The sequence below is a fragment of the Trichomycterus rosablanca genome, chromosome 16 (assembly GCF_030014385.1).
Source record: "Trichomycterus rosablanca isolate fTriRos1 chromosome 16, fTriRos1.hap1, whole genome shotgun sequence".
Taxonomy (NCBI): domain Eukaryota; kingdom Metazoa; phylum Chordata; class Actinopteri; order Siluriformes; family Trichomycteridae; genus Trichomycterus; species Trichomycterus rosablanca.
Window position 1 is genome coordinate 1,222,502 of NC_086003.1, and position 144,179 is coordinate 1,366,680.

The 144,179-nt window shown below is 45.4% G+C and overlaps 5 protein-coding genes across 9 annotated transcripts in view; 4 read left to right on the forward strand and 1 right to left on the reverse strand.

Moving 5' to 3' along the window:
- Positions 1-287: 287 nt before the first annotated feature.
- ptpn13 (protein tyrosine phosphatase non-receptor type 13) lies at positions 288-58,851 on the forward strand. Its single transcript, XM_063011991.1, has 49 exons — positions 288-419; positions 9,994-10,113; positions 13,931-14,097; positions 15,548-15,613; positions 16,912-17,097; positions 18,776-18,869; positions 21,998-22,498; positions 27,060-27,152; positions 27,665-27,743; positions 30,312-30,483; positions 30,683-30,757; positions 31,429-31,603; positions 32,996-33,146; positions 33,674-33,812; positions 33,990-34,142; positions 34,903-35,085; positions 35,604-35,766; positions 36,333-36,687; positions 36,807-36,913; positions 37,192-37,251; positions 37,385-37,474; positions 38,114-38,221; positions 38,307-38,438; positions 39,911-40,152; positions 41,134-41,262; positions 43,456-43,549; positions 44,286-44,371; positions 44,483-44,624; positions 45,120-45,340; positions 46,059-46,157; positions 46,262-46,593; positions 47,553-47,664; positions 48,326-48,481; positions 49,218-49,389; positions 50,067-50,277; positions 51,486-51,577; positions 51,668-51,696; positions 51,803-51,958; positions 52,336-52,501; positions 53,281-53,370; positions 53,671-53,771; positions 54,043-54,098; positions 54,188-54,285; positions 55,020-55,168; positions 55,721-55,811; positions 56,606-56,943; positions 57,043-57,258; positions 57,690-57,752; positions 58,333-58,851. The coding sequence occupies exons 2-49, from the start codon at positions 9,999-10,001 to the stop codon at positions 58,408-58,410; spliced, it is 7,083 nt and encodes a 2,360-aa protein (XP_062868061.1). The 5' UTR covers positions 288-419; positions 9,994-9,998; the 3' UTR covers positions 58,411-58,851.
- Positions 58,852-60,424: 1,573 nt separating this feature from the next.
- sdad1 (SDA1 domain containing 1) lies at positions 60,425-71,026 on the forward strand. Its single transcript, XM_063011990.1, has 22 exons — positions 60,425-60,622; positions 61,353-61,457; positions 61,540-61,638; positions 61,896-62,006; positions 62,081-62,152; positions 62,597-62,697; positions 63,470-63,527; positions 63,614-63,688; positions 63,830-63,931; positions 64,067-64,136; positions 64,230-64,333; positions 64,880-64,937; positions 65,568-65,626; positions 65,841-65,917; positions 66,548-66,645; positions 66,955-67,031; positions 67,702-67,828; positions 68,086-68,180; positions 68,569-68,756; positions 69,553-69,637; positions 70,068-70,229; positions 70,820-71,026. Exons 1-22 carry the CDS (start codon positions 60,533-60,535, stop codon positions 70,862-70,864), a joined length of 2,058 nt encoding a protein of 685 aa, XP_062868060.1. The 5' UTR covers positions 60,425-60,532; the 3' UTR covers positions 70,865-71,026.
- Positions 71,027-72,780: 1,754 nt separating this feature from the next.
- On the forward strand, positions 72,781-85,398 carry klhl8 (kelch-like family member 8). Of its 3 annotated transcripts, XM_063011595.1 has the most exons (11): positions 72,781-72,840; positions 74,681-74,811; positions 75,037-75,331; positions 75,832-76,380; positions 78,169-78,355; positions 78,452-78,595; positions 78,687-78,798; positions 80,592-80,760; positions 80,996-81,155; positions 83,913-84,114; positions 85,261-85,398. In XM_063011595.1, exons 2-11 carry the CDS (start codon positions 74,801-74,803, stop codon positions 85,382-85,384), a joined length of 1,953 nt encoding a protein of 650 aa, XP_062867665.1. In that variant the 5' UTR covers positions 72,781-72,840; positions 74,681-74,800; the 3' UTR covers positions 85,385-85,398. The 3 variants fall into 3 exon arrangements, with proteins under 3 accessions (XP_062867665.1, XP_062867664.1, XP_062867666.1); XM_063011594.1 differs by having other exon boundaries at positions 78,169-78,595; XM_063011596.1 differs by having other exon boundaries at positions 75,113-75,331; positions 78,169-78,595.
- An 8,798-nt stretch (positions 85,399-94,196) lies between these two features.
- On the forward strand, positions 94,197-118,617 carry LOC134330815 (macrophage mannose receptor 1). The gene is made up of 49 exons (XM_063012080.1): positions 94,197-94,391; positions 94,523-94,635; positions 95,150-95,277; positions 95,460-95,680; positions 96,641-96,750; positions 97,294-97,409; positions 97,510-97,645; positions 97,731-97,813; positions 98,605-98,724; positions 98,813-98,914; positions 99,530-99,688; positions 100,212-100,294; positions 100,998-101,139; positions 101,568-101,612; positions 102,623-102,790; positions 103,139-103,258; positions 103,354-103,464; positions 103,875-103,907; positions 104,009-104,136; positions 104,259-104,430; positions 104,546-104,680; positions 105,746-105,900; positions 106,021-106,162; positions 106,496-106,550; positions 106,654-106,720; positions 107,514-107,647; positions 108,299-108,342; positions 108,450-108,623; positions 108,713-108,867; positions 109,375-109,488; positions 109,584-109,699; positions 109,792-109,943; positions 110,547-110,752; positions 110,876-111,050; positions 111,193-111,414; positions 111,537-111,706; positions 111,969-112,039; positions 112,131-112,231; positions 112,334-112,453; positions 112,548-112,691; positions 113,142-113,296; positions 113,791-113,890; positions 113,971-114,206; positions 115,407-115,596; positions 115,689-115,940; positions 116,043-116,222; positions 117,092-117,145; positions 117,643-117,791; positions 118,263-118,617. Exons 1-49 carry the CDS (start codon positions 94,197-94,199, stop codon positions 118,305-118,307), a joined length of 6,498 nt encoding a protein of 2,165 aa, XP_062868150.1. The 3' UTR covers positions 118,308-118,617.
- Positions 118,618-119,211: 594 nt separating this feature from the next.
- aff1 (AF4/FMR2 family, member 1) overlaps positions 119,212-144,179 on the reverse strand; it is a 37,381-nt gene continuing 12,413 nt past the window's right edge. Inside the window, exons 3-19 of one of the 3 annotated variants that reach the window (XM_063012214.1) lie at positions 143,422-144,174; positions 133,060-133,101; positions 132,117-132,203; positions 130,895-130,934; positions 129,811-129,865; positions 129,461-129,626; positions 127,469-128,323; positions 126,966-127,075; positions 125,734-125,959; positions 125,267-125,358; positions 124,637-124,700; positions 124,297-124,433; positions 123,340-123,411; positions 122,823-122,916; positions 122,682-122,722; positions 122,234-122,424; positions 119,212-121,727 (exon numbers count right to left, since the gene is read on the reverse strand). In XM_063012214.1, the coding sequence (XP_062868284.1) occupies positions 121,591-121,727; positions 122,234-122,424; positions 122,682-122,722; positions 122,823-122,916; positions 123,340-123,411; positions 124,297-124,433; positions 124,637-124,700; positions 125,267-125,358; positions 125,734-125,959; positions 126,966-127,075; positions 127,469-128,323; positions 129,461-129,626; positions 129,811-129,865; positions 130,895-130,934; positions 132,117-132,203; positions 133,060-133,101; positions 143,422-144,174 (3,162 nt within the window). In that variant the 3' untranslated portion in view covers positions 119,212-121,590. Of the gene's footprint in view, positions 121,728-122,233; positions 122,428-122,681; positions 122,723-122,822; positions 122,917-123,339; positions 123,412-124,296; positions 124,434-124,636; positions 124,701-125,266; positions 125,359-125,733; positions 125,960-126,965; positions 127,076-127,468; positions 128,324-129,460; positions 129,627-129,810; positions 129,866-130,894; positions 130,935-132,116; positions 132,204-133,059; positions 133,102-143,421; positions 144,175-144,179 lie in introns of all 3 variants that reach the window. The other 2 variants (XM_063012213.1, XM_063012215.1) reach the window with 2 other exon arrangements.

Sequence of the window (144,179 nt, forward strand, 5' to 3'; positions counted from 1 at the left end):
TCAAGTTCATTTTCTATTGGTATTTAAAATCTGGCAACCCGAAACAGAAACGTGTGAAAACACCGAGTCTGGCAACCTAAAGGTAGACGGGAGTGGACCTGGCAACCCTCGGAAGCCAAACCCTCTAAGCTGAAATGGCTTTCTAGATTCATCAAGAAGTTGAAACGCTTTTCTGCTTCTTCTGGATCTAAAAAGACACATTTGAAAACTCCCGAGAGGTTTAAAAAACACCAGCGAGGATTAAAAGCCCCAGAGGAAGAAGCAGGACCTGGATTTTGGACCAGTATTGTGGGATTTCGGTTCGGATGTGCGCTCGGAACAACCTGTTGGATTTAAGCAGGAGAAGCGGTCGGTGGTTCTGGGTTCGGATGTGATGCTGTAAACACCGGAACCTCGTACAGTTCCTTCATCACACACAGGTCAGTCCTGGTTCTCTAATCTTCAGCTTCTTCATGCTGGGTTCTAACCTTCTAAACCAGTTCGTAATTCAGTAGCACACCAGAATTGAACTGGTCTTATTCTCCAAACAAGCAAAGTCAGATCAGCCTGGTTCCACCAAAGGGTTCCACCAAAGGGTTCCACCAAAGGGTTCCACTAAAGGGTTCCACTAAAGGGTTCCACTTTCTGCTACTTTTTATGTTCTTTAACACCACAAACTTCACCTGTAAACCTTCGTTTTTTAAATATAAAGACATTTATAAAAAATATGTTCCATTAATGCATCTTAAAGAGGTTCCTCGGTTTGTCCAGAGGAACCATGAAAGGTTCCAAGAACCTAGAACTTTGATGGCTCATTTATTAACAGGCAACTCAACAAATAACTCCCAAATGCATGCTCCATCTACCATAAGGAACTGTAAGGTTCTTCAGGTTCTCTCTGGAGGAACCTTTAGTTCCTACGTATGATCGAATCCCTCAAATGTCAAAGTGGAACCAACTTAAAAGTCATCAGAAGCGCAGAGAACGTTTCACCTAGTTAGACTTCACTGTTGGAACGTTTTAAAAACAGAAATGGTTCCATCTAGAACGTTTAATATTATAAAGAACTCTTTAGTACCTTTTAGAGAAAAGAAAGTTCCAGCAGTCCCTCCAGCATCATGTTCTTTGGCTTGTTTATAAATGGAAACTGCTGATAACACAGTTTTTTTGCCATTTCGCCCTTTTCTTCCAATTTAGTCATTTCCATTTCCCTATTCCAACTCTTCCTACGCTGGCCGAGGAGGGGCCCACAGATCCGAACCCTGTACGGAGAGTCACGCTGTGCCTGATATGAATCCTTCACCACTCATGCCAGCACCTCCACCAGACGCCTGGTCAGGTCGATAGCACTGCTGAGATTTAAAAACCAGAGCAGGACGCTCAAGGCTAATTTATATTCGTTATTATCAGTCAGACTAATTTATTCTCCTCCAGGTCAGGGGGTTTAATTTTGGGGTGTGGCCACCTGTTAGTGGGGCGCGGGAGGTGAGGATTAGAAAGTCAGAACACATGCACACACACAAGAATATACACACACACAAGAATACATACACATACACACAGGTCAACACAAAACACACACAAATATACACAAGAACACATGCACACACACACAAGAATACATTCACATACACACAGGTCAACACAAAACATACACAAGAACACATGCACACACACACAAGAATACATTCACATACACACAGGTCAACACAAAACACACACAAATATACACAAGAACACATGCACACACACACAAGAATACATTCACATACACACAGGTCAACACAAAACATACACAAGAACACATGCACACACACACAAGAATACATTCACATACACACAGGTCAACACAAAACATACACAAGAACACATGCACACACACAAGAATATACACACACACACACAAGAATACATACACATACACACAGGTCAACACAAAACACACACAAATATACACAAGAACACATGCACACACACAAGGATATACACATGTCAACACAATCAAATAACTGCACAAACACACACACATCAACACGAAACACACACAAAATATACAGAAGTACACACAAGAACACATACACACAAGAATATACACACAGACACATAAGAACACATGCACACACACACACAAACACAAGGATATACACACACACAAGAACACATGCACACACACACACAAACACAAGGATATACACACAAGAACACATGCACACACACACACAAACACAAGGATATACACACATACACACAAGAACACATGCACACACACACACAAACACAAGGATATACACGCACATAAGAACACATGCACACACACACACACAAACACAAGGATATACACACACATAAGAACACATGCACACACACACACAAACACAAGGATATACACACACACAAGAATACATACACATACACACAGGTCAACACAAAACGCACACAAATATACACAAGAACACATGCACACATTCAGGCACATGTCAACACAATCAAATAACTGCACAAACACGCACACATCACACAAGAACACACACACACACAAACAAGAGTATACACACATACACATGCACACGAACACATACACACACACAAACACAAGCAAATACCTGCACAATGACACACACACAAGAACACACACACACACACACAAGGATATACACACAAGAACACATGCACACACACACACACACACACAAGGATATACACACAAGAACACATGCACACACACACACACACACACACACACACAAGGATATACACACAAAAACACATGCAAACACACACACAAACACAAGCAAAACACAAGCAAATACCTGCACAACAACACACACAAGAACACACACACACACACACACGACACACACACAAGAACACATGCACACACACACACACACACACACAAGTATATACACACAAGAACACATGCACACACACACACACACACAAGTATATACACACAAGAACACATGCACACACACACACACACACACACACACACACACACACACACACAAGCAACACGCAAGCGAATACCTACACAAAGAAACACACACACACACACACACACACACACACACACGTTCAGAATACTGACAGCACGTCACACTTTACGGTCAGACGTCAGGTCACGAGTGCCACACTTGTGTGAGTTTGTGCTTTAATCCTCGAGCAGTGGATCCAGCAGATCACAGATCCAACAGATTTAACAGATCCTAGATCCAGCAGTGGCTCCCTCACAGATTCTAAATCTTATAATGCAGAGATCTTGAGAGGAACCGAACCCAGCAGGGATCTTCATCCTCCCTGGGTGGCCTGCAGGATGTTTGGATGAACTGATGGAAGCAGAAGAGCTCCTGTGTAATATTTAGGAAGTCGTGCTTGTTCGCTAGTTTCTTATTGTCTAGGTGACTCTGAGACGAAGCTCCTACCATTTTCGGGGCCTCGTTGCTCAGGTCTGTGGTTTCTCCCGCTCAGTCTTGGCGTGACGTTTACCTACAGACGCCCACCCAACCAAATCACTCCCAGTAAAGGACCAGGAGTCTACAATCCACACCTCTCTTTTGGGAAAGGGGGGTTAGATGTTTATTTGTCTGAATTGATGGTTCTTCATGCCAGGCTGTTTGTGTTTGTGGTGCCCACCGCTTCAGTCCTGGCATCAGAAACACAAACAGTCTGTGAGAGCGTGAGACGTTACGGAGGCTCTTCGTCTTCCTCCCGTCCTTGTCAGACGGGACGTTGAGCTTTGTTTTGGTCTCTGAAGCTCTGGGGCGTTCAAGGCCGTGCCGAGGGACGCCTGTGAGGGACGCCTGTGAGGGACGCCTGAGGGACGCGCGTGCACTATATAGCCGAAAGTATGTGGACGCCCAGCGTTCCGTTCTGTTTAATATCATTGCATTGCACCGCTCGTCTGTTTGGTTCCAGTTCACGTGCAGCTACATCCGACCGTGAGCAAAAGCACAGACGTTAATATGGCTCTCCACATGGTTTCGGAGTGTGTCTGTTGGAACTTGTGCTCGTTCTATCTCACGATTTTACATTGCATTTACATTTTCAGCATTTATCACACGCTTGTATCCAAAGCGACTTACAGTGCTGTGACTATATTATATAAGCAATTGAGGGTCAAGGGCCAAACGGTGGCAGCCTGACAGAGATGGGCCTTGAACCAGCGACCCTTCGATTACCAGTCCAGTACCTTAACCGCTAGGCTACAACGATTTCATTCCAAAGGTGCTGGAAGCGAACGTTATAAGCGCATCGTTTGATTCCGTGCACCTCGTGCCAGCGAGCGCGTCTGAAGGAGGAGCGCCGACTAGCCGAGACGCTCGGCGTTTGCTGTACGGATGACTAGCGCGGCTAACCACATGGTTTACGCATCGTGCTGATCTGCAGTAAAGAGAGGAATTTACAGGTCAGAGGTCAGCGAGCTTTTTTATCGCCGTTTATACGCCAAGAGGTTCAGGAAACAGAAACTGGTTAGGTAGTGCCACTCTGGCGCGCTCCTCCCGGTGGTGTAGGTGCCAGCGTCTAAAAAAAGTATGAAGGCTTTTCACAACGTTTGGAAGTGTGTGTGTTGGAATTTGTGCCCACTCAGTGACCAGGCTGTTTGGACCGATCACGTCCATGCAGAAGCCCGACCGGTCGATAGTACGGATGTAACGATTCACCACAATACAGTTAATAACCGATTCAAAAGTTGACATGTAAAATGAATCTATATTCACTTTAAACAGCAGAGGGCGCCGGCGCTATACACCTCGCCTGGTTGACGTCACTGGTGCTATACGCCTGGTTGCCAAATTCGGAGTTTTTCAGCCAAATTGGGCTTAATTTAAAATTGTTTTGCATAGTTTGTACCTACTTCAGATCTAAAAGGAAACTTTGTCATAATTTGTTTTCAATTTCATTTTTAAAAAATCGTATCGAGAATCGCATCGTGGGTCGAGTGTATCGTCACATCCCTAGTCGACAGCACCAGAGTGAAACAGATTCCGCTCCACACGCTCGTGTACATGTTTCCCCACACCGCTTTACATTCAAGTTTCTTCGATTTTCCGCCGTTCTGTCGCGTTCTTCCGTGTGTGAAGCGCTCCGGCGTCTGATCCGTATTCGTGCATCCGTAATAGCGTCACTGAGCAAACAAACACCACATTAAAAGACCCCCCCCCGAGATCCTCCTGAAGATGCTAATGATCGTCCCGGCGAGACACGTCCAGCCGAATTTCCCCCGTGGTAGAACTTTCCAGCAACGGAGAGCCAGGGCGTGTTTTCGAGCTCCATCAGCGGTGCACACACAGAGGAACCGGCTATGTTTAAGAGGGGTTTGGTGGATTTAGCAACAAAACAGGTGATCAAAGGGTGAAACTAACCAATCAAATCAGACCTGCAGTGTTTGGATTATTGAGAACTCAGCAACTGTCCAGAATTAATTAATTAATCAATTAATAAATGATTTAATTAATTAATGATTTGTAAATGATGTAATGATTTAATTAATTAGGGCAGTGATAGCTCAGTGGTTAAGGTACTGGACTAGTAAACAGAAGGTTGCCGGTTCAAGCCCCACCACCACCAAGTTGCCCCTGTTGGGTCCCTGAGCAAGGCCCTTAACCCTCAATTGCTCATCGTGTTCCGCTCATTGTGTAAGTCGCTTTGGATAAAAGCGTCTGCTAAATGCTGAAAATGTAAATGTCATTGTATTTAAATTGGCCTGGATGTGCCGCTCATGGTCCAGAAGTATTCGGACGCCTGACCACGAGCTTGTCGGACGTCCTGTTTCGAAAACACAGTGCTGTGTGATCTGAGAAGCTTCTCACAAGACTTTAAAGTATGTCTGTGTATGGGAATTTGTGCCTGTTCGGTGCAAACTGATGTTGATGTTCCGGTTCAGGATGTTTGCTTTGTGCACAGGAGAGGAAAGGGGCCTTCCCTAGACTGTTTCCTTTATATGGTTGATTTATTACACCTGTTAGCGACACCTGTTATTCTATAATTAGAAGGGGCGTCCTTAAACTTTTGCTCGTATCGCCCGTTCTTTGTTTCGGTTGTGCATCGCTGCTTTGTGTTACTAATTCCCATAATCCTTTTTGTCGCCTCCTCCCGCATGCGTACCTGCTGACATCACTGATATGCAGGTCGGTGGTGCGAAGGCCCTCGAGCGTAGGCGTGTGGTTTGGGACGCTGCCCAATTTACAACCGCGGTTGATTAATGCTGCGGGTTCGAAAGGTCATTTGTGTAGTGCTGATTCGTAACTCGCCCTCACCCACCAGCACCCACCAGCACCCACCCTTAGTGTGCATGTGCCAGTTCACTGACTGGATCACGACCCCGCAAACCCCGTCCACACACTCGCCTCATCACCAGGATTTCTCTTGGACCTTCCTGTCCCCAAGATCCCCCCCCCCCCTCCCTCATTTCCCCCAATTTCGGCCCTTATGGGCGTGTGGGTGGTGCGCGACTGATAACGCTTCCGTTCCACAAAACCTCAAGATTGGAACTTGTGGTTTGCTGGATTTTTCTCCATTTATCTCCCAGTTTTGTCATTTCCACTTCCCAGCTGTGAATCCACTGCTGCTTGGATGCCCCCTGATCTGATCAAGGAGGGTTGGGTCACCACCCGCCTCCTACGAGACGTGTCCAATCAGCGGATGCTTTGGACCGGCAGACCAGTCCCGAGTGCGCTTGTGTGGACATTCGAGTGCCTGCATTGCTTTATATATTATTTATTTATTTATTTTACTTTATTTATTTATTTATTTATTCATTCATTCATTCATTTATTATTTATTTATTTATTTTACTTTATTTATTTTACTTTATTTATTAATTTTTTTATTCATTTATTTATTTTATTTATTTATTTATTTATTTATTTATTTATTTATTCATTTTTATTTATTTATTTTATTTATTTATTTATTTGTTTATTTATTTATTTATTATTTATTTGTTTATTATTTATTTATTTATTTATTTTACTTTATTGTTATAATTTGTAGTTTTGAACGTAATAAAAACGTGTATATTTGACATATTAAAGGAAAAGCTGTGGATACTGAACACGTAAGCGCCGGATTGCTGCACGTTCCCGTGTTCCTGTGTAGTTCCCGTGTTCCCGTGTAGTTCCTGTGTAGTTCCCGTGTTCCTGTGTAGTTCCCATGTTCCCGTGTAGTTCCCGTGTTCCTGTGTAGTTCCCGTGTTCCTGTGTAGTTCCCGTGTAGTTCCCGTGTTCCCGTGTTCCCGTGTAGTTCCCGTGTTCCTGTGTAGTTCCCATGTTCCCGTGTAGTTCCCGTGTTCCCGTGTAGTTCCCGTGTTCCCGTGTAGTTCCCGTGTTCCTGTGTAGTTCCCGTGTTCCTGTGTAGTTCCTGTGTTCCTGTGTAGTTCCCGTGTTCCTGTGTTCCCGTGTAGTTCCCGAGTAGTTCCCGTGTTCCTGTGTAGTTCCCATGTTCCCGTGTAGTTCCCGTGTTCCCGTGTAGTTCCCATGTTCCCGTGTAGTTCCCGTGTTCCCGTGTAGTTCCCGTGTTCCCGTGTAGTTCCCGTGTTCCTGTGTAGTTCCCGTGTTCCTGTGTTCCCGTGTAGTTCCCGTGTAGTTCCCGTGTTCCTGTGTAGTTCCAGTGTTCCCGTGTAGTTCCCGTGTTCCTGTGTAGTTCCCGTGTTCCTGTGTTCCCGTGTAGTTCCCGTGTAGTTCCCGTGTTCCTGTGTAGTTCCAGTGTTCCCGTGTAGTTCCCGTGTTCCTGTGTAGTTCCCGTGTTCCTGTGTTCCCGTGTAGTTCCCGTGTTCCTGTGTAGTTCCCGTGTTCCTGTGTAGTTCCCGTGTCTCGGCTGCGTGATTCCGACTCCGTTCTCACGCCGTCCTGAATAATCTGAGTTTTGTTTCGGACGTGTACAGGCACCGTCTCTATCCTCTTTATCTTCTGGGATCTCTCAGTGCGCTCTCCCACGCGCTCTCTCGCCCCCGCTGCTCTCTGACCTGAAAGCGGGCGGCGGTCGTGTTTGGACAGATGTGGATGGGCTGCGAGTCTCATACAGAATGTTACACGAGTGCAAGGAATTGTGGGTGGGTTCCCAGAGAGTCACGCTACGCTCTGTGTGTTCCTCCGGCGTTCCTCTCTGTGTGCTGGGGTCTGGACCGGCCAGTAGGTGTCGCTGTTCAGCCTCAACGGGGTTCATTACAGTTCTGGGTGCCCTGTCTGGAGTGGGTTCCTGCTTCGCCCCAAATGTTTCTGGGTGGTGCCCATTAGTGATGGCTGGATTTGATGCTCTGTCTCTTCTGAAAGTACTCCGACCTTCAGACTGCTGACCCTTTAACAGAAGGTCAGAGGTCATTTAGGGATCCTTTTCCTATTGTTAATCGGCACATCGCCTTTTGTGCGAATTTTTCAAATTTGTAAATTAATAACAGCCGCAGACCTTAAAAAAACATGGTAGGGGAAGATTAGTGGTCCATTTTTTTTTTCTTTTTTTGCTCTGGCTGCATCTTTCCCAGAGGGTCACGCTGTGTTCCTCTACTATTATTTTCCCTTACGTGTGGCCACATGGGCGTGTCTGTTGAGTACCCGACCAGGCCTGTAGCACAGTAGCGTTTGGGAACATGGGGTCAGAGCTCAGGGTCTTAAGAAGCTATCGGCCGGCCGGACGCCTGCACAGACAGATTGGCGGGTCCGCAGGAGGGGGGTTGAGGGACTCTTTATAACTGCTGCGGTTACGACCTCTGCTGGCTGAACGATGGTGCTGCACAAAGACGGGGGATAACGGAGATCAATGCGTGACTCTCCGTGCGCGATACGGATCTCCGTATGAACCCGCCTGGGGCAGGTGAAAAGAAGCGGTGCTGCTGCACACGTGTTAGTCGGACACTAGTAGACACTAGTTTATTCCTCACACACACACACACACACTCTTTCGGACCCTGAACCGTCCACGTTTGGTTTACGTTCCTGTAGTGAATCTGTGGGGATTATCGTCCGTGATCATGGACGTGCTAAACGAAGGTAATTGTCCCGGCTGTGTTTTGGTAAATGGAGGCGCGCGGAGGGACAAAACGTGGGTATTAACATTCCGCCGCGGAGCTCTGCTAAAATAACAATCGGCTCCGGCTCTGGAGTGCTGAGCTAACCAGGTTTCACTGGTGTGGACTTAAAGTATGGGGACGCCCCTTCTGATCACATGCTTCAAACATTGCAGCGACAGTTTAGGGAAGGTCCTTTCTTGTTCCGACATGAGCGAGCTCCACCGCGAGATCTATAAAGACATGAAGAGAAGCTCCAGTGTCCTGCACAGAGCTTTGACCTCTGAACTCAACAGCTCTGGGAGGAACCGGAACACCGACTGACACTGAACGGGCACAAATTCCCACAACCACTACTGTAGCTCCCACTACAGCTACTCGAGATATCCTGGCGAGGACGGCACAAGTGGGACAGATGGCAAAGTAAACAGCTCGGTTGAAAAACCACACACATGGCAACCCTTGAATAATAGATTTGTATTCATTAACAGGCACAGATTCCCACAGACATACTCCCAACTCTTGTGAGAAGCCTTGTCTAAATAGATCACACAGAGGGTCACTCTATTTTAATACCCCGATAAGCTCATGGTCAGGCGTCCAAATACTTTTGGCCATACAATCCACCTATTGGTATGCCACTGCTGGATAGTTCAGTCTATACTGCATATGAAAACTATATAAGATAAGATAAGTGTTATCCTATCTTATCTTATCTTATATAGTTTACATATGCAGTGTAGACTGAACTATCCAGCAGTGGCATACCAGTAGGTGGATTGTACATTGTACAGGTGCAGTCAGTAATTTATCATGCTGTTTCACCCTAAGCCCTCTATTACAAGCCTGCTCAGGTGTCCAACAGCCCAGTGCTTTAGTCCAGTGCTTTAGTCCAGTGCTAAATGTATAGAGTTGTAGAATCACTGTGTCACTGTGCTGTACTGATTGTGTGTGTGTGTGTGTGTGTGTGTGTGTGTGTGTGTGTGTGTGTGTGTGTGTATTTTGGACAGGCGCCATGCACGTCTCCCTGGCCGAGGCTCTGCAGGTGAGAGGGGGCCCCCTGCAGGAGGAGGAGGTCTGGGCCGTTTTGAACCAGAGCGCCGAAAGCCTGCATGAACTCATGCGCAGAGGTAAAGCACCGCACACGCGCTCGTCGGGAGCTATCGGCCGGCCGGGCGCCATCTATTCTACACAGACATGACATCCTTATAGCTGCTGCAGCCACGCCCTCTGCTAGCTGATCGATACGCAGCTCGGATACTGTCCATGCGCGATGCGGGTCTCCATATGAACTGCTGCACCTACTGCACCTACTGCACACTAGTAGAGGTGAATACGACTCGATTCGGGGGGAAATTGGAGGGAAAAATTGTGACCGATACAGTGCACACAATTTAGGGTTAAGGGCCTCGCTCAGGGGCCCAATAGTGCGGCTTAAACCAGCAAGTCCAGTACCTTGACCAGTGAGCTCCCACTACAGGTACTCAAGATACAAGGACGGGGCAAGTGGAATAATAAACAGATAAGTTAAAAAACCACACACCTGGCAACCCTAGATTCAATCCAGATGACAAACCCATTAATAAACATTTAAACCAGCAAGTCCAGTACCTTGACCAGTGAGCTCCCACTACAGGTACTCAAGATATCCTGGCAAGGATGGGACAAGTGGGATAATAAACAGCTCGGTTAAAAAACCACACACCTGGCAACCCTAGATTCAATCCAGATGACAAAGTCATTAATAAACAATTAAAACTATATAATTCTGTCGATTTGTATTGATAATTGGGGTGTTTTTTTGAGTGGAGAAGCTGTTTTAGGGTTCAGCCGGGCCCCGAGTGACTGTCTACGGGCCCCGAAACGACCTAAACCCTCGTCAGACGGTCACAGATTGAGGAATTTGGGACGCGACCCCTTCAATCCCAAAAATAATGTTTTCCTAATGGATGTTTTCATTCGTCTGGGTCACGCCATTAAAAAACATTACCAGATATTGGGCCTGATCTCCACCCCCTCTCCCCCCTTCCCTCGCCCCACCCAGTCAGTTGCTGACTAATTTTTGGGAGGTGCCCCGGTTCCTACATGATCGTTGTCTGAACTAGCCCATCGCGGGCGTTTACGTAACGCGCACAGCTCAGCAGTCCGGGCGGCTCAGTCATCAAGCCTCGGATCTTTTCCGGCGTGTTTACAAATTCTCGGCGATCGTCACGGGGCTCCATATACAGGAAATTACATCATTCAACAGTTTAGGGAAGGTCCTTTCCTGCCCTGTGCATAAGGCGAGCTCTATAAAGGCACAGAGCCCTGACCTCAGCACAGGGGCACGAATTCCCACAGACGCGTTCCAATAGCGTTTGTTTCTGAAACGGGGACGTCCGACAAGCTCGTGATCAGGTGTCCAAATACTTTTGGACATGCCGAGCGGAAACCGGACGTGTTGCATTCCACACGCGTGAAGTGCGTCAGCGCTAATTTGAAACACGCGAAACACAAGAAACACGTGGAACATGGGGAACACGCAGAACACACGAACACATGGAACAGGTGGAACACGCAGAACATGAGGAACTCGCTGAACACATAGAACAATTGTAACACGTGGAACTGGCAAAACACACGGAACACGCAGGAACACATAGAACACGTGAAACACACAAGCACAGAACACATAGAACACATGGAACATAGAACACATGGCACACTCAAACACAGAACACATGGAACACACAAACACAGAACACATAGAACACGTGGAACATAGAACACATGGCACACTCAAACACAGAACACATGGAACACACAAACACAGAACACATAGAACAATTGTAACAGGTGGAACTGGCAGAACACGCAGGAACACAGAACACGTGAAACACAGAACACATAAAACACATGGAACACACAAACACATAGAACATAGAACACATGGAACATAGAACACACAAACACAGAACACGTGGAACACACACACACAGAACACATAAAACACATAGAACACACGGAACACATAAAACACAACACGTGGAACACACAAACAGGCGGAACACAGAACAATTGGAACAGGCAGAACACATGGAACACATAAACGCAGAACACATAGAACACGTGGGACACATAGAACATATAGAACACAGAACACATAGAACACACAAAAATAGAACACGTGGAACACAGAACACATGAACACGACACGCAGAACACATGGAACACACATCCAGCAAGCTAATAATCACATTATTAGGACACCCTGTTAATTCTGACAGTTTATAACAAGTGTAATAAATCTGCTGAAAATATGCTTCAGACTTTGCAGTAACAGTTTAGGGAAGGTCCTGTATAAAGACTCCAGCGTCCTGCACAGAGCCCTGAGCTCAGCCTCACTCAACAACTCTGGGATGAACCGGAACACAGACTGAGGCTTTCTAGGGCACAAATTCCCACAGACGTACTCCAGTCTTGTGAGAAGCTCTTCAGAAGAGCAGCTGAATGAATTCTGAAGAAATCAGCTGGGTTACAGGAAACGTTTTCCCAGAATTCCACACGGCCTGAGTAACGTTCCCGCTTTCTGCATGACTTATTGTTATTGTCCGTTCTGACAGACCCCCTCAGTGCCTCCTCGGTCCCCTCTCGCCCCCGCGTCCCGGGGGCCGGAGGCGGGCGGCGGCCGCTCGGCTCTCTGATCCCGCAGATAAAAGGTTATCAGTTCTCGTCCGGCTCGTTTCCCATCTGTGTGTCACCGCTGCTGGTTTTTTTTTAGCCTGGTCTCGGTTAAACGCCGGAATCTGCACATGATGGCAGGAAATGACACGCTTCTGACTTTGCTGCAACGGTTTAGGGAGGGTCCTTTCTTGTTCCAGGGCACAAATTTCCACAGACGCACTCCGAAGTCCGTGTGAGAAGCTTCTCAGAAGAGCGGCCGTCGTTCTAGCCGAAAAGATCCCACAGACGTCGCTCTGTCTTAATAGCGTTTGTTTTTGAAACATGGCGTCCGACAAGCTCACGATCAGGCGTCCAAATACTTTTGGCCGTATAGTGACAGATCACATGCTTCAGACTCTGCGGCAACAGTTTAGGGAAGGCCCGTTCCTATTCCAGCATGAGCGAGCTCTATGAAGACGTAAAGAAAAGCTCCAGCGTCCTGCACAGAGTCCCGACCTCAGCCCCACTCAACAGCTCTGGGATGAATCGGAACATCGACTGAGGCTTTCTTGGACACACATTCCCACAGATATACCTCAAAATCTTGTGAGAAGCCTTCTCAGAATCACATAGAGGTCACATGTTTGTTTTTGACATGGGACCTCCGACAAGCTCGCTGTCAGGCGTCCGAATACTTTTGGCAGTTTTGGCACCAGTGATCGGCTCTCGGGGACCTCCGGCGGCCTGAACAAATGGGCACAGATGACCAAACACTATAAGAAGCAAAAGTTTTGGGACACCACTTCTTTCCACAACAGGCAATTCTTTGCAGCAATAGTTTAGGGAAGGCCCTCTTCTAATTCGGCATGACTACGGCATGCCAAAAAAGAACATTAATAGAGTCCTGACCTCAGCCCCACTCAACAGCTCTGGGATGAATCGGAACATAGACTGAGGCTTTCTTAGGCACAAATTCCCACAGACATGCTTCAAAATCTTGTGAAAAACCTTCTCAGAATCACATAGAGGTCACAAGTGTTTTTATAATGTTTATTTTTGACATGGGACGTCCGACAAGCTCACGGTCAGGCGTCCAAACACTTTTGGCACCTTGGTTCCCAGCACAAGTGGGTCTGGACCCAGTGATCGGCTCTCGGGGACCTCCGGCAGTCTGTAAACAGGTCGCACACACACGTCGCTCTATTTTAATACAGTTCGCCCGACAAGCTTGTGCTCAGGTGTCCCAATACTTTTGCCCCTGTGCTGTATTTTCCCACTGACCGATTTACCGTTTGTTCCCCGCAGACCCGTCGGCTCTGAGCTTCATCATCTCGCCCTGGTCTCTGCTCCTCATGCCCTCCGGAAACATCTCCTTCACCGACGAGAACGTGACCCAGCAGGACCTGAGGGCGTTCACCTCGCCCGAGATGCTGGAGGGGCTCGACCTGTCCTCGCTGTCCGACATGGAGAAGGTAACGGCGCTGCGGCGGACGACCTGTAATAACCCCACCGTGTGTTTCACCACTTTATCCTGGTCAGGGTTGCAGTGGGTCTGGTTAATTGGGACAACACACACACACACACACACTCTGGCTAATTTCTAGTAGTTCCAGCTGTCCTGACTGCACGTCTTTGGACTTGGAGGAAACCGGAGCACCCGGAAGAAACCCACGCAGAGTAAATCTGGGAATCAAACCCAGGCCCTTCATACTGTGGAGCCACCATGCCACCCCACACCTTGTCCTGGTACAGCCGAGCTTTCAGCTGCTCTTATTGTGGAATGGAGACTTTTAGTAGCAACAACAGCTCAGCTTTGAGGCCTCATGAGCTCCCAGAGATTTCCAAACCTCCCTAAATGGATCTGCTGGAGTGGAGTGGTATAAATCACACCGCTGCTAGACTCTGGAGCAGTGAAACGACCTTTTCTTGGTGGATGCCAGGAGAACAGGATCTTCTCAGCGTACCAGGAAACATTAGTAATCAACCCTATGAATCCTCTTGTTGGTTATTGGAAGTGAATCCTTGCAGTCATGGTCCAAAATCTTCCCAAATGAGCGTCGTCTGCTCCAGCAGCACAGCGGGAAGAACTTCCTAGCTTCATCCCGAAGCCCGTGCTGTAAAAACATGATTTTTCTCGCTCGGAATACAGCCTGGCATTCCAGTGGTCAGGCGCTGTTCTCCTAGCGCAGACCGAAGGATTCTGCATTCTTTGGCAACCCTGATTTATTCTTTCCAGCAGCGATGCCAAGTTCTGCTTTTTTATCTCTCTCTCTCTCTGAGAAGCCCGAGCAGGAAAATGAAAGAATGTTTTTGATGTTTCTCCTCCTAAACGAGGTTTGTGCTCATTTAAACAGCCTGGAATTCGTTTCAGTTCTATTTAAAGAAATTTCATTCCTGAATAGAAATATAAAAGTATTGGGACGCCCCTGTTAATTATCGAATTCATGTGTTTGAGCCACGACATTTGCTAACATGTTTAATAAATCATTTATATAAATGATCTCCAGCGTCCTGCACGGAGTCCTGACCTCAGCCCCGCTCGACAGCCCTGGGATGAATCGGAACGTCGACTGAGGCTTTGCTAGGTGCAAATTCCCACAGACATACTTCAAAGTCTTGTGAAAAGCTTCTCAGAATCACACAGATGTCGCTCTGTTTTAATACAGTTTGTTTTTAAAACGGGACGTCCGACAAGCTCGCGGTCAGGCGTCCGAATACTTTTGGCCGTATAGTGACCGATCACATGCTTCCGACTTTGCACCAACAGTTTAGGGAAGGTCCTTTTCCGTCCCAGCATTCCGTCCAGCATTGTTTTTGACCTGGGACGTCCGACAAGCTCGTGGTCGGGCGTCTGTCCCGCTTTGTGAAACAGTATTTATATAATATTAAAGTATTAATATAATTATTTGATGTATATTACAGATGCTGGTGTACTCGTTAGGAATGACTCTGTTTTGGGGAGCCGACTACGAGATCCCACAAAGCCAGGTAGGAACCGTCGCACCCAGCAGCCGTAGCGGTCAAACCGCCGCCCTAATATGGTGTAGGTCCACGTTCCTGCTCCCTAAACAGCCCTGACCCATCGAGGCACGGACTCCACAAGACCTCTGAGGGTGACCTGTAGTACCTGGCACCAAGTCCTGTAGGCTACAGACCTCTGCAGATGCTCTGATGGATTGAGATAGGGGTGGGGGGATTCGGACCTTGAACCTAATCTTAAAACCACCTTAAAGCGGGTCTGTGATGCGCTTTGTGGTCCCGACACCTGACTCTGAGTGACCACACCAGACCAGACGTGCCCACCGCCCGCTACACCCTGTTTTGGCCAGTTTTCCCTCCTTGGACCGCTCCTGTTTTGTCAAATGTACCAAAAAAAATAAGTGATCGACCCTTATAATGCTCTTGTTGGTTAATGGAAGTAAGTCCGTGCAGTCATGGTCCAAAATCCTAATAGTAACGGATTGTAATCTTGTAGCTGATTGGTGCAGATCGGATCACACTATATTTATCTGGGTGCACTTCAGGTATACAGGTACTGACTGACCTCCACCTGTGTAAACCTGGCACAGGCGATTAGTTGGCGCAGAGATCTAATGTGGGCGCACACAACTGGCACCGATACCCTCGCCCCAGCATTGCACACCCCGTTACGTCACTGCGTATTCGGTGCCACTGCTGAGCGGTTCATAATCAGTCTGTAATGGTTTACCTGACTGGTGGATGCACCTGGTTACTGCGTAAACTGGTTACCTGACACACACATACACTTTTAGGGCAATGTCTAGTAGCTCTAATGACTTGTGGGAGTTGGGGCACCCCATTGGAAACCCCACACAGAAAGTACCCAGGAATCGAAAACATGCCCTTCTTACTGTAGAGCCACCGTGCCCTGGTAAAGCCGCCCTTTCAGCTGCCGTTTTTGTGAAATGGAGACTTTTAGCAGCAACAACAGCTCAGCTTTCAAGCCTCACGAGCTCACAGGACGGCCCTGTCGAGTTCCAGACCTCTCTGGGTGGCTCACACTGTAAATCACACTGCTGTTAGACTCTGGAGCAGTGAAACGACGTCCTCTAGAATAAGGACCGTGGCACCTTCCACGATACCCACGTCCCTGCATTGCACACGCCGTTACGTCACTGCATATTCGATGCCACTTTTGTGCGGTTCATAATCAGTCTATAATGGTTTACCTGAATGATGGATGCACCTGGTTACTGGGTGAACTGGTTACTGATGTGTGTATGTGTATGCAGTAGATTCACTTTGTGTGTGTGTGTGTGTGTCAGCCCATAAAGCTGAGCGAGCGCCTGAACAGTATTCTCCTGAAGATGTGCGAGGACTCCACCCTGACCCGCCTCTCGGTGCGCTCCGTCCTGGACGTCTGCAGCACCCACATCCGAAACTCCTCCTGCGACCCCTCGTTCTCCTACGTGCGCAAGCTGGTGCGCCTGGTGCTGGGCAGTCTCTCTCAGGTACCCCGCGGGAAACGCCTCCTCTGTTTGATCTTTTCTCTTTTCCTTTGTTCTTTTATTGATGTTTTCTCCTAATGTGCGGAACTTCCTTGGAAAGCCTTTGATCTCCGTTTCCTTGGAGACACAGCCTGCTTAAATAAAGTTAAAGTCACGCGTTGGGGATTTATTGTACTGATGTGGTCCAGTGTCCAACTTTTGGCTTTACGGTTGATTGTTTAGTTCGTATAGGTTCTGTGTGAAACCCTATCGACCCTCCCCGCTCCCTGCACCTACCTGATCAGCTGCCTCAGTAATGAGGATTCTAATGCAACATAATGGAACTCATAAGGCAGATTATTTAGACGCACTACTTACATCACTGCAGTTTTAGCTTACTAAGCTAACACAGTTAGCATCAGCGGCACAACCCACCAGCATGCCAGATAACGTCTCCCTCCGTGTACCGAAAACGCTTAAACTGTCCCTCACGCCCCAATTTACAAATAAACCACACTCGTATAATTACACCTTTATACACATTAAATATCAATGAAAATTTATTTACATTTGAAACTGTAAAGAACTCCGTTGGTTGCTCCACATTCGTCCGCCACGTTTGTCATTTTTTGTGCAGTTACGTAAAATATTAAGAAGAATAATTTTACTTAGAACCATCTGGAGACAATTTCATTGATACAAAATATAATAAATAAATAAAAAAACATTAATAGATAATAACAAAATAAATAAATAAATACATAATAATAAATAAGTAAATAAATACATAATAAATAAATAAATACATAATAAATAACACATTCATAAATACATAAATTAATAAATACATAATGAATAAATAAATATATTTGTTTAAATAAATAAATAAATACATAAATGAATAAATAATAAATAAATACATAATAAATGAATAAATAATTAATAAATAAATAAATACATAATAAATAAATAAATAAATAATAAATAAATACATAATAAATAAATTAAGACATACATAAATTAATAATTACATAAATACATAATAAATAAGTATATAATTAATAAATAAGTATATAATTAATAAATAAGTAAATAAATAAATACCTAATAAATAAGTAAATAAATACATAATAACTAAGTATATAATAAATAAGTGAATTAATAAATACATAATAAATAAGTAAATAAATAAATACATAATAAATAAGTAAATAGATAAATAAATACATAATAAATACATAATAAATAAGTAAATAATAAATACATAATAACTAAGTAAATAATCAAAATAAAGTAAATAAATACATAATAAATAATAAATAAGTAAATACATTATAAATAAATACATTTTTTGTGAGAAAAGTCATGCCACACTGAATGCTGGGATTGATCGTCGGACGCTCCCTCGTTATTCAGTCAGATTATCACTTAAAATCTAAGAATTTAGACATGCCCTCTTCTCAGGAGTGTAGGATGATGGGAAATGCGTCTGTACAGAGAGAGAGCTTGAATCTATTTTTAGTTCTTTAGTGCCTTCACACCTTGAGTAATTCAGACTGAATCATCGGCTTTTGTTCCTCTTCACTCTTCCCCGGAATTCTCTTTCCTGGTTGACAGAGCTTTTTACATTCCTGACCATCATGCATCACTCTTTATAGCTCTCTTTTACCCATAATCCTCTCTGTCTTGTTTTTTTTTGTAGCTGGATGGCTTGCTGTCCCAATCCGAGAAGGAGTCGCTCCCTGAGAGGAGTAAGGAAATTCGGGACAGGTTGCACGGTAAAGGTTTGCCTGCAGGTAATTTTAACTGTACTGGCAACCACACGGAGGAGTCGAGGAGTCTCACACACACACACACACACACACGCATATACACACACACACACGGTCACGCCTGTTCTCTTTTTACTTTCTTTTTTGTGCCATACTATAAGGTTTGTATCACCCACATTGATGTTTTTTATTATGCCGTGCCCTCACACACACACACACACACACACACACACACTCACACACACAAACTCCTGTCACAATCATTACACGTACCTTGGCGCTGCTTTCCTGCAGATGTTGGATTTGCAGAGCTCAGCACCGTACAAACTTTTAATCTGATCATCACTGTGGTTGTTAATACAGCAACGACTGTGGTTCACTAGAGTCCCGGAACCTCAGACATGACCCTGTGACTCTTTCCAAACTGGTAGCAGTTCATCACAGAACACTCGGGCTCAGGGCTCCATCACTCAGAAGAACACATGCTCACTTCTCTGGAGCCCAACAGGGATGTGCTTTACGTCATTGCCGTTTCAAGCTTGTGTGGCTACTCGGCTGAGCTGTTGTCGCTCCTAGACGTTACCACTTATCTCGAAGGGCAGAAATTGGGAAAATAAAAGCAGAAAACGACTCCCACTCTCATTATAATCATGTGATTACAGTAATCATTGCTAAAACTAGTGCAACCAAGCCTGTTAGGTTTACATACAGGGTGATATATGTGTTGGAAAGCTTTGTTCCATTGATAAATAATAAAATAATAATATAAAATAATAATAATAGTATTAAAATAAAATAAAATATTAAATAATATAATGATAATAATTTTAATATGAAATAAATATAAAATACTAATAATATTTATATAATATAAAATAATAATATTAATGTAAAATAATAATATGAATATAAAATAAAATATAAAATAATGATAATTTTTATATAAAATAAAATATAAAATAATAATAATATTTAAAAAAATATATAAAATTATATAAAATAATTATATAAAAATAAAACATAAAATAATAATTAAATTAATATGAAATAAAATATAAAATAATAATAATATTAATATAAAATAAAATATAAAATAATAATATTTCATTTGCGAACTGTGTTGTGTTTTTGACTCTGGCGCTGTGTGTGTGTGTGTGTGTGTGTGTGTGTGTGTGTGTGTGTGTGTGTGTGTGTGTGACGGCATGTTTGATTCCAAGATCTAAACCGAACCCGTAAGAGAGGGGGCGATTACCGAGCGCTGCGAATCCCAGTTCGGAAAATGTGAGCGAACGTTCTCGGTGGTTTTGGGAGCCGCGCTGAGCTACTCGGCGGCCGCAGAGAACATAAACAGAGGCGCTTGTGTAAGCGGGGTGTGCTATCCATTACCCCCAAATATGCCGCGGTCTGGAGGGGCGCTGTGTTTCCGTGGCTGGGGTGTCGGCTCGGTTAAATCCGGTGATGGACGGGAGCCGTGACCTGCGCTGAACATCTTTCGTTTATTAACTTTATTTGTGCGTGTTGTCACACTAAGTGATTTCAGAGCCTCAATAGGAATAAAAAAGGCTGCGCAACACCTATATCACCCCTGTGATTTAATAAATCAGTCGCTCTTTAGGTTGCTTGGTTGGTGCAGCAATTTTTGGACCTGGTTGTTGGTCGTTGTGAGTCTGTGGCTTCACACGTGTCCGAGGTTGTACCTACAGCAACCACTGTGGTTCGCTAGAGTCCCAGAACCTCAGAAATGACCCTGTGACCCTTTTGAAACTGATAACTGTTATCAGTTCATGCTAAAATACTTAGGCTCAGGGCTCCATCATTTCAGAGAATGCATGCTCACTCCTCTGGAGTCCAGCAGGGTTGTGCGTTAGGTCATTTGTCTATAAAGCACACGCTTGTTGTTTTGTGTGGCTACACGGCCGAGCTGTTGTCGCTCCTAGACGTTCCTAGTTAACTAGTAGATGGAAATTGGGAAAATAAAAGCAGAAAACGAGATTTGATGATTTGATGGGAAGCCTCGTTTGTTTGTGACACTGAACCTACAGTTTCGATGTTTCAGCCGGAGAGGTTTCTCCTCTGTCGCCGCTGACGAGACGAATATTTTGGACGACGATTTTCGGCAGGAGCGTACCGCACGACCGCCGAGCGGAAACGACGGGCCGTTTAAAACAGCCGAGAGCTGGAGCAGATCCCAAACCGGGTCTTTTCCCAGCACCTGAAACATCTGTGTTATTGTAGACCTGAATGACTCCTTTGTTTCAGTGTGTTGGTGTGTGTTCACATCTCGACCCAACCGTAACACTCCGGCGAGACCCGGGTTCCTCAGATGTTCCTGGATCTGCTGAACTGCAAGTGGACAAGTGTTTCTTTCCTGGTTTGGGGCCTGAGGGGGTTCCGATTCTGCCTATTTTTAACACCATGAGTTGGTTTGTTAAGACCAAGTGCCCAGTCCAGTTTGTGTTCAGGATTCTTTGTCCAGGAAGGTTAAGGGCCCCCTGTGGATAGTGGGTGAATTTTGGGCCAGTAGATGATCAGTTGAATCATCAATTGTTGTTCCAGAGAAGTCGTGGCCACTGTTCCCAGTCAGACCCAGTAAAAGATACGGCGCTGTTTGACTGGTCAGTTCCAGACAGGATGGTTTGGCCTCCGTTCCTTTTAGTTCAGATAAAGATGGGATGGGATTCGTTTCGGTCAGTCCCAGTGGTCACTTAATTTCAGTCACAGCAGAAGCAGCAGAAGCAGGGTGACCTTTGTACTTGTACCCAGTAGTCCCAGTAAAGGAGGTGTGACCTTGTATGTATTAGTCCCATTAAAGGAAGTGTGGCCTTGTACCCATTTGTCCCCGCAAAAAAGTGTAGGCTCGTACCCATTAGTCCCAGTAAAGGTGTTGTCTCCTGTGTCCTTGTACCCAGTAGTCCCAGCAAAGGAAGTGTGGCCTCTACCTGTCAGTCTGATGAAAATAGGTCTGGCATCATACCCATCAGTCCCAAAAAAGATGTGGTCATTATACCTGACGGTCCCAAAAAAGTGGGTGAGACCTCTGTACCCATCAGTCCCAGTAAAGACCATGTTGTGACCTGTCCACTTGAAGGACCAAAAAGTGTGTGTGTGTGTGTGTGTCCACGCTCATCCTGAAAATCTCTTTCTCCGTGTAGGTCGCAGTGCAGCTCACCGCGTGCTGGACCGCTATAAAGCTCGAACTCAGGATCAGACGGCGCTAAACCGGGGCCTGAGCCGCTCCATGGGTTCGCTTCCCACCCACGACGGCCTCAGCCCGGGCGAGACCCTCCATCCGGACCCCCCGCCCTCCAAAACCTCGTCCGACCGCCTCCCTCCGACGTTCGACGGCCAGTCCTCGGACGTGGACGACCGGTCGCTGCCCCAGCACAGGAAGAAGACCTGGGTGTCGTCCGTGGACTTGGCCTACCTGGACCCTGACGCGCTGCGTTTCGGAGCCCTGGAGGACGCCCGGCGGGGCAGCAGCGCCCTCAGCACACGCTCTGCCGGCAGAGCCAAGTCGAGCTCGCGGTCTCGGGGTTCGCAGTACTCCAGTTTCGGGAGTCTGGAGATGAAGAAGGGTCACGCGGCCGGCGGGGCGTACGATAAACTTCTGGAGCGACACCGGAAGCTGCACGCGCTCACGCAGGCTATCGATGGTGAGTTTGTTTTGTTATTGTTCTAGTGTGAGCTTGTTTTTGAGAGAAAAGATTAGCTAATGCTCGCTAAATGGCTAGTTTTGCATATTTGTATGACTTAATTACTAAAAATGCCTGAAAATCCAGACACATTTGATGCTTCTGGAAGGTTTCGAGTATTTACGAGGCTAAGCTGAGCTTATTTGACCCTTTTGTGCCTAGATTTACTGCCCCCTGTGGCCAGAATTGTAATTAAATGTGAACTATTGCTATTAGTTCCCTATTACGGTTCCTTTGCCGCTTGCACCACCCCCACACTGGCCGAGGACACTAGCATGTGTAGAGTTCTATATTTTCTGTTGCTGTGGCGTGTAGCTCTGCAGCGCTGGTTAACCGGAGCTGGAGGGATTCTGGTCTCAGTGTGTTGGACTCTCTGTGCCGGCCCGTGACAGCCCCAGCGTGGAGCTCTGCGGCGCTGGTTAACCGAAGCTTGAGGGATTCGGGTCGGACTGTGTTGGACTCTCTGTCCCGGCCCGTGAAGGCCCCGGTGTTTCCTGGCGCGACCCTCTGCGGCGCTGGTTAACCGGAGCTGGAGGGATTCGGGTCGGACTGTGTTGGACTCTCTGTCCCGGCCCGTGAAGGCCCCGGTGTTTCCTGGCGCGACCCTCTGCGGCGCTGGTTAACCGGAGCTTGAGGGATTCGGGTCGGACTGTGTTGGACTCTCTGTCCCGGCCCGTGAAGGCCCCGGTGTTTCCTGGCGCGACCCTCTGCGGCGCTGGTTAACCGGAGCTTGAGGGATTCGGGTCGGACTGTGTTGGACTCTGCCGGATTCTGTGTGAGTCACTGTGGCACCGGTGGAGAGTTTCCTGGAACTAATCAGGGCGACAGATAATTACAGGCTTTCAAAGCTCACACACTTATACAAGCAAGATCCAGACCAAAAGATAAATACACACACTCACCCCCCTGTTATACCCCCTTTATACCCCCATCACCCCGCTATTACCCCCTCAGCACTGTCGACTGACCGGGACTGTTTATTGCTACCGTTTCACCCAGCACGTGAAATATAGACATTCGATCATAGGTTCAGGGTTTATTATTAGTGGAAAAAAATCTGATTGTAATAGAGGTATAAATAAATATAAAGTAGTAATAAATCCTAAAATGGGTGTAATACTACTACTAATAATAATAATTATACAAATAATAATTCAAATAATAATAACAATACAAATAATAATAATAATAATACAAATAATAATAGTTATAATAATACAAATAATAATAATTCTGTAGTAGTAATAATAATAATAATAATACAAATAATAAATACTTCTGTAATAATAATAATAATTCTGTAATAATAATAATAATAATTCTGTAACAATAATAATAATAATTCTGTAATATAATAATAATTCTGTAATAATAATAATAATAATTCTTTAATAATAATAATAACTAATAATAATTCTGTAATAATAATAATGATAATAATAATACAATAATTCTATAATAATAACAATTCTGTAATAATAATAATAATAATAATATAATAATAGTAATTCTGTAATAATAATAACTGTAATATAATTCTTTAATAATAATAATAATAATTATAATATATAATAATTCTGTTATAATAATAACTGTAATAATAATTCTTTAATAATAATAATAATTATAATAATTCTGTTATAATAATAATAATAATAATACAATAATTCTATATTAATAATAACGACAGCTTCCCTCAGATCCACCACTACACGTCTGGTTCCATGCCCTCCTGAGAACCTTCTCTGCTGGAGTTCTGGCTCTGACCGTGTTCCGTACTGAACTCTTGGAGACTGTAGAGAGGAAATTGGGACCCGTGGCATTAATCCGGGGCTCTGTGGGCATCGCCGGCTCGTTTCCTCTGATGTGCTGACGTGTTTAATGTTTCGAGCTGCCGGCTCACAGAGACAGACGCTCACGCTGCTTTACGAGGAACGGGGGAGGGGGGGGGGGGTAATCAGGGGCAGGAAGGGGGTTCCTCGTTAGGGAGATCGTTAGCGTTAGTGACCCGACGTCTGGGGCGCCGTTATAGCGGATTTATACTCTGTATGGACAGAAGTATTGGGACACCTCGACATGTGCATTAATAAGCGTTAAGATGTTTTTATCTCCTTGAGGCGAATCAGCTCCCGTTTCCATGTGATTTTGGAAGGTGACTGTGGGGATTTACACCCATTTTGTCAAAAGTGCTTCTCCGAGGTCAAGAACTGATGTGGGGCGAGGGCGAAATCACAGCTTACTTTGATGTACAAAGACCAAGCCGCCATGATGGAAACAGTATTAGCCGTACAGTAGGGTGGCATCCGGTGGTACCGCCTGTCCCGCGACCCGGTTTTGCTCCGGTTGGCAGTGTGAGGCAGTGTGAGGCAGTGTGAGGTTCTAGTGTGTACTGCAGTGTTTTTTTGCACAGCTGTAAAATCAGTGATGGACTAAACAGAAGCTGCAGAGGAAATAGCTACGCGCGCACACACACACACACACACACACACACACACACACACACACACACACACACACACACACACTTTCCCTCCCCCGTGGGGTGTAGTGTGTTTGGGCAGCTCCAGACTCGTACCCGTGGGAGGAAACGTTCCGAAAGGGCACGCTGGGTGAGGAGTTTGTTTCTGCATGCACTGCTCGCTCGAAGTGTGTGTGTGTGTGTGTGTGTGTGTGTGTGTGTGTGTGTGTGTGTGTGTGTGTGTGTGTGTGTTTGCGCTAATATAATATAACAGTGGCTTTGCAGTGCATCTGTAACAGCCTCCACTCCTCAGCCAGGGCTTTCCGCAATACTTTGGACTATGTCTGTGGGGATTTGTGCCTCTTCTGTGTCATTATGGCTGTCAAGTGTCATTTATGTCCGTCTGTTGTGGTTCAGGTCAGGGTTTCGGGAAGTCCACTGGAGTTCCTCTACACCTCTCTTCATCAACCTCAAAATATTCCCACTAAGTTCTGATGCGCCTCGTAGCAGCGGGCGTGGCTGACACACCCAAACCCTTGTATAAGAGGGACGTCCAAATACTTTAGGCCATATATTGTGTTACAGATGTGCAGTAGCTTTCCCTTGGGTTAAAGACCACTGTTCCAGGTACATCATAGTGGGTGCAGGCAGACTAGCCCTGTTTATGTGGGCACAGAGAAGTCATCGACTCTCGTCGGTCGTCGTGCCTTTGCAAACCACAAGCCCATGCTCAGGTGTTCAAATACTTTTGGCCATATAGTATACGTCCAGCAAGATGTACACTGTATAGCCAAAAGTATTTGGACACCTGAGCATGGGCAAAAACAAATGCTGTTAGAACAGAGCGACCCGTGTGTGTCGGCTAGAACGACAGCCACTCTGTCTGTGGGAATTTGTGCCCATTCATTTGCTCAGGAAAGCCTCAGTCGGTGTTCCGTTTCATCCCAGAGCTGTGTTTCTTGCTTTGTGCACGTGGACCTTCCCTAAACTACTGCTGCAAAGTCAGAATCCTGTGATTTCCATTATATAATTGATTTATTACACCTGTTAGCAACTGCTGTGCCTGAAACGCATGATATCAGTCATTAGAAGGGGCGTCCCGATACTTTAATGCGGATCGTTTTCACATGACGGTGATTATTGTTGTTCCGAAACTCGGTGGACTTGTGTAAATCCCTGCAGAATGTTGCTTATGTGAAGCACGCGGCTCCCGCTCACACACCAGCCGGATTATCAGGTTCAGCCGAAGCCGGTACCAGAACGCTGCCGTGACCCGAGGGGACGCGAGTGCCGGCGTGCTTTAATCTCAGTTTACATTGTCGTCAGGTGATGACAGCGCGCGCGCGCGCACACGCACACACACACACACACACACACACACACACACACACACACACACACACACGCACTCTTAAACCAACACACTCCTGAGAAAATAAACTATCGCAAGAAAACACTGAGACGCCCAGCTAAAACAAGCTACCTAATGTAAACCTAAATAAAGTAGTGAATACCACGTCCAAATGGGCACGTTGGCGCGGTGGGTAGCACTGTCGCCTCCCAGTGAGAAGGTCCTGGGTTCAATTCCCAGGTGGAGTGGTCCGTGTGGCTTTCTGTGTGGAGTTTGTTGTTCATAAACATTATGGTGTGTTATTATTCATATACTGTAGGTTGCACTATATGGGCAAAAGTATGTGGACACCTCTTGTAATGATTTAGTCATTTCTGCCACATCCGTTGCTAACAGGTGTATAAAAACGATATATGGTAAATGACATGCTTTTAACATGGTGGCAACAGTTTGGGGAAGTCCCCTTTCTCTCTATAAAGCCCTGGTCTAGAGCCCTGGTCTCGACACTTTGGGGATGATTTCAACTCACTGACTGAATGGGCACAAATTCCCACAGACACACAATACACAAACTCTTGTAGAAAGGCTTCTGGGCCCATTCTGTGTGGAGTTTGCATGTTCTCCCCGTGTCCGCGTGGGTTTCCTCCCGGAGCTCCGAACTTCTCTGATGTTTGGTGATTGTTTTTGTTTTTTTGTATTTTGGTGTTTTTCAGACCCCATGCAGACACACCGCAGTTACCAGAGCGACTACAGCTCGTCCAGCGAGAGTCCGTCGGTCACCTCGTCAGATCCAGATTACAGACACGGTGAGTGTAAACACACCCTCACACCTCGGCGTGTTAGATGAACAGACTCGGCCGTGCTGTTGACCCGCCCGGGAGCACACACGGGCACAGTAGGCTGTGTCTGAGGTAGGGAAAGGTGAAATGGGGCTGGATGCTGGGTGGGTGGGCGCTCTGATGTTATTTGGCGGACAGGTGCATGGGTGGACTGACTGACAGGTTCATGACAGGTTCATGGACATGCAGTCGCCGACCACTTCTTTTCACCCGCCAGAGTCTCACGGAGACCCGTATGGCGTACGGAGAGAATGGGTTATCTCTCATGCAGGCGCCTCGACCCATTTGACCTTTCCCTACCTCAGACACAGCCGACTGTGCCTGTGTGGGCTCCCGGGTTCATGACGCCCCCACAGGCAGGTGCATGACACGTAGGCAGGTGCTAATTGTTTGTATAAATTAATAATTGTTCCTCAGAAGTCCCGTCCTTATATTTATTATTGTTTCTCACGCAAATAAATCAGTGTTTTTCCCCACAGCTAAACGACCCGACGAGTTGAGACTCTTCAGTTCACAAGTGGCTCTGTCAGAGAACAGCAGCGGCACACAGAGATACAGGTACACACACACACACACACACACACACACACACTGAAGTGGGAGTCCAAATACTTTACGAAATGTTTATCTTTTGGCTCTCTGACAGCAGGTCACGCAGCAGGCGACTAAAACCCGCGGGTTCGTTTGCACAATTAGCGTCTCGGGTTTCTGCAAAGCTCCACGTTCAGCGCCGTGTTGTAAGAATGTGGTTCTCAATGTGGCCCGACCTGTGAGCGCTCAAAAACGCTGATGTTATCTTCATCCCGCCGTCCGATCGTCCCGGCGGAAGTGTTTCAGTGCATCTCCAGCTGCAGCGATCAACTGTTTCACAAGCAAAAATGATTTGTTTGATTAATCAATTTGTTTTAAATTAAATATTTAAAAAAACAAGAGATAAATGTGAGGGAAAATAAAGTTATTCTTAGAACTATTTCAGGATGAAGGATGAAGTGCAACCGGGGAATTGGGTATGACTAAATTGGTAGGTTAAAAAGGATAAATGCAAATTGCAGAATGCAAGGACTTATTTTCTTCGATTGATTGATTGATCACAGAAACACGTCCATGTTGTGCAAAGGAAATAAAATAAAAAATGTGATGTACATATAATATATCAAAATATACAAACTATAATAATATAAGCATATAAAGAACATAATAACAATAAAATAAAACCTCAAAGGTGCAGTTCATAAACATTATTATATTGTAAGTTACACTATATGGCCAAAAGTATGCGGACACCCCCCGGTAATGACGATTAAAGGTAAATAAAATGCTTTTAACGTGGTGGCAACAGTTTGGGGAAGTCCCCTCCCTGTGCGTTCATGATTACGGCCCTGAGGTCCAGTCGCTTTACACAGAACTCGACACTTTGGGGATGAATTCGACTCTGGGTCCGATTTCACTGACTGAATGGGCACAAATGCACAAACTCTTGTAGAAAGGCTTCCTGGAAGAGTGGAGGATATTCAGTATACAGTAAAATGCTGATGGATTTTTGAACCTTATGTCCAACAAGCTCATGGTCAAACGTTTGACCAATGTCTGACCGAACGTCCACTTTTACCTGCACGTCAGTGCTGCCATCTAGTGGTTCGTTCTGTTAAACACATGGTTCATTTTTAAAACGAAATAAATCTCTCGAACCCTGATCAGATCACCAGAAAGATCAAATTAATACATTTTTGTCTTTAAACTGAGTGACTGTGGGATCATATTTATTGTTTGCAGTCTTTTGGGATTTTATTTAAATCTTTATAAACACCTCCAGCCTCTTGTACACACACACATATACACCGATCAGCCATAACATTAAAACCACCTCCTTGTTTCTACACTCACTATCAGCTCCACTTACCATATAGAAGCACTTTGTAGTTCTACAATTACTGACTGTAGTCCATCTGTTTCTCTACATGCTTTGTTACTCCCTTTCATGCTGTTCTTCAATGGTCAGGACCACCACAGGACCACCACAGAGCAGGTATTATTTAGGTGGTGGATGATTCTCAGCACTGCAATGACACTGACATGGTGGTGGTGTGTTAGTGTGTGTTGTGCTGGAGTTTTTAAATACTGTGTCCACTCACTGTCACTCAGTGTCACTGCAGTGCTGAGAATCATCCACCACCTAAATAATACCTGCTCTGTGGTGGTCCTGTGGTGGTCCTGACCATTGAAGAACAGCATGAAAGGGAGTAACAAAGCATGCAGAGAAACAGATGGACTACAGTCAGTAATTGTAGAACTACAAAGTGCTTCTATATGGTAAGTGGAGCTGATAAAATGGACAGTGAGTGTAGAAACTAGGAGGTGGTTTTAATGTTATGGCTGATCAGTGTATATATATATATATATATATATATATGCTTGCTCATATCTGAGTGGGTATGACTGGGTTTATTGTATCTCTGTGATGAACTGGCATCCTATCCAGTGCATTCCTGCCTTAATCCAGTTGTTTGCAGGGGGGTATGAGAGCACTATTGTGCTAAAATTGTGCTAAAACAGCCATGAAATGAAAATAAATGGTGTATAAGCACCTCCAGCACCTTTAAATAGCGTTTGTGAGAAATAACTTGTATTATTTTTCTGATTCTGCTGATATTTCCTGTTTTTAAACGTTAAAATGATATTGCTGTAGTTATTATATCGTTATTACAGACTTATATCACATTCCATACGAGTTTGTGGAGCAACCCTGACAGAATGAACAGACTGGGGAGAAAAAAAAAACATTATAATGCATTTAAATGGCATTTATATTTTTATATGTTTGTTTTAATAAAAATATTAGACACATGATATTCAGTGCCGGTCTGTAAAATACGTCTCGTGATTTATTTGGTGCAGAGATACCTAATCATGTTAATCGTCTGGGCTGTAAAAGCAGAAAGCCTCTCGTTCTGGTTTGCATGTGTCCTGAACTCGGGCCGTTTTGCATGTTTGTTGACGCCACGGCTTGTTTTCACCTCGACGCGACAGCAGGAGCGCGGCTCTGAACCTTCATCCCGCGGATCCCGGCGGGATTCTAACCTGCGCCGGGTCTCGTCGTGTCCTGATCTCTGTTCCGTCTGAGCGCAGGATGTACGAGGCGGGGCAGGAGGCGTTTAAGACGGAGCTGGTGATGCCCAGGCCGGAGGACGAGGCGCGGAGGCTTCAGGCCCGGCTCTCACGCGCTTCCGTCAACGACCTGCGGGAGGCGCTGAGGAGCAGCATGATGGACGTCAGCGGCCTGCAGGTCCGCAAGACTAAAGTGAGTCTCAATAATTCACACTTGAGCTGTACAGAATTAAGGCGGGATTTGAACCCACAACCTTATTGTTGAGACGGAACATCCGGCTGCTTGATTGATAAACAGTATTTTTAAAGAGGTGACGGTGTGGCTGAAACACACGGGCTCATTTTGTGCTGTGTGTGTGTGTGTGTGTGTGTGTGCGTGTGCGCGTGTGTAGAGCTTCTTCGGCCCAGAGTTTGTGAAGATGGCCGCTGAACCGGGCGTGGTCCTGAGCGTCCCTGCCTCCATCACGGTGAGTCGCAGCACATTTAAATTCGTTTGCATGTTCCGGGACGCTGGCGCAGCTTGTTTGTTTTAAGCTGCAGTGCGTGGGATGGCAAGATCTAAGCAACTGAGGGTTAGGGGCCTCGCTCAAGGGCCCGATAGTGGTGGAGCTTGAAGTGCTGAGATACCACTGACTGATTTTATAACTCTGCAGCTCTTGTTCCTACCAGGAAAGTTCTACTCATGATGAGGGACAGTGGTGACTGTCGAAGGGAAGGTTATTGGTGCGAGTCCCACCATTATTGGGCCCCTGCGCAAGGCCCTTAACCTTCTGGCAGAAAATAGATCTTATAATCCTGTATTATATAATATATGTATAAATATATAATGTTTTGTGTGTGGGAGGGGTCGCCCCATGTTGGATTGGCGTCCTGTCCGGGGTGCGTGACCGCATCACCCTCTGTGATTCCCGGGAAACAGGGCCCACCGCGACCCTGACCAGGGTAAAGCGGCGCTAAAACATGGGAATACAATTCTTGTCACGTGATAGGTTAGTCAGCATGTAAAGGATGATCCTGTGTAGGTCGTATTATTCAATTCATCCCAAAAAATAGCTGGAACATGAAATGTCCTTCCGACACTATTTCCAGATGTTTAACGTGTGTGTGTGTGTGTGTGTGTGTGTGTGTGTGTGTGCAGAATAAACGTGGCAAGGACGAGCACAGCCCGCGGAAGGTGTACGTGGTGCTGCTGAACGGTCAGAAGCTGAAGGTGACCTGTGATGTCAAAGCTCTGAGTAAGGACGTGATGGACATGGTGATCGCTCACGTCGGCCTGGTGGAGCATCACCTCTTCAGCCTGGCGCAACTCAAAGGTAAAAGCAAACGTGCACCCATAAACGGGGCCCCGGATACCAGTCGGGCACGGCTCTGATGCCACGTGCTTCCCTTACTGGCTACTTTATTGTGCTTCAACAGCCTCCCCAGTCTCGGGATCTGAATTTAATAGAGCGAGTTTTCAGATGTGCATTCACGGCATTTGGCAGACGCTTTAATCCAAAGCCAGGCAGCTGTAGCCTAGTGGTTAAGGTAATGAACTAGTAATCAGAGGGTCGCTGGTTCAAGCCTCACCACTGCCAGGTTGCTGCTGTTGGGCCCTTGAGCGAGGCCCTTAATCCTCAATTGCTCAGACAGTAAACTGTCACACTACTGTAAGTCGCTTCGGATAAAAGCGTCTTGTAAATGACAAAAATGTAAATGACGTACGACCACAGGACACAATCAAAGCCATTAAGGGTTCGGGGCCTCGCTCAAGGGCCCAGCAGCAGCTGTAATTTGCAGCAGTCATTTCAACACGAACCCAAAGCTTTACGGATTGTATTTAGAACATATTTACGATATTCAGCTGACTTACTATTAATAATCCAATTACAGGACACAATCAAAGCAAATAAAGGTTCGGGGCCTTGCTCGAGGGGCCCAACGGTGGCCATAATCTGCGGTAATTTTGCGAGGTAATCAGGTCAACACTGACCAAACGCTATATGGAATGCATTTAGAACGATGCTTTATATTTACGGCATTTAGTAGACGTACTCCAGGGTTAAGGGCCTCGCTCAGGGGCCCAATGGTGGCAACCTGGCAGACCTTAAACTGCCACAGCTCTTACTCCAACCAGGAAAGTTCTAGTCATAATGAGGGACGGTGGTAAATGCCAAATGGAAGGTTGTGGGTACAAATCCATCCATCCACAAATCCATGCACTGGGATTGTTGGGCCCTTGAGCGAGGCCCTTAACCCCTTGAGAGTGTAGGATGACGTAAAATGTGTCTGTCTAGAGAGAGAGAGAGCGAGCTAGGTTTTCAGACGGGTCCCATTGTGTTAGCAATTGAGACTTAAGGGCCTCGCTCAGGGGCCCGATAGTGGCAACCTGGCAGAGCTTGAACTGCTGCAGCTCTTCTGTGAAGGAGTTCTAGTCATGATGATGGACGGTGGTAACTGTCACAGGGAAGGTTGTGGGTACAAATCCATGCCCTGGGATTGTTGGGCCCTTGAGCAAGGTCCTTATCCGGCTGAATTTAAAAATCTGCGTGAAATATTTTGAACAACACAAGAACAGTTTGAATCTACCTCACAGCCGTCGAAATATAAAGATGAGATAAAATAATCAGACAAAAACATAATACTGTGCTAAACTTAGAGGTAAAACCCAAATGAATAAATATAAATAATTATATTTTAATCGTTCTGTGTGTGATTTTTTTTAGATAACGAGTTTTTCTTCGTCGATTCCGACACCAAACTCTTGAAAGTGGCTCCGGACGGATGGAAGGACGATCCCAGGAAGAAGAAAACCGACGTCAACTTCACTTTATTCCTGCGGATCAAGTTCTTCCTGGACGACGTGAATTTCCTCCAGTGAGTCTAAAATAAAACGTCTGGCTTGGTGCTTCTGGTTTTGGGCTCTTGGTCTGAAGGTTTTGAGTTCAAATCCCAGCAGTTTGTCTATTTTTAATGCATCGTTTTCTCCAGTTTTCTTGCCAATTTAGTCATATCCAATGATGCGCTTATATTTCACCACCACTTCTGACCGAAGAGGGTCATGAGTAACACGCCAGCTCCGACACGTGTGCTGAAGCAGACCGCTTCTTTTCCCCTACATTAGTCGGATTCATGTGGAGATCCGTATCGCGCACGGAGAGTCACGCACCGATCTGTTGTTCCCTAGAGGAATCCGCTAGCCAATCATTGTCCTTATAGGCACCCGGGAACAGAGCTGAGATTCTAACCTGTGACTTCTAGTGCGTTTTACCGCTGCGCCCTTGACCACCTCTGCCCTCTCTGATCAAGGGTTTGGGGTGGCAGCAATGACAAACATGATCTAGATGATAGCTTTCGAATGTAATGACTTTTGTCCTGAATTATTCTTTCGTTTCCCCCTTCAGACACCCCATGACGAAGCATCAGTACTACTTACAGCTGCGGAAGGATATCCTGGAGGAGCGGACGCGCTGTGAGATGGAGAACGCCATGCTCATGGCCTCTCTGGCTCTCCAGGCCGAGTTCGGGGACTACCAGCCCGAGGTAGAGCCGTAACCCATTCGGGGGCCTTAAAGATAAAATAAATAATCGGCTTAAATTGTATTTGCATCAATAAATCGACAAAAATTTTGCTAGAAGATTCAGAAACAGTTTCTGTTCAATAATGCACGTCTTACGTCACATTAAAAAATGCAAACTTTTATTTATTTTCCCTCTCAGCTGCACGGGAAGACGTATTTCCGGACGGAGCACTACGTTCCCGCCAACGTGCTGGAGAAACTGGACCAGACCTCCATCAAAGAGGAGCTCACCAAACAGCACAGCACCTACTACGGGATCAAAGAGGAGGAAGCCGAGTTCCAGTTCCTTAGGGTGTGTGTGGGTGTGTGTGTGTGTGTGTGTGTGTGTGTGTGTGTGGTGCTCCTAGCAGATACTCCAGTAGGATTGCGCCCATATTTGGGGGTGCAGGGTTTATCCCGGATGCCCTTCCCTCTTATTTCTGTCCGGATTTGGGACCTGCACTTAGAGCGCGCTGACATTAGCCAATCATGTCTGTGCAGACGCCCGACCGGCCGATAGCACAGCTGATATTCAGACCCTGGATCCCTAGGTGTCAGCAGTAGTGGGCGGGCGTAGTTTAGCCACCCGGTCGCCCCTAAAATCAAACCATGATTCTCCGGGTTCCTACATTATCCCCTCTTTAGGTCACCCTAAATTTTTCTTTCGGGGGTCGGTTGCCAGGGTGAAGCGCTCAGTGCCAGGGTGCCAATAATTTGTACACAAAATTTAGACGACAAGGCACCCAGGTGGCAGAGCGGGATATTCCCCGGGAGTTCAAATCCTAGGTCTTCTACCTGTCGGCTGGGCGCCCACCTAGTGGCCACAGTCGGCGGTGCAGCGGACGAAATCGGCCGCTCGTCTGCTGGATGGGAAAAAGACAGGACTAAAGGGTGGGCAAAAAAAAGGGGTCAAAGGACTGTGCACTCATCGGAGGGGGCGTGGGGCAGGTAAATATACCCTCCTCGGATGCAGTCGGGATCCCCAACAGTGGAAGAACAATTGGCTATGACTAAAAATTGGGAGAAAAGGAGAGACAATAACTGGCGTCCTAATGGTGTCTGTGGTCCCGCAGGAGGGTCAGCGGCTGATGGAGTACGGCGTTCATTTCCACCGCGTTCTACCGGAGAAGAAATCCCAGACGGGCATCCTGATGGGCGTCTACTCCAAGGGCGTCCTGATCTTCGAGATGCTGAACGGGAACCGAACCCCCGTCCTCAGGTTCCCCTGGAGAGAGACCAAGAAGATCTCCTTCACGGTAAGATCTGCACCACACACACCTACGGTCCAGGTCCAAAATTATGCACCCCCATCACCCCCTTCCCTAGAAAAATCAATATTTAGGATCAAAAATATACAGACGGCAACTTACCGGACTAAGAATCAGAAGGTTGCTGGTTCAAGTTGCCCTTTGTTGGGCCCTTGAGCGAGGCCCTTAATTCCCAGTAGCTTAAACTGAACACGTGAATATAAAGATTAATTTGGTGGATTTTCTTGTGGCCTCTTAATTGCTATTTAATGGTTCTATTGAACTACAGCTGACTTCTCTTTGCCCGTATAATTAGGGCTAGTTAACCCCCCACCCCTAACTCTGACCCCCTTTTCCCCCAAATGGTGGGGGAAGTTAATTTTGGATCAAAACTACACAGACAGCAAGTCTGTTATGGAGGCTCAGAGGTTAAGTTACTGAACTAAGAATCAGAAGGTTGCTGGTTCAAGTTGCCCCTGTTGGGCCCTTGAGCAAGGCCCCTAATTCTCAGTTGCCTCTTCTTACAGAAAAAGAAGATCTGCCTGCAGAACACGTCCGACGGGATCAAGCACCTCTTCCAGACCGACAGTCAGAAGTCGTGTCAGTACCTCCTGCGCCTCTGCTCGGACCAGCACAAGTTCCACCAGCACATGAAGACGCGCCAGAACACCCAGGAGCAGCAGGAGATCGGTACGAACGCGACCGTATACGTCAGAGCCGGGGGGCTGTGTCTGAGGGAGGGGTGGGTGGATGGGGATTCGGATGGTCCTCGTACCTGCTGAGGCCTCGGCTAGCGAGAACCACACACACACCCGTCGATCGCTTCTTTTCACCTGGCAGGGGCGGGGTCTCACAGAGAGCAGTATAGCGTACGGAGAGCCAGAATCAGGTGCCATGACCGGTCAGCAGAGGCCGCACTTGCCCCGGCAATCAGGAACCCAACAGTTTTAGCTGTTGTCGCTTACCATATAGACACATACGTGTCTGTGTGGGCGCCCGGCTGGCTGATAGCACCCACTTTTATTATTTAATTATTAGCTCATTTTGGTAAAACGTCCCACGATGTGCTGGCTTCTGCGACGCAGCTCCGGGAAGCTGGGTTCGATCCCCGCTTCCACTGTTGAGGAAGCACGTGTCACCCTGTACTCATACCCCAGAACGAGGTCGTTCAGTAGGGACAGAATCAGGATGACGTTAGCTTTAGTCTTCATAGACTGGCACTGAGATGTGACCTCCTCCCACCCTTCTCCTTCCAGAAAACTCTCCCCTGAACATCCTGCAGTACCCCGTCGGCCCCGAAGGCCTCAGCAGGGCCATCAGCATGGCGAGCCTGGCGGCGAGCGCCACCACCAGCACCCGTTCCAACCCGGAGAGCCTGAGGAGGATCCCCAGCCCAGAGGAGGGCGCCTTCCCCGGCCTCAGCGCCGCCTCCAACTCCAGGCTGAAGAGCCGCTCGCATCACAACCTGGCCCAGGTCCCGGAGTCCCCGGAGCACAGGGTGGGGCACTACATCAGCCATCTGCAGGGCGAGCGCTCGCAGGCGTTCCTGTCGCCGCATCAGCGCGCCGGCTCCGACACGGACTCCATCGCCGTGGACGCGCAGCCCGAGAGGTGAGAGTGTAGGAGCGAAAGTATTGGGACGCCCCTTCTTTTTATTCTTAATCTTGTATGAATTTTTTGATCCGGTGCTCGTATTTATTCCCGCTGTTATTACTTGTCTCCGTCTGCAGCGGGTTCAGCTCCGCCGGCCAAGACGTTCGGACCTGGAGCCCGAAGAGCCGAGAGAAGGATTCAGACTCGTCGTCCGGTGAGGAGGAAGGACCGCCGTATGTCGTAGGTCAGAACTGAACCAGAACCCTTTATTTAAAAGAGACTTTTCATTGTGGCCAAAAGTATGTGGACACGTGGCATTTACCAGCTGCTTTGTAACTGAATGTAGTCCAAGCAACTCCAGGGTTCAGGGTTTTGCTCAAAAGCTAAACGGTAGCGACTTTGTAGTGATCGGGCTTGAACCTGCAACCTTCTGATCACCAGTCAGGAATCTTATGAAAGCAATGTGTTACTCACGCTGTCCTCTGTGTGTGTGTGTGTGTGTGTGTGTGTGTGTGTGTGCAGGTGTTAGCATGCATAGCTCTGGTTTACCCTCGACCCCCGTCTCATCCACAGGAATGAGCGGTAAGATCACACGTTCTGTGTTCAGCCTCGTTTTGATAAATGCATGCCGGTGGGTGGGTTGGTCAGGGAGGCGGGGCTTAGTGTCTCTTTGCATATGTACCAATCGTAACACGGAACATTAAACGTTTTACAGATTCTCTCAAAAGGAAGCTGGACCTGCTGCCGTCCCCGGAGCACCAGATTAAAACCGTTAGTCTGAAGAAAGATGCAAAGTTCGGCCTGGGTGAGTTAGAACTGATACCCTCCTGTGCTTTAGTACACGAGGTGTGGGTGTGGTCTCTGTACCTGTCTGCCCTTGTGAGTGAAGGTGTGGGTGTGGTCTCTGTACCTGTCTGCCCTTGTGAGTGAAGGTGTGGGTGTGGTCTCTGTACCTGTCTGCCCTTGTGAGTGAAGGTGTGGGTGTGGTCTGTGTACCTGTCGGTCCTTGTGAGTGAAGGAGGTGTGGGTGTGGTCGCTGTACCTGTCGGTCCTTGTGAGTGAAGGAGGCGTGGCCTTAGTACCTGTCAGTCTGAGTGAGTGAAGGAGGCGTGGCCTCAGTACCTGTCAGTCTGAGTGAGTGAAGGAGGCGTGGCCTCAGTACCTGTCAGTCTGAGTGAGTGAAGGAGGCGTGGCCTCAGTACCTGTCAGTCTGAGTGAGTGAAGGAGGCGTGGCCTTAGTACCTGTCAGTCTGAGTGAGTGAAGGAGGCGTGGCCTCAGTACCTGTCAGTCTGAGTGAGTGAAGGAGGCGTGGCCTCAGTAGCTGTCAGTCTGAGTGAGTGAAGGAGGCGTGGCCTCAGTACCTGTCAGTCAGTTGTGAGTGAAAGAAATGTGGGTGTGGTCGCTGTACCTGTCAGTCATGTTTGTGTTTGTGATTTTCTCCAGGTTTTCAGATCAGTGGAGGAGAAAGCGCCGGCCGGACGGATCTGGGCACCATCATCAGTTCCATCACTCCTGGAGGACCCGCCGACGTCGACGGACACCTAAAACCAGGTCAGGCTCCCCAGACAGACAGATCTAATGAGGCAGATACGTTACCATGATTACAGAAGTGACCGTTGGGTGTGTGTGCGTGTAGGTGACCGGTTACTGAGGGTGAATAACGTCAGCGTGGAGGGTCTATCTCACGAGGAGACGGTGGAGACCCTGCAGACGGCTCCCGACCACGTGACTCTGACGGTGTCGCAGTCCAAAGAACAACTCTTCCCAGGTAACACCTGATAACCGCGCCTGCTTTTAACAAATGACTAAATTACTGCTGCAGTTACGCCCTCTGCTGGCTGATCGATGGTACTGCACATGTGACGGAGGGGGCGTGTGTTAGTCACGACCCTCCTCGGTCAGGAGTGGAGGTCTGCAGCTGTATAGAGGGACAACAATTGGGTAATTGGGTATGATTACATTGGGAGAAAAATTGGGGGTAGGCAAATAGATGGATTGATTGGATAAAAAGGTCATGGATGGATGGACGGTTGGATGGATAAGTAGATCGATGGATGAATGGATGGACAGAGGAGTGGATGGATGGATTGATGAGTAGATGGATGGATGGATGGACAGACGAGTGGATGGATGGATGAGTAGATAGATGGATGGATGGATGGATGGATGGATGGACAGACGAGTAGATGGATGGATGGAAGAGTGGATGGATGGATGAGTGGATGGATGGATGAGTAGATGGATGGATGAGTAGATGGATGGATGAGTGGATGGATGGATGAGTAGATGGATGGATGAGTGGATGGATGGATGAGTGGATGGATGGATGAGTGGATGGATGGATGAGTAGATGGATGGATGGACAGACGAGTGGATGGATGAGTAGATGGATGGATGGATGGATTAATAGATGGATGGATGGATGAGTGGATGGATGGATGAGTAGATGGATGGATGGATGGATGGATGGATGAGTAGATGGATGGATGGATGGATGGGTGGATGGATGGATGGATGGATGGATGAGTAGATGGATGGATGAGTAGATGGATGGATGGACAGACGAGTGGATGGATGGATGGACAGACGAGTGGATGGATGAGTAGATGGATGGATGGATGGATGAGTAGATGGATGGATGGATGGATGGATGGATGGATGGATGAGTAGATGGATGGATGGATGGATGAGTGGATGGATGGATGGATGGATGGATGAGTGGATGGATGGATGAGTAGATGGATGGATGAGTAGATGGATGGATGGATGGACAGACGAGTGGATGGATGGATGAGTAGATGGATGTTGGATGGATGGACAGACGAGTGGATGGATGGATGAGTAGATGGATGTTGGATGGATGGATGGATGAGTAGATGGATGGGTGGATGGATGAGTAGATGGATGGATGGACAGACGAGTGGCTGGATGGATGGACAGACGAGTGGATGGATGGATGGATGAGTAGATGGATGTTGGATGGATGGATGGATGAGTAGATGGATGGATGGGTGGATGGATGGATGGATGGACAAGTAGATGGATGGACGAGTAGGTGGATGGATGGATAGATGAGTAGATGGATGGACAGATGAGTGGATGGATTGCTGGTCAGACAGACTGAGGTGGTCCCTGCTTGGAAGACTGGTAGATGGTTTGGTGCTTGATAGACAGACGTCTTGACGGGCAGACTGATTATAGGATGAGTAACTAACTCCACCTGTCTGCTGGTCCCCTCAGATCTCTCCAACCTCGACGAAAAGCTGAGACCGGAACTCAACGTGGACCTTCCCGCCGAGGATCAGACCCCTGCCACGCCCACACAAACCAACGGCCTCCACACGCTGGACTCCACCCCTCCCGCGCTGCCTCCCAAAACATGGAAGGCCAAAAGCCCCGAACCGGCCAAAGAGAGGTCGGACCGGGGCGACTCGGACATGGACGAGGACTCGAGTGTGCAGGACAGACTGCGGTCCAAAAAGGTACCGTTCGAAATCATCATCTGACCCCCCCTGATAGAGCTTTGAAGTCTTTTTACTTTCATGTTTTAGCTTTGATGTTTGGATGTTTGTTGTTTCTTGCAAAATTGTCAATAAATTTGAATAAATGTATCAAGAACGAGATTTAATCAATATTTTATTACGTATCCCAGGAGATCAGTCAGGACCACGACTGTGGGGACCCCTACCCTCGTACCAGTACCCCTAAATTTGCCCTTCCTGAATCAACCCTCCTGTTTATATCTGGGCTCGGGATCTGACTGAGAGTGCACCGACAGACACGACTCCCACTGACTACAGAAATGTTCCCGAATAGAACACGAATTCCCACAGACACACTCCAAAATCCTTATTAATGCCTGTATTTATGTCCAAACCGGCACATACGTTATATGGCCAAAAGTATTGGGACACACAACCATGAGCTAGGTGGACATCTTGCTGGAACAGCCTGCTTTGTCTGTAGGAATTTGTGCCCATGCTGTGAGGTGGTTAATGTTTGGTGGAGTCAAATCGGAGCAGGAAAGGGCCTTCCCCAAACTGTTGCCACCAAGCCTGAGTCATAAAATACACTTTTTGTTTATTTTTTTATGCACCAATCAGCACAGAGTGTGGCTGGAACACCTGAATCTACACACACTATGCGGTCAAAAGTATCTGGACACTCGACGTCCCATATCAAAAACAAACACCATTAAAGTACGTAGAATGAAAATAGAGCCTTCTGAGAAGGCTCCTCACGGGTAATTGAAGTATGTCTGTGGGAATTTGGGGATTTCGGAACACGTGAATTCAAGAATTGAAGGGGCGTCCCGATACTTTTGTCCATATACGGTCGCATTTTGAATGTGGATGCGACGGACGATCGCATGACGCTCGCCTGCACTTTTAACCCCGCATGTCCGGAGCGCCGCGTGCCCGAGGCTCCGTCCGGCCTTACGTGTATATCTTCTCTGTTTGCAGGACGCCCCGCCCGTCTCGGTCCCAAACGGACTGACCGCTGGCGGCCCAGAGGTCAATAGTCTCCGACCCGGAGATCTATTTGACGTCGAGCTGTCCAAATCGGACAGCGGTCTGGGCATTAGTGTCACGGTACTGTTCGGAAAGGTTTTCACTCTCTCTTTACTTCTTCCTCTTCCCTTTGTTACTCATCACCGTGTGTGTGGTTGTTGTTTTTCCTCCCTGTAGCTCGTGCTGCTCTTTTTGACGCTCGCCGCTCGGCTTTTGGCAAATGCATGCAGGTTTTACGCCTGACCGTCCTGACGGTAAAACTCACACACACATCACCGACGCATCGGCGTCGCATCGGAACCGGGAACGTCGGGTTAAAAATCAGGGTTACACGTCGGGTTAAAACGGAGCTCTGACGGTGTGTTCGTGTAATCTGAATCCTGGTGATCACAGATCTCACAAATGCTCCCGAGAAGAACACGAATTCCCACAGGCACACTCCAAAATCTCATGCGAAGCATCACCAAGTAGAGTCTTTTGGAACAGGATGTTCAAATCGGCACCGTGAGCTTGTCGGACGTCCCGTTCCAAAACCGTGAGCATAAACTCTGTTCTGTGAAGGCTTTCCCTGACATCTGAAGTGTGTCTGTGGGAATTTGTGCCCATAAGATGGTTTCTGGTCATCACAGATCTCACAAATGCTCCCGAACGGAACACGAATTCCCACAGACACACTCCAAAATCTCGTGCAAAGTGAAGAGTCCTGGCTGTTACAGCTGTACTTTTGGAATAGGATGTCCAGTGAGCATAAACTCTGTTCTGTGAAGGCTTTCCCTGACATTCGAAGTGTGTCTGTAGGAATTTGTGCCCATGAGGTGCAATGCACTGCACACAGGGTTTACAGGCAGTTAAACAGAACTCGCTCGGCTATCTTTCTTAACGGTAAAATTCATGCACACTTTACTATTTGAGTGGTGGAGGAATACAGAGGGCGTAGTGTGTTCCTCTGGTGGTCTCGAGTGACTCGGCAGTAACAAAACGCTAGCCTGACGGTGCCGAGTTTGAATCTCAGCTCTGCTATCGGCCGGTCAAGGCGCCTACACAGACACGTGATTGGCTGTGTGTCTGTCTGGGGAGGGACGACGGCTGAAACAGGGTTCCTCGTCTCTGGGGCAAGCGCGACCTCTGCTGGCCAGTCGAGAACCTTGCAAGTGGTGTAAACTTAAATAAAATATTATTTATTACAACCAACTGGGAAAAAAATCATTTATTTTAACTCCAGTCTGTATTTGAGACACAAGACGTCAACTTCACCTCAAATAATAGAATTTTTGACAGATTAAGGTTGTTTCGGGACTTAACGATCAGGTATCAGATAAAACGTTTGCGCTCTGATGTAATTTAGACGCTTTAACGTCACTATGATCCAAATAACATCTTAATGTGGGTGATTCTGATCGTTCAGGTGGATTAACGTGGTGGATCATGGCGCTCTGACTCTCCGCCGTGTGTGACTCTCTCTGGGATTTTGATTTGCATGCTGCTTTGCTTCGACTCACAATGGAAAAAAGAAAACGCGACATTTCCGAGCCCGATTAACAACCTCCAGATGATGCTGCTGCCTTTTTTATTACGTTTTCAGTTTGGATTCTGTTTCCGAATTCTCTCTTCACTCGTGCTGGTTATCGATGCTTCTTTAATGTGTTTCGGCCTCCGAATGAAAGACGAGGAGCTTTAGCTTCCTGCAGAAAGGGAAAAAAAGACGAAGCACTTAATCCATCGGAACGTAAACGTGTAGTGCTGTTGTCCTCTCGGGCAGCTATACATGATTGAGGAGGGGGGGGGGGGTGGGTATTTAAATGACACCTAAACCTAAAAACCTAACACCTAAACTATAGGAGCAGCTGAAGGACAAAATAACAGAAAGAATAATATGATTGTTAACTAGCTAGTTAGTAATAATAAAATTATATTCTGTTATAATTTATAATTGTAAGTTAGTAAGATGCTCAGTTCTGTTTTTTTATTATTTGCATTTTTAATCAAATAAGATTTAAATAAAGATTCTAATAATAAAAATATATTTTTAAAATTTATAAACTGACACACACAGGACATATCGGGGGGGGGGGGTCATTGTCATGGTCATTGCTAATGACCATTAGCAATGGTCATTTATTTTGACCATTGCTAATGGAACCCGACACACCCACACCACCCCACTCAACCACCACCAACCATCCCGTCCAGTAGAAACCATTTCCCGAACCCCGTAGCCCATGCCCGAGTGATACTGACATTTCCGGGTGCTGATGGGTGTGTTGTGTGGTGCAGGGTGGATCCAACACCTCGCTGAAGCACGGCGGCGTTTACGTCAAGGGCGTCATACCTAAAGGAGCGGCCGAGCTGGACGGCAGGATCAAGAAAGGTAACGACGCCTAAAAACGTTCCTGTGTTCAATTCCCAGCTGGTGCGGTCCGGGTCTTTTCTGTGTGGAGTTTGCATGTTCTCCCCTTGTCTGTGTGTGGGTTTGCTACGGGAGCTCCGGTTTCCTCCTGACAGTACAAAGACGTGCAGGTGAGGTGAATTAGAGATCCAAAACTGTCCATGACTGTAATCAGTAACAACCTTGGAGCTTTTGGTCTTGACACGCTATATAGCCAAAAATATTTGGACACTTGATTATGAGCTGCTTGGACATCCTTTACATTTACATTTTCGGCACTTAGCGGACACTTTTTTTCAAAGCGACTTACAGCCCTGTGACACTGTAGTGTCTAAACAACTAAGGGTTAAGGGCCTTGCTTAAGGGCCCAACAGTGGCAACCTGGCAGTGGTGGGGCTTGAACCAGCGACCTTTCGCTTATCAGTCCAGGACCTTAACCACTAGGATACAATGTCCCGCTTCACAAACAAGTGAACAACAAGATTTTGAAGTATGTCTGTAAGAATTTGTCCCCAAGGAAGCCTCAGTCGATGTTCCGGTTCGTCCCAGAGCTGTCGAGTGGGGCTGAGCTCAGGGCTCTGTGCAGGACGCCGGAGCCTCTTGTTCCTGTCCTTATATTATCGAGCTTTCTCATGCTGTATGTTGGCTATCATTCTGGGTTAAAAGATCTGAGGGTTCTGGACTGAACTGGACGTTTTTATGATTTCGTGTTCGGTAGGAGACCGTGTGGTGGCGGTAAACGGGAAGAGTCTGGAAGGAGCCACTCATAAACAAGCCGTGGAGGCTCTGAGAGACACCGGGCAGGTCGGCACGACTCGAAACTCTACAGACACTAGAATTAATTCTTCATCACTTCTATTTCTTTCAATTAATAAGTAAATACATCTTTTATTTCTTATTACGTGTTTTTTAAAGGTGGTGCATCTGCTGTTGGAGAAGGGGCCGCTCCCAGTGGACAGCGTTCACGCCCCGGTCACCCCTCAGGTCACATGGACCAGCAGGGACGCCAAAGGGAATCCGAAGAGACCGCGGCCCGAGTACGGCTTCATCACGGCAGGTCAGTGTGGGGGCGACGTATCCCAATCAAATATTCTACTACGTCTGAGACCTGGGGGTCCAGGGTTCGAATCTCGGCCCAGCTATCAGCCGGTCGGCCGTCTGCATGGACGTGATTGGCCAATGTCTGCTTGTCAGTGCGCTCTCAGTGCAGGTCCCAAGCCCATGTACTAATAGGAGGGAGCAGAGCCGTTGTGGCCCCCTATGTACAGCCAGAAGAAGGAAAAAATGGTTCTACCTGTTTAAATAAATTGATGCGAATCAATCACATGTGCTAAATCCCGGTCAGGGTCACAGTGGGTGTGGTGCCACCTAAATTCTGGACAGGATTAGATTACTGTATGAGTCACAGGTCACCTTTGCATGCACCTTTGCTCGCTTGGCTAATCACTAAGACTGCTTAAAGCGCCATTGTCATAAAGTTGGCACTGTTGGGCCCCTGAGCGAGGCCCCTGACTCTCTCTAACGCTTCTCTCCTTGTGTGTTTCCCCGACAGACAACGTGTTTGATGTGAGCCTGCTGAAGAACACCTCGGGTCTGGGCTTCAGCTTCAGCCGGGAGGAGAACGTCCCCGGCGAGCCGCCCGGCGCCGGCACCAGCATGGTCCGGGTCAAGAAGCTGTTCCCCGGTCAGCCGGCGGCCGAGAGCGGTCGGATCCGCGTGGGCGACGTCATCCTGCGCGTCAACCAGACGCCGCTCAAGGGGCTCACGCAACACGTACGTCCATACATCAAAACAAAACACCAAACAAAATATACTGAATATATTTGGCAATCTGGTCACACTGTGGTTTACAAGGTGTAACCTAAAGCCCCCACAAAGGGGCGCTTGTGTACAAGTGCATTCCTGTTTTATTTGCCCGTTAAAATTTGTTTATTTAATTATTATTTTTTTTTTTTTTTCTCTGCGACCCGACCCAGGAAAGGTTCCAAAATATATGGACGCCCCATCGTAAGCTCTTTGATATGCACTTTTTATAAGGTGGGAAGGCTTTCCTTAGGATTTTGGAGTGCGTCTGTGAGAATTTGTGCCAGTTAAGTCGAGGTCAAGTGTTCAGCGATGTCACTGTACTCAGTACGGACCTTTCTATATGCACAGATGTACTGGAACAGTGAAGGACCTTCCCCAAACTGTTGCCTCATAGTTATTTAGTAAATGATTACAGGTGTCCTTATACTTTAGCTTCTGTTTTGATGAACCATAAATGCTCCCAGTTCTCAGAAGCATAAACCAGACCTGAGGGAACTACCTTATATGGCCAAAAGTATTTGGACGCCTGACAGAGAAGCACATTGGACGTCCTGTTTCAAAATGAGCCTCAGTTGACATTCCAGTTCGTTCCGAAGCTTTTCTTCATGATGTGAATTTAATAATTAGAAAGGGGTGTCCCAATACTTTTGTTCATATAGTGTGTGTGTGTGTGTGTGTGTTGTAGGAAGTGATCTCAGCTTTAAGAGGGACGGGACAGGAAGTGACGCTTCATCTGTGCAGACCTGAACCTGGAATCCTACCTGATATGGACTCATCTAACCAAGTACTTAAAAACTGCTTTTATTTTTTCATCTTGCTCATTCTGACGTTCTCTGAGATCCACGATCGATTATTCACATTTATTTATATTTAATTCCGTTTCCTCAGACCCCGGTGTCGACCCCCAGGAAGGAGCCTCCTCCCAAACCCAAGCTCGCCCCCAAACCGGCATCGGCGCCCCAGGAGGACGCTCAGGGGGCGGCGGGCGAGGCGGAGCAGGCGCTGGAGAGGCTGCTGATGAAGTCGCCGACCCGCCGGGACAGCTACAGCGACACCTCTGAGGAGGACGAGGAGGACGAGGAGGGTTTCAGTCCCGCCGGGTTAGAGCAGCTCAGACAGATCCGGGAGCAGAACAAGGTGCCCTGGCAGCTGGACCACACGGTTCACTCGGGGTACCACGGCACCAACCAGTCGGCCGACGAGCCAGAAACCAACAAGAGGTCAGTGCTGGGTTTCTCTGTCTGGATGTTAAGGGATGTATCGGAACACCCCAGAAAGACTCAAATCTCAGCAGAGCTGTCGACCTGGCCGGGCGTCCACACGAACACACACGGCCGTGTTTGAGGGAGGGAAGGTCGCATAGCGTCTCCGGGACTGGGCCAATTCACTAGATGAGGATGGGGGTGGTCATTTAGACAGAGCTCAGCATGGCTCTCCTAAGTTTTATTTATTTATTTAATTATTTAATTTAAAACAAACTTTGAAAACAAACTTTAATAATTAGCAACTATTTTAAATGTATTTATTATGATTGTTTTTATTTATCTATTATTATTTTTAAATGAAAAGAAAAGCAACTTGATTCTTTATTTTTTGAAATTTAAAAAAGAAAAAAAAATCAATGAATTCAATAAATAAACAAACAAAATATTATTAATTTCATAATAAATAAATAAATATTTTTGTTTATAAAATTGTGGTGTAAATTAATTAGAAAAATAAAATATTTATTTATTTATTTTTCAATTACCTGAATTTTAATGACATTTTAATTAATTTTAATTATTTATTCATTCCCTTTTTGATTGGTTGATTGATATAAGTAGCACTGTCGCCTCACAGTGAGAAGGTTTGATCCCTAGGCGGGGTGGTCCGGGTCCTTTCTGTGCGGAGTTTGCATGTTCTCCCTGTGTCCTGTGTCTGTGTGGGTTTCCTCTGGGAGCTCCGGTTTCCTCCCACAGTTCAAAAACGTGCAATCAGGTTAATCGAAGACGCTGAATTACCCTATAGGTGAATGAGTGTGTGTGTGTGGCGCATCATCCAGGGTGTTACTGTGTGCCTTGCGCCCATTGAAAAGCTGATGTAGGCTCTAACACCCACCCCCACCCCCCGCGACCCTGATTGGATAAGCGGTTAAGTGAGCGAGTAAGTGATTGATACCTGTTTCTCTTTCTTCCAGACCTCCTCCATCGTCTCTACCAGAAGGTGGCGTCCTAACGGCCCCCACACTCCCGACTCCCCTCAACCTCACTCTACCACATCGGAGCCAGGACTCGGACGACTACCTGCCTGTAAGATCACGTTTCCTGTCTTCTTACCTTTACGTTACTGTGCAGGACGTGGCTCCGCCCACTGCCTTGCATTACCACGGCCACTAGAGGGCAGACGTCTCTCAGGAGATGACTTACCATTTGATTTAGTTCCTCTTGGTTCATTTTGAGTGCTTGGTTCCAAACTGACTTACACTACTGTGACCGTATACAGTCTAAGGAATTGAGAATTGAGGGCCTTGCTTAAGGGCCCAACAGTGGCAAGCTGGCAGTAGTGGGACTTAAACCAGCGACCTTTTGATTGCTAGTCCAGTACCTTAACTACTACGCTACAGCTGCCCTACAGTTGTTCTCTGTGGTTATGAATTCATACACTATATGGCCAAAAGTATTTGGACAACCGACCATGAGCTTTTAAGACGTCCCATTTCAACATCCCACTTAAGCAGCTCACTTAACCACTGGACTTGTAATCAAAGGGTCGCTGGTTCAAGCCCCATCCCCGCCAGGTTGCCACTCTTGGGCCCCTAAGCTTAGACTGTGTACTGTAACAGTAGAGTACCGTATTAAACCTACAGTGTGACCCCTACGTCAGATCGCCGTTGATCTCCGGTCGTAATCCGGTGTTCTGTGATTGGATGTTTTTGTTAATGATCGGTGGGTCGATTGGTGTGTCTTGCAGGAGGTGGAGTTGCCGGTCTCTTTGATCAAATCTGATAAAGGAAGTTTGGGATTCACGCTGACCAAAGGACCCGATCAGAACTGCTACATCCACGACATCATCCAGGACCCGGCCAAGGGCGACGGCAGACTCCGGCCCGGCGATCGCATGATAATGGTAAACACGGAGAACGAAGGATATGGTGGGGATCCGTTAGGGCCTTCTGTACCCTCAGAGAGGGCATGATATGTCCTAAACATATTAAATAATTCTATAATGATCATATCTTCTCATAATTTGACAATCAACATTTAAGAAATACAAATCTAAGCAAATAAATCCTTCATACTCGCCTATTCAATGTGTGTTGGAATGCGAAGGGCTAAATTAAAAAAGCCTCTTTGTCGCCCCCCTGCTGTTGCTTGTTGGGGATTAATAGAAGCAATTCAATTCAATGAGTGACCCATTTCAAATGACCGTGAAATTGACCAATCGTATCGTCCCTGTAAATGGGTGGGCTTTATTATCGCTTACTTTATGACAAGTTCCGCCCACTGTGCAGGCTCCAATATTATAATATCGGTCTGCAGACTCATGTGGGTGTGACTGTTGTGTGTTTTGTAGTCCACTGTAGGTGTGGTAATGCGCAGATGCTTTTTCTAAGGCTAAACTATTGTTCTAATGTTTGTTTATTCATTTTGAACAAAACGACAGACTGGTATAAACTTGGTCTGATTTTGAAGAACACAAGGAATTGACGGTTAGAGGGCCGAGTTTACTTAGTCACGGTTCACTACCGGTTTTATATGGATACCAGCATTGAGTAAATCATGTTTAAATTCATCCACCATAATGTTTTGGGGTTGATTGATATTTTTACCTTATTAAAAATCACCGTCCTCTTTCTCGGCAGGTGAATAACATCGACGTCTCCGGTATGAGCCACACGGAGGTGGTGAACCTGGTCCGAGCTGCACCACGAGTGGTGGATCTGGTCGTGGGTCGCGTCATAGAACCCCCTAGACCGCCGATCGAGGCCCATCTTCTACCCGACATCACCTTTCAGTGCCCCGACGACTCACTGGGTAACGAAGCTCATCCACGTTTGTTAGTTCTGTTAGATGGGGGAATCTATTTTGAGTGCTAGCCGTATGTCCAAAAGTATTAGGACGCCACTTTAAGTTTTGAATTTGTGCATTTCAGCCACAACAGGTGCTAAAAGGTGGAATAAATCAATGATATGAAGGGAGTTATGGGCGTACAAGTCTGCAGGAACAGTTTAGGGAAGACCCTTTCCTTTTCCAACATGACTCGATTGAACATGCTCTTTTGAATGAATGGGCACAAATTTCCACAGACAAAAAAAGATCACATAGAGATCACTCTATTTTAAAAGCATTATTATGGGATGTCCAACAAGCTCATGGTCAGGTGTCCGAATATTTTTGACCATACAGTGTGTATTAAGGTTTTTGAGGCATGATCAAACTGGCTCAACTATCTCCTGGAAGTCCAGAAAAAGCTAACGGACTGCCCACAGCAGACGCTAGTGTTGCTATTATTCACAGCGAGTCCAACAGTTCAAGGTTAGCCGAGCGTTCGGGGCTGTTTAAACGTTTGTTTTCGTGACGGGCGCACCGAGAGGCGACTGTCAGCGTAAACAAAACACACCTTTTCACACGAAAAAGGGATTAAAGAAATCTGAGCCGACACGCCGGGACACGCAGCCGCTTCAGATTTCAGCGTGTGTGTGTGTGTGCAGGTCTGGTGCTGGATGGAGGCAGGGACAGTGAGTTTGGCGTCCTCTACGTGAAGGACATCGTCCCAGGTTCCGTAGCCGCCGCCGAGGGGACGCTGAAGAAACTGGATCTGATTCACTACATTAACGGAGCTCCGACCAACCAGCTGACGCTCGGCGAGAGTCGGACGCTGCTGCAGCTCGGCCTCCGGGAACTGACGCTCAAAGCTACCAGGTGAGGAGCACGGACACGCCGGGGCGGGTACGGTAACACGCCGGGGCGGGTACGGTAACACGCCGGGGCGGGTACGGTAACACGCCGGCAGGTCTGAGAGCTTCAGTAGGTCTAATTTTACCTGTCCACATAATTAAGCTCTATGCTGAGAGTCACTTCAGTTGAATACCTAGCTAACTAGACATGTGAATCATTAGTTCGTGTGATTCCTTAGTTCATTTGATTCTTTTGTTCAAGTGATTCCTAAGTTTATGTGACTCATTGGTTAATGGGATTTGCTAGTTCGTGTAAATCATTAGTTCATGTGATTCCTTAGTTCATGTGATTTCTTAATTTATGTGAATCATTAGTTCATTTGATTCCTTTTTTCAAGTGATTCCTAAGTTTATGTGGCTCATTGGTTTATGGGATTTGTTAGTTCGTGTGAATCATTAGTTCATGTGATTCCTTAGTTCATTAGAATCATTAGTTCATGTGAATCATTAGTTCATGGGATTGTTCACATGAATCCATAGATAATGTGATTTTTTTTGGTTCATTTGTTTCCTTAGACGTGTGAATCATTAGTTTATGGTATTCATTAGTTCATGTGAAGCGTTGGTTCATGATTCCCTAGTTCATTAGAATCATTAGTTTATGGGATTCATTAGTTCAAGTAATTGATTTGTTTATTTGAATCGTTAGTTCATGTGATTCCTTAGTTCATGTGAATCATTAATTTGTCTGATTCATTAGTTCATGTGATTCTTTAGTTCATGGGATTTCTTAGACATGGAATTCATTAGTTTGTGTGAATCATTAGTTCATGTGATTCTTTAGACATGTGATTCAGTAGTTTATGTGATTCATTAGTTCAAGGGAATTTGGTAGTTCATGTGAATCATTAATTCATGTGATTAGTTCATGTGAATCATTAATTCATGTGATTCCTTAGTTCATGGGATTTGTTAGTTTATGTGATTCGTTGGTTCGTGTGATTCCTTAGACATGTGATTCAGTAGTTTATTTGATTCATTTTACATGTGATTTGTTAGTTCATGTGATTCAATGGTTCATGTGAGTCATTAGTTTGAGTGATTCAGTAATGAATGTGATTTATAAGATGTGTTTATGTTATTTGGGACTCTTTAGTACATGTGACTTTTTTTTAGTTTGGGATTGATTGGTCTGTGGGATTGATTAGTTGATGTGATTGTGTGTTGGTACAGGGATGGGCAGCCCGTGTGTCCGGAACAGGAGAACATCCCGACCATAAACAACAACGTCAGCTCGAAACTCAGAAGCTCCCCCGGTATGAACGGTGAGAAGAGATTCAATACCACAACTCTCCACTGTAGAGGATCTGACGCTCCAGTAAAAATGTTTTAATGGACGTTTTTTTTTCTTTCAGGTTATCTTCCCAATAGTGAGCCTCGTGAGGTAAGCAGCTAACCCCCCTCTGCGTTTCGGTCGAGGAGCTGCTGTAGATCGTTAATGGATCGTGTCTGTAGTTTTAATAATCACTGACCGCTCTCTGTTTGTGCAGGAGCAGATGCTCCAGCTGCAGTTGGAGAAGCCTCCCGAGGGCAGCCTGGGCTTCTCTGTGATCGGAGGGGAACGAGGTATTTTCGTGAAGTCCGTCACTCCTGGAGGCGCGGCACACGCCGACGGTACGCTGCATGTCGGGGACCGTCTGCTCAGAGTGAGTACGAACAAAGTGCTTTTGGAAAATACTTCAAGAAACACACAAAACTGGGTGGTGGTGTATCCAATTCCCTTCTGCCCTGGCACCCCATACCACTTTGTAACTCTGGTCAGATTCAAACTGATCTGATCATGCCAGCGCCTTCACTGGCCAGCAGGAGCCACTGTTGCAGCAGCAAGCAATGATTCCTCATCCGGCCTCTCTCATACACGGCTAATTGCTTCTATTGAGCGCTTGAACAGGCTGCTGGCACCAAGTTTAAGTATGTTTGGGCATTCAAATTTAAATTCATGGGTATTAATATAAAGCCCCCCACCCCCAACTGTATATACCAGCATTTTCCAGCCCTAATGTGTTTGTCTGTATAATTCCAGGTAAACAACGAGTCGATGACCGGGGTATCCCACTCCAAAGCCGTCACCACCATCCGAAAGACCAGGGGGACCGTTCACCTCGTGGTGTCTCGCCCTCCCGATCAGACACCCAGCACCTACCTGGGGTTCCTGCCTCTGAACTTAAGCAACGGCAACACGGGTACAGGTCATTTACATTAGCCATTATGTCATTCCTTTAACATTTTATTAATTAGTTCATGTGATTCCTCTGACATGTGAATCGTTAGTGTATGTGATTCCTCTGACATGTGAATCGTTAGTGTATGTGATTCCTCTGACATGTGAATCGTTAGTGTATGTGATTCCTCGGACATGTGAATCGTTAGTGTATGTGATTCCTCGGACATGTGAATCGTTAGTGTATGTGATTCCTCGGACATGTGAATCGTTAGTGTATGTGATTCCTCGGACATGTGAATCGTTAGTGTATGTGATTCCTCGGACATGTGTATGTGATTCCTCGGACATGTGAATCGTTAGTGTATGTGATTCCTTAGACATTTGATTCAGTAGCTCATGTGATTCCTTGGACATATGAATCATTAGTTCATGATAATTCATTTTAGACATTTAATTCATTAGCTCATGTAATTTCTTAGACATGTGATTCATTAGTGCATGTGATTCATTAGACATGTGATTCATTAGTTTATGTGATTCCTTTTACATTTGGTTCATTAGTTCATGTGAATCATTAGTTCATGTTATTTTTTTAAACATGTGATTCATTAGTCTATTTGATTCCTTAAGCATTGGATTTATTAGTTTATGTGATTATTTGACATTTGAATAATTAGTTTATGGTATTTTTATAAATGGGATTCATTACGTCATGTGATTCATGTGAAGCCTGCATTGTGTGAACCGTGCGAGTGGGTGATGGGAGTTGGTTGTTTGATCTTTATGTGTTCCTGTGTGTTCCAGACGTGAGCGAGGACGGCGGAGTGAAGACCAGGCTGAGCAGTTCACCAGAGACACCGAAATCCCAGAGTCCTCCTGCTCTTCCACCAATCGGTAGGTCACGATTCAGGCCACAGAACACGTTTGGGATGAATTGGAATGCTGGTTATGAGCCAGACATTTTCTTCCAACTTAAATTCCCAAGAAATGCTCAGGAAATTCCCACAGACACACTCCAAAAGACTGTGAATAATAACACATCCTGGCCACACAGAGGAACACGCCATAATAATGCTTAGTGTTTTGGAATGTGACCAGCAAGTTCACACTCAGGTGTCCACATACTTTTGGCCAGACAGTCAGGAATGTGTAATAAAAATGTGTAATTTTATTGTGTGTGTGCATGTGTGTTAGATTACGACCCAGCGTCTCTGGAGAGCGAGAACAGACCCGATGATGAAGAATCTGAAGATACAGACTGTGATGGTTCTTCTCTACCAGAAGATTCACCAGAGGTGCAGCCAGACTTTCACTTCCTTTCATCATCTGGTAGTTCTGGTGCCTCACTGCAGTCCTGAACGTCCGCAAAATTTTAATAATTATATTATTCAAATAAATCAATGGGTTTAAGGATTACTGATTTAGACAATTTAATTTTCTTAGTTGTCGACAACGTAGAATTATTTCCTTTAAATCTCAGACATCGGTGTCACCAGATACTCGTACATCACTCTCCATCGTTGTACGTTCAGTACTGGTGTAAATCAGTCTCTGTGTTTCCCACAGACGTCCAGAGAGGCCGAGTGGAAGGAGGACAACGTGGACACCTCGCCCTCTGACAGGTGAGGACTCAGAAAAGGAAGAACCGATTCTGTTAACGATCTCATTAGCGCCTCGTATCGAACGTCCCTCTTCGCTTCTCGTTCATTAGTTACCTGCGTTCGTCTCCGGGGCGGCCGGACGAGGACGAGATCACGTGGGGCAGCGACGAGCTCCCGGAGAATAACATCGACTCCAGATTCACACAAGGTTGGTATTTTCGCTATCGATGGGTAACTGAAAACGTTACGGGGTGCACCGAAAAAGCTGCTGAATTATGATAAGAGAAGATAAGATGAAATAGCTTTCTGTTGTCCCACAGGGGGGAATTTGCGACTTTACAGCAGCTTTCAAGAATATAGAGATATACAATTTTTTATATATAAATATGTGTTTACTACAAAAAATACATTTAAAGAAGTTAAATGTTTCACTGTCTTTAAAACGTTATTGCACATGGTTCAGGTTCACTGTCCACAGTCAAGTGAGCTTTAGAAATCGAATGTAGAGTTTACATTGGGCTACATATTGTGCATTGCTTTACGTGTGACTGCTTCCTTTCTTCCTTTCTTTCTTTCTTTCTTTCTTTCATTTTAAATTTTAAATTTTAAATTTTTTAAATTTTATTTATTTATATTTTCAGTTTGATTTTATTCATTTTTTAGTTATTCAATTTTATTTTACTTATTTATGTTTTATAAAAATTGTATTGTATTAATTTTTTTCAAATTTATTGTATTTATTTATTTTTTCAATTTTTTTTATTTATTTATTATTTAATATGCATCATGTTTTGTTGCATTGTTTTGAAATTTAAAATAAAAAAAAGAATAAGCCACAGAGCAAACAGGGAAGCTTAAAGCTTGCATAAAGCTCGCTCGACTGTGGAAGCGTCCCCTGTTGTTGTATCAGAGCGCAACTGTAACGGTGCTGTGCTTCCTCAGACGGGCCGATCATCACAGACGAGGAGCTGACGTCCCTGCCGCTGGTGAAGGTGGTACCCGACGGGCAGTACAGCGGCTCGAAGCTCAACTCCGTGGTGAGGATGATGAGAGGACTGCTGGAGCAGAAGGTTCCCCTGCAGGAGTTTGAGGTACCTTCAGTTATGTTCCTGAATCCTTGTGATGTGACGTGCTGTGAGTCTAGCGACGATAAATGACGAGAATTTGTCCTGTCACCTCATATTTATACCCCAGTGAAGTCATGGTTTACCATGCATGGTAACATTTTAGGCCCTCTGACCATTTCAAAAACAAACGGTGTTCAAATAGATTGACTTTGAAGTGTGTCTGTGGGAATTTGTGTCCATTTAGTCAAAGATGACAGAATTTGCACGGCTGGGCACCGATTTCGTTCTCGGATGATGTTCCAGTTCATTCCAAATCTGTTGGATGGAGCACAGTCATGCTGGAACTGCAAAGTTGGAAGCATGTCATTTCTTGCATATAATTAATCTATAAACACATGCATTTAAAAATTAAAAGGGGCGTCCCAATACTTTTGTCCATATAGTATATTAGTATCGGTGTGTTATTGGATTAAAACTGTTGCCTGGTGGGTAAATTTTATTTTTCACACAATATATAAAGAATTTAGATGTAAAACAGCTGATTAAAAAAAAAAAAAAATTTATATTTATTTACAGAATCTGCAGAATTTACAGCCTCTGGACGACTGTCTGATCGGACAGACGCAGGAGAACAAGAAGAAGAATCGATATAAAAACATCGTGCCCTGTACGTGCCCTTTTTTATTCATTTAAATTTTTTATCTAATCGGTGGGTAGCACTGTCGCCTCACAGCAAGAAGATCCTGGGTTCGATTCTCAGGTGGAGCGGCCCGGGTCCTTTCTGTGTGGAGTTTGCATGTTCTCCCCGTGTCCGTGTGGGTTTCCTCCGGGAGCTTCGGTTTCCTCCCACAGTCCAAAGACGTGCAAGTGAGGTGAACTGGAGATACCTGATCATCTCCAATTCCTAGTCCTGATCAGGGTCACGGTGGGTCCGGATTCTGTGGGAAACACTGGGTGCGAGGCGGGAAGACCCTGGACAGGGCGGCAGTCCATCACAGGGCTTCGGCCATCCGCCCCGTCCTTCCTCAGACACAGCCGGTCACGTCTGGGTAGATCGATTGCACTCCTGAGATTCGAACCCACAGTTCAGTGGTGGTGGGCTGGCATGATGGGCCGCTGTGCCACCTGAGCGCCCACCCTTTACTTAAATGAAGAGAACTGGGTGTGTCACCTCATATTTATACCCCGGTGAAACCGGAAAATGGAAACGTACATCACAGTCTTAAAATAGACCTGTATGTGATCTTTTCGAGACTTTGAAGTATGTCTATGGGGATTTGTGCCCGTTCAATCAAACGATGACTAAAAAATGAATTTGTATGACTGGGCCTTGATGTTGGTGGGCACAGGGGCGCAGTCATGTTGGAACAGGGACGGGCCTTCCCTAAACCGTTGCTGCCGAGTTGGAAGCATGCGCTTAGCAACTGTTCTGTCCTTCTTTCATTTGTTATGTCTCATCAGTCGACACGACAAGAGTGACTCTGGGCAAAGACGGCGGTTACATCAACGCCAACTTCATCAAGATGCCCGTCAAGGACGAGAACTTCCTGTACATCGCCTGCCAGGGGCCGCTCCCCACCACGCTGGCGGACTTCTGGCAGATGGTGTGGGAGCAGAAGTCCGACGTGATCGCCATGATGACCCAGGAGGTGGAGGGCGGCAAGGTCAAGTGCCAGCGCTACTGGCCGGACACGCCCCTCTCGCCTCAGATGGTGGGCGAGAGGCTGCAGATCACCCTGGTCAAAGATCAGCACCTGGACAACTTTATCATCCGCCTCTTCGAGATGAAGGACGTCCAGGTCAGGGGCGCGGGGCGTCACATGACCCCACCGCTTTTAAATTCGTGAGGTTTGGTTTGGGATCGTCCAGTCGTGAACGTTCCTCTTCTTTTTCCCTAGACGAATGAAATCCAGAGGGTGACGCACCTGAACTACACGGGCTGGCCCGACCACGGCACGCCCACGCAGCCCGAGCAGCTGCTCACCTTCATCTCCTACATGAGACACATCCACCAATCAGGACCCATCGTCACTCACTGCAGCGCCGGGATTGGCCGATCAGGAACGCTCATCTGCGTGGACGTCGTCCTCGGCCTCATCAGCAAGGACACAGATGTGAGTGTGAAATGGGTGCTAGTCCAAAACTCTCTCTATTTACTGGTGCAGGGAGTTCAACAATGTCTAACCTGATTAGTGGTTATGATTGACTACAGCTGGTGGCTTCTCTGTGCCCATATAAACAGTACATGTAACAGTAGTCTCTCTGCCAAGGTCAGAAAGAAAATGCAAGCTGTTACATAATGATAAAATCACATTTGTCCAGGTCTTCCATCATTCAGATGGTGCTAAACGTGGGTGACACTGTTCACAGTCAAGCAGGCTTCATATCGTTGTTCATAAGGCTGTTCAAACTGAAATATTCAAGTGTGCATGTGTTGTTTACTCACATGTACTAACATGTTTACTATGGTTTGGACTGGTGTGAATATATTTGTAGTTATTTATTTATTTATTATACGTGGTCACATGATTCTTTCTTTCATCAGTTTGATATATCAGATGTGGTCCGAAGTATGAGACTCCAACGACAAGGCATGGTGCAAACTGAGGTAATATAAAAATAAAAATAAAATAAATTTAAATACATCAACTGCTGTAATTATTATTATTATTATCATCATTATTATTATTGTTATTATCATTATTATTATCATTATTATTGTTGTTGTTATTATTATCATTATTGTTATTTATTTTAATGATGATAATAATAACATGGTAATAATAATAATAATAATAATAGAACTAGTGTTATCTTATTATTATTATTATTATTTTGGTTATTATTATTATTAATATCATTATCTTTTTACTAGTATTATTATTACTATTTCTATTTTTATTGTTACCTTTATTATTATTAATGAGAATTATGATGATAACATGATAATAGTAATAATAATTTTTCTACTGTTATCTTGATTATTATTACTCTTATTATTATCATTATTACTAATATTATCTTTTTAGTACCATTATTATTAGCAGTAGTAATACTATTTGATTATCATTGTCTTTATTGTTATTATTCCTATCAATATTATTGTCATTATTACTATTATTATAATAAATATTATTAAATGGTACCTAATAGTAACACTATTGTTCTTTCTGTTCTTCTCGTTTTAGGAACAGTATATTTTCTGCTACCAGGTGATCCTGTACGTGCTCAGATGTCTGCAGGCGGAGGAGAAAATATCAGGATAGGAACGTTGCTGCTTTCAGTCGACACCGTGATGCCAGAAACCAGAGAAACACCAACAAGACCTTATTTTAAAACTCACGGATCTAAACGACGCCTTAAATCTTATAGACTTTTTATATTTTGTACATTCCTGTCTCTTACATTCCCTTCATAAATGAAACCATCGATTTTATAATTGATCTTTCTGCTGCTTTTTTTAATTGATACTTTTAATGATTCCGAGAGCGAATCGATTCCTGTTTTTAATGTGCATTTTAAAGCTGCCTCGACAGAATACGACTACAGTATTTACTTTGTAAATCTTTTATCGGTCACTGAGTACCAGTGCTGATCGCTGAGATGAACGTGTACATATTCAGCACCTGATCACTGTTGATATGTTTTAATGCTGTTACATACTGGATTATTTGCAGTTTGTAAATAAAAGATTATCGTTGCTTTAAGACGTGTCCGGTTTAATGCTGCGTTTGTTTTGCATTTATTTTCTCACTGAAAGTCCAGAGTTTGATATTAAGTCTAGATATTGTTTTCTCAAATTAATGATAATGAAGGCAGCAGTTAGTTAATAAATGAACAACATTTACACAGAGAACAATTAATTAATTAACAGCACTGCAATCATCAGTTCCTGAACACACAAAGATGCACTGAGATGCTAAAATTTACACTTACAAAACAACATACTTTGGACTGGTTCTGTTACTGGTTCCAGACCCATCCACGCCAAGTTGCCAAGTTGTTGGGCTTTTTATTGCTATTTATAAATGTAGACGTGTTCAATTCCCCCTACTGCACCATCAACTTCTGCCTCATGGACAACATTTCTCATGTCTAAGAAGGACCACAGACAAAAGAAAGAAGCACTTGACCTCACAAACACGAGGATTCTTTTCACCAGCCAGCAGTAGATTCCTAATAACGGACGTAACGGACACTTCTCCACTGGACTGATTGTATATACTGCTTTTTCCTACTTCCTAACTACTTGTATATGTATATATGTATTTTATATTTTATTTCCTAAGCAGAGCACACTGAATCTCGTATTTGTACTATGACAATAAAGGTATTTGTATAATAATTTGTATATTAAAAAGACACTTGATAGTCTTGTTTCTGCCACGCTGCGGACACCTTGACCAGCAGCAATTAGGCTATACACCGTCCATCCTTTCTCTTCCACAGACACATCCAATAGTGTTTGTAGAACGCCTGGCCAGACTGGTGGATGAGCGTAATACAAGGCCGTAATCACAGTATATTCTGGAGGAAATAAGTCCCCCCAGTATTCATTCATGCTCAAAATGCCCTCCAATATACTGATTAAAAAATACTGAACATATTTCACTCTCTAGCTTTGAATAATGTAGGGATTCGTCTGTGTTCCCATCAGTTATTGATGGCAGGAATAGTTTAAAATGCCAGGAAACCCCAATCCCTCACCCGGGGTAGATCTGATCCCCTCAAAAGTTCAATTATTGGTGACGTCCTTGGTGTAATCGACCTATAAAGGGGCCTTGAAAATTGCTAATAAAGTTTTATGAGAGACCATTTTATTCAGGCTGGTCATCGAAGTGGACCGTGTATTGGTATAACAAGTAGTGTTAGTAGTGCACGACTCCAGTAGCCCAGATTCAGTCTTTCGCCTCTGGTTACACCCTGTGTTTGCATGTTAAGGTGTTTTTCCACCTCTTACAACATAAAAAGGTGGATTGGCTGATTTTTAAACATAGACTGATGTTGTACAAAAGTATGTGCACCCCTTCTGAGGCGAGTTAACACAGTGCTAAACTGGTAGCTTAGCTTACTGATGAATAACCGTTGAAAACATATCTTAAAAGCAGACTGAATATACTTTCACTGAGTAAATACATTTTGTAACGAATAAAACACGTAAATTCGATTTCTGATCAAACTAATCATTTAAACCGTCTCAAGTTTGGTTTGGTGTTTTTTCGTAACGCTTTTTGTAACGCATGACCCTTTCTGCTATCCGTCGACCACATACGCCATCGACAGCATGGCGATTCCCGTGTGAGCCACGCTGGTGTCTGTTTACTGTAAAGAAAAGTCAATAATCGGTGTATTTTCGCAGAGGGATTAAAACCACAGAATAGAGCCATCATGTCGTCGCGACACAACAACAAACTGCCCAATAATTTACCCCAGTTACAGAACCTGATCAAGAGAGATCCCAAATCTTACAGCGAGGAGGTGAGAACAGTGTTCCGTACATCTTCAATTAACCAGTTAACCAGTTTATCAGCTATATTTACATTGTACTGCCACTTTCTCCGTATATAATTACTCAGTATTAATTGTTTACATGTATTAAAGCTCAATTGAAGGCTGTTAATAACACAAATAATGAAAAAATAGGAACAGGAGTCCTTTCCTGCAGTGCTTTACTGAGATGTAAAGCGTGGTCGATTTAGACAGTGTCACTTTTGTTCCAGCAGCTTCTAATTAGTATAATTAATAGCAGATCTGTTTTTAATGATTCTTTTCAAATGATATTGGAGCATTCGGATAGGTTTCCTCTTACAAGATGACAGTTTGTGTTTTGATTCTGTGCTTGTCAAACTGGCTGATGGGTTTATCTGTCTGTATATCTATCTGTCTGTCTGTCTGTCTGTCTGTCTGTATATCTGTCTGTCTGTATATCTGTCTGTCTGTATATCTGTCTGTCTGTCTGTATATCTGTCTGTCTTTCTGTCTGTCTATCTATCTGTCTGTCTATCTATCTATCTATCTATCTATCTATCTATCTATCTATCTATCTATCTATCTGTATATATATCTGTCTATATAATAACTTTCGTGATTTTGTTGTGGAATAAAGAGTTGCACTTTTTACAAACCAGTCTTTTTGATGTTTGTTTATTTTAAGCAACACACATCCAGTAACACACACTTCTCTGTTGTTTCTTCTGGTTGTTCGCAGTTCTTGCAGCAGTTTCGTCACTACCAGTCCAACCTCCAGGTTTTTAAACACCAGCCGGACAAACCCAACAAAGACCTGGCCGAGCTGGTTATGTTTCTGGCTCAGGTGAGAACCAGTCTGATCTTCCTCCCTATATCTAAACGGTGGGATCAGATCTTAATCACATCTCTGTGGTTTTGTTCGCTAGGTCGGGCACTGCTATTTGACAGAGCTGTCCAGTTTTCCCAAGGAACTGACCGAGCTGCTGCTGACTCACCACACGGTGTTGGAACCGGAACTCCGAATGGTGAGCACTGTTTTAAACACGCTCAAATAATTCGTAGTCACTATCCGTTAACCTTTGCACTTTTGAGGTGGGTGAATCAAATATGTGTCCATTCTCAAAGACCTGAGGTAGATTCCAGGTAGTTTAAAATAGTCACAATAACAACGTTCTGATAACTTTGATTATAATTAAACAGTTTATGTGCACGTGAACAGACTTAATCCGTCCCTAATCTATCAGATCTGATATTTCAGTGTTTCTTTCTCTCCCATATTTAGACCTTCTGTAAAGCTCTGATCCTCCTGAGAAACAAAGACCTGATCGATCCCACCAGTCTGCTGGAGCTGTTCTTCGAGCTCCTCCGCTGCCGGGACAAACTCCTGCGGAAGGTGGGTTACGAACCCGCTCTTAAAATCCACCGCCGGTCACTTCCTGTGCTCTAAACTCCTGTGTTCTGTTTCAGACTCTGTACACGCACATCGTTACCGACATCAAGAACATCAACGCCAAGCACAAGAACAACAAACTCAACACGGTAGGAGTTCAGAACCGTAAAATAAAGTCGTTCTTGTGTTTAAATGCTGCAGATCTGAGTATAAAACCACAAAAAAAGCACCACATTAGCCTGGGGTTTATTATTTATTATATATTTATTTGAAAAGACATTTAGCTCCTTGCTTTTTCTTTTCTGTATCGATCCCTGACTTGCTTGAACTGAAAAATAAAGTCATACTTTTGCTTAAATTGTTCAGATTGGAATGTAAAACCACCAGAAAGTGGCACAACAGCCTGGAGTTTATTATTTATTATATATTTATTTGAAAAGCTCCTTTAAGCTAATTCTTAGCTGCTCTTCTTCTATATCGATCCCTGACTTGCTTTACTTTTGACTTTACACATGATTATTAATACAGATAATAATGCAGATAATTATTTACCAACACACATGATAAATGAATGTTTTTATGTCTCCGTTTAGACCCTGCAGAATTTCATGTACACAATGCTGAGAGACTCGAACCCCATCGCTGCCAAGATCTCTTTAGACGTGATGGGGGAGCTTTACAAACGAAACATCTGGTGAGATCAAACTTCCACTTCACAGCCAAAAAACTATTTTTCTACACCTACTTTACTCGTGTAGCATTATAAAAATGCTGCTAAATGTTCTGTGTGTAAGTTAAAATAAAAACAGCAGTTTTATAAGTATAAGTGTGATGTTGTCGGTTCTGTATTTATTCCTTTAGAATATTTGTCACAGTCTGAGCATCGTTATTTAGACAGCTAGTTTAACCATGGTGCATTGAGACGTGTATTATTACTGCTTAGTTGTTTGAGAGGAGAAATGACGTATCAAATTGGTATCGGTATCAGCTGTGACTCAATTTGCAGTATCGGTATCGGACATAAAAAAGTGGTATCGAGCCAGCCCTAGTATAAATATGAGGTTTCACAGGCAAGGTTACAGGATACACAAATAAACTGAAGCATTTATTAATCAGACACCAAATGTGAATAATAGATAAAATGGGATGTTGATGTATAAAAAAGGCTTGTGTTTAGAGATTCTGGATTAACGTGGTATCTTTCAGGTCAGTAAGTGTTTAAATCTACAATTAATCACCAAACTGTTTAAAAACTTCATGTTGCAGCACTCAAGCTTTGACGGTTTTAAGGTTGCATTTTTATTTGTTGAATTTTAATAAAACACACAAACGTCTTGCTACGTTTACGTTTTTAAACAAGCTGTATTTATGGAAACTGTTGGTTGTTCTAGATCATTTATGGGTAAATGTGGTTTCTGGTTGATGTTCTTTGTCTTGTTATCTGAATTTCTTTGCTGCTGTTGCAGGAACGATGCAAAAACCGTGAACGTGATCACCACCGCCTGTTTCTCTAAAGTCACGAAGGTGAGAACCACTCGTTTCATTTATGAAATTACGTTCTGCTGGTGAAGACGACTGGACAGTATTTCAGGATTTCTGTGTTTTATCAGATCCTGGTTGCTGGAATGAAGTTTTTTTTGGGTAAAGATGAAGACGAGGCGAAGGACAGCGATTCAGAATCAGAGGTACGGCACGTTACCTTAAGAACTTAAGGTTTAAACCCTTACAATCGTTTCCTTTAGTCCACTGTAATAATATAACATAATATCTCTGGTATACGTTTCATGTTGAATAATCATACACGTCTTGTGTTTCCTCGTCTGCAGGATGATGGACCTACAGCCAGGGATTTAAAGGTGCGCTTCTCCACGGGAAAGAAAACGTCCAAAAACAAGAAGAAGCTGGAAAAAGCCTTGAAAGTTCTGAAGGTATTTCAGTCCTGATCACTGATAAGTGTATAAAACACCTCAGGACGCGTGACCCACCCGGACTGTGTCCCTGTGTCCAGTGTTTACCTTCTCCATTTGTGTTTTAATACTCATTTTTGCTCCCGTTTCCTACAGAAACATAAAAAGAAGAACAAGGCGGAGGTGTTTAACTTCTCCGCTATTCATCTCATCCACGACCCACAAGGTAAGATCAACTCTCGGTCGTTTCTCGGTCGAAACTCTGCTTGCACTCGGTCTTCATCCTTTCTTTATCCTATGTTTATTTGTCGTGTTTTAGATTTCTCAGAGAAGCTCCTGAAGCAGCTGGAGGCCTCCAAAGAGCGCTTCGAGGTGAAGATCATGATGATGGAGCTGATCTCCCGACTCGTAGGCATTCACGAGGTAAATCAACACAGCTCGTGCTGTTAAAGGTAGCTGGTGTGTTTACGCACCACTAGGGGGCAGTGTAGAAGAATTTGGAGGGTCCTTCATAAGGGTTCAGAGTACTGGGTGTATTTTTTTAAGACCCAACAGCGTTCAAACGTGCACTAATGAGGGTGTGACGCCCCCTTGTCTTCGATGACCACAGTTAGCCACCAGGTCGTGCACCCTGTTAGAAAGTCTCCACTGTTTGCTTCTGATGGGACTATAGGCGCCTTTCATGGCAGGAAATCAGGGGGAGGAAGGTGTGGCCTTGGCATGTCAGTAAAATAAGGATGCAGATAGATCATCACATGCCAGGAAAACGATTTTGTTTATTTATTTTTGATAGTGTGAACGATAAACTTGCGAGAGATGATCACCCCCAGATGATCGATGAACTACAGAACAGAAAGAGATTCCTGCTTGTGCTGTTTGGGATTCAATTAGATGTGATGTTACGAACGCTGTATGTTTCTGATTCACTCATTTTTTTTATTTGATGTTGATGCTTCTGTTCCCAAACAGCTTTTCCTCTTCAACTTCTACCCGTTCGTTCAGCGCTTCCTACAACCACACCAAAGAGGTAAGGAATGTTCTCCACGTTCCTCCACTTCTGTACAGGCGCCTCGGGCTACTAACCAGGGTCCTTACACAGCGTCGAAGACCCCGCCCACTTTTTTTGTTTTCCGGTATTGTCCCACCAGCAGACCAGTGGACGATTTTGTCTGCTGCACTGTCTGCACTGCCAGTTGTGGCTCCTAGGGGGCGCCCAGCCGACCGGTATCAGTGCTGAGATTCAAACTTAGTAAGATCAAAATCCCAGCGCTGGTGTGCTGGTGCGCTAGATAAATATCCAAGGCAAGTTAGGAACCTAAACAGTTTCTTAGACGTAGCCGTAGTCATATATATCTAGACATCCAGCCGGTCAATAGTACCGCCAAGATCCAAACCCAGACCTCAGCGGAGTTGGGGATTTTCACTGTCAGTCGTGGATGTCCTCCACATGGATGTTTTCCCCACTTCCTAATGATCTAATAACCAACCTCATTAACACAGACCGGGTGTGTCAGGGTCTGGAAAAGCCTGAATCTTCTACTAGAGTTGAGGAACTCTGAGTTAAACGTCTCATTATCATTCGAACCATCATGAGATGCTTTTTCCTACATACCAAAACGTCCATGTGATCATTTTTGGCGTGTTTTTTTATGTTCAGAGGTGACGAAGATCCTGTTATGTGCTGCCCAGGCCTCTCACCAGCTCGTTCCTCCTGAGGTAAGGATTAAACCCCTCACGGTGTCCACACTGTCCTTGTATTCGTCCGATTCGTCCACTTTTTCTTTCCCACATGTGCAGCAGACAACCGTATCTTTACAAACGCACTGTACTCCTTTATTCACCGTCTCTGTGCAGTTGCTATCGACCAGCCAGCAGAGGCCGCTGTTGGTCCTTTATGTGCTCACTCTTGATGTTTTTATTCCTCTGACAGATCATCGAGCCGGTGATTATGAGTATCGCCAACAATTTTGTTACGGACCGGAATTCGGGAGAGGTGATGACAGTGGGGTGAGTTATTTCTGTTACCTGTACTGCACTATTCTTTCAAAACTATTGTTACTAACCTGGCAACATCCTAGCAACCACCTGTAATGATGTAATGACATTCTAGCCACCACGTTGGCAAGCTCAGAGGCTGGCATGCAACAATAAATGACTCTTTATTCCAAAATCATCATCATATACCTCAGCGGACGTTTGTTGCCAACCTCACGGACCAAAAACCCTCTTGGAAAAAAGTTACTAGAGTTACTAGACCCCTGGATCCCTCCCAGCTTTATCTTCCAATGTAGTCATATCCAGTTCCCGATTGCCTCTTTCCCACTCTAATAATGAGGAGCTGGATCACCGATCAGCGACCGCTTTACATCACCTACCAGTGTTGGGTTGCTTCACAGAGAGCCACGCTAAGCTAAGGTGACCGAACCAGTCCACGCGGTCACACATTGGACGCCATTTGACCATCCCTTCCTCAGACACGGCCAATTGTGTTTGTTTAAACCATTGGCTAGGTCAGTGGCTCTGCTGAGTCCAAACACTCTGCACTGGCCGCAACACGCCAGCGTTCACATGCTTTCTCATTTCTTTGACATGCTTGTAACAACGACTGAAAATCTCTGTCTGTTTTGTTCTCATCAGCATTAACGCCATCAAGGAAATCGTGGCGCGCTGTCCGCTCTCCATGTCCGAGGATCTGCTGCAGGACCTCGCCCAGTACAAATCTCACAAAGACAAGAGTACGTTCTGGTTCTTCAGCTTTCTGTTTATCCTGGTGTTGTTATCAAAACAGAGTTTCTTCACGCCCTGTACACCAGGCTGAGATATCACACGACACCTCAGCCTGTTATTTATTACGTTATTTTAATCACATGTACACATTTTATTTGATTTAATATTGATACTGTGTGATCGTCGGTTACTCTAAGCACAACTCTAAGTTGTACCTTGTCATATATTTATATTATGAACCCCTGATGTAAATCGAACTGTTTAAGTAACTCTGTGTGTGTGTGTGTGTGTGTGTGTGTGTGTGTGTGTGTGTGTAGATGTCATAATGTCTGCTAGAGGACTGATTCAGCTCTTCAGAGATCTTAATCCTCAGATGCTCCACAGGAAAGACCGGGTAAAAAAACCCTTCATTCATTCATTCATTCATTGTCCGTTTTACCACCCGGTCAGGGTCGCAGTGGGTCTAATTAATTGGGCGTAAGACAGGAAACACCTTTAACAGGTCAATGCCATCACATGACACAAACACACACACAGCAATTTCTAGTAGCTCTGGTGTCTCTGAACGTGCCGTCTTCCAACTGTGGGAGGAAACCCACACAGATGCAGGGAGAATATGCAAACTTCACACAGAAAGGACCCTGGGGAATCGAACCAATGCAAACCACATAAAGTGGTTAGAGTTTTCACCCTGCACTAAGTAAGTTTGGTATACTTTCCCTGTCGGTGCGCTCTAAGTGCAGGTCCCAAGCCCGGATAGAAATAGAAGGGGTGCATCAGAAAGGGCATCCGGGGTTAAAACCGTGCCAAGTCGGGTATGAGGTCCAGATCTGCTGTGGCGGCGCCTAAAATTATACCTGAGCACACTGTTTTATGTGTGTGTGTGTGCATAGCATATCTAGTTTGTGGGTATTCAATTACTAACCATATCCCTTTGCCCCCAAATCCTTGTCCATTATCATAAAAGGGCGACCTATAGGACAGCCGCTGGTCAGGTGGTATTTAGGTGGTTAATTATTCTCACATATTCCAACAGTGTTTATATTTTTGTGTATTTTTTGCAGGGCAAACCCACCGAGTCCTCAACTGATGCCCGGATCCATGATTACGGCGAGCTGGAGGCTAAAGATTACATTCCTGGAGCCGAGGTTCTGGACCTGGAAGAGGAGCCCAAAGGAGAAGATGATGAAGGTATCAGATCAGAATTGAAACACTGAGATTGATGAGTGATGATGAGATTTAGGATTTAGGATGTGAGTCTGGCGAGTTTGTGTTTGAGATGTGCAGTGATTTTGGCGTAAACAGAGCCGAGAGTCCAGTTTAACTGTTAACCAGTTCGTTTCTGGTCGCACCGATGCTGGAACAAACAGATGATCTATTAAATAACCAATATTATATAATAATATCATATATATTTAATTTCACTATTTCTTTGTGTTTCTCCGCAGACGGCTGGGAGAGCGTGAGCATGAGCGAGGACGAGGACGAGGACGGTGAATGGGTGAATGTGCACCACTCGTCCGATGAAGATCAGGAGGAAGTGGTGAGGATCCGTTCCCCACTTGTATAATTATAAATACAATTGGTGTTTTGCTGGGCGCCCCCTAGCGGCCACGATCGGCAGTGCAGACAGTGTGGAGGACAAAATTGGTCTCTTCTGGGTGGGAAAAGACGGAACTAAAAATATAAAGGTTTGGGGTCTTTGATGCTGTGTAAGGATCCTGGTTAGTAGCCAAAGCGCCTGTACAGAAGTGGTACAGTTCAAGCAATTGAGCCTTGCTCAAGGGTCCAACAGTGGCATCTTGGCAGTGGTGTGGCTTATGATTACTAGTTCAGTACCTTATTCGCTAAGCTACCACTGCCAAATAGTAAAAAAAAATGTTAATGTAAATGTTTTCTTTGTTCCGTGTGTGTATGTGTGTGTGTGACAGGCGGAGAAGCTGAACAGCATTCCCGTAGAAGAGCGGAAAGCTAAAGCAGCCGCCGTGAGCACCAGTCGCCTCCTCACACAGGACGACTTCAAAAAGATCCGCCTGGCTCAGATGGCCAAAGACGTGAACGCGGCGCCCGGTAAAGGACAGAAGAGGACGAACACGGACAGAGACGAGGAGACGGACAGGTACCGTGGACGTTTCTGTCCAGAGTTTTACGAGGATACTACATTTAATGGATATGTGGGAATAAATAATGGGAAAAAAAACAACATAAAGGTATTAAATATCATCGATATGGTTCCATTAATAGAAGTTTGGAAGATGGTGGTGGAGTCCAACACTTCACTCAGATCTTCCATAGATGTTTGACAGGGCTGAAATCATGGCGTCAAGACGTTCCGCAGGAACTCGTGTTTCTCGAGTCCTTGCGTGGATTAGAATATTGTCATAAGAAAAAAGACCACTCCTCTCAAGATGGAAATGTTTCAGTATACGGATTAGGTCAGTCAGATCGCTCAGAATAACTCTCCCAAAAGGGACAAACAAGAAAAAATGATAGTATATCCTCATAGATTATACACTATGTGGATTAAAGTATTGGGACACCCCTTCCTAGATATTAAAAGGAAATTATATAAAGGAAATTACATGCTTTCCACTTTGCTGAAACAGTTTAGGGAAGGCTCTTGCACAAAGCAAGCTCTATAAAGACATGAGCCCTGACCTCAGCCCTACTCAACATCTCCGGGATGAACCGGAACATCAACTGATCAATCAGCGCCCAGCCGTACAAATTCTGTCATCTTTTGACTGAATGTCCACTAATTTCCAAAGACATACTTCAAAGTATTGTGAGAAGCCTTTGCTCTATTTTAATACCGCTTGTTTTTGAATTAGGACGTCCAGTGAGCTCACGGTCAGGTGTCCGAATACTTCTGGCCATGTGGTGAGTTATGACTGATGATGTGTGTTGTGTTTCAGAGGGGAACTCCTCACGCTGAGAGACATCGAGCGCCTACACAAAAAACCCAAATCTGATAAAGAGACCCGACTGGCTACAGCGATGGTGAGAACACACACAGACTTTGCACTGTTAGCCACGCCCTTTTTAATTTTGTAAATATGTTATTGAATCTAAAAGACTGACTTTTTAATGTCAAACCTTTTTTAAATTGCTGTAGTTAACACAGAGCACAAACAAACCCGAACATCAACATTAAACCCCCCCAACCTGTGAAATCTGTACTGAAAAAGTACACAAGCCTGAAACCATAAAAGCAATTCATACCCTAGACGACACAAGAAGTCTTAACCTGCCTTACAGCCATAAAAATAAAAATGAAAATATAAACAGCCCAAATTGTAAAGCAGACAGAAACATATGATACCTGTCTCACCATAAAATGACACGTACATGTTTAACATGGCATTAAAATCCAAATAAATAAATAAATAATTGATGAGGCTCTGCTGTGTGGTCTGTGTTCGTCTCCCAGGCCGGACGGACGGACAGGAAGGAGTTTGTGAAGAAGAAGAGCAAGCTGAACCCGTTTGCCAGCACCAGCAACAAGGAGAAGAGAAAGAAGAAGAACTTCATGATGATGAGACAGTGCCAGAACATTCGGACCAAGGGCAAACGCTCCTTCCGCGATAAACAGGTACTGGATTGTGCACTTATTAAATATTTGCACACTTGCGTCTATTTAAACCAAACCAGACTCAGCTCGTCGGGAAAACAGTCCATAAACGTCTTTATTTAACATCATGTTCATTTCATACCAACAATAGAAAGTAATCTACAGACAGTACCGCTGAGTTCCTCTCAGATTTATTCAGATTAATTTAGTATAAACATTATATATGGTATTTTTACAACCTGTAATAGTAATTTTAAAGTTTATCACAACACGCCTCTGTTACAAATTAGCCTGATGCATTTTATCAGTATTCATCAGTAAGTGTGATGTGTGATTGGCACGTTTGATTGGTTAAGTTCAGCAAATAAATAGAATCTGGGTGTTAAAATGAACAGAAAATCAACAAAACATGGGATGTAAGCTGTAGACATAAAATTCTGGGGCACTGCAGTGCAAATATTACGGACAAGAATTGCTTTATTCGTTTCAGAATCTAACCTGAGGTGAAATATTGTCTGTTTAAAATTTATTTTTTATTTTTTTTATCATGGGTCATAAATAAGCATCGTCTTCGTCACACCAATGACTGTTTTTAATTTCATCTTTTTCAGATTGCTCTCAGAGACTCTCTGTTGAAGAAAAGGAAATTTAAGTAACACCCCAGATGTTCAGGCTGTTGGAACACACTTTCTGGTCCTGGATGGATTCAGTTCTCAGAAGTGGACCGTATCTGACCTTCATTTCAGCCTTAAGTCTCTGTACAGATCATCGTCAAGTTTCAACTGTATTAAATACATTTAACATTACACTTTAACAGAGTTCATTGTGGTTGGTCATTTTATTTCCTTTCAGTGCTACAAATTAGCAAACAAAAGATCTTTTATTTCATTTAATTTTGATGTTTTATCACCGCGTAATCAGGGTCAGGGTCTCTATGTAGATGCTCGACCGGCCACTAGCATCGCTGGGGATTCGAACCCTGCATCCCAGTGGTAGTGGGCTAGCATAATTAATCACTGTGCCACACGATCACCCAAAATATGTTAACATTTCCATGAATTACTGTCATGATCTATAGGTGTGTCTGTTTGGAGAGATTTTATGATGCGTCTTTCCAGTATCATCACATCCAACTTCTAAACCTTTGCTTGTGTTATTACATTTTTATTACTTAATATACAGTTAAGTCAATGAAACCACCATGTGTGCATGTTCATCCTATGTATGCATGGATTTTCTGTGTGTACACTTGTTTTCTTAAGCTACCAGTCATGTTTTAGCATAAAATGCACAAAACGAAGTCCGTAAGACGTGGTTTGATTAATTTGGTGTGGAGGACGCCTGACCTCAAGCCCTCTAAACACCTTTGAGATTAACCGAGACGTAAATTGCAATCCAAACCTTCTTCCAATCCATACTTCTTTGGCTGAACGGACAGACGTTTTTACACAAACAGTACAAAATCTGGTAAACATTTGTACAGGAGAAGGGAGGCTGGTATGGACGGCTGCAAAATGGGGCAACATCGTATTAATGCACATAGTTTTAAGGGGTGTCCAACAAGCTCATGGTCAAGTGTCATACGTAGAGATCCTCTATCATCACAAGCCCTGTCTGTCTTCAAGCTTTTCTTAAATAAGTTTCTGTCCAGCAGAACATTGTTAAAAACTGCTTTGTTATATGGACATTCTCTTAACGTTTTTTTAAACAAAACTTTAAAGGAGTATGTGTGTGATATTCTTTAGACGCATATTAGGAAAAATTATATATTATATATACAGTATATAGGTCATAAGATGCACCACTGAATTCATTGCTTCCTACTGAACAGTTTTGCTTTATATAATATTTGATTTAATTATATATTTAAGATAAACCATTATTTGTACAAAATGTCCTCATTGGATTTTATAAAAACTGCAGTTATCAGAACCCATCCATACAAGACAAATATTACATTAGCATGTAAAGTATTCAGCATATTAATATTACATACTACAACTCTTATACTGACACTTTTACCCTTTATTACATGATAAAAAACAGATTTTTATTCATAACTTCAATAGCATTTAAAGTATTCAGCATATTAATAACTTCAATAGCTTTTAAATTATGCATCAAATTGCTCCAAAACAAGTTGTATTTTATCAAGTGTAACCCACATTACACACTACAACTCTTATACTGACCTTTATTACATGATAAAAAACATCAGATTTTTTGACCACATACTTTTGGGAGCGCACACGGTATCTAATATGATTTGATGATTGCATCACTTCGTATTTTTTGTAATTTTATGTTCATTATTAAAACATTTCTTCTAAAAAGATCATGTTTAATAAGGTGTAATGAAATGCTAACCGTGTCATTCAGGTTACTTCACAACACGAAGATTTTACGTCAAACTCTATTCTTTTACATGTAATTCTGTTTACCCTTTAAATTCACAGTACCTAAAACAACAACAAATACTTTAAAAAAAGAAAAACAGACCCATTTTGTTTTGTTTTGTTTTGTTTTGACATTATGGTGTAGAACTACATTTCCCAGCACCCTTAGCGGCAGGACCGCTGACAACAAACCGCTGGGTCGTCAAATGGAAACGGACGCACTGCGTTCCTCTGAGGTAAAATATCGATTTATACTGTTTACATGTACATTTACTTCACTGTTATAAACTTATTTAAAAGTAAACGTTCAGATTTTAAATCGTAAATGTTTATTTGCTCCGACGTTGAAAGGGTAAACGCTGCTCTTTGTGGGAGATGCTAATGCTAACGGTACAGAGCTATACAAACCAGACTACATGTATTTATCCTGTCACAAAATTTAACAACACTATTACTACATGTATTAATTTGCACTAATAATTGGAATTGGATTAGAATTGGGTTCATTATCTGTACACTTAGGTATAAGGTATAATTTAATGTACACTTGAGGTCAAAGTGTCCACACCTTTGTCCAAAACCAGTTCCAAAAAAGTTTGGACAGTAGAAAAAGGTCATTAAATACAGACAGCAATGATTTGACCTGTGTTCAATAGAAGACAATATAAAAGAGTACAAATATAGACTGTTTTACCTAATAAACGTCATTGTTTTATGTCTGAATTTGCTAGCTGTATCATAGTCCATAAAAGTTGGGACAGGGGCATGTTCACTATGTATTGATATGTAATATCAACCGAGGGCGGCGCGGTGGCTTAGTGGGTAGCACTGTCGCCTCACAGCAAGAAGGTCCTGGGTTCGAATCCTAGGCGAGGCGGTCCATGTCTGGGTGGGTTTCCTCCGGGTGCTCCGGTTTCCTCCCACAGTCCAAAATCATGCAGTCAGGTTAATTGGAGACACTGAATTGCCCTGTAGGTGAATGCGTGTGTGTGTGTGTGTGTGTGTGTGTGTGTGTGTGTGTGTGTGTGTGTGTGTGTGTGTGTGTGTGTATTACTGTGTGCCTTGCACCCATTGAAAAGCTGGGATAGGCTCCAGGGTCTTTAGGCTAGAGTCTGAGTCAATATAATAAACACAAAACATATATTGGAAATGTAGCGTAGAAATAAACAAATAATCTGTAAATTCAGATAAAAACAAGAACAGGTTAGCGAGTGTATTTAGCCGTTTTACTTCGTGTCTTTACTTTCTAGGTTCCAGTTAAAAGCTTAAACTGACGTTTTGTTTTCACTGCAAATCACGGCACAGCGGCCAAAATCCCAAACACAGCAAAAACCATCATAACCGCTGCTTACCTGAGCTTCTGTTCTTCCAGATGCTATTACATTTATAAGCGTGCGTCCCATTAGGAACAGAATCCGTTATTTTGTAAATGTGCTTATAATTAAAAACCTCCAAACTTTTCCCGGCCGTGAAGTAAAACAGGAAGTCGTTAGAAAGCCGATCGAGCGTTTCATTACCGCGTCATCTGTGTGACGCAAACCGAATAAATGCAAATAACAGCATTTCTTACTAACAATTACAATCAGAAGCTCTGATCGGTTCAGAAAGCGTCTCTCAACCATCAGCGCCGATTCTGTAGGAGCGTTCCATTCACATCATCTGTTCCTGTGAAGTGCACTACGTAGGGTACTCCAAGATTTTAAGATCACTACGCCGGAAGCTGGCTGGAACATTTACACATTGCGTGCGTTTCGGGTTAAGACGGCCGGAGCGTTATTATTATTATTATTATTATTATTAGAGAGCAGAAAATGACACGATCAGAATGATCTATGTTGTCCACTAGTCATTTTTTGCGAGTCCGAGTCGAGTCTGAAGTCGCCGTGTGTGCTCGAGTCCCCCATCTCTGACTTACCAAGATCCTCATGCAACTGTGAAATGTATTTGAATTTGCAAATCCCAAATGATGAAGGCTCAGGAGAACTCGGGTGTTTGCGTTTACACAGGATTTATTGTCATGGGGGTCAACAAAAGCAATTAATGAGTGCTCCAGTTTTCTTTATTTCATTTTCTCAGCATGGAGGTTAAAAAAGAAGGATGAGGACGCCCGCAGCTGCGAAGCCGCTTCCAGTAAACGGAGCTTGGCGAACGAAACAAGAAGCCTTTGAGCGAACGAGCTTGCTGTGAAATCCACGAATGTCGATGAGGTGAGTGTCCTACAACAGAGTCCATTCAGTAAAGCTTAATGTGCATCAGAGAGCTGCTTCCTGGCGTCTCACAGGCGGGTCTTTGATATTCTGCGGTACAGAACGGGTAGGGCGCTTTGTCTCCTGACCACGGTGCATATGTGTAGACTGAAAGGACATCGTTGTCGTGTTTACCTGCATGCTTTAGATACGGCTGCGTTCTCACCCGCCGGCTTTCTAACCCAGGGCCACGCCCGGTGCCTGGGTCGCTTCCGTGATCTGCATCTCTCACCAGGCTCTCGTCCTCCCTGTGCGCCCGCAGCTTCCCGCGGGCGCGCCAGTGACCATGGCACCGAGCGACTCGGCCCCGGAGGACGCGAAGCAGCACAAAGCCAGGACGAAGCCGGCCCCGCGGACGCCCGACCCCGAGTGCGAAGCCGACGGATCGTTCGTCTTCGAGGCCCACGAGGCCTGGAAGGACTTTCACAACTCGCTGAGGCGGTTCTACGAAAACGGCGAGCTCTGCGACGTCACCCTCAAGGTGAGGACGCACGAGGTTTGAGGAGGCGGGAGGGGGCGAGAAGGAACCCCTCTGCGCCAGCACAGGGAATTAATCACAAAGCACAAAAAGGCTTGAGTGGTGCGGCAGTGCAATGTGCTGGCTCACAGCCCCAGGGATCTAAGTTTGAGTCTTTGCGGTGTCTGAGCAAGGTGAGGTCGGATAGGGATCCACTTTTTTACAGATGCAACAGCGACCCCTACTGTCTAGTCGAAGAAAATAGCATTAAATTTGGAATAGTAGGTTTAATTATACGTGCGAATTCGATGCGGAGGAACATATTTGGGATGAATTGGAACTCTAATTGCTAGCTAGACCGGCTCTTCCGACATCAGTGCCTGACTACATGTTTGCTCTTTAAACCTAACGAGCACAAATTCCCACAGACACACTCCAAAAGATTGTGGAGTGGAGACATGGAGATCTACATGTTAATAGCTGTGGACTAATTCTGATCTCTCGTCTCTCCTCCGTCCCTGAAGGTGGGCACCAGGCTGATCCCGTGCCACAAGCTGGTCCTGGCCTGCGTGGTGCCCTACTTCCGCGCCATGTTCCTCTCCGACATGGCCGAGGCCAAGCAGGAGCTGATCGAGATCCGCGACTTCGACGGCGACGCCATACAGGACCTGGTGCGCTTCGCCTACTCCTCGCGCCTGACGCTGACGGTGGAGAACGTGCAGCCGCTGCTCTACGCCGCCTGCATCCTGCAGGTGGAGCTGGTGGCGCGGGCCTGCTGCGAGTACATGAAGGCCCACTTCCACCCGTCCAACTGCCTGGCCGTGCGCACCTTCGCCGAGAGCCACCACCGCGTCGACCTGATGGACATGGCCGACCGCTACGCCTGCGAGCACTTCGCGCGGGTGCTGGAGAGCGACGACTTCACCCGCGTCTCGCCGCAGCACCTGACCACCCTGCTGAACTCCGCCGAGCTCGACATCCACTCGGAGACGCAGGTGTACGAGGCCGCCGTCAAGTGGCTCCAGGCTAATCCGCAGCACCACCAGCTCTGGCTGCACCAGATCATGTCTCAGGTCTGATCATCGCTCGTGTTGGGACTTAGTTATCTAGTGCTGCGGGAGGTGGGCGGTTCAGTAGCGCCACCTGGAGTATCACCCGGTACAGCAGTTTGAGTACCACCGGTTTATGACATGTAAACACATCACACAGCACTACCTGTAATATTCACTGGCAGTCCCAGAGGTGGCACAGCTGGTAAAGTGGGTGCTGCACAGGGACCTGGGTTTGATCCTCACCACCTGTCACTGTTTGTAAAGAGCTCCTGATAGCTGAGTGAGTGTGTGGGAGACTGGGAATGGGAGACTGGGAGTGAGAGACTGGGAATGGGATACTGGGTTTGAGATAGTGGGAATGAGGGACTGTGAATGAGAGACTGGAAATGAGAGACTGCGAATGAGACTGGGAGTGAGAGAGTGAGAAACTGGGAATGAGAGTGAGAGACTGGGGGTGAGAGACTGGGAATGAGACACTGGGAGTGAGAGACTGGGAATGAGAGAGTGAGAGACTGGGAATGAGAGAGAGAGACTGGGAGTAAAAGACTGAGTGAGAGACTGGGAATGAGAGTGAGAGACTGGGAGTAAGAGACTGGGAGTGAGAGACTGGGAGTGAGACTGGGAGTGAGAGACTGTGAATGGGAGTGACAGACTGGTAATGAGAGACTGGGAATGAGAGACAGAGAGTGAGAGTGAGAGACTGGGGGTGAGAGACTGGGAATGAGACACTGGGAATGAGAGAGTGAGAGACTGGGAATGAGAGAGTGAGAGACTGCGAGTAAAAGACTGAGTGAGAGACTGGGAATAAGAGACTGAGAGTGAGAGACTGGGAATGAGACTGGGAGTGAGAGACTGTGAATGGGAGTGACAGACTGGTAATGAGAGACTGGAAATGAGAGTGAGAGACTGGGAATGAGAGACTGGGGGTGAGACTGGTAATGAGAGACTGAGAGTGAGAGACTGCGAATGAGACAGGGAATGAGACTGGGGGTGAGAGACTGGGAATGAGACGCTGGGAATGAGAGAATGGGAATGAGAGTGAGAGACGGAATGAGAGACGGAATGAGAGAGTGAGGGACTGCGAGTAAAAGACTGAGTGAGAGACTGGTAATAAGAGACTGAGAGTGAGAGACTGGGAATGAGACTGGGAGTGAGAGACTGTGAATGGGAGTGACAGACTGGTAATGAGAGACTGGGAATGAGAGTGACAGACTGGTAATGAGAGACTGGGAATGAGAGTGAGAGACTGGGAATGGGATACTGGGGTTGAGATAGTGGGAATGAGGGACTGTGAATGAGAGACTGGAAATGAGGGTGAGAGACTGGGAATGAGAGACTGGGGGTGAGACTGGTAATGAGAGAATGGGAATGAGAGTGAGAGACGGAATGAGAGACGGAATGAGAGAGTGAGGGACTGGGAGTGTGGGAATGTGTGTGAGAGACTGGGAATGAGAGACTGGGAATGAGAGTGAGAGACGGAATGAGAGAGTGAGAGACTGCGAGTAAAAGACTGTGAGTGAGAGACTGGAAATGAGGGGCTGGGAATGAGATACTGGCAGTGAAAGACTGGGAGTTAGAGACTGGGAATGAGATACTGGCAGTGAAAGACTGGGAGTTAGAGACTGGGAATGAGATACTGGCAGTGAAAGACTGGGAGTTAGAGACTGGGAATGAGATACTGGCAGTGAAAGACTGGGAGTTAGAGACTGGGAATGAGATACTGGCAGTAAGTGAATGTGAGTGAGTAAAAAATGTGAGTGAATATAAAATATAAAGGAAACGTCGTTTTGATCGTGTCTGGTTTTGTAGGTGCGTCTCCCGCTGCTCCCGGTGGACTTTCTGACCGGCACCGTGGCCAAAGAGGAAATGATCAAGGCCAACCTGAACTGCCGGGACCTGCTGGACGAGGCCAGGAACTATCACCTCCACCTGAGCAACAAGAGCGTACCCGACTTCGAGTACTCCGTCCGTACGACCCCGCGCAAACACACGGCAGGTGAGAACGGCCGCGCCCGGCGTGGTCACTGCAGTGGTAGCTCCAAATCTACCTGCCGGTATGAACGCTGTGGTTCTGACCTCCGTCCCGATACAGGCGTGCTGTTCTGCGTCGGGGGCCGCGGTGGCTCCGGGGATCCGTTCCGCAGCATCGAGTGCTACGCCATCAGCAAGAACAGCTGGTTCCTCGGCCCGGAGATGAACAGCAGGCGTAGACACGTAGGAGTCATCTCTGTGGGGGGTGAGGGCGACCTGCTGCACCCGTCTCTTTAGTCCTAATAATAATAATAATGAGCAAAGGTCGGGCACTGGAACACTTGATGTTTCCACAGGGAAGGTGTACGCAGTGGGCGGCCACGATGGCAGCGAGCACCTGGGGAACATGGAGGTGTTTGACCCGCTCACCAACAAATGGATGATGAAGGCGTCCATGAACACTAAACGGTACCTGATAGTAATACGGTTTTATAATCCCCATAATGCATCTGGCTACATTTTCTGCCATCAATTGATGCCAGATTTTTTAAAAATCTTGTTATTTTATTAAACATTTTGGAATACAGCAACACTTCACCTTTAATTAATCATTAATTAGTTTCAAAATCGGATATCACACCCCAAAACAGGAGGATATCAGACCTCAAAAAAGGGGAACATCAGACCCCAAAAAAGAGGGAATCAGACCCCAAAAACGAGGGAATCAGACCCCAAAAACGAAGGAATCAGACCCCAAAAACGAGGGAATCAGACCCAAAAAAAAGGGGAACATCAGACCCCAAAAAGGGAAACATCAGACCCCAAAAAAGAGGGAATCAGACCCCAAAAACTAAGGAATCAGACCCCAAAAACGAGGGAATCAGACCCAAAAAAAAGGGGAACATCAGACCCCAAAAAAGGGGAACATCAGACCCCAAAAAAGAGGGAATCAGACCCCAAAAACTAAGGAATCAGACCCCAAAAACGAGGGAATCAGACCCAAAAAAAAGGGGAACATCAGACCCCAAAAAGGGAAACATCAGACCCCAGAAAAGAGGGCTTCAAATCCCAAAATAGGGGAACATCAGACCCCCAAAAGGAGGGCATCAAACCCCAAACAGGAAGGTATCAGACCCTAAAAAGGGAAACATCAGATCCCAAAAAAGGAGTGAATCAGACCCCAAAAACAAGGGAATCAGACTCTTAAAAAAAGGGGAACATCAGACCCCAAAAAGAAGGGCATCAGACCCCGAAAATGAGGGCAACAAACCCCAAAAACGAGGGAATCAGACCCCAATAACGAGGGAATCAGACCCTTAAATAAGGGGAACATCAGACCCCAAAAAGAAAGGCATCAGACCCTAAAAAAAGGGGAACATCAGACCCCAAAAACGAGGGAATCAGACCCTAAAAAAAGGGGAACATCAGACCCCAAAAAGGGGGACATCAGACCCCAAAAAAGGGGAACATCAGACCCCAAAAAAGAGGGAATCAGACCCCAAAAACGAGGGAATCAGACCCCAAAAACGAAGGAATCAGACCCCAAAAACGAGGGAATCAGACCCAAAAAAAAAGGGGAACATCAGACCCCAAAAAGGGAAACATCAGACCCCAAAAAGGGGGACATCAGACCCCAAAAAAGAGGGAATCAGACCCCAAAAACTAAGGAATCAGACCCCAAAAACGAGGGAATCAGACCCAAAAAAAAGGGGAACATCAGACCCCAAAAAAGGGGAACATCAGACCCCAAAAAAGAGGGAATCAGACCCCAAAAACTAAGGAATCAGACCCCAAAAACGAGGGAATCAGACCCAAAAAAAAGGGGAACATCAGACCCCAAAACGGGAAACATCAGACCCCAAAAAAGGGGAACATCAGACCCCAAAAAAGAGGGAATCAGACCCCAAAAACGAGGGAATCAGACCCCAAAAACGAAGGAATCAGACCCCAAAAACGAGGGAATCAGACCCTAAAAAAAGGGGAACATCAGACCCCAAAAAGGGAAACATCAGACCCCAAAAACGAGGGAATCAGACCCCGTAAAGCAGGAATAAAAAAGGAATAAACCTATACACACACACTATAAACTTTGATAAGCACCCCATGACGTAGCTTATACAACAAGTCCTTCCATAACTCAACATTTCTACTGTCATGCATTTTAATTGGTTTTTAATAGACTTTAAATTACTTTAAATACATTTAAATGGTGTATTTAACCAACACCACTAACGCATGCACGCTTGTGTTCTTGTGTGTAGGAGAGGCATAGCACTGGCCACCCTGGGGGGTCCGATCTACGCCATCGGAGGTCTGGACGATAACTCCTGCTTCAGCGACGTGGAGCGCTACGATATCGAGGCTGACCGCTGGAGCGCCGTGGCCCCCATGAACACCCCCAGAGGAGGGGTGGGCTCCGTGGCCTTGGGGGTAAGAGCGATGTGTGATGTCAGGGTCACATTTGTACTGCTGTGACTGATCTGACTGACTCTTGACTGAATGGGTACAAATTCCCACAGACACACTCCAAAGGCTTCCCAGAGGAGACATCACTGGTGTTAAAGCTATAAAGTAAAATAGGATGTCCGATGAGCTCCTCATACTTTTGTCCTTATATAGTGTGTATGATAAATAAACAAACCCGTGTGTTGCTGTTTGATACCAGAGCTACGTGTACGCCGTGGGAGGGAACGACGGCGTAGCCTCCCTGTCTAGCGTCGAGCACTTCGACCCGCACCTCAACAAATGGAGCGACGTTCAAGAGATGGGACAGAGACGCGCCGGAAACGGAGTCAGCGAGCTCAACGGCTGCCTGTACGTTGTAGGTACGGTCAATCGTTTCCTCTTCTTCAATTCTTAACGCCTGGTCATAAGTCAACCGCACCACAGCGCTTGTTTCGGGAGGACAAAGAGGAAAAAATGCCAAAAATACCCAACCAAATAAGCAAAGCTTAAACTTACCCAGTGCAGTTTTAATTGCTGTACATTTTAAACCACAAAAACAACATTGGGAACATCAGACCCCAATAAGGAGTTAACCAGACCCCAAAAAGGGGGAACATCAGACCCCAAAAATGAGTGTGACATCAGACCCCAAAAAAGGAGTTAACCAGACCCCAAAAAAGGGGAACATCAGACTCCAAAAAAGGGGTAATATCAGACCCCAAAATTTAAGACATCAGACCCTAAAAAGGAGAGCATCAGACCCCCCAAAAAAGGGAACATCAGACCCCAAAAAAGGAGAGCATCAGACCCCAGAAAAGGAGGGCATCAGACCCCAGAAAAGGAGGGCATCAGACCCCACAAAAGGAGGGCATCAGGCCCCAGAAAGGGAGGGCATCAGACCCCAAAAAAGGAGGGCATCAGACCCCAGAAAAGGAGGGCATCAGACCCCACAAAAGGAGGGCATCAGGCCCCAGAAAGGGAGGGCATCAGACCCCAAAAAAGGAGGGCATCAGGCCCCAGAAAAGGAGGGCATCAGACCCCAAAAAAGGAGGGCATCAGACCCCAGAAAAGGAGGGCATCAGGCCCCAGAAAAGGAGGGCATCAGACCCCAGAAAAGGAGGGCATCAGGCCCCAGAAAAGGAGGGCATCAGACCCCAGAAAAGGAGGGCATCAGGCCCCAGAAAAGGAGGGCATCAGACCCCAAAAAAGAAGGGCGTCAGACCCCAAAAAAGGAGGGCGTCAGGCCCCAGAAAAGGAGGGCATCAGACCCCAGAAAAGGAGGGCATCAGGCCCCAGAAAAGGAGGGCATCAGGCCCCAGAAAAGGAGGGCATCAGGCCCCAGAAAAGGAGAGCATTCGACCCCCCCAAAAAAGGGAACATCAGAACCAAAAACGGAAGGCATTAGACCTCAAACAGGAGGACATCAGGCCCCAGAAAAGGGGAACATCAGACAGCCTGATAGTCAACTTAACCAAAGTGGTTGTTTTGGGAGAACAAAAAAGGGGAAAAGGCAAAAAAAAAAAAAAAAAAAAAAACCTACCCAGTGCAGTTTTAATTGCAGTAAATATCATGTGTGTGCGTGACGAGTTCTTTTAATATTCATAAAATCTTTATTGATCATATGATTCAGTTCAAGGCCGAACTTCCACCCGTGTCCAATTACTCAGGTCAGATCCGAATCTAAAAGAATTTCCTGGATCAGTTTCAACTCCGGCATTATATTATATTTCCGAGTTGCGTAACAGGAGCTGAACTTTGGTTTGCGAGTAACGTGGGGGGGGGGGGGGGGAGGGGGGAGCGAGTGCAGGTTTGTGAATCAGTGACCGAACAGCAGGATGAACACATGATCTTTATAGACTGTAATCATACAAACATGCTGAATTGGTCACATATAATCCTGCGTCTCAAATCAGTCTTACTGTAAATTTCTGGAGGGAAACATAAACTTTCGGTCTCCCCGGATTCTCCTGCCATCTTTCTGTTACTGGATTTACCGCAGTAATGATATAAGACATTCTGTGACGATCTGTATAAATTCTAAACTAATATGCACTGGTGTCTGATATGGCATTTACTCCCATCAGCCATAACATTAACACTCACTGTCTATTTTATCAGCTCCACTTACCATATAGAAGCACTTTGTAGTTCTACAATTACTGACTGTAGTCCATCTGTTTCTCTACATGCTTTGTTACTCCCTTTCATGCTGTTCTTCAATGGTCAGGACCCCCACAGGACCACCACAGAGCAGATATTATTTAGGTGGTGGATGATTCTCAGCACTGCAGTGACACTGACATGGTGGTGGTGTGTTAGTGTGTGTTGTGCTGGTGTGAGTGGATCAGACACAGCAGCGCTGCTGGAGTTTTTAAACACTGTGTCCACTCACTGTCCACTCTATTAGACACGCCTACCTAGTCGGTCCACCTTGTAGATGTAAAGTCAGAGACGATCGCTCATCTATTGCTGCTGTTTGAGTCGGTCATCTGCTAGACCTTCATCAGTGGTCACAGGACGCTGCCCACGGGGCGCTGTTGGCTGGATGTTTTTGGTTGGTGGACGATTCTCGGTCCAGCAGTGACAGTGAGGTGTTTAAAAACTCCAGCAGCGCTGCTGTGTCTGATCCACTCATACCAGCACAACACACACTAACACACCAGCACCATGTCAGTGTCACTGCAGTGCTGAGAATGATCCACCACCTAAATAATACCTGCTCTGTGGTGGTCCTGTGGGGGTCCTGACCATTGAAGAACAGCATGAAAGGGGGTAACAAAGCATGCAGAGAAACAGATGGACTACAGTCAGTAATTGTAGAATTACAAAGTGCTTCTATATGGTAAGTGGAGCTGATCAAATGGACAATGAGTGTAGAAACAAGGAGGTGGTTTTAATGTTATGGCTGATCGGTGTACACTGATATAATTGACTGTGTCTGAGGAGGAGGGGTGATGGATTGGCGCCCAGTCCAGGCTATTCCCAGTGTTTCCCGGTGACTGGGATAAAGCGGCTAATGAGAATTGAAAAAATAATAAGATTAAATTAAATTTGACTCTGAGCGGTGCTGTCAGCCGGCCGGGCGTCTATACAGACACGTTTTATCCGGTGACCCCGTATCTTCTCCGTGTGTTTAGGTGGTTTTGACGATAACTCTCCGCTGAGTTCGGTCGAGTGCTTCGATCCCAGGAGGAACCGCTGGGAGTACGTGTCTGAGCTCACCACGCCCCGGGGCGGAGTCGGTGTCGCTACGGTGATGGGGCGGGTCTTCGCTGTGGGCGGGCACAACGGCAACATCTACCTTAACACGGTGGAGGCCTTCGAGCCGCGCATGAACAGGTCAGATGTCACACCCCACCCTATAATCATCCATCCATCCATCTACACACTAATGTGACTCTGTGTCTGTCTGTCTGTCTGTCTGTCTGTCGGCCTGTCTATCCATCACTCTGTCTGTTTGTCTGTCTGTCCTTCTGTCAATCTATCTGTCTGTCTATCTATCCAACTATCTATCTGTCTGTCTGTTTATCTGTCTGTCTATCTGTCTGTCTATCTATCTGTCTGTCTATCTGTCTGTCTGTCCGTTTGTCTGTCTATCTGTCTGTCTATCTGTCTGTCTATCTATCTATCCAACTATCTATCTGTCTGTCTGTCTGTCTGTCTGTCTATCTGTCTGTCTGTCTACCTTTCCAACTATCTATCTGTCTATTTATCTGTCTGTCTGTCCGTCCGTCTGTCTGTCTATCTGTCTGTCTGTCTACCTTTCCAACTATCTGTCTGTCTATTTATCTGTCTATATATCTGTCTATCTATTTGTTTGTCTGTCTGTCTGTGCATCCATCACTCTGTCTGTCTGTCCATCTATTTATCTATATATCTGTCTGTCTGTCTGTCTACCTGTCTGTCAATATATTTGTCTGTCTGTCTACCTGTCTGTCTACCTTTCCAACTATTTATCTGTCTTTGTAGCTGTCTGTCAGTCCATCCATCACTCTGTCTATCTATCTGTTTGTTTGTCTACCTGTCTGTCTGTCTATCTATCTGTCTGTCTGTCTGTCTGTCTATCTGTTAATCTATCTATCTGTCTGTCTACCTTTCCAACTATCTGTCTGTCTATTTATCTGTCTATCTATCTGTTTGTCTGTCTGTGCATCCATCACTCTGTCTGTCTGTCCATCTATTTATCTATATATCTGTCTACCTGTCTGTCAATATATTTGTCTGTCTGTCTGTATGTCTACCTGTCTGTCTGTCTACCTTTCCAACTATCTATCTGTCTTTGTATCTGTCTGTCTGTCCATCCATCACTCTGTCTGTCTATCTATCTGTTTGTCTGTCCACCTGTCTGTCTATCTATCTGTCTACCTGTCTGTCTGTCTAATTATCCATCTGTATATCTGTCTGTCATCTGTATTGATTTAGCCGCACAAGCCGTCAGGTCTCTATTCCTGCCTGTAATTGAACATGTTCTTCGTCTGTGTTCAGGTGGGAGCTGGTGGGTTCCGTCTCTCACTGCCGGGCGGGAGCGGGCGTGGCCGTCTGTGCCTCACACATCGGTCAGATTCGAGACGTGGGCCAGGGCTCGAACAACGTGGTGGACTGCATGTAGCCTTGCGGTCAGAATGCAGCAGGACAATCCAATCAACACTCACAAACACCTCAACACACCACACCACAGGACACCACAGGACACTACACCACACCACACCACAGGACACCACACCACACCACAGGACACCACAGGACACCACAGGACACTACACCACACCACACCACAGGACACCACACCACACCACACCTCAACACACCACACCACACCACAGGACACCACAGGACACCACAGGACACTACAGGACACCACAGGACACTACAGGACACCACAGGACACCACACCACACCACACCACACCACACCTCAACACACCACACCACACCACAGGACACCACAGGACACTACACCACACCACACCACACCACACCACAGGACACCACAGGACACTACACCACAGGACACCACAGGACACCACAGGACACCACAGGACACCACAGGACACTACAGGACACCACAGGACACCGCAGGACACCACACCACACCACACCTCAACACACCACACCACAGGACACCACAGGACACCACAGGACACTACAGGACACCACACCTCAACACACCACACCACAGGACACCACAGGACACCACAGGACACCACAGGACACTACAGGACACCACAGGACACTACAGGACACCACAGGACACCACACCACACCACACCTCAACACACCACACCACACCACACCACACCACACCACACCACAGGACACCACAGGACACTACACCACACCACACCACAGGACACCACAGGACACCACAGGACACCACAGGACACCACAGGACACTACAGGACACCACAGGACACCACACCACACCTCAACACACCACACCACACCACACCACACCACAGGACACCACAGGACACTACACCACACCACACCACAGGACACTACAGGACACCACAGGACACCACACCACACCACACCACACCTCAACACACCACACCACACCACAGGACACCACACCACACCACACCACAGGACACTACAGGACACTACAGGACACCACAGGACACTACAGGACACTACAGGACACCACAGGACACTACAGGACACTACAGGACACTACAGGACACCACAGGACACTACAGGACACTACAGGACACCACAGGACACCACACCACACCACACCTCAACACACCACACCACAGGACACCACACTACACCACACCACACCACAGGACACTACAGGACACTACAGGACACTACAGGACACCACAGGACACCACAGGACACTACAGGACACCACAGGACACTACAGGACACTACAGGACACTACAGGACACACCCCGGAACAATCCCGCCTCACACTGCTGCTTCAGATATCGTGCTTCAGTGTCCGTGTGAGTTCTGAGGCGGAACTATTTTACTGACCGCCAGTACGGACGGTCTCTCACACTGACCGCTGTGTTTGAGTGTGTATTACGTACAATGTTAGCTACCTGGATTCTTTACATTTCATTTTCATGTTCTTATCAACGGTCAGCGTCAAAGTGGGTCCGGTCTTCAAGGAACACTGTCCGTCACGAGGCCTCTAGTGACCCGCCCCCTCTGTAGAGACCGCCGGCCGATAGCGACGCTGCAGATTTGAACCTGAATGCCGGAACTAGTGGGCTTGTGCAATTTACCGCAGCTACGCGATTTGATCTTGTCGATATTAAAGTGCCGACCGTCATGCTCGGAACGACGGTCGTGCAATTTTAAGCGGCATCGACCTTTCATGTCTACCAATAACAGGCATCTAGTAGTTTACTGCATCAGCTACCTGTTCATGAAGCTAAATCTACGAAAAATATCTACAGGAATTGATTTTAACATGATGTGAGACACTCGTCTCAAGACTTTTGATTTGAGGAGCTCTAGAGTTCCGCTCAAATCTAAACACGGACCTTTTTTTACGTGGACGCTGCCAGCATCGTGCTGTAGCTTCTCCGAGCTCTGCAATCGTGTGTTTACAATCATTTCAGATATTTACTGTATTTATACGTCGATTAGAATTTATGTTATGAAACTCGGTAGATAAAATCGATGAGCCAGATGAGTCCAGTCTGTCAGGTTACTAGAGTTCGTCTGGTTTGTCGCATCGACTGTTGTGCACTGAGAGTTGTGTGTATGTACACTGATCAACCACCTCCGTATTATCAGCTCCACTTACCATATAGAAGCACTTTGTAGTTCTACAATTACTGACTGTTGTCCATCTATTTCTCTACATGCTTTGTTACCCCCTTTCATGCTGTTCTTCAATGGTCAGGACCCCCACAGAGCAGGTATTATTTAGGTGGTGGATGATTCTCAGCACTGCAGTGACACTGACATGGTGGTGGTGTGTTAGTGTGTGTTGTGCTGGAGTTTTTAAATACCGTGTCCACTCACTGTCCACTCTATTAGACACTCCTACCTAGTCGGTCCACCTTGTAGATGTGAAGTCAGAGACGATCGCTCATCTATCGCTGCTGTTTGAGTCGGTCATCTTCTAGACCTTCATCAGTGGTCACAGGACGCTGCCCACGGGGCGCTGTCAGCTGGATGTTTTTGGTTGGTGGACGATTCTGAGTCCAGCAGTGACAGTGAGGTGTTTAAAAACTCTGATCCACTCATACCAGCACAACACACACTGACACACCAGCACCACGTCAGTGTCACTGCAGTGCTGAGAATCATCCACCACCTAAATAATACCTGCTCTGTGGGGGTCCTGTGGGGGTCCTGACTATTGAAGAACAGCATGAAAGCAGGTAACAAAGCATGTAGAGAAACAGATGGACTACAGTCAGTAATTGTAGAACTACAAAGTGCTTCTATATGGTAAGTGGAGCTGATAAAATGGACAGTGAGTGTAGAAACAAGGAGGTGGTGTTAATGTTATGGCTGATCGGTGTATATATATAAATATAAATATTTATTTTGTCTTGTTTTTGACAGGAACTGATGTTTGATGTGAACGTGACGCTTTCAATTCTGTGATTAATGCAAATTTTGGTGACTGAACGGAATCAGTTCTCAGTGTGAATGTATTTATAAATGCTAATGATCCTGAACCTATAATGTGCAGTAGTAGCTTAACTGGTGATCAGAAGGTCATTGGTTTGAGCCCCAGTGCCGCCAAGTTGCCATTAATTTCTCAGTTGTGAGTCGTTTGGGATAAAAGCGCTTAATGTAAACGTAAACGTACTCACTGATACAGTTCACATGTTTAGATTTTACCGAGTGGTCGGACTCTTGGTATGTTTAAGATGTTTATTTATTTTCGTGTATTTAAAGCACAATAAGAATCCTGTACACATCAGATCGTTCACTGAACCGCCGTGACGCGTGCTGTGCGCTCGACTGCGCGGATCTAGGTTCGAATCTGACTGATGATCTGATTATATACGAGGTGAACGGCTCAGAGAGTCCTGTTGTGCACCGCTCACCCCACCCAGGTTTGGGTCATCTAGAGGCGCTCGATGTTTGCTTTGGTTTTATTGATCCTGGTCAGGGTCGCAGTGATTCCTGTTCGTCGGCCAATAGCCAATCCTGTCCGTATTCGGACGCCTGACCAGCCGATAGCACCGCTGGTGTGTAGTGGCTAATATTCGGCCACTGAATATTGATCCAGTCTTTAGATTTAACATTTATAGGATGTAAATAATTATTTGAACTTTATTAAACATGTACTTGTGCAGAAATATAATAAAAGTTAATAACCACTAATAGAAGCACCTTGCGGGACGTACAGTCCCCAGATTCCTTTTGGGGTTTTTTTTTTATTTAATTTCAATCAGCCGCTGTAGCCTGGTCAAGGTCACGCAGGGCCCGGTTCCACAAGGAAACATCGGGCGTGAGCAGGAATACCCTTGGACGGGGCGCCAATCCATGAGAGTGCTGAGGCCGATCACAACCGTCCCACCCAGTCTATCCTCAGACCTCCAGTCTAGTCATGCCTTCGTGCGCACGTTTAAACCCCTTGATGTTTTTATAAATATATATTTTTTATTTAATTGTTATTAAATAAGCAGAACGAAGCAACGCTGCCACGTCTCGGCTGATGCACTCAAACAGGTTTTATTTATTAAGAGCGAACAGAAATTCTCTTGAGCCGCGTCAGGACTGTAATGCTCGTGTGACTTGTGTATATTTTCGGATCAGACGTGCACACGTTTTAAACGACTGTATCTGTGTACAGTAACTTTCAGTTATAATAATACTCGAATTTGCTCTGCTCTTGCTTTATCTGTTGGTTTGTATTGTTAAATAAAGAAATACTACAATCACAAGTGTTTCATTCAAGTGCCGTCACAATTTAACATGTTTAGAGTTTCAATCCCGAACGTTTACCAAATCAATAATATTGTATATAATATAATAAATATAATGTCGACCATCAGCCATCAGTTGCTTGGAATGTAAACAGTCACAATAGTCATTCAGTAAATGCTGGAAATATACACCGATCAGCCATAACATTAAAACCACCTCCTTGTTTCTACACTCACTGCCCATTTTATCAGCTCCACTTACCATATAGAAGCACTTTGTAGTTCTACAATTACTGACTGTTGTCCATCTGTTTCTCTACTTGGACCACCACAGAGCAGGTATTATTTAGGTGGTGGATGATTCTCAGCACTGCAGTGACACTGACATGGTGGTGGTGTGTTAGTGTGTGTTGTGCTGGTATGAGTGGATCAGACACAGCAGCACCGTGTCCACTCACTGTCCACTCTATTAGACACGCCTGCCTCATCTATCGCTCATCTATCGCTGCTGTTTGAGTCGGTCATCTTCTAGACCTTCATCAGTGGTCACAGGACGCTGCCCACGGGGCGCTGTCGGCTGGATATCTTTGGTTGGTGGATGATTCTCAGTCCAGCAGTGACAGTGAGGCGTTTAAAAACTCCAGCAGCACCAGCACAACACACACTAACACACCAGCACCATGTCAGTGTCACTGCAGTGCTGAGAATGATCCACCACCTAAATAATACCTGCTCTGTGGTGGTCCTGTGGGGGTCCTGACCATTGAAGAACAGGGTGAAAGGGGGCTAACAAAGCATGTAGAAAAACAGATGGACTACAGTCAGTAATTGTAGAACTACAAAGTGCTTCTATATGGTAAGTGGAGCTGATAACATGGACAGTGAGTGTAGAAACAAGTAATGTTATGCCTGATCGGTGTTAAGTGCAGCATTAAAAAGATTAAAGGATGAAATTAATCAATTAAAACTAAAATAAACTAAAAAGGAAGGAATGAACCAAAGAAAACCAACTTTTAGAGACGTCTGAGAATAACAGGCCAAAAGTAAGTGGACACTAAAGAGTACAGTATGCTGTAGTGTCATAGTGAAGGGGTGGGGAGGTGACTCTTATTACTCCACCAAATAGCTTAGTCATGCTTACTGAAACCATCCTCTCATCCTGCCAGTTTATTAGGTATATAATCTATTTTATAGAATTAATTTTCTACTCATGTAAGCAATAAGTGTGTCTAAAACACCTTAACTCTAATTAAGAGGGCGTGGCTAGGTACTTATGGCCATGAGGTGTAAGAAAATCTTTATATAATTTATATTGAGAGTATCATTATATCTTCCATTTACATTCCATTCTTAAAACTTTACTTCTATTTCCTGATTGCAGTACATTAATCAATCAATCAATCAATCAATCAATCATGATGGACTGGACTGATAAGGTGACAGTGTGAGAAGTGAGGTTACAATGGGGTCAAGCCATTAAAATAAGCTCATGCTTGCCCACTACTGCCAAGATCTGTGGATTCAGGGTTTAAATCTCAGCGGTGCTATCACCCAGTTAGGGCGTCTGCACAGACATGAATGGCTGGAAGAGCCTGGTCATTGGGAGGTGCACTTGGTTCTGTGACTTTATGGGTAGGTTAATCAAGTATTTAATGTTTCTGTGATCCGTTTATTAACATTTTAGGTTTTAACGTCAGTAAGTTTAAGGTTATGATTATTTACCGAAACGCTCTGCAGTTCTCAGCCGTGTTGCAGGTTTATTGTTCAGTCCTACACTTTATTTCTGAGTGAATGATTAGTGCGGGTCATTATCCGACACCCTTCAGATTTTATTGCTTTGTTGGGTTTTGCTGCCGAACATAAATTCACAATAAAACTGTAAAAACAGAAACACTGAAAACTCGCCTCGCTATTCTATAACATTTACAGTCTGGTGTAAAGTTTGCTTCATTATAAGCTTTATAAAAATCCTTGCTACTGGACTTTGATATTTTTGTGGACGCCTTTTCTAATGTTGAATTTGTGTGTTTCAGCCACAGCAGTTGCTAACAGGGGTAATAAATCTATTATATAAAGGAAATGATATGCTTTTATTTATTAGTTCTATAAAGACCTGAAGAAAAGCTCAGTTTAAAGAAACTCCAGCATCCTGCAACAGCTCTGGGATGAACTGGAACATCAACTGAGGCTTTCTTAGCCATACAAATGTCAAACATATCAGCTTCCATTCCCGGCATTTAGCGGACGCTTTTATCCAAAGCAACTTACAGTAAACAGTGTAAGCAATTGAGGGTTAAGGGCCTTGCTCAAGGGCCCAACAGTGACATTGGTGGAATCCCTCACATACACAAAGCTAATTGGAGAGGAATATGTTTATTTATATTTATTTAAAGCATCTGAATAGTAAATATTGTGATTATGACCCTGGTGGTGACCCTGATCTCATCCTACATCAAGGATGAATTAGAACCTCCAATATAAACCAGGTCCCAACATCAGCGCTCTTGTGGCTGAAAGAGCAAAAGAAAATCCCCCCAGTCGTCTTACGAAATCTAATGGAAAGTCTTGTAGTTGCATTGAACAGTAAGACTGTTATGGCAGCAAAGGAGCAGCAATTCCATACGATCTTATATGGGATGTTTGTAAACGATCCCATACACTCATTATTTACATTCCACAAGTCAAAGAGCCAATAAAGGGTCAGGACGTGGATACGGAGGCTTTATTGCTTCATCTTTGGACTTTGGGATGAAGGTGAAAAGAGGCCGAGCTGACCGAGGATGCTCAGAGCGCTGAAGAGAGGTGACCGGTGCACACTGGCATCGTGATAGTGAGAGGAAAAGTCTTTCACCAAACATGCAGCTGAGGCTCCTGCTTTAAAAGTTCAGCAAATTTAGAGAGAAGATTTTAATTTAATAGGAAAAATACAGAAAAATCTGAGAGTCTGAAGGTCTGGAGAGAAATTTACTGTATGACTGAATAAAAAAGAGCTCAGAATGATTCTGTTCCTCATCACGCTGAGTGGTTTAGTCCATTCTGGTAAGTAATCCAAATAAATTAATCTTTAAATTATTAATGATGAATATTGTGTTGCTTCCTTATTTTATATATGTTCATCATTAATAATTAAAAAATATACATAAAATATATTTATAACAAATAAATACATAAAAAAATAAATGAAAATAAAATGTAAAAATATATTTTTTTAATTAAATACATACAATTTTTTTATTCATTTTTATGTATTTGTTTTTTTTAAATACATTTCTCTATTCATTTTTGTTCATAAAAAAAACCTAAAAAATAAATAAAAATAAATGTTAAATATATATATATATATATATATAATTTAAATAAATAAAAAAACAATTTATTTATTTTAGAATAAATTCCTGTACTCATTTTTGTTTATAAATATAAATAAAAATAAATGTTAAAAATATATTTTTTAAATTTAAATAAATAATAATTATTTATTGTTTATGTATTTATTTTTTAAATAAATTCCTGTACTCATTTTTTATTTTTTATAAAAATTAAATACATTAAAATTTTATATTCTTTTTACATTAAAAAAATAAGAATACATTTTTAATTATTTTTTGTATATTTATTTGTAAATAAATTCCTGTACTTATTTTTCTATTTTTTATAAAACATAAATACATAAAGAGTGGACGCTGTTAGCCATCAGCTGTAAAAGACTATGATTTTGGAATGGAACGTCCCAACACGCTCATGGTCAGGGTCCACATTCCTTCCTATATTCTGTGGTACACTATATGGACAAAAGTATTCTCATGTTTAAATGTGTGTTTTTCAGTCACAACAGTTGTAACAGGTGTAATAAATCAGTTATATAAAGGAAACATGCTTCCAAATGTGCAGCAACAGTTTAGGGAAGGCCATTTCCTGTTCCAGCATGACTGTGCAGGTTCAACATCTTTGCCCAGCCATAGACAAATTCTGCCATCCTTTCTTGGAATGGGCACAAATTTCCATAGACATTCTTTTAAGTAGAAGCTGCTGTTCTAGCTGAAAAGATCAGGATTTGTCACTCTGGATTAATAAGCGTTTGTTTTTTCTAAACAGAGCGTCCAACAAGCTCACGGTCAGGCGTCCAAATACTTTTGTTCATATAGTGCGTATCTGGTAGCTATTGTATGAGGAGATGTTAGCTTTTGTCATGTGAGTCCTTCATGTTTTCATTTGTGAGCATGTGAGGGTATAAGGAAGGTTTTTTGAGGCGTCTGTAACATGACCAGCATGTGGAACGTAAACAAGCGCCGATCCACCACAGGGCCGCTCGTCATTCCTGCGGCGTATCGTTAAGGAAGGTCAAAGTTCAAAAGCCAGGAGTTACAGGACGTTCTGGTAATTCAGACCCGGTGATCGCTCACGAGTTTGTGCATCACATGACCTCACCTGCTGTCATGAGGCTTTTACGATGCGTGTGTGTTATAACCACACTTAACCCTACGTGGCCAAAAGTTTGTGGACGCTTCGACATTAGCACAGCCCCTTTGTTTGCTGCTATAACAGGATCGCGATTACTGTGATTAGTCGGGTGATGAGGCTGGACTCACGGTCGGTATTCGGTGCATGTGTCTCTCTCACAGTGTTGGGGAATTGTGAAGCGGGATGGCGGCCCTACGAGGAGAGGTGTTACTTCTTCTCCCCCGAAACGAAGACGTGGCACGACGCCCTGGCCGAGTGCCAGAGTAAAAACAGCGACCTGATGAGCATCCAGGACCTTCACGAGAGGGTGAGTCGCGCCCCCTAGTGGTGTACTTCTGTTTTTAGGACCCAGACAGACTAACGATGGGTGTCTAAGGGCTTTATTAATTCATATTTGATGTCCATCTTCAATGTTTGTATTTTCATTTCCTCCTGTAGACGTGGGTCACGACCCAAATCAGCAACAACATATACTGGATCGGCCTGAACGATATCGCCTCCGAGGGGAACTGGGAATGGAGCGACGGGAACGTGTTTTACCCGTACCTGGCGTGAGTACCCGTCTGATATCTTCCAACCCTAAAAAAAAGTACACGCACACTGTATGGACAAAAGTATTGGGACAGTTTAGGGAAGGACTTTTGTCTGAGCACAAATCCCCACAGACATACACAACATACTGACCATAAGCTTGTCTGCACCTGTTCCTAAATTACCAACACAAATATGAATTCCTTACAGCCTGTACTTTCCTGGGAAGGCTTTCCACAAGATTTTGAAATGCGTCTGTGGGAATTTGTGCCCCCCAAAGAGGATAAGCGATTGGCTCGTCCGAGGGAGGAAGGACAGTAAGGAAAATCCTCATTGCTGCAGTTATGCCCTCTGCTGGCTGATCGATGGTACTGCACAGAGATGGGGGATAACACGGATCAGTGCGTGACTCTCCGTGCGCGATACGGATCTCTATATGAACCCGCCTGGTGCAGGTGAAAAGAAGCGGTGCTACTGCACACGTGTCAGAGGGAGCGTGTATTAATTGATGAATTGACGTGATAATATTTGTAGGTACTGGAGAGAAGGACAGCCGGACAACTACAATGACAACGAGGACTGCGGACAGGTCGACATCAACGGCCGCTGGAATGACGAGCACTGCACGGCCAAGCGGCAGTACATCTGCAAACGCGACAACCGTACGTACCGCTAGCACCGGCGCAACATGATTCCCACTCCAACAAGTCACAATAATCATACATAAAGTTACATTTATCTGCATAATCAACCCACAGAACCTAAGACATTCAGTCACAGACAGTAACGGCTGCAGAAATCTTCTTCTTATCTTAAACGTCGCCTCGTGCTTTATGTCCTGTAGCGAACCCTCCTGTCCTGTGCGACACGGCCAACCGGTGGGAGCAGTTCGGCTCCAACTGTTATAAACTTCACCACACGCTGAGGAAGAGCTGGGTGTCCGCCCGCACCGAGTGTCTGACCGAGGGCGCCGACCTGGTGTCCATCGAGTCAGCGGAGGAGCAGCAGTACGTCTTAGGCTTGGACCCGTCCGCTTACGACCTGTGGCTGGGTTATTCCACCATGGTGAGTGTGAAAAAATGGCTTCTGGGGGAGCTCTCTCATCCAGGGTGGGTCTGTAAGTTTCTTGAAAAAGATAAAAGTATGCTGGCATCCCACACCGGCAGAAAACTGGACCGGACCGAGCCTGGCATCACGGTTCCAGAGAAAAGCAGGTTGGCAAACTTGTGAGGGAGAAACCACGATAGATAGGAGCACTTTCACCTGGAGCGTTTTAACACTTAACAAGGTGCTGATTACTGTCAGCTAAAAGAAGCAGATACATCAATCATCTGCGCCTCCATGCCCCCTCTGCTGGCCAGATTTGGTTAGGCAGAAGGATGTGATTCCTAACCCAAGTTATGTCGACTATCATGATGAATAGAAACACCTCCACACAGAGCGTTTTAACACTTAATAAGGCGCTAATGATGGTCAGCTAAAATAAGCAGATACATCAATCATCTGCACCTCCATGTCCCCTCTGCTAGCCAGATTTGGGAAGGCAGAAGGACGTGATTCCATACCCGAGTTACGTCGACGATCATGATGAATAGAAACACCTCCACCTGGAGCTTTTTAACACTTAACAAGGCTCTGATGATGATCAGCTAAAAGAAGCAGCTATGTCAATTATCTGTGCCTCCATGACCCCTCTGCTGGCCAGATTTTGTTAGGCAGAAGGACGTGATTCCATACCCGAGTTACGTCGACGATCATGATGAATAGGAACACTTCCACCTGGAGCGTTTTAACACTTAACAAGGCTCTGATGATGGTCAGCTAAAAGAAGCAGCTATCTCTGCCTCCATGCCCCCCTCTGCTGGCCAGACTTGGGTAGGCAGGAAGATGTGATTCATAACTCAAGCCACGCCAGCAAGCTGTGGGAATCTGTGCCCATTCTGACCTCTGAACTAAACTGCAAACACTTTTTACTGGTGCCACCCAGGCGCCGTCGTTAATGCTTTCCCCCTCCATCTTTTCCAGAAATGCACGTCGGTGTCATGCGAGGTCCAGTCGGAGAGCACCACGTTCACCTGGTCTGATGCATCCACCTTCGACTACACAAACTGGAAGCAGGGGCAGCCTGACGTCACGTAAGAGAACGCTACACAGCATCGTCATCAACCACGACATAAACACATCCGCCGCTGGAATACAGGTGGCACTGCCCACAGTCAATCAAGCTTTTCATCACTGTGGTTTGTAAAGAAAAAGCTTGAATCAGCTTGAGCTTCCTGCTAATCACAAGGTCACATGATTTAAAAAAAAAAGAGCAGAATTAGGGATTTCTTTTTACTTGGCAACCTTTAAGCCCCTTTAGATATGGAGTGATGGTTTGGCTTCCAGTAGGAGGCACTCTGGTGGCACAGAAGCTGCTTCTACCACTATTGCTGGGCTCTAGGGTTCGAATCCCCAGCGGTGCCACACTATAGGACAAAATATTGGGATGTCCCTTCTATTAAGTATGGACATGTTTGGACTGTGGAAGGAAACCGGAGCACCCGGAGGAAACCCACACAGACACAGAAAGGTCCCACATACCTGGGAATCGAACCCAGGACCTCAAACATCACAAGCATCACACAAACACGTCCATGTCGTGCAAAGGAAATAAAATAACATTAATATTTTTACAGAGATCAGCAGAACGGCCTCTGCGCCGGCATGATTAAGTCCGGAGGTGATTACGGGAAGTGGAGGACCCACCTGTGCCGATCCGAGCATCCCTACGCCTGCAAAAAGGCCCTGAACAGTGAGTCCGAAAATTAAAACTGAAACTTACGGGGCGTACCCGAGCTACACAAAAATGCTTTTACGTTAATGATTAATAATATGTCTGTTGTCTTCTGTAGCTCTCTGCCCACTCGGATGGCTGAGCTTTAAAGGAAACTGCTATTTGGTGGTGACCAACGGCCGCCTGCTGACCACGTGGCACGAAGCCCTGACCAGATGCGGTGACCTGGGTGGCCAGTTGTTGACCATCAAAAGGTGAGCACGGTTCTCGCCTAACTGATCGGTGTTGTGATTTGTTTACGGAGCTGATGGGGTGGTTAATTCGGGTCGTGTTTTCCAGCGAGGACGAGCAGTTTTTCATCAACGCTCTGCTTCCTGATCTCCACCAGGTGGACCTACCTGATGTGTGGATTGGAGTTTCAGGTATCAGACCACACTATGATGTATTTTTTATAGTATTTATAATTTAAATAATTATACCAATATACCAATATACCAATTTAGCAGAGCCAATTAGTCTACCGCTGCTGGCGGCCCTATAAAAGGTCAAACGACCCCTTCTGATTCTCCCATAGTCCACGTTCCTCCACTTCTGTACAGGGGTCCCTACACAGCGTCGAAGACCCCAAACCTTTTTTAGTCCAGTCTTTTCCCACCCAGCAGACATAGTGGCCGATTTTGTCTGCTGCAGGCACTGATGATCGTGCCCGCCAGGGGGTGCCAAAATCAAACAGTTAATTTTAAGCCACTCTCTGATACCTTTATGAGAACCATCATGCTGGTCCTGATGGACGGGTCAGGTCAAGCCAGGCTAGTGGCCTGAAGGGAACGAGGTACAAAAGCTTTAAAAATGCTTCCAGGTAGGTTCCAGCAGGGCAGCTTATTTTTTTGTTGGCTTTTTTGGACTGGAACCTGAACAATGGACTTTAACCTGAGTGGCTTCCACTGAGAGAACGAACCTGCATGATTGAGACTCATCATCCACAATTACTTCGAGGTGTTTTGTGTTCTCGCATGGTGAGGACCAATGGGTGGACCATTGGCCAGTTTATGGGCTACACTTTCCTCTAAGATGCACCCTGTGAGGGTACAGTTGGCATTTTTGAAGTCCATTAGAGGAAAAGGGACCAACACTGAGCAGAACGTGTGTAAACAGGGTGATTAATGATGGATCCGTGGGCTCACCTTGCATCTGTGTTTTGCCATGTCACCAGATATGGACCAGGATGGCACGTTCAGATGGGTGGATAAAACAGAAATCCAGTTCTCCAACTGGAGCCCCAATTTCCCGAAGAACACAGATAAATACTGGGACTGCGGGCAGATCTACACAGGTCAGTCATTTTCACATGTCAAGTTTAGAAAAGCACAATACAGTTAATACACTACAGAGAAATGGTTTATGTTTATTTTTATCTACAGGAAATTATGCTGGGAAATGGGAGACAGGAAACTGCTTCAAGGTGCGACCCTACATCTGTAAAATACTCGGGGGTCAGAACGTAAAACCTACGGCTGCTCCAGGTGAGAACTGGAACTCGTCACATACCCTTATTGAAGCAACCCTCCTGTGTCTGTCCGGGCTCGGGACCCGATGGCTAGGCTGTCCCAATTTGTTGAGCGAAATGCAGGAAGATTTTGTTCAATCATTAAGTGTGACAAACATGTAGTGACAGTCCTGATTGCTTAGATTTGGGGGATTTGGGTAGGGTGGTAGCCAAGGCCCCACTTTAAATTGGCGTCCTGTCAGGAAGGGGGTGGGTTACCTCTTTGTGCCCTGGTGATTTCGGGTAACCCGGATCCGGTACAACCCTGGTGGGATAAAGCTATGATCAAAACGGTGGCACGGTGGGTAGCACTGTCCCCTCACAGCTCTTAAGAAGGCCCTGGGTTCGATTCCCCAGCTGGTCGGACGGCCAGGTTTCCTTCTGTGTGGAGTTTGCATGTTCTCCCCGTGTCTGTGTGGGTTTCCTAACACAGTCTGAAGACATACAGTCAGGATAATTGGAGCTACTGGAAATTACTCCAAGTGTGTGTGAATGAATAAATGAATGAATGAATTGATTAATGAATTAATAATTCTGTCTTACCGTCTGTACCCCCCTCCCCTATATTCCTCCCCAACCCCCCACCCCTCAGACTCTCACTGTGACCAGGGCTATCTTCTGTTCGGTGACCACTGCTATCGCTTCGAGTCCGAAAACGTCAAGACGTTTCAGGAAGCCGAAACCTACTGCATGTCCCAGAGCGGCCACCTAGCCAGTCTCCACGACCAGGAAACGGTCAGCTTTCTGACGGGTGAGTGGTACGGTCTATCCAGGACACACGGTTATAGCGAAATACTTAAATCACACACCGGTCAGCCAAAACATTAGGACCGCCCATCTAATACACTATCAAAACTCCACTAGACACTGAAGGAGTCATGTGATATCTGTCCAGTCGGCCTTTTGAATGGAAATAAAAATGAAATGACTGATTCTGTCCCATACCGGACGCCACAGCCTTTACGTCCTCTTTCGAGAGTCTTGAACGCCCAACAACCTGTCACCAGTTCTTGGTGACACCAGGTTGGCTCTATTTGAGCCCACCTGGCTGTTTTGGAGATGCTTTAACGCAGTCGTCTGGGCGTAAGTTGTCGGCTTCTGCACGCTTGTCTAGTACTAGTGTACGTACATTGTTGACGTTGACTGTACATTAATCCGCCAGTTTATGGGCTCCGATTTCAATTAAGATGCACCCTGTGTGGGTACAGTCGGCATTTTTGGAGTCCGAAACATGACACGGACGCTCACTCATCACTGCGTCTTTCTTTCCTCAGCGCACATGTTGACGGCTTCTTGGATCGGACTTAACGACATAGCACAGGAGGGTCAATTCCAGTGGACTGATGGGACGCCGACTGTACGTAACACTCCCGAATTTCTTTAATTCCTCTAGCACACCAGCGCCGGGATTCTGAACTCCTCGGTTCGAAACTCGGCCTTGCCACCGGTCGGCTGGGCGCCATCTGACGGGCGTAACTGGCATCAGTTGCTAACAGGTGTAATGAATCAATGATATATAGGGAATTATATGGTTCCAACTTGGCAGCAACAGATTAGGGAAGGCCCCTGTGTACAAACCAAGAAAATCCAGTGTCCTGCTCAGAGCCCTGACCTCAGCCCCACCCAACAGCTCTGGAATGAACCGGAACACCGACTGAGGCTTTCTGGACTGACATGGGCACAAATTCCCATACACATGCGTACTTCAAAGTCTTGTAAGAAGCTTCTTAGAAGAGCGGTCACTCTGTTTTGATAGCATTTGTTTCAGAAATGGGACGTCCGACAAGCTCATGGACAGGACTCTAAGCCATCATGGATGGATGGATTGGCGTCTTGTTCAAGGTGTGCCCAATGATTCTGGGGAAACCTGATTCACCGCAACCCTGACCAGGATAAATTAAAGCAGGGGTTAAACATGAAAGTGGTGATAGAGGTTACTATAGTTTTAACTGCAATATGATACCAAAGATTTACAGAGATGTTTATGGACAGTTTAGGAAACATTAGACTGCTGGTTAATTTAAACATTAATAATCACAGTGGATCGTTTTCCTCTCCAGAATTTCCTGCCGTGGGGCGTCGGTCAGCCGGACGACTACAACAACGAGGACTGTGTCCAGATCCGCGGTACCGAGCACTGGGAGACGGGAAAACTCAACGACTCGCCCTGTTCCTCCACCCTACCGTTCATCTGTCAGAAAGGTGAGGAACCGTGTTTATTCCTTCTGATTGTACTGCTGGAACAGGGGTGTCCACAGTCAGACAGGCTTTACATCACATGCTTTACATATATATGGGTTTAAAGGTTTCTGCTACTTCTTCTTGGAGCAGAAAAGTAAAGTGTGTGTAATACCAGGGTGGTGCCTCACATCAAGAAGGGTCTGGGTTTGATTCCTAGACTCCTTCCTGTGTGGAGTTTGCATGTTCTCCCTGTGTCCATGAGGGTTTCCTCTGGGGCTCCAGATTCCTCCCTTTCATCCAGTCGTGTTTGCAGCCTTACACTCAATGAACCACACCCACTGCAACCCTGACCAGGATGATAAAAACAGACAACGAATGAATGATTAATGTAACATCACGGTCATTTATTCCAACTCAGATTCATTTGTTGTTGTTTCTTTTCTCTTCAGCTAAAGGTATCGGACCGCCACCGATCCCCCCCACATCTGGACCAGGTAGGAGATTCATGTCATTTAATTTAGTGTTATGTATTAATAATTTAGTATTTTCTTTATTAATAAGCCAAATTTACATTTATAACATTAAGCGTACGCTTTTATCCAAAGCAATACAATTCAAGCAAATGAGGGTTAACTTGGCAGTAATGGGGATTGATCTGGCAACCTTTTGATTTCTATTCCAGTACCTTAATCGCTGAGGTACTGCAGCCCTTTATAGGTAAATAACTGGTAAATTTGAAGCTTACAGTGCTGTCAAATTCTGCCTAGGAAACAACACTTATAACATAGTTATACTCGGTAGAGTTGAAGGTAAAGGAGGAAGAGGACGGCAAAGAAGAATGAACCAGCCATTAAGAAGCTTAAAGACCCAGAGGAACTCTTTACAATACCTTAATACTGTTGCCAGGAGTTGGGAATCAACAAGACAGCACTTAATAATGAAAATATAATTATACCACCAACCTGTACTGTTCAGTTCTAGTCTAGGAATTAAAAAATACATTTATTTTCAAACCAGGATCAGATTAGTCTTGGCCTGGGTCTGAATATTAGCTCAAGTGTGTGTGTGTGTGTGTGTAAAAGAAATAATTTCTGGTGTGATGAGTAAGAGTTAACGTTTTAAACTCTCCATGGCTGCTTGCTATAATAATAATAATAATAATAAATAAGGTGTAAATATCCAGAGAACTTGATGAAATAAATTCTTGAAACTGATACCAACCAGTCGGGCGCCTATACGGACATTAATCAACTCGTCTGAGGGAGGGAGGGTTGTAGGGGTTCCTCATAACTGCTGCAGTTACGACCTCTGCTGGTTGATTGATAGTACTGCACCAAGACGGTGGATAACGGAGATCCTGGTGCAGGTGAAAAGAAGCGGCCGGTACTGCACAAGTGTCGGAGGGGACGTGTGTTAGTCACGGCTCTCCTCGGTCAGGGAATTGGATACGACTAGATGCCGATGAACGTGCACACAGTCCATTTCTTTCTCTCTTGCGTTTCAGGATGGAATGAGAAGTGCGGCTCCTGGACTCCCGACCCCTTCAACGATTACTGCTACTACTTCAACTCTCTCAACTACCGCAAGTGGGCCGAGGCTCGAGCCGACTGTCTTCATCAGGGAGGAGATCTGACCAGCATCACCGAGCCCTTCGAACAAGGCTTCATTCAGTGTACGTACACACACACACACTTTGGGAAATCTTCAGTAGCTCTAACTAGCCTGTGTGAACGTCTTTGTACTTGTGGGAGGAAACCGGAGCGCCCGGGGGAAATCCACACAATCCACACAGGAAGGTCGTAGCGCCTTGCAAGGTTGGGAATCAAACCCAGACCCTTCTTGCTGTGAGGTGACAGCACAACCCACTGCGCTGCTACTTAATCTGTAAAGCATACTGAAACATGATTAGCTCGTATGCTTTGTGATGTAATAAAGCTTGTTTTACACTAGCTTGGATTATTTTCTTAATAGATGCTAAAGCAGTATTTTAATTAGCTTGATTATTTTTTGGAATCGGCAGCTCAAATCCAGTCGATCCCCACCGGCGTGTCTCTGTGGATCGGTGGCCACGACTCGGTCACAGAGGGAGGATGGGAGTGGATGGACCTGGCACCGTTCCGTTACATCAACTGGTCTCCAGGTGAGAGAATAAATGATTCGTATTTTTAATAGTTCAACAGATTGTTTACAGAAAGAGAAGAAAATAATGTACGATTTAATCACGGCTGGTCGCAGGGAACCCGGACGACTATTACGGCGAGGACTGCCTCTCCATCTACATCAACAGCGGCCTCTGGAACGACGACAACTGTGAAAACCGGCGCGGTTACATCTGCAAACGGCGCGGTACTGACCCACTCACCCCTACCACCTTTGGAGCAGATTTTATACATATATTTATAAACAATTATTAATTACGAGCTACTCTACGGACAAAAGTGGACACCTTTATAGCATTAGTATCGTGTATATGCTTCCAGTGCACCAAACAAGGTCCATAAAGCCGTGACTGACCTGCACAGAGTTTAGGATGAATTGGATGGTCCAGTATATCGACCCTCTCTGACCTGACATGCTGTATGACTAGAGAGGCAGATGCTGTTTTCTCATAATAATAATAATAATATAATAATAATTCCCATGGTAAGCTTGTGGTCAGGTGTCTACATACTTTTAGCCATATATACGTAGTAATTTTATCAGAATATTAGAAATATATATCAAAATTAAAGCTGTTATTTTATTTTATTCAACAGGAAACACTCCAGAACCTCCACCACCACATGATGGTATGCAGCCCTTTATACCGTATTACTATACGTTTTTTGATTAATGTAATAATTTGATTGAAAAGTGATCGATCGCCGGTGCTCACACGCCCTTTCTGCAGGTTTCATGACGGCGATCACATGCGAGATCTCCCCCATGCTGCTCCACTGTCCTGAAAACAGCGTCATCAACATTCAGTCGGCCTTCTTGGGTCGACGCACCGACAAAATCTGCCCCTATGACGACGGAGTCCATGGTGAGCAATGCACAGCGAATAGCCGTGACTGGGTTGTTTAGGTTTGTCTATTATGACTGATAGAAGGGGTGTCCCAATTCTTTTGTCCATATAGTGTTTTTATAGACAAAAATAGCTGATGTTCGTTTCCCTCGGTGCAGGTACGTGCACGGTCCCGGGTACATACCAGCGGATCAGGACACAGTGTGATAATCACCAGTCCTGCTTCCTCTTCACGCATGTGGACAACGACCCGTGTCCCTCCGTCTCCAAGTACATGGAGGTGGTGTACAGCTGTGAGCAGGATGGTACGTGGCGGTCAGGACAGACGTCGGGAGCAGGTCACATGATTATAAATGTCAAACGTGTGTGTTAAATTTGATGTGTGTTCTTGTGTGTGTGTGTGTGTGTGTGTTATTTTAGTGTGTGTGAGAGGTTTGGGGATGGAAGATGGGAACATTACAGACACTATGCTCTCCGCCTCCTCATACACCAGTGGTAAAGGACCCACGGACGCTCGGCTCAACGGGAACTCCTGCTGGATGCCGTCAAGCCCCTGTGAGTTTTTTTTATTATCTACCAATTAATCTGCCCATGAATCTTTCCTCTAATATCTCATCCATCCATCCATCCATCCATCCATCTATTTATCTCTCCATCCATCCATCCATCAATTCATCCATCCATCCATCCATCCATCCATCTAACCATCCATCCATCTATTTATCTCTCCATCCATCCATCCTTCCATCCATCAATTCATCCATCCATCCATCCATCCATCTAACCATCCATCCATCTATTTATCTCTCCATCCATCCATCCATCAATTCATCCATCCATCCATCCATCCATCTAACCATCCATCCATCTATTTATCTCTCCATCCATCCATCCATCAATTCATCCATCCATCCATCCATCCATCTAACCATCCATCCATCCATTTATCTCTCCATCCATTCATCCATCTAGTTATCTCTCCATCCATCCATCCATCTATCCATCCATCCACATCAGTCATATTCCTCCCCTCATATCCACCCGTTTATCCATCCACTCCTCCATATTCATCATTCTATGTAATTCTGTCTGTAATACCTATTCATCCATCCATCCATTCATCCATCCATCCATCCATCCACCAATCTTTCCATCTATCCATCCATCCATCTATTTATCACTCTATCCATCCATCCTCCATCCACCAATCTCCATCCATCCATCCATCCATTTATCCATCCATCCTTCTGTTCATCCATCCATCCATTCATCCATCCATCTAACCATCCATCCATCCATTTATCCATTTATCTCTCCATCCATCCATTCATCCATCTAGTTATCTCTCCATCCATCCATCCATCCATCTATCCATCCATCCACATCAGTCACATTCCTCCCCTCATATCCACCCATTTATCCATCCATTCCTCCATATCCATCATTCTATGTACCCGTCTGCAATACCCATCTATCCATCTATTAATCCACCCATCGATTCACACATCGATCCACCCGTCCATGTTTATTGATCTGTTGATCTCTGTATGATTCTAAGATCACATCAGTGTCTGATTTAATGCTCCTGACTTCCTTCCTCTATGTTGTCGTGTTTTTCAGCTAACTCGTGGATTCAGGTGAGTCTGACCGAGTCAAAGAAAATCACCGGGGTGAAGATCCAGGGCTGCCCCACCGCAGATCACTGGGTCACTAAGTTTAAGGTGCAGACCAGCTTGGACGGAGCTTCGTGGACCGACTACAGTAACGATGGAAAGGTACATCACTAAAATAAAAATGAAAATCTTTACTTCACACCTTTGACCATGTACTGTGTGTGCGCTCAGCTTTTGGATAATTCCAGGGACACGTATGTGTGTGTGTTGTAGGCTGAAGAGTTCTTTGGTGCAATGGACAGATCCAGTCCAATTACTCAGCTGCTGGGAACACCGGTATCTGTGAAGCACATCCGCATCCTTCCACTCGAGTGGTTCAGCCAGGCCGGCCTGCGCATCGAGATCCTGGGCTGCTCCCCTGACTGTACGCTAACACTCTTAGTAATAATAAAAATATGTTTTGGGCACTCGGGTGGCTTAGTGCTCCTCAAATTTGCCCACATAGACACTCGATTGGCTGTGTCTTTAAGGGGCTAAACAGGGTTTCCTCATAAATGCTGCAGTTACGACCCTGCTGGCTGATCGAGGGTGCTGCACTGAGACAAAACAGATCACTGTTAGGACCTGCCTCCTGCAGGGGAAAAGAAGCGGTCGGCTACTGCACACGTGTCGGCAGGGGCGGAATCAATGAGGGTGTCTACATAATTTTGGTGGTATAGTGTACTGATATGATTTGTGTGTTTGTGTGTGTACATAGATGCCATCACGTGCAGCACGAGACCCAGTTTGGACCATTCGGTCGACAGGATGACGTAAGTAATGTGTGTTTTTATTAAAGAATAAAGAATTATATATATTTTGAATATATGTGATGAACTGTGTGGCTAACGTGTCGTGTTGTGCCTCGCTCTGCAGCGTTCACTGTCCTGCTGGTTGTGCATCTCAAGCGTATAACGTGTACGGCACCGTAACGTACCGAGGGGTGAGTACGGGTCATCAGCTATCATTAAAACCACCTCCTTGTTTCTACACTCACTGTCCATTTTATCAGTTCCACTTACCATATAGAAGCACTTTGTAGTTCTACAATTACTGACTGTAGTCCATCTGTTTGTCTGCATGCTTTTTTTTACCCTGCTTTCACCCTGTTCTTCAATGGTCAGGACCCCCACAGAGCAGGTATTATTTAGGTGGTGGATCATTCTCAGCACTGCGGTGACAATGACATGGTGGTGGTGTGTTAGTGTGTGTTGTGCTGGTATGAGTGGATCAGACACAGCAGCGCTGCTGGAGGTTTTTAAATACCGTGTCCACTCACTGTCCACTCTATTAGACACTCCTACCTAGTTAGTCCACCTTGAAGATGTAAAGTCGGAGACGATCGCTCATCTATTGCTGCTGTTTGAGTCGCTCATCTTCTAGACCTCCATCAGTGGTCACGGTGCGCTGTTGGCTGGATGTTTTTGGTTGGTGGACGATTCTCAGTCCAGCAATGACAGTGAGGTGTTTAAAAACTGCAGTGCTGAGAATGATCCACCACCTAAATAATATCTGCTCTGTGGTGGTCCTGTGGGGGTCCTGACCATTGAAGAACAGGGTGAAAGGGAGCTAACAAAGCATTGCAGAGAAACAGATGGACTACAGTCAATAATTGTAGAACTACAAAGTGCTTCTATATGGTAAGTGGAGCTGATAAAATGGACAGTGAGTGTAGAAACAAGGGTGATCAGTGTATAACTGAACAACGTTTGATGACTCTTGTCGTTGTGCTGCAGGACTCCACCATCTGCGCGGCTGCGATTCACGCCGGCGTGGTTCTGAACGAGAACGGAGGCGACTGCACCGTCCTCAAGGCGCCGGGCCAGAGCTTCTACACCGGCTCCACCAGAAACGGCATCACCTCCAAACAGTACGAACCCTGTCCTGTTATAGTCCTGTGTAACAGAGTGGGTACCACACAGCTTGGAATCTGGGTTCCTGGGTTTGATCCTTGCTTTCCTTGAGTGCTCCGGGTACTTTAGTTACCTCCCACCTCCTGAGAGTTAAACCTGCCCCTGTGTGGGTGGATTAGGAAGTGTGTGTTGCCCTATAAAGGGGTCATGTCCTGTCCAGGGTAGATTTCTGTCCAGTAAGATCTTAATGTGGTTTTGTCCAGTTTAGTCATTTCCAGCTCCCTATTGCAATTCCTCTGCCGCCTGCACCACCCCCACGCTGGCTCTCTGATAACCGGCTGCTTCTTTAAACTAGCCAGCAGTGGATTCCCCAGTCATGCTATGCACTATATGTTCCTGAGAATGAGGAGAAACCCTATCCAACCGTCCCGCCCTAATGGACAGCCTGGTCAGGCCGGTAGCACTGCTCAGACTCGAAACATTAAACTCAAAAGCTTCAGCTCTCAGCTCTGGTAGGCTTGCGTGATAGGACAGGGATGAACAGGGTTTCCTCATAACTGCTGCAGTCACGACCCCTGCTGGCTGATCGATGGTGGTGCACAGAGACAAGCAAAAACTCACTTAGGCTCTTGCGCCACCTTGGCTTTTATTTCTGTTTTATTTTGCAGGTTCAGCGGCGATTACTCGGTATCCTACACGTTTGCTGATGGAGGTAGGAACGTCCGTATGGTCCAGTTTATTTACTGACACTGGAAACGTCCATCAGAACAGAATAAGAACTGTGTGTACGTGTGTGTGTGTGTGTGTGTGTGTGTGCAGAGCTCAGGTGCTCGGGGATGGACTGGTACGAATTCGGAGAGTTCTGCTACAAACCCTTCATGGATAAGAGGACGTGGCACGAGGCTCGGGCCCAGTGCAGGAAGCTGGGGGCCGATCTGGTCTCCATCATGTCCATCACGGAGCAGAGCTGGCTGGAGAGTTACCTCTACATGGGTACAGATGGATACGAGCCGTAGAAGATACAAAGCTACATAAACTGACCGATCGGTCACCAATCAATTATTTTTCTGTCCCTTTCGCAGCGACAAGCGACGTCTGGATCGGTCTGAATGATCTGAGCGTCTCGGGCTTCTTCACCTGGTCGGACAACCACGAGGTGAAGTTCACGTACTGGGCTCCTGGAGAACCCAACAACCACCTGGGCTTCCATGAGGACTGCGTGGAGATGTACTACCAGGTAGTGGAGCCACTCAGTGTGATAAAACAGGAGGGATGGATGGAGGGATGGGTTAGGGTTATGGTTTATTGTGAAAGGGTGACACAGCACTCTGAGTTGTAGTTTCTCTTGAGGCTCTTGAGTCTTAGTGGTGCTACCTGCCTGACCGGGTGTTTGAGGACGGAAAGTTTGGTGACTTCTTCTATCTGGTCAACGGCAGCATTGGAAATAGAGTTACACCTAGAGCACAGCGTGACCCTCCGTACGCGATACGGTTCTCTGGAAAATGCACATCAGACAGCTTGCTAGTCTGCGACTCTCCTTGGCCAGTGCTGGGGGATGGGATAGTGGTAGCTCGGTGGTTAGGGTACAGGACTAGTAGCCAGAAGGTTGCTGGTTCAAGCCCCACATCTGCTGGGTTACCACTGTTGCAAGTCCATTAATTCTCAATTGCTTGGATTGTATATGAAAATGTAAATGCGATAGGGAGTTGGAGATGACTAAACTGCTTCTGTGTGTTCTGTGCAGACGGGCAGATGGAACGACGTGACGTGTACGGAACTGAACACCTACATCTGTAAAATGGCCAAAGGACATTACCCCCTACCCTCCATCAAACCCACCGTGTACGGATGCCCGCAGGTAGGCGACACTCACACTCGTGTTTTATGTTATTTATAAAAAACAAAACAACAATAACATGACGCTCGTGTGTGTGTGTGTGTGTGTGTGTGTAGGGCTGGGATGCTTTCGAGTACTCGTGTTACTGGTTCGAGGAGACTCCCATGACCCGCGCTGATGCCAAGACCTTCTGCGAGAGTAAACACAGCACTCTGCTGCACATCATGGACGTGTACGCGCTTTACTTTGCTTTTATCAGCATTATACAGTGTTTACATTATTACAGCGTGGTAATCTTCTGTACCATGGTTTGTGACCCTGCAGGTACGAGCAGTCTCACTTTACCGCCATGCTGAGCGGTTATTCTGACGACTGGTGGATTGGTCTGAGGGCGAGGGGTGAACTGGGAGGAGTGGATTACAGATGGGACAACGGAGCCCTGCTGTACTACACACACTGGGACCGAAATTATCCAGGTTAGCTGTCCAAACACTCAAACAGTCCAGTAACCAACCGGTCACCAACAACTAGTTCTTCTGTAACCCGATAACCTTCCACACAAACCACCTTTTTCATACTGGTAACCTACAAATCATCCTCAGTTAGTCTGGTAACCAACTAACAAAGATTTTACACATAACTTACCCACACTCTACCCCAAACCCTACTACCCTATACAGAACCAATCTACACCCCACCTTAAACCCTAATACCCTATACAGAACCAATCTACACCCCACTTTAAACCCTAAACAGAACCAATCTACACCCACCTTAAACCCTAAACCCTATACAGAACCAATCAACATCATACATCTAAACCTAATACCCTACTCAAAATTAACCTACACCCCACCCCAAACCCTAAACCTTAAAAAGAGTCATTCTATACCTTTAACCCAAATACCTTTCTCTCAACCAACTAACAAAGAATCTTCAACTAACCTCATAATCCACCTCACCAGTTATCCTTACCCCAACCTCATAATCCACTACACCGGTATTACAGTAAAAGCACTGTGGGGATTTAACCCCGTATTAATTCTGATTTCTGTATTGAAACGTAAATTTTCCCATAGACGACCACGCGGGCGACTGTGTCACCATGACAACGTCGCCTATAGCCGGTTTCTGGAAAAACGGGGAGTGCGAGCTCTCCCATCCATTCATCTGCGAGGCAGCTAGAAATGGCATCACACCGCCCACTCGGCCCCCTACCCCGCCCCCGGACCCTTCGTGTGCCGAAGGCTGGACCGCCCTGCGACACTTCCGACAGTGCTACAAGGTGAGCTCCGGGTGTACCTCCCCAAGTGCCCGCTGGGAAACGTGAGCCAGAACCTGGCGAGCTATTTATCAGAAATATCTGATATTTAACCAGCGTGTGTGTGTGTGTGTTTCCGTCTGCTAGCTCTTCACCGTGGATTACTCGAAGAAGAAAAGCTGGGTGGGGGCGCGGGAGGACTGCCTGTCCCGCGGAGCCGACCTCATCAGCATCCATACAGTAGAGGAGGAGAACTTCCTAGCTGACTACACCAAAGGAAACACGCAGTGGATTGGTCTGAGCCAGGATCCTATAGAAGGAGGTAAGTCACTAACTACATGTAACCTACCTAAACCTCACCCCTAAGCCTAAAACCCTACACATAACCTACCCAAACTTCTCACCTAACCCTAAAACCCTACACATAACCTACCCGCACCTTCCATCATTGGTTTTCGTCCCAGGTTACCACTGGAGCGACGCTTCTCCGGTCACTCACACTAACTGGGGTCACGGCGAGCCGAATAACCACGAGGGTCGGGAGAACTGTGTGGAGATGGTCACCACCAACAACGGCTCATCCTTCTGGAACGACATCAACTGCGACGCCCATCAGAACTGGGTGTGCATGATTGCCAAGGGGAAGACACCCATCGTCCCTCCAGTTCCTCCTCCAATTATCCCAGGTACACATCAAACTGATACGAGCTCTGTCGCCTCACAGCAAGAAGGTTCTGGGTTCGATTCCCAGCTGGAGCTGTTCGTGTCCTGTAACTCTGGTAACGTCTTCTCCTTTCGCTCTGCGCAGCCCCTGATTGTGGAGATAACCCCGGCTGGAGGAAGATGAATGGCGTCTGTTATTACTACAATGACACCGATGTTGTGGATTTCTACACGGCCATGCTGAGGTGCTACCACGAGAAATCGCTGCTAGTCTCCATCCTGGACCAGCAGGAGCAGACCTTCATGCTCTCCATGGTACGACCGCAAACTTCTGCTTCAAAAAGCACCTTTATTAAAGGTTCAAATTAATTTAGTGCTGGAATTTGGTTTATTTTGACCAAATTTCCTATCTGAGCAAAGGTATTCACACCCCAGCAAATGCATGCTTGCATACACATAATCTCTTATCTGAGAAAAAGTATTCAACCCCCACACATACTCCACTGTTGCTGAGCTGGAATCAGGTTCTTGTTTTCTCTCTAGTTTTAACTGCTTTGTCTCTGGGTTTGTGCTGCAGGTAGGAACAGGCCAGATTGCTGCAGCGTGGATCGGGATGAGGATGTTGGGGGTTGTAGGAGGACTTTTGTTGTACGTCTGGTCTTTATTATTATCCTCGTTTCTCTTGTGTTATAATCATAATAATTAGATTTATTTAATGTGTCTGTGCTTCCCTGTACAGATGGGTGGATGGATCTCCTGTCACATACGTGCACTGGGCATCGGGAGAGCCCAACAACGCTAACGGGGAGGAGCAGTGTGTGCAGATGAACAGATATCCAGGTACAACGACCCCACACGGGTTATGTGTAAAGGTGGGTTGCAAAAAAAGGCTGGTGGATCGGAGCTGGTATTAATAATTTCATCTCGAACCCTGTCTTTAAGGCTCGTGGAACGATGTTAATTGTGGCAGAGCCGTTGCGGGCTACGTGTGCAAGAAACTGCCCGGAGAAAACCACACACCTCCACCTCCGACCCCTGCGTGGGACGGGAACTGCCCCGAGGGTAACTTTTCCACCGCCACACGCCTGTGAAGAGCTTTATCGGGGCGTAACCCAAAACTCAAACTGTTTGGTTTCTCTTCTGTCGTTGGCTTCAGGGTGGATGCGCTACCACAACAAGTGCTACATGTTCAAGGGACGGCACGGGCATAACGAAGAGAGAACTAACTGGACTTTCGCTCGAGACTGGTGCAGGAAAGAGGGCGGAGATCTCGCCGTCATTGATGACATTAATGAAAACGGTAAGTCGTCGAATACAAAATAAAAAAAGCTTTCTGGAGCACTAGGGGTGGCGCAGCGCACTGAGAGACCCTGAGTTAAAACCTTTGGGGTTTCAGAGTGGTGCTTGTGTCCGAGCCAGGCACTTGACAGACACACGGACCCGGTTGGGTGTGTCTGAGAGAGGGAAGGTCGGAATTTCCTCCTTATGTCTGTCTAGGCTTTGACTCACATCTCAACGAAAGCCTTCTTCAGATGATGAGGAGTCCAAGGTATTTAACCACCTTGGAGGTTGACCCACCCTGCCATCTAGTCATTAGGGTCCTTGTTGCTGCAGTAGTGACCTCTGCTGACTGGTCAGCAGGTTCTAGTGAGTGGATCTCTTTGGCCAGCGTAGGAATGGTGCAACTGGACCAGATTGGGAGAAAGACGGGGAAAGTGCATCATTTCTGTCTCCGCCTGTCTCATTCCAGATTTCGTGGCGAGTTATCTGAGGGACATGAACCACGCTGCGTGGATCGGTCTGTCCGACAGGCTTCACGAGGGTAAATTTGCCTGGAGTGACGGAGTGAGTCCGGTCCTGTTCACCAACTGGGCGGAAAAGGAACCCAACAACAACGACGGACAGGTAGAGCGTCAAACGTCTATTAATCACACACACACACACACACACACACACACACTAAACTGGGAGAACAAGTTGTGCTTTTAAATTGGGAGAAAATACGGGAATAAGAAAATAACAGATACACAATGTGGCCAAAAGTATTTGGATGCCTTAAACAAGCCGTATTACAATAGACTGACTGACTGAGATCTTTCCAGCTAATAGAACAGGGACTTAAAAAGTATGTCTGTGGGGATTTGTGCCCATTCAGTTGCTCAAGAAAGCCACAGTGAGGCTGTTGAGTGGGGCTGAGATCAGGGCTCTGTGCTTGCTTTGTGCTGGAACAGGTTAGGGCCTTCCCTAAACTGTTGGAAGCATATGGTTTCCTTTATATGACAGATTTCTTATACCCGTTAGTTGTTGTGACTAAAACACATGAATTGAATCATTAGAAAAGGTGTAGTGTGTAATAAAATCTGAGTTTCTGATGGACAAGTTTCTGATGGCTCTTCCAGGAGCACTGTGTGTCGATGCTCCACAATCACCTGGCGACGGGCCGCTGGAACGATGAGAACTGTAATGAGAGGAGGAGCTGGGTGTGCTCCAGAAAGAAATGTAAGTACTCCATGTGCAGGAATGTCTGCGTATGGTAGAAAACGAGCAAAAACGCTTATAGTGGCGTTCTCCTTCCACAGCTGCCAGTCTGCCCCCGCCTCCGCCCACCAGCAGTCCCTGCCCCTCAGGCTACACCACATGGTACAAGAACTGCTACAAGCTGGTGGAGAGTCCGAAACCGTGGGAGGAGGCGCAGGCCGCCTGTGTGAAGGAGGGAGGAAACCTGGCCAGCGTGGACATGAGCTACGAGCAGGCCTTCATCACGGGAGTGGTCCAGCAGGGCAAAACAGAGGCCTGGATCGGTCTCCGGCGCAAGGTACGAACACTCTGATTCTCTTCTGTAGGTACTTGTGATCGTGTCGTGTACGACGTGTCTACCGTGTCCTGCTGGAGAACCAAACCGGGTTCTAAAAAGAGTTCCAGAACTCATGAGGTAGATTTAGAACCATCACTGTGGTCCTACGACTCTCACTGCACTTCTAACATTCGCACTGCTGTACTAGAGTCTTGCAATGGTTCTAGAAGTTTCCAGTAGTGGACTAGAACTGGTTCTGGATCTGTAGGACACATTTTCCCATAATTCACAGTTCCACAGTGATAATATGAAACCCCCGATCATTTAAAACCATTATAAAACGCCGATAAGCTTTCTAAAGGAAGTTGTAGTCTAGCGGTTAAGGTACTGGACTAATAATCAGAAGGTCACTGGTTCAAGCTCCACCACTGACAGGTTGCCACTGTTGGGCTCTTGAGCAAGGCCCTTAACCCTCAACTGCTTAGACAATATACTGTCACAGTCCTGTAAGTCACTTTGGATAACAGAGTCTGCTAAAAGCCAAAAATGTAAACATAAATGTAGAATCTTTACGGGAGCTCTAGAAGCATAAAACAGTCTCTGGAATCAGAGGGAGAACTCCGGAACCTAAAACTAGTCCACTACCCCTGAGATCCAGGTTCAAATCTCTGCTCTACAAGGGTTTTTGAATGCCTGTGATGGTTTGGCACCCTGTCTAGATCATTCCTTCCTTCGCCCAGTGTTTCTCTGTGAAACCAGACCCGCCAAGACCCTGACCAGGATACTGTGGTTGATAACAGTGTAATAAAATTAAAGTACCAGAACTTATCGTACAGTTTTGAATAATATCTTGTGTGTATGGCATTCTGTTGGTTCTAGAACTGTTTTTTAGGAGTCTGACTTCCACTCTGGTTCCAGAGTTCCTGTTCTGTTTCTAGAATTGAATTTCTACAGCGGGTGTAGAATTTCCCTTCAGGGATCAATAAAGTAATCAATCAATCAATTAATATAGATCCGATCTTCACCGTGGATCCAGAACTCTGTAGTTTTAGGTTACTGTCATTCTAGAGTTCTCCTTCTGGATCCAAAATCCTTTTACACTTCCAGAGCTCTCGTGGTGATTCTAGATCGCTCGCTGACGTTTTAGTTCCACATTAGCTCTGTGGAACTGTGAATCATGGGAAAACGTTTCCTGTAACCGGCTGTGGGTTTTGGGTGCAGGGGGACAGCGGTTCGTACCAGTGGTCGGACGGCTGGCCGATCTTCTACACACACTGGGGTCCGGGAGAGCCGAGCAACCACGCAGACGAAGGCTGTGTGAGCATGCACGGGCGCTCCCACTTCATCCAGGGCACATGGAACGACACGGACTGCAAAGTGGCCAAACCGTACATCTGCAAGATCTCACACGGTAAACACAGCCGCCATCTTTCTCTGATAACCTGCGGATCAGTGGATTAAACGTCTATTGATTAAAAATGTTATTTATTTATTTTCATCTAGAGTCCATCCCGCCGACTCCTCCTCCAGGAGACGGGGAGTGTTTCCCGGGCTGGCGGCCGTACGGGCGCTACTGCTATTTCGTTTACAACGGGAAGCAGGGCTTCTCCTGGCCCGAGTCCCGACTCTACTGTCAGCAGATCTCGGGAAGCGACCTGGCGTCAGTGCACAGCCGAGCCGAGGGCGAGTTCATCAGGAGCATCAACTACACCAGATACCACAACGTCTGGATCGGCCTCAGCAAGGATGCATCATGTACGAGCACACCTTCCTAAATCATAGTTTAGCTAAATAATCTCACATTAAATACTCTCACATTAAATACTCTCACATTAAATACTCTCACTTACATTTTAGTTGGATGGGGTTGGACTGACATGACTGCGCTGGGATACACAAACTGGCGTCCGGGCGAGCCGAACGGGGCCCAGCACGACGTGGGCCGAGAGGACTGTGTGGAAATGTATAACGACGATGGAACCTGGAACGACAACAGCTGCTTCCAGAAGAGAGGATTCGTCTGCAAGCGGCACCAACGTAAGTTTGCACACTTCTCTGTGCCCTTATAAATAGGCCTGGTTTGAATGCTCCCATTAATGAGGCGGGTTTTTTTTTGCCGAGGTCTGTATAAAGGCCTAAATGTTGATCGTATGCTGAAATGAATTATGCTTTAATGGTCAGAGATTGTACAAAACTGCCATGAATTATGTGATCCAATCATTTAGTTACAGAAAAAGTACAAATAAATCATTAAAATCGTAAAAACTAGGGCGCACAAAAACAGAAGAACAACTTAATAGGCAGCGGATCCTTGATAAGAGGTGCAATTTTACTGTCTCACCACATGAGGGCGCCAGATATTTACATTCATTTTAAATGTAAAGCAGCGCTGTAGCATTTCTGTCTCAAATGTTCACAAATCAGATCAAATCTGAGCGTCAAGCTAAACATTTTCATTGTCTTATTTGTGTAAGAATGTAGTTAAATCAGTCATAATGCGTCAGAATGCAACTTTATTTCCACAAAGTTTATGTAACTGTGTATTTTGCTGGTAAACTGTGGCCCTGACTTTGGTTGTTAGCACTTTGCTAACGTAACAGTCTCTCATTATTTTTTATAATCTCTTTATCATATATTAAATAAAATAAAATCACACTGCAATTTTGACGAACTCTAAAACTGTAACAAACTGCACTATAACATTAAATCATTTATTCCTTCAATCTTAAGTCTTCCCATCTTCTTCCCACATCTTTTAAATGTTGATTAGTCAAGCTTTCCCATCAGCTTGACTAGTTGACATTTAGATTTTTTGTGTATTTTGACCTTAAACATGTATATATATTCCACGTCTACTCAATATGACAATAAAAAGTGATTTATTTTCTGTTTTATGTTTATTTTAGACTATTCTACAGATGACGGACGCACTACTACTCCAACTGTCTCTCCAATACACCGTGAGTTTGTATTATTGCTTGTTTGTCATTAACATTGTGAACGTCGAAATTTCCTCTCAGTTCAAGAATAAACCCAACTCCAAAACAGTTGGGACAAAAGGAAAATGTAAATAAAAACAAGACAGCGTTGAGTTGCAAGGTCACAGCATATGAATATTGGTTTTCACTCTTGCTCTAGAGTTCATGAATCTGTTAAACATGTTATGGACTGGCCGTCTCGTACACATACTCAGTGGTCATTATCTTCCTGCATGAGATTTTTAACAGTTTGCAGATGTCCTTGTTCCAAATGCTCGAGTGTCTTTCTTCCTCTTTCTTTAGTGTCCAGGCTTTACGTCCATATGTGGCTACTGGTCAAACCAAGGCTTTCATCCATCAGTCAGAGCTTGGTGATGGTGCTTATTGACGAATTGACACCATTGCCGTTCTTTTTACCCAGATTGTCTGTGGTTCATTGCTCCTCACTTACATGATGATTATGTGTCTGTGTTTCTCAGCTCATGCAAATGCAATCGCCGGTGCTGTGATCGGAGTTATACTGGCCGTGGTCGTGGTTCTTGGCGCGCTGTATTACATCTTCAGGGTTAAAGGAGTCAAACTGAGCGCTGTCAGTCTTCCAACCAAAAAAACAAGTCCGGTCGAGGTGGTGAGTTACATCAGCCAAAACACTGCAGCCATAAATGCTCAAAATGCCCCCCCTTCCCTAATACACTGATGAAAGAATTATACACAATTATAAATCAACATATTCCACTCACTAGCTTTTAATGTAAGGATTCATCAGTGTTCCTGTCAGGTAAAAATCAGGTAAATTTGCTACCTTCAGTGTTCAATACAGGGCTTCTGCCTTTTGCTAAACAACTATTCATGTTAAAATGAATATTTATGGCGCACTAAGCAGCCGCACCAAATTTAAGCCTTAGCTTCAACACCAAACTGACACATAGACCAGTGATGAGCGGCTTGATACTTACTGTGGGTCCAGCCTGACACAACCTGGATGGGGTGCCAACTAATCCCAGGACCCAAAAAAACTCTACAGTAATCAAACACACACACAAGGATTAACAGATTTTGCTAATACGTAACAGCCGCTCTGGTTCTTGTTTTTTTCCAGCCTACTTTCAACAACCCGAACTTCGGTGGAGAATCAGAGACATGAACCCGAGGTGGTGGAGTCGTCTCGTGTACAGAAAGTGGAAACGATGGAGAGTTTTAATCAGTGATCAAGATGTAATTCATTTCTATGCTTTAGGACGTTTTATTGGAATTGAAATATATTTGTAAGCTAATTGAAGCGGATGCAGTAAACTTAGAAATATTAGTAGGGTAAACTAGCTAATGTGGTAAACGTTTCTTGTACATACACTTGTGTTCTGATGTGCACTGGAAATACGAAGCTTTCAATAAAAGACAAAGTTGTCTCAGTCTTCATTGTTGTTGGGGTAGTAAAAGCTTAACAGCAATTAAATGTCAATAAAAAAAAAAAATCGAAATGACGAAGTCTGTTTATGGTGAAAAACAGGAACCAGCTACAGGAGAGTGATTGTGATTTGTGTTTATGCATTCAAAAGAGAATAAAACACCTATAAACTATAACGATAGTGAAAAATATGCACATATAAAATACATTTAGACCAAACTGAAATTAATATTAAAAAAATAAATACAATGAAATTTAAACAAAGAAAAAAGTAAGAAAGCAACAAAAATCAGAAAGTATCGAAGTACTGAATGCTGTGGTGGGTCCTGGGTTCGATTCCTGGGTCCTTTGTGTGGAGTTTGCATGTTCTCTTTGTCCTGTGTCTGTGTGGGTTTCCTACGGGTGCTCCGATTTCCTTTCACAGTCCAAATACGTGCAGCCAGGTTAATTGAAGACAATAAAAACAACCTGTGTGTGTGTGTGTGTGAGAGATGGACTGGTGACCTGTTTGGGGTGTTTCCTGCCTTCTGTCCAATATATCAGACCCACAGAGATCCTGACCAGGATAAATCGGTGGTAAAACAGACGATGAATGAATGAATGTAAAATGTTCATTGGAAAAATAAGACAGACAACACTGACATTCTTTCTCTCCCCAAAACTTTATTGCCTCTGAATTATTAGACAAATCAGAGAGGTGTTTGGTGAACAGAGAGGAACCGATCAAGCGTCCAGACCCCTCGGTCACCCACCCAAGCTACAAACATCTGCATCAAAAGCTTTGGAGAAAAAAAAAGAACTTCTTTCTGAGTAAAAGGAAACTCATTTCACTGCTGGTCTTTATACATACAGCTCTGTACACCATCGTATTTACAACATGTTCGAAAAGCCAAAAATAATAATTTACAAAAGTCTCCCCACGGCTGCTTCAGTCATTAAGAAATTCAGGGTGAATAAAGAACGCGCTCGCCTTCACACCAAAAACTCAGGAGCGCAAGAAGCAAAATCCGAAACCACGAACCACCCAACAACTCCCATCATGCCAGGAACAAAAGAAAAACATGACATTTAGTGTTCAGAACCGCCGGGACTCACAGGATTCACAGAGACGTGGGGGGTGTCGGTGGAAAATAAAGCAGCTTTTTCATTTTCTCTAAAGAACCAAAAATCTGAAACAGCAAACGTGAAGCTCAACATTAAATTAGCCGATTGGTAAATAACAGTTAAATAAATACAATAAAATATAATTTTATTTAATCATTTGTTTTATGTGCAGCCCTTAATTTTCCCTAACAAAGTACTTCTGACTCCAAAGCATGAATTTCAGAAAGGAAAAACGTCTGGATGAGCGTTTCTGTAAACCAGAACCATGGACGCAAGAGCACAGAGTCGTGAGAATGGATGTGAGGGAAAAACGCAGAAATGAAACAGTGGAATTCAGTGTTATTGCTCCGAATCCAGTGAATACATCCGAAAATAAAAAGGAACGAACGAAAGGGGGGAAATTAGGGTAAAAATCTGGTAAATTGAAATAAATATGGATAAATTTTCCAGGACAAAAGAGTGTGCAAATATTATATACAGTATATAAATAAATCAATATCTCCAGTTACTGAATTTAGAAGGGTCAGGGGCGCTGTGGGACAGGAGCTGTAAAAATAAGAATCATCTAAGATATAAACAACACTTCGTCTGTACAGTTCGGTTCATGTGCTGATTTTGCTTCCAAAAAAATAAGCACGTGTTAAACCTCTCGGGTTGGTGGCCGTCCTAAAACAGGGACTCGTTTGGTGGGAAGTGGAAATGTCTAAACTGGGAAGGAGTAGCAGGTCAAAAAAGTGACCTGTGAAGCTGGCACAGTTGTGGAAAAGATCAAACGAATCAGGCAGGATGAAGATTTCTGGCACGATACTCAGGGACGAGTTCTCGGGTTGGCACGATCAGTCCAGCTGGAGATGCAGGTTTATTCCTTTGCTTCCAAAACTCTGGTCACTCTGGATTCACAACAGCAAAAATAAAACGAATTATTTAACATAATGAGCTGCAGTAAAGTACGCCAGCCCACTTCCGCTAATCCGCTGATCTCATATATTCGTTTCACGTCCGGTGTATTTGGTATTGGTGTAAGGCACGTCCGATACTATCTGGGCTCGGGAACTGCTCCGGACCCGGACCTGTGCGGTTCCTCGGCCTTGAGGTAGAACGACAGTGTTGTCTCGAAATTAAAGGATGGTCGAGTGTTAAAAAAACCTTTTATTCATCACAGGAGTCAAATTCGACTCAACGTGAATCTGGAGCTGAAATTAAACAGGATGAACGCGTCAATTTGAGGTATACGAAGGAAATGATCATTAAAAATAAGATAAACAGCATCGCGATTTTTCTTTTATCCCGAAATCATTCATCAAACTGATGGAAATTCATACAGGAATATATTAGTACTGATAAAGAATATTAATATAGACGTAATAAATAATAGTCAGATCCGTGTTTTTATCCCGGACTCGATCGAGAAGCACGGCGGGAGGAAACGAGTGCAAAGTGGAAGAGGACGAGGATGGACGAGGTGTGTTCTCTGTAGTGTGCACTTCCACTTCCAGGTTTGTTCCCTCAAAGCCTCCTTCTGTTCTGTTAACGCAAACACACACCCCTCACACACACACACACCCCTCTCAACACACACGCGCTTCTTTAAAGTAAAAATCGAACAAGTCTCTCGCGCTCATTGGTCACATGGCTCTCATTAATCACGGCCATTTTATCAACTCATCAACGTCAGCGAACAGAAATGAGACACGCCCGCTCCTCCTCCCGACCTCCGGGTCGAGGAAAATTCACAAAACACGTTTTTTTTTTCTTCTTAAATACAAACTCGGTTTCGTTCAAAGTGCAAAAGGAATCTGAGGGCGTGGTCGTCGGCCCTCCTCTCTCCCCTCATCTTCATTGGCCACGACAAAAACATAAAAGCAAACCAAAATAAATAAATAAAATAGGCCTCGTGTGTTCCCGTCAGGCCGTGGGATCACGGGCCGGGGTGAGGGTTCCTGGAGCTGTCCAGTTTGAGCCAGTGGAGGCCCTGGCGGGTGTAGCGCACCAGAGAGTTCATGCTGGACGTCAAGCTCAGGGGGCCCAGCGCAGCGTCCAGCTCTTTCAACACGCCTGCGAAAGGACAGATGGACGAAGAGTTAGAGAGGGGCTGTTCGTGCAAAAGTAATCGCCCCCTTTCTGACGTGTGTGTGTGTGTATGTATGTATGTATGTATGTGTGTATGTGTATGTGTGTGTGAGTGTGTGTGTGTGTGTGTATGTATGTATGTGTGTATGTATGTGTGTGTGTGTGTATTTGTATGTGTATGTGTGTGTGTGTGTGTGTGTGTGTGTGTGTGTGTGTGTGTGTGTGTATGTGTGTGTAACTATCTGCAGTACTTCAGATGTTTTTTGGGGTGGAGCGGGGGTAAGTGCAGCAACAGTAAGAACAGTGGAAGCTCATTAGTTACGGTACTGGATTAGTAATCAGAAGGTTGCCAATTGAAGCCCCACCGCGGCAAAGTTGCTACTGTTGGGCCCCTGAGCAAGGCCCATAACCCTTGATTGCTTAAATTCTATTCAGTTATAATTGTAAGTCACTTTGAATAAATGTAAACACACATTATGTTCTGAACCTACCGGCGCACGAGCAAGACAGTTCCTCCGACTGTTCCCACGATTCATGAGCGCTGAGGACGAGCGCCGTGATGCTGACGTAGGAGGACGCCATCTGCTGGACGAGCTGGGGAATGGACACAGTGCTGCTGCTGCCGCTGGGGTTCGAGGCAGCTGAACCTGCTGGAGACGGCATGGGAGACCCAGGGGACGAGCTTCTGAGGGATAGAGAAGAAGAACACGCTTAAAAAGCAACCCATCCAATTCCCCACCTTCATTCTGGCCAAGGACAGCCTCAGACTATCACACACGCTTGTCTCTGGCTGATCTAATCACCTGACAGTTGTGGACGCATGTATGGAGAGTCATGCTATGCTTTATGAACCAAACCCCCCCCCCCCCCCCCCCAACCACCACTTATATTAGTTGAAACACTAAACAATCCTACTTAGCAGTTAAAAGGCTGGCTTACTTTGAGATGCAGGGGGAAGGAGCATGCACCGTCTTCGAACTCTGCAGAAACACACACACACACACACGTTACAAATGACAAGAAAGAAAAATACATGTAAATATTTAAAAGTCCCTCCACAGAAAGTAGTCGAGGTCCTACCTTAAAGTAATCGGTCAGGGTTCGAGAATACTTCAGCGCCGATTCCTTCTTGCAGCGGAACATCGCCATCTGCAGGAGAGCTTGGCATTGCATGCTGCCAACACAATTACACACCAGTCAGCTACAAAATACTAATAAAACCTTTATTACAGTCTAGCACAGATACACTACATGGCCAAAAGTATTTGGACACCTGACCAACAGTATTAAAACAGAGTGACCCATATGTGATCTGTCAGCTAGAACAACAGCCACTCTTCTGAGAAGGCTCCTCACAAGTATGACTGTGGGGATTTGTGCCCAAGAGCATTCGTATGACTGGTCAGCTGATGTTCCGGTCCACTGGTGTTTCTTTAAACCGAGCTTATAACTGATTTATTACACCTGTTAATAATTATTGTGGCTGAACCACATTACAAAGGGTGTCCCAATACTTTTGTCCATATAGTGTGTCACACTGCACTATTAATACAACTTACAGCACACACTAGATTGTTTGGACTAGTTTGTTACCCACCAGAGGACCAAAAAGTCACGTTCAGACGCAGGAGCCGAAGGGTCCAAGTAGTTCTTCAGTTTCAGAATAAATCTAGAAAAAAAGAGAGAAAAAAACTGTTTTAATAACGAGCGTCAGGCCTCCAGGGTTCAGGCCGTAAGATTCAGGCCTCGAGGTTCAGGCCCCGAAATTCAGGCTCCCAGGTTCAGGCCTCCAGGTTCAGGCCCCGAAATTCAAGCACCGAAATTCAGGCACTGAAATTCAGGCTCCGAGGTTCAGGCCTCAAGGTTCAGGCAACGAGGTTCAGGCCTCAAGGTTCAAGCCTCCAGGTTCAGGCACCGAGGTTCAGGCCTCCAGGTTCAGGCACCGAGGTTCAGGCACCGAGGTTCAGGCCTCGAGGTTCAGGCCCCAAGATTCAGGCCTCCAGGTTCCGGAAAACCAGGGCCCCGAGGTTAAGACCTCCAGGTTCAAGCCCCAAGATTCAGGCCTCAAGGTTCAGGCCTCCAGGTTCAGGCCCTAAGGTTTAGGCTCCGAAAACCAGGGCCCTGAGGTTAAGACCTCCAGATTCAGACCTCCAGGTTCAGGCTCCCAGGTTCAGGCAGCACTTTTAATTCATTTGCATTTTTAATATGCTGAATTTTGTGTGTGGAAAATAAAACCAATATTTAATAAAAAAAACGATGCACAGTTAATACATTCAACATGAAATGCACTGACAGTACGAGTGAACCTCCCAATGGCTAGGCTTTCGGCCATCCCCCAGGTTCAACATTGGCCAATTCACCATGTCTATTTTGGCGCACGAGCGGCCGATAGCACAGCTGAGATTCGAACCTGGATCCCCAGGTCTCAGCAATAATGAGCTATGTACGACATTGGACCAGGGGTGTCAAAACCTTTGAAACTCACACACACACACACACACACACACACACACACACACACACACACACACACACACACACACACAGCTCGTACCTGATGAGGTCCACAGTGTCGGAGAACATGGCGTACGCTGACTTGGGAGTCTGGGGGTCCGTTTCCATGGAGATACCACTTTCGACAAAGGACATGGCAGCATCCAGGTAGTTGAAAGCTTTGCCCATTTTATCCACCTACAGCAAAACAACACGAGTACATGAGAGACACGCCCACTCCCACACCCACTCCCACACCTCTAACACGAAGATTAAACTGATCTGATCCTGCCGTTACTGGTATTGTTCAATGCACAGACGCACATTATCTGCAGACCATCGCACGCATGTAGTTTGGCAAGCTAGAATCGTAAAGAAAATTACAATTAAAATAACGTTACCATGGCATCGGCTTTGTGCTTCAGCTTTTTGGCTTCCTTCATGTGGTGATCCACCGAGTAGTGCCTAAAAAATACAGAACCAACACACAGCGTTCAAAATCACATAACCCACCACCCCTACCACCCCTAACCCCACACAAAAGCACAGTATATGCACAAAAATATTGGGACACCACATCTAATTATTAAATTCTTGCGTTTCAGCCACATCAGTCGCTACGAGGTGTAATAAATCAGTAATGTAAAGGACATTCCATGCTTTCAGCTGAAAACATCACATCCGAGGACACGTGCACAGGCGTCTGGCACAGGCACCAATCAGGGTCCTTTACACAGTGTATGAAGACAAACCCACCCACCCACACATAGTCCCCCCCCCCCCCAATTAGGTGGCCAATTAGTATCTGCCAATTATGCCTACCAGACGGCGCCCAGCCGACCGGTGTCAACGCCGAGTTTTGAACCGAGGAGTTCAGAATCTCGGAGCTAGTGTGCTACCGGAATATCCCGCTGTGCCACCTGGGCGCCCTCTCGTTTGTTTTCGAAACGAGACGTCCGACGAGGTCATAGTCAGGTGTCCGAATACTTTTGGTCATACAGTGTACTTAATCTGTTTTCTTTAAGTCTTACTTGTCCTCGAATTTGAGCAGGGGTCTGTGTGTCGCCGGGGCCCCGCTAGAGGAAGCCGTCTCCGAGGTCGATGTGCAAATTTTTGGAGCTTTCTGTGGAATAAAAAAGGCCAAAATAATGATATTCTGAAAAATAAATTAAACATTATACTTTATTTATATATTATACATTATTTATAAGCTATATATAAATTTTTTGTAACAAGCAACAAGCACTAATAGGCACAAAAAAGTGTTTAAAAATTAACGTCACATCAGACATAATAACAAAAACATAAAGAGCTTCGAGAGATCAGAGATGGCTAATAATCCAACTAGCAGATTTTCCGGGTGGGGAAACAACAGTTAGCTTTAAAAAAAAAACCTGAATCTGTAAACGTTTGTTTAGACAGATAAATATAATCTAAGCTTTTAGTCACAGATAAAGAACAGCTGCAGAAATGCTGCAGAAACCTAAATCCTCTTTACCTTGTTGCTCCTGCTGTGCTCCTCTTTGCCGGAACTCTTCTTCTTGTGCTTGCTGCTGGAGCGTCCGCTCTCCTCCGCCTCCCCCGAGCGCCGTTTGTGACCCGAACTGTGAGGAGCAGGAGGAGCAGGAGGATGAGGAGAAGCAGGATGGTCCTTTTTAGTGCTTTTCTTCTCCTTCTCTTTCTCCTTCTTCTTGTTTCTGTCCTCATGGCTGCTCTTCGATAGCCTGTGATGGGGAGCGGAGGGGTACATGGTCAGGACAGGACAGGAGGAGCAGGAGACACGGCGCAGGAATATCAGGGACTTTCCATCAGAGTCCAACCCCTCAACCGCCCAAAACGTTCAGGTAACCAAACCTGGATTTAAGACGCTTATTTATAGGTCAGTTATGGACAAAAGTATTTGGACACACATTTTATTCCCTTATTACAGGTGTAATAAATCAATTATATAAAGAAGACAACATGCTTTCAACTTTGCAACAGTTTAGGGAAGGCCTTCGATTCCATTTACATTTTTGGCATTTAGCAGACACTTTTTGATCCAGAGCAACTTACAGTACTGTGACAGTCTAAGCAATTGAGGGTTAAGGGCCTTGCTCAAGGGCCCAACAGTGGCAACCTGGCAGTGGTGGGGTTTGAACCAGCGACCTTCTGCTTACTAGTCCAGCATGACTCTATAATATAAAGACATAAAGAAAAGCTCCAGCATCCAGCACAGAGCCCTGACCTCAGCCCCACTCAACAGCTCTGGGATGAACCGGAACATCAACTGAGACTTTCTGGACCAACATCAGTTCCCAGCCATACTCTCTTAATACCCGAGCTTGATTTTTATGCATCTTTCATCTTGTTTTTATTACCTTTTTCGTTGTCTAGTACTTAATTACTACCCCTAGATGGCAGACAAACCGTCCACTAATGAGGACAACAGGTCTAAGTTAGGCAGAACCAGGTATAAGTAATGAATGTAATGTCCCCATATATGAGCGCAGGGTCTCATAGGGTTAAAAATGCTGTCATCGTATGACCGAATGGGCACAAATTCCTACAGACCTACTACAAAGTCTTGTTGTTCTAGATGAAAGGATCACACACAGGTCGCTCTATTTTAACACAGTTTGCTTTTACATCGGGGTGTCCGACAAGCGCCTGGTCAGGTGTCCGAATACGTTGTCCATACAGTGTATTATTACTGATTAAACAGTTGATAATGGAACTGCTGGGACTTACTCCGTTTTGCCGGACGTGTTGTGCTGAGAGGACAGAGACGTTTTTCTTTCTCTCTCCGGTTTCTCCAGTTTCTGCTTCTTTATCGGGACCGACGGCTCATCGTGTTCAGCCTGGAAACAAAACACACAACACATACAGAGTCAACTCCGAATTCACAGGTTTGAATCTCAGCAGAGATGCCGACCTGGTCGGGCATCTGCGCAGACACAACTGGACGTGTTTGAGGGAGGGAGGGTCGGACGGGGCTCCGTTTCTGATGCGATCTTTGGGAGGGGTCTCCCTGATTTGACCCACCCTCCCATCCCAAATCTAAATAAGCAATTTAACGTTTACTGCAGCTTTTATCTATAGTAACATTTACACCAATGGCCAAAAGTATGTGGACACCTGAGCATGAGCTTGTTTCCATTTATTTTATATAATCGTTTTTACACGTCCGGATACTTTTGGCCGCTTCGGTTATCTGTGTAGTTCCCTTGTATAGGTGATCGAGAGAAACTCACAGCTCTCTTCTTTCCCACTTTACTGGAGTCCTTCTCGTGGCCTGGTTTCTTCGCGGGTGCCTCCGAATGGGCACTGGTTCGCGTCCTGGGTGCCTTCGGTACTCTGGACAGCTGGCTGAGCTGGATCTTCACCACTAGGGTAAGAGGAGGATCAGCGCTGGGTTTAAACAGTCCGTCGCTCTTTCTCTCCGGCCTCGGCGAGCGCGCCTGGCTCTTCTTGAGGCTCTTGGATGAAACCGGGGTTTCGTTCGTGGTGCTTTTGGGAGGAGGAACAGGTAGCCGGACAGGCTCCACATGCGCCTCTTTCCGCTCCTTTACGATTTTGGAAGGCGCGTCTTTGCCGGATTTCTTCTCAGACGCAGAACGTCCGGACGATTTCCTGCTGTCGGGTTTCTTCTCGTGACTGGACGTGGATTTCGTCTTCACTTTCGGCCGCTCTGTAAACGTGGCCTCTGTATTTCGCGGCGTCACCTCCACGCTCTCCACGTGCAGGCTGCTCTGGGGTTTGCGGCTCTTTTTCGGACGTTTCTCGGCGGTCGTTTTCCGCTCTCCAGCGTCCACGCAGGCGTCCGAACTATGTCTGGGACCGGTGTGTTGGGTCGAAGCGGCGGGTTTGAGCTCGGACTCGGCATCGTCCCGCTCGGGCTGGGCGGGGGGACCGTGGGAGTTGTGGTGTCTCTTGGGTCGGGGTTTGGACTCCTCCTGTGCGTGAGGGTGCGGCCAGGGTTTGGTGCCGGGAGTCGGTTTGGTGTCGTGTTTGGAAACGCGGTCAGAGTGGTTCTGAGGGTTCAGGTTCTGCTGGCTCTCCTTAATCCAACTGATCAACTGCCAGTTGATGTCTTTCGGCCCTTCCGTCTGGGGCAAACACACACACAAACACACACACACACACACACACACACACAAACACACACACAGAGATAAAGACCCATGTACATATATACAGAGAAAATATACACACACAATGAACATTCTGGACCACAATAAAACTGCATTATTTAATCCACTTCTAAGTGCATTTGGCTTACAGAATAATAATAATAATAATAATAATAATAAAGATGAGTTAATTTATTACAATTGCTAATATTGTGCATTAATAAGGACTAATGTTAATCATGCAGGTAACCAAGCAATGACACGATAAATACCTAAATATAAGATTTTACATTTATATTCCTCTATTACATTATTAATTCACATTTATTAATTCCAGAATCAAGCAACAGAATGTAAATATATATATATATATATATATATATATATATATATATATATATATATATATATATATATATATATATATATATATAAAAACTGAGCCACAGTGTTTGGGTGGCGCAGCAGTTAAAATATGTTGACATCTCAAACTTGCAAGTTCGAATCTCGTACAGGACGCCTATACGGACAATAACTGGCTCGTCCAAAGGAGGGAGGGTTGTAGAGATTGCTCATAACTGCTGCAATTATGACCCCTGCTGGTGGATCGATAGTACTGCACAGAGATAGGGGATAATAGAGATCAGTGCATGACTGATCGCCATGTGTGACATACGAATCTCCATATGAACCCATCTGACGCAGGTTAACAGAATTGGTCCTCTACTGCACACGGGTCGTTTTATTATTGGCTCTCATTGGTCAGGATTGGAGGTCTGCAGCCATAGAGGAAGTGAAATGCAAATCGGGTAACTGGATATGACTAAATTGGGAGGAATATTGGGAGAAAAATTTATAAATAATATAGAAAAAAAGATGCTTAGGGATTCAAGTCCTCGTTTATGGGGATTTTATTATGTTAAACAGTAGATCTGAGTATTTTTTAGGGCTGTAGCTATTTGTTTAGTCTTTGTATGATTAATAAAAATTAAAACACTTTTCTTTTGCATGATTTAATTTGCTTTTTTTTTTAAGAATGACAAAGAAATTTGGCCGGTCCCCCTCACAGTAAAAATAGAAGATTTTATTTATATATTTATTTTCCTAATGTACCTTTGCTGGTGATGAATTCGTAGGTGCGGCGGGCGTCTCCTCCGCACCACTTTCGCTGCTCTCGCTGTCAGATTCGGACTCCGAGCTGCTTTCCGAATCACTGGAGCTTGCAGACTCTCCTCCACTGGGGGGCGCCGACACAGCAGCACGGACATCTTCACACACCCTGGGATACAGAACAGGACCAGTAAAGATCTGACTGATGAAAGCGTGGTTTATGTTCACTCCAGACTCCCAGGATGCCTCGCCCTGCCCCGCCCCGCCCTGCCCCGCTGACTGATCCGAAATGAGACATTTATTTAATGAAGCAGAAGTTTGGCGGAGATGAAGACGTGCTCTGTGAAACTTACACTGGATCTGGACGTACTGGTGAGAGTGGAGTTTTGGCTCTGGTTTCATGGTGCTCTACAGAAAGAGAGACAGAGAAAGATAATGTAGCTAGACATTCAGATTTATACCATTTTCAGCATTTAGCAGACACCTTTGTCCAAAGTGACAGTACTGGGACAGTGTTCTGTCTAAGCAATTGAGGGTTAAGGGCCTTGCTCAAGGGTCCGACAGAAACAACCCGGCAGTGGTGGGGCTTGAACCAGCGACCTTTTGATTACTAGTCCAGTACTGCCCCGGGGATCCATAACGATCATTACAATCCAGGACAGCTCCTGTATTTAGGCATCGACATAGCAGATTTTCGCCGGATGCCCCTCCTGACGCAACCTTCCTATTTCTATCCGGGCTTGGGACCTGCACTAAGAGCGCACTGACAAGTGCACCACCCAATGGCTGGGCTGTTTAAGCCAAATATTGTTTGTGCAGTTTTCCGATAGTAGTAGAGAGCGGTTTTAGTAACCAACCAAGCCAGCCAGACTTAACTGTACATGTAAATGTTCTATAGTTACAAAATAATAATAATAAATACATTTTAACATGATTTAAATCACTGTACTTTTGATTGGGAGGTTGGGCAGTAAAGTCTCACCAACACTTGGTTTGGTTTGTATTCTGACACAGCCATCGCTGCCATAAGCTACTCTGGATGAAAGTGTGGCCGAAAGGCTAAATGTAAACGACGCCACGCCATCCACATGCGTCATGCATGTTCTCACTGGGTCGGGACAGCATGCAAATTCGGACTGGCTGCTCTAAACTGCTTTAAGAAGATAAACAGAAGCGAGAGGTGAACCCATGAGCATTTCATTTATTCAAATCAGGATCGGAATACAAACCGAACTGCCGAGCGACACCCTGCGGTGGAGTGTAAGGACCATTAGCTCTGATCTACAGTGAGATACAGGTCTAACAGGTCAGCTGGGGGCTGTTTTTTACCACAGAATCGCCAAATTGGTTGAATGGGGAGGGGGGTTACGATGCTGGAGGCATTTTTCTAGACACCCTAAGTCATGAGAGTGTGGCACAAGTAACACCCTTACTTACTTTGAGGCTGCTGGTATCCAGAGAGAACATGCGACTCCGGCTACAGAAACAGGGTTATAAAAAGGCATAAAAAAACGTCAAATTTACACTTTTAGTTCCTTTTAAGTGACAACATGCAAACATTTAATCCAACAACAAAAAATACAATACAATACAATTTCCCTTTGGGGCAATTTGTATCTGGGCTTGGGACCAACACTGAGAGCGCACTGACAAGTACACCTCCCAATGGCCAGCTAATTTACTGAAACAGCCTAATCATGTCCATGCAGACACCTGACCGGCTGATAGCACAGCTGAGATTCTAACCCTGAATTCCCAGATCTTGGCAGTAGTGGGGTAGCATACTTTACAGCTGCGCCACCCGAGCACCCCCATGCTCCATATAAAGTTGTGATTAATTAGGTAGAGTCCCAATTGACTCTCTATTTACATAATTTAATTTAGAGTTAACTACTGCATTTTGTAAACACCGTACACAGTGGTGATGTAGAACTAGTTATTTAGTTAGTATCTTAGTAACCGGTCTCGACACGCTTTAGTTAAACGTATGGACGAAGCAAAACACAATCATCACATTCAAATCATAAACCAAGTCAACGACGCAGTTTCAGAAAAAAACCCTACAAAAATCTGAACGTTTTAGTTGATTTAATACATTTATTTAGCTCATTAATATCTCAGAACAAACACAGATAAAATTAATTAAATAATTAAAATTTAGGCGTCGTATGCAATTCTCTAGCATCAGCTCTGCCGTTCTCATTCCACCTTAATAGCGGCCACCATTGTTCATGTACTTCTTTCTACTGAAGTGCACTACAAGGTCAAAAGTATGTGGACACTGGACATGACCATGAGCTCGTTGTAAATCCCATTCCAAAACCATGGGCGTCTCTTTGCATTTCACAGCCTAATCTGTTCTGGGAAGTCTTTCCACAACATTTAAGTGTGTCTGTAGGAATTTGTGCCCCTGAGGTGCATCAGTAGCACTTGCACTGAATAAAAAGGTTTAACCAGCAGTTGATGATCAGAGGTCAGGGTTTTATTTACAGGTTATCAGAGCATGAAAATGAAAATCTAACATCGTACACATCAGGCACGTGACCGGCACGGGTGTTTGTTTATCAACGCCAAACCACGACTCAGCAAAGAACACAGCGTACTGTTACTGTGTGTGTGTGTGTGTGTGTGTGTGTGTGTGTGTGTGTGTGTGTGTTACCTTGTTAGGGAAGGAGAACTTGGATGGCTCTGCTGTGCTCGGGGTTTGAATGGCTGTTAGCAGAGGAGGGCACAAGTGGGTCATTTCCTGTACGAGAGAGAGAGAGAATGCGAGAGTGAGAGTGAGGACAAAGACTCTCACTCGGACGGGCGACAGATCCTCCGATCCATTTAACGAGCAGAATGAACTATTTACTGTGGTTTTATCAGATTACTGGACAGATCAGTGGACAGAGGGGATGAAAAAATAGACACTTTAATAGACGTTATATGGAATTATTATTATTATTAATTAGAATGATGGTGGCAGTGTGTAGTATAACTAAAGCTCTATCAAATTCAATGAAATCTGCTGTGAAACTTAAACTGTAAGGTTTGTGTTTAGCGATTTAACATTTTTCATCCCGTGTAGCGTTCAAGTGCCTCATGTTTACTGGTTAATCTGCATTACTAGGCGTTCTAGCAATCCTACGGCAATTCAGTTACCAATCGCTTAGTCGAAGTATGTTTGATTATTAGTTTATTAGGATTTTAACGTCATGTTTTACACTTTTGGTAACATTCATGACAGGAACGGTAGTCACTCATTACACAAGATACATCAGTACACACAAGGTTATATCGAACACAGTCATAGACAATTTAGCATCTCCAATTCACCTCACTTGCACGTCTTTGGACTGTGAGAGGAAACCGGAGCACCCGGAGGAAACCCACACGGACACGGGGAGAACATGCAAACTCCACACAGAAAGGACCTGGACCGACCCGCCTGGGGATCGAACCCAGGACCTTGTTGCTGTGAGGCGACAGTGCTACCCACTTAGCCACCGTGCCACCCAACGTGCACAGTGTAAAACTAAAGACTGAGTAACTTTTTACACTGAACTATAAGAAACTCTAATAAATGAAGCAAAAAAATCCAAAGCACGTCGTGTACTCACTCTGAGAATCTCATTGACCCTCTGCACCTCGTTGGACAGCGTCTGCAACACAGAAGGTTCACGTTGAGAAACGTGAGCAGATCCACACACAGGAAGAGGGAGGAGATCAGAAACCCAAAATCATACACGTGAGTCACAGTGACATTAAGGGTTTGTGTTTGTGGAGACACAGAATCTTTAGTTTCACTGTCCAGAACCAACTGATTTTATATACACACACTGAGCAATTTATTAGGTACACCTATTAGATTAGTTTATGGACGACACCGTGGCTTGGTGGGTAGCAGTGTCACCTTACAGTCAGACAGAAGGTCCTGGGTTCAAATCCCAGGCGAAGTGCTCCGGGTCCTTTCTGTGCGGAGTTTGCATGTTCTCCAAGTGTCTGTGTGGGTTTCCTACAGGAGCTCCGGTTTCCTCCCACAGTCCAAAAACGTGCAGTCAGGTTCATTGGAGATACTAAACTTGCCCTTAAATGTGTGTGTGCCCGCCCTGTAATGAACTGGCGTCCTGGCCAGGGTGTCTGTGCGCCTTGCACCCAATGAGAGCTGGAATAGGCTCCAGCAACCCCCACGACCCTGATCAGGATAAGCGGTTTAGAAAGTGAGTGAGTGAGTGAGTTTATAGGCTAGGGTGCGTGTTCATAATAAAGAGGCCAGCAAGCAAAAACACAAACTTTTAAAAATCCCAACAACACTGCTACACCTGCTACACTCATACCACAACAGATATTAACAGGTTAGTGTCATTTCTCAGACCCAAGACCCAAATTTTGTAGTCTGTCCCAAACCATCTGTACCGAATATCAAGTATCAATTCATTCACCATTGGCGTAGATCATGCTGGAACAGATAAGGACCTTCCCTAAACTGTTGCTGCAAAGTTGGAAACATAGCCTTCCTTTATGTGATTGATTTACTGCACCTGTCTGTAATTCTTGTGGCTGAAACACATGAATTTGATTATTAGAAGAGGCGTCCTAATACTTTTGATCATATACCGCATATGGTTTTTGCACCTCGAGTGTGAAATACGGCGACTGACTCAGCTGGTGGCGTGTTGGGACCGATTCTCATAACCAGTTCAAAGCGTCGTCTTTAATCCCCTGAACGCAAGCCAAAACTCACACAGCCACGCCCTTCCTCTGAAACGCTGCCCAATATTGCACAATCACACACACACACACTTTTTAAACCTACTTGCAAACCTACTGAATACTTCGATCATGACCACAATCAAGTTCTAAGTCTATGTGATCCTTTCAGCTGGAACAACAGCCTCCACAAGACGACTTTGAAGTAGGTCTGTGGGAATTTGTGCCCATTCGGTCAAAATACCATCTGTATGGCTGGGAACTGATGCTCACTGTGGCTGAGGTCAGGGCTCTGTGCGGGCCACTGAAGTTTCCTTAAGACGAGTCTTTCCTTAAAGAGGAAAGGGCCTTTCCTAAACTGTTGCTACCAAGTTGGAAGCGTAGAATTTCCTTTATATGACTGATTTATTACACCTGTTAGTGATTGTTGTGCCCGAAGCACATTAGAAATTAGAAGGGGCGTCCCAATACTTTGAGAATCGTTTAACTAGATTTCAGAACATGACTGCAGGGATTCGACTTTAATCGGTCAAAATTTTTGGAGCTCACGGTCAATTTTTCAATATCTTAACTCATAAAGCCTCATATAATATTAGAGAACATGGTTCAATGCTCAGGAGCCCGATGTTTGGGGCTTTATACCACCCCGGCACTCACTGTTCACTGTACATGATCATCTCAGAAGTGTTTGTGCTGACTCAACCACAACCCTCAACAGGACACTGCGTGGTCCTGTACTGAGATCATGTGACCTTACGGAGGCGCCGTTGTTGCTCCTAGACGTTCCAACTTCACATGATTAATGTCAGACAACTTCTCGGGAGCTGCGGTGCGCCGGTAATAGCCGGAAACCGTAACGAAAAGAGGCGTCCACATACTTTTGACTACTCTTGTGTAGTGTCAGAGATAAACAAAGATGTTGTTGTCTGTTTGTAGCGTGAGGTCGTTTTTCATTTACCCATCTGCCACTGTCGGGCCCCTGTGCAAAGCATGACGTCAGCTTTCGTACAAGTCGGGATATGCAAAAAGCCCTCTCTGTGTGTGTGTGTGTGTGTGTGTGTGTGTGTGTGTGTGTGTGTGTGTGTGTGTGTGTGTGTGTGTGTGGTGTGTTTAAAGCAATACTCCAGTGTTTATCACTCTTCTCTGTCTGTAGTATCTCCACTATCACCACAGACGTTCGTTCCAACACAAACTACTGAGAAGAGGTTGGAACTCACAACAAAAGCAAAACGTCCCAAGATTCTCCTAAAAAGCAAATATTGAACATTAAAGACAAAGATCAAAGCCTTTCAATCAGAAAGATCAACCCCTCATGCACCCCTCCCTCAGTCAGACACGACCATAAGTGCCTACAGAGCGCCCAATCAGGCAAATAAGAATCAACCCGGGACTAACTTCAGCAAACTGTTCAGCAGTTGTAGCCTAGCTGTTAAGGTACAGGACTAGTAATCAGAAGGTCGCTGGTTCAAGCCCCATCACTGCCAGGTGCAAGGCCTTGAGCAGGGCCCTTAACCCTCAACTGCTTAGACTGTATACTGTCACAGTACTGTAAGTCGCTTTGCTGTTTTCTACCAAAACAGCTCTGGTTCAGAACCTTCTGTTGGTTCCGTTCAGGCTTCTTAGAACCTTGACGCTATTCAGAGAGTCGGCCCGCGTTTGCACCAAGGGTGCGCCGTCAACAGAGGGCGCTGCAGAACACACAGCGGAAGTAAACAGTGGTAAGAAGTTGGCGGATGCGTAGATTAACTGCAGGCATTTGTGCCGCCGTTACAGATGCTCGTTTTTATCCGAGAAGCAACAACAGATCGACTACCGATGATACCAGAGCGTTCTCTTTCCTCTAGAACCTGACACGCCCATGGATGCCATCCCGGTTGCACCCGTTTTTGGCAAATATGCACCAAACGGTTCAAAATTAGGACAAATTGGTTGAAAACAGCTCCTTAATGTTTCTTATCTGCTCAAAAAAAAAAATTCTGCCCTCGTGTTACAGATGTGACTGTTTAAAGCTTAGACTGATAAACTTTAGTACGTCTTTACTAATGTTTAAAGAAATATAAATAATTGTACCTGTTTTTAATGCTCTGTAACACAGCACTGTGGCCTAACGCTGGATTTTCAGTCTCGGCTACCAAGAGCGGTTGAGAAGCCATCGGCTTTAAGTCACCGTGGGACGAATGTGGCAAAACGTCCACGTGAAACAGTGCCGGCTGCGGATTTGTGTACATTAAACACAACCTGCGCGTCGCTTCCTTACTTTATAAAGCAGCTCAGACCTGCAGACGTCTCGGAAAGCAAAACAAAAACATAGATGAATACGGACAGCGTATTAAAGAGCAATAAACCATTCTCAAGATTAGCTGGTGAGTCTGAGGACGGGAGGTAGGAACTGGGATTCTGATCGTCACTGGAGCAACAATGCCGACAGTCGGCTTCCCGTCCTCGTGCAGGTACGCTGCGCTTCTCAGACAGCGTGGGCGTGGTGCATCAGACAGAGGAACGGTGATGAGAAGCGGGACATTAATATCTTTTCTCGCTCGTCCGGTCCCGTCGGGTTCTGTTCCAAATTTCACACAGATTCTCACAGTTAAGTAAACAGAGATTAAATCCTCTCAGGTGAGGCATGTAAGCGTCTGTCTTTAATTCAGTTGATTTTGATTTATTGGTGTTGTGGGTAATATAGGTGTGACACTGGAAGTTACAAACTCTCTGGCTGCGTTAAAAGATTATCGATATAATCCGCGGACTACTCTCTAGCTACGCTGACTTTAAATGACCTGTCGTGCACTTAACACTCATGCACAACAACGAGAGGTGCAAATTATGCCAAATTCTCTTAAACGATCGCCGACTGTCAATGATCGATGATAACCTGAAAAGTTTAGGGTCTCAAAATATAACACACAACACCCAGGTGGCGCAGCGGGATATTCCGCTACCAGACCAGCACTGAGATTCTGAACTCCTCGGTTCGAAACTGTAGCAGATACTAATTGGCCACCGTATCTGCAGGGTAGGGACCGGACTATGTGTGGGTGGTTGGGACTTCATACGCTGTGTAAGGACCCTGATCGGCGGTAGAGACGCCAGTGCAGAATGCAGGGGTGAGAAGAGGAGGCGTGTACAGCGGCGTGCTCTCCTCTGATGCAGTCTGGTATCTCTCAGCAGTGGAAGACAAAATTGAGTCGCTAAATCGGGAGGAAAATGGGGAAAAATGCATAAAAAAATAAATATAAAACACATCAGCGAGTTTTATAAATGCTATTCTTATTTGTGAAACAGCATAACGTCAGGAAAAGTGACGGTAATAAAACGTTAAAATAACACGTGAGCATAAACAAAGCAGCTAATTGAATAACAGATGCAGCCGGTACCTTCATTCTGAGTCGTGATGCAAAATATCCACATCATTGTTTCCCGTAAGTTTCCCGTGAGTTTACTGACGCTAAACAGCTTTTCAATGCGCAACAGTTCCGTCGTTCATGATTTAAGTCATATAAAAGCAATAAAAAAATACATTGTGTTCGGGTTAGCACTGTTAGCACTGTAGTGCTCTTCATGGTGCATGTGCATGAGAGTAGCCCGCTACAACAACGACTAAACAAGAAGGAAACTACACAACTGATACCTAATGGTAAACGTTGACGAGTATGGTAGTACAGAAAGGAAAAAAAACTTGCTATTGCTGCTTTGGGGTCAAGTTGAGATGCTTAAAATCCCGTATTGAATTCATCCATGTTAGCACTTGCAGTACTGACGCTGCACCACAGGGGGCCGTGGCTTTCAACAAATCTAAGAAATCCCTTGGTCCTTCACTTAGGGCTCTATTAAAGCGTCCAATCACGGCTCGTCCTGCTGCTCAGAACCCGGGTCGCTTTAAACCCGTCTTGTTAATTCTGTGCCCGTGTGGCCGAACAGGCCGCGAAGCCTCAACGTAAACGTCATCCAATCACAACACAGCGTTTCATTCAGCTCGTACAGATCAAGAGAAACGCACCGAGGAGGATCACACGGCACACGGTGTTGCTTCCTTACCGCTCGGCCAGGAACGATTAGAAGAGAACAGTCTGTTCGGAACCGCGGTGACTTTCACGGGCCTGCAGCGGTGCGCGCACGCGAGCGTTCCTACCGGTTTGCATAAAACGAGGTGAACGACGGGCACACTATTCAAATCTGTCATTTGCACACGAGAAAACCAGCACAAAAAAGCTGGAGATAAAACTGCAAAAACTGTTTTAAACACCTAGATTATGTGAAAAAAATTCATTACTGTCTAAAATATTATATTTCATTATTATTTCAAATTAAATTGAAATATCATATATACAGTGTATCACAAAAGTGAGTACACCCCTCACATTTTTGCAAATATTTCATTATATCTTTTCATGGGACAACACTATAGACATGAAACTTGGATATAACTTAGAGTAGTCAGTGTACAACTTGTATAGCAGTGTAGATTTACTGTCTTCTGAAAATAACTCAACACACAGCCATTAATGTCTAAATAGCTGGCAACATAAGTGAGTACACCCCACAGTGAACATGTCCAAATTGTGCCCAAATGTGTCGTTGTCCCTCCCTGGTGTCATGTGTCAAGGTCCCAGGTGTAAATGGGGAGCAGGGCTGTTAAATTTGGTGTTTTGGGTACAATTCTCTCATACTGGCCACTGGATATTCAACATGGCACCTCATGGCAAAGAACTCTCTGAGGATGTGAGAAATAGAATTGTTGCTCTCCACAAAGATGGCCTGGGCTATAAGAAGATTGCTAACACCCTGAAACTGAGCTACAGCATGGTGGCCAGGGTCATACAGCAATTTTCCAGGACAGGTTCCACTCGGAACAGGCTTCGCCAGGGTCGACCAAAGAAGTCGAGTCCACGTGTTCGGCGTCATATCCAGAGGTTGGCTTTAAAAAATAGACACATGAGTGCTGCCAGCATTGCTGCAGAGGTTGAAGACGTGGGAGGTCAGCCTGTCAGTGCTCAGACCATACGCCGCACACTGCATCAACTCGGTCTGCATGGTCGTCATCCCAGAAGGAAGCTGACGCACAAGAAAGCCAGCAAACAGTTTGCTGAAAACAAGCAGTCCAAGAACATGGATTACTGGAATGCCCTGTGGTCTGACGAGACCAAGATAAACTTGTTTGGCTCAGATGGTGTCCAACATGTGTGGCGGCGCCCTGGTGAGAAGTACCAAGACAACTGTATCTTGCCTACAGTCAAGCATGGTGGTGGTAGCATCATGGTCTTGGGCTGCATGAGTGTTGCTGGCACTGGGGAGCTGCAGTTCATTGAGGGAAACATGAATTTCAACATGTACTGTGACATTCTGAAACAGAGCATGATCCCCTCCCTTCGAAAACTGGGCCTCATGGCAGTTTTCCAACAGGATAACGACCCCAAACACAACCTCCAAGATGACAACTGCCTTGCTGAGGAAGCTGAAGGTAAAGGTGATGGACTAAACCCAATTGAGCACCTGTGGCGCATCCTCAAGTGGAAGGTGGAGGAGTTCAAGGTGTCTAACATCCACCAGCTCCGTGATGTCATCATGGAGGAGTGGAAGAGGATTCCAGTAGCAACCTGTGCAGCTCTGGTGAATTCCATGCCCAGGAGGGTTAAGGCAGTGCTGGATAATAATGGTGGTCACACAAAATATTGACACTTTGGGCACAATTTGGACATGTTCACTGTGGGGTGTACTCACTTATGTTGCCAGCCATTTAGACATTAATGGCTGTGTGTTGAGTTATTTTCAGAAGACAGTAAATCTACACTGCTATACAAGTTGTACACTGACTACTCTAACTTATATCCAAGTTTCATGTCTATAGTGTTGTCCCATGAAAAGATATAATGAAATATTTGCAGAAATGTGAGGGGTGTACTCACTTTTGTGATACACTGTATATAAATATATAACAGAGTGTCAGGAAAGCGTTACTTATTTCACGTCTCTCTAAAACAGCAGAATATTTTGTGCTGCTTCGATGTGTTCCAGCCCTGGTTTGCATGTTGCATAACATTTAAAAATGCACTATATAGCCGAAATTATGTGGACACCCCCCCTCAGTTTATTTAGTTCCTTGTTTTGGCCACAACAGGTCTGAATGTTTGTTTGTTTTTATAATTTTTTATATACATTTTTTATATTCACGTCAGGAATCGGAATCAGTGTTTTATGCTTGTTTTATTGGTCGTGTGTTATATATGATTTATATTATTATTATTATTTATTATCATTATTTCTGTATTATCTTGTGTGAGAGTTTCTTTGAATGTTTTGGGCGTGTGTGGTCTTCGTCTTTCACAGCTGTACTTTAGACGTTCGTTGAGGATGTGTTTTACGATGATTGGTGTCTCAACAGGTCTGTAAATTCAATTAAATAAATACAACACAAACGATATTTTTTTAAGTTTAAGGCATCGATTGAAGGGGAAGCCCTCTCCAAAATCTAGTGGAAAAGCCTTTCTGGAATGTAATATGCCTGGGATATGAGCATAAGGCCACGATTTTGGATCGGAATTTCCAAAAAGCTGTGATCAGGCGTCCACATTCTTTGCTCCGTTAGAAGATTAGAATATTTTGACCGATGGTGCACCCTGTGTGTACGTCAGGGTGGATTTGCATGCACGTACGTGTGTGTGTGTGTGTGTGTGTGTGTGTGGAGAGGGCCGGGGATGAATTAATGAATGGACGGATGAAGTAGCGGCCTGAGCAGGATTAACGTGCGCGGTGTAAAAGAGCCTGATCAGCGTTTAAGCGCGGCACGTGCACCAGCTCCATCAACGAAGGATCCCTGTGATACAGGTACAGACGCTCGGGGCTCTTTATCCATCATGGGACGGGCCACGCCGACCATAAAGGTCACCGACTGCAGAGGGATTTGAACTGCGACGTGATGCCGAATGCAAGGTTCCTAAATAACTTCCTGAGTACATACAAATGTGATTTTTTTTTTACTGTGGTATTAAATTCCATCTTTTTTCCATCCAAGTTGTTTTAGCACAACAGTGACCACAAACGACGTCGATGAGGACACAGTTTGACGAAGTTTGGTTAAAAGGAAATTAAGCAGAAAGCCCCGATCATCAAACTTAATGAAAACCTCAGGGATGGACTGAAAGGCTTCTCCTCCGACATTACTATCTGACCTCACAAATACCCACAGACACACTCCAAAATCTTGTGGAAAGACAGACAAGAGAGTGGACGGGTATAAAATACTTCTGACCATATAGAGTAATTAGATCTTTTCTCGGCTTCAATAAAAATACAATTCATTCTATTTAACTTTCAAAACCTGCTTACTAATGTGTTATGAACAGTCGATTAATACTGCGATACAATAAAACTGCTTTATTTATTGGATAATATTATTATATTGTAAAAACATTCTGTGCCAACACCCCTACTGCACTGATAAACATTACTCACTGGTAAGCCGACCTAAAACGAACATACAAATAATAATAATAATTATTATTATTATTATTAGGAGCTATTTAAGTATTATATATATATATATATATATATATATATATATATATATATATATATATATATACACATGTGTGTGCTGCATTCCTGCTGCCAGAGCCTGCCTGAGGGAGGGATTTTGTTACAGGTGGTGAGGATTTCTGTTCTTTTCATTCCCCGTAATCCCTCAGTGTCTATACGTATAGATCATAATTGCTTTCAGAGAGCTTGTGGATGTTTCTCAGGATGTTTCATTATGGTCGGGCGGTTTGGTGACGAGGTTTCCGGTTCTTTCATACAGGACAGAACGTACAGATGTTAATTTAATAGACTAATTAGGCTGTTTCAAAGAGGCACAGTGACAGTACACAGAACTGAAAGCTGTCGGCAGAGCTCAATTATGCAAATGGACCGACGTCTTCTAATTCCTTTACGCTCGGTTAGATCTGCCCTTTAACGATGGCACTGAAGATCAAACGCAAGGTCCCGAAAGCACCCTATAAAACCGTCATGAATCCAATTTCCAGTTAGCCAAGTGAACCGTGTGATGGCTTCTTGTTTTCTGGATTGTTCTGCGTTCATTTCACCATCTAGTCATTGTCAAATTTTTATTGTGACTCCACTCAAAGAAAGCCGGATCACCGCACCGCTTCTTATCACCCGCCAGAGAGCCACGATGAGCTCCACATGATTCCCGATCCTGGAGGTAGCATACCGCAGCAGAAGAAAGAAGAGACACCGTCCAACCTTACCTCCCTCAAGCACCACTAATAGTAATTGAGGGTACGCCCGGCCAGGTCGGCAGCCCTGCTGAGATTCGAACTGGCGAGCTTTAAACCGCAGCGCCACCCGAGCGCCCCATGTGACCCGCACCAGCGTCCACTTCAAAACGTCACATCTGGTCTAGTATTTAATCTGATATCAGAACCGGCGCATCAGATCCCATTATTCCGTCGTCCAGACGCATTTCTGTGCTGATTATTCCGAGTGAACGAGCACAAATCCGTTTTTCAGCTCCGGCTAAGAGCAGAAATTCCTGGCATTCCTGAAGTACCGCACATTCTGTTAGCGCGGCGGAGAGGGCACACACTGTACCGAGCGCCTCGGTCACAACAATACCATCCGAAGGACTGTTTAGATAGGGCGGCAGCGTGTGGTTTGGGACACACCCGGTGCGTGGTGTTCAAACTGAATTATGTTCTAACTAGCGTTATCAGTGGTGGCACTGCCAAGCCTGGAACATCGCCAGCTCTCAGTGGCATATGGTGCTGGAACTGAAGCGGACGAGAATCCTGGTCAGGGTCGCGGTGGGTACTATTCGGTGAGTGAATGGCAAAAACAACAGAGAACATAAATACACACTCACACTGCAATTTTAGTTACTCCAGTTGGACTGACTGCTTGTCCTTGGACTTTTGGACCCTGGTCGCCCGGCTGGGGAATTGAACCCATGCCCTTTTCACTGTGAGGCAACCATGTTGCCTATTAATATTAATTAGCAATATTCACTTATTATGTCCAAAAACGTTTTATTCATACTGAAAATGCATGCAGTACTAAAGCTCCCACTGTGGTCCACTGTGGTCCATCTAAAAGGTTTATGGGACCTGTATTTTTTATACCCCAAAGCCATTGCATTTTGTTTAAGCCATGCTTGCATCTGTGAGGAGTAAACAATGTATGGTGGCATGACTGAAACCTGATCGGCAGCAGGAACTGAGCGTCGCTTTATCATGTTCTCCTCAGCTTCTTACCTTGTTTATAAAACTAAAAACACTCACCTCCGCCGTCTGCGAAGGCATCTTGAGCGGAGGAAGACTCGGCCTGTTCTGCTTCAGATCGGACAGACTCTCGTAAGACTCCTCGTGAAAGTGTTCGGGCGAAGGTTTGAGCTCCGGAGACTCGCTGGGAACCTGGTTCAGCCTGTCCAGGGGCGGGACCAACGCTGTGGGCTTCCGAGAGTTGGCCAGATTGGGTTTGGAGGACAGAGGCGGCAGGAGAGCCTGGGAGGTCATGAGCGGGACGTCTCCGACGATCTCCTTTAGCTGGACCTCCGAATGATGAGGCTGCTTAATCGTTCGGAAAGAGTTGTTCCGCTCAGGGGAAAACGAGTGGTCATCGTTGTCGTGGTTCATCTCCTGCTCGGAGTCGCTGGAATGTAACGGGGACAGCGGGTCCGCAGGCGGGGAAAGATCCGGAAGGACCGGCGGTAAGTCGCCCCAGGACTCGGTTTTCTGTTGATGCCGTTCTGGCGGAGCGTCTTTATTCAGGTTATTCGGGATGAGGTGCTTCTTGGACTGCTGGACCGAGCCGCGACTCGTATGGACCGGTTTGGCGCCTCCGTAGGACGATGAACTCTGGAATGAGGGGTTCGTGTTGTCCTTGTGATCGGGACGCCCCGAATGTCCGTACGACGGCACGGGCGGCTGATCCCTGGACGTCCTGTCATACTCGGTGTACTGGAAATTGTTCCCGTCCTCGTAATTACCCAGCATTCTCTGGATGCGGATGGACAGCTCATCGCCTTTGTACGTCTAGG

Bases quoted from the DNA above. Each gene is read 5' to 3' on its own strand.
- sdad1 (XM_063011990.1), top strand. From the start codon at position 60,533: ATGTCGTCGCGACACAACAACAAACTGCCCAATAATTTACCCCAGTTA. The intron at 65,918-66,547 runs GTGAGTTATTTC...TGTTCTCATCAG, and splicing joins GGAGAGGTGATGACAGTGGG to CATTAACGCCATCAAGGAAA. The intron at 66,646-66,954 runs GTACGTTCTGGT...GTGTGTGTGTAG, and splicing joins CAAATCTCACAAAGACAAGA to ATGTCATAATGTCTGCTAGA.
- ptpn13 (XM_063011991.1), top strand. From the start codon at position 9,999: ATGCACGTCTCCCTGGCCGAGGCTCTGCAGGTGAGAGGGGGCCCCCTG. The intron at 33,147-33,673 runs GTGAGTCTAAAA...TTCCCCCTTCAG, and splicing joins GACGACGTGAATTTCCTCCA to ACACCCCATGACGAAGCATC. The intron at 48,482-49,217 runs GTAAACACGGAG...CTTTCTCGGCAG, and splicing joins CCGGCGATCGCATGATAATG to GTGAATAACATCGACGTCTC.
- klhl8 (XM_063011594.1), top strand. The intron at 75,332-75,831 runs GTGAGGACGCAC...CCGTCCCTGAAG, and splicing joins TCTGCGACGTCACCCTCAAG to GTGGGCACCAGGCTGATCCC. The intron at 78,799-80,591 runs GTACCTGATAGT...TCTTGTGTGTAG, and splicing joins GCGTCCATGAACACTAAACG to GAGAGGCATAGCACTGGCCA.
- LOC134330815 (XM_063012080.1), top strand. From the start codon at position 94,197: ATGAGGCTGGACTCACGGTCGGTATTCGGTGCATGTGTCTCTCTCACA. The intron at 98,725-98,812 runs GTCAGTCATTTT...TTTTATCTACAG, and splicing joins CTGCGGGCAGATCTACACAG to GAAATTATGCTGGGAAATGG. The intron at 115,597-115,688 runs GTAAACACAGCC...ATTTTCATCTAG, and splicing joins CATCTGCAAGATCTCACACG to AGTCCATCCCGCCGACTCCT.